General features: G+C 50.4%; 7 protein-coding genes and 1 long non-coding RNA gene across 16 annotated transcripts in view; 2 read left to right on the top strand and 6 right to left on the bottom strand.

Annotated features, from left to right (window-relative positions):
• Positions 1–2,858, bottom strand: part of PTGIR (prostaglandin I2 receptor) — a 4,697-nt gene extending 1,839 nt beyond the window's left edge. The window contains exons 1-2 of the mRNA XM_066271735.1: positions 1,795–2,858; positions 1–766 (exon numbers count right to left, since the gene is read on the bottom strand). The exon at positions 1–766 is cut by the window's left edge and continues 1,839 nt beyond it. Coding sequence (XP_066127832.1) covers positions 380–766; positions 1,795–2,562 — 1,155 coding nt within the window. The 5' untranslated portion in view covers positions 2,563–2,858 and the 3' untranslated portion in view covers positions 1–379. The remainder of the gene's footprint in view (positions 767–1,794) is intronic.
• Positions 2,859–9,484: 6,626 nt separating this feature from the next.
• On the bottom strand, positions 9,485–11,144 carry GNG8 (G protein subunit gamma 8). Its single transcript, XM_066265316.1, has 3 exons — positions 11,117–11,144; positions 9,917–10,023; positions 9,485–9,641 (listed from the first exon to the last, which is right to left on the bottom strand). Exons 2-3 carry the CDS (start codon positions 9,998–10,000, stop codon positions 9,513–9,515), a joined length of 213 nt encoding a protein of 70 aa, XP_066121413.1. The 5' UTR covers positions 10,001–10,023; positions 11,117–11,144; the 3' UTR covers positions 9,485–9,512.
• Positions 11,145–23,218: 12,074 nt separating this feature from the next.
• Positions 23,219–33,893, bottom strand: DACT3 (dishevelled binding antagonist of beta catenin 3). Its single transcript, XM_066271734.1, has 4 exons — positions 33,597–33,893; positions 28,076–28,172; positions 27,767–27,919; positions 23,219–25,469 (listed from the first exon to the last, which is right to left on the bottom strand). Exons 1-4 carry the CDS (start codon positions 33,843–33,845, stop codon positions 24,073–24,075), a joined length of 1,896 nt encoding a protein of 631 aa, XP_066127831.1. The 5' UTR covers positions 33,846–33,893; the 3' UTR covers positions 23,219–24,072.
• A 5,433-nt stretch (positions 33,894–39,326) lies between these two features.
• On the bottom strand, positions 39,327–76,298 carry PRKD2 (protein kinase D2). Of its 4 annotated transcripts, none has more exons than XM_066271731.1 (19): positions 76,089–76,298; positions 75,276–75,695; positions 72,787–72,925; positions 66,745–66,876; positions 62,965–63,119; positions 62,641–62,863; positions 59,880–59,957; positions 59,647–59,800; positions 58,581–58,698; positions 58,240–58,317; positions 56,630–56,888; positions 54,300–54,352; positions 54,088–54,160; positions 53,495–53,601; positions 52,119–52,280; positions 47,368–47,466; positions 42,925–43,192; positions 40,403–40,488; positions 39,327–40,155 (listed from the first exon to the last, which is right to left on the bottom strand). In XM_066271731.1, exons 2-19 carry the CDS (start codon positions 75,519–75,521, stop codon positions 39,943–39,945), a joined length of 2,643 nt encoding a protein of 880 aa, XP_066127828.1. In that variant the 5' UTR covers positions 75,522–75,695; positions 76,089–76,298; the 3' UTR covers positions 39,327–39,942. The 4 variants fall into 4 exon arrangements, with proteins under 4 accessions (XP_066127828.1, XP_066127826.1, XP_066127827.1 ...); XM_066271729.1 differs by having other exon boundaries at positions 76,146–76,298; XM_066271730.1 differs by having other exon boundaries at positions 75,973–76,097.
• LOC136332248 (uncharacterized) lies at positions 73,532–75,348 on the top strand. Its single transcript, XR_010730610.1, has 3 exons — positions 73,532–73,581; positions 74,814–74,899; positions 75,235–75,348. It is a non-coding gene; the product is annotated as an uncharacterized lncRNA (long non-coding RNA).
• A 2,761-nt stretch (positions 76,299–79,059) lies between the features above and the next one.
• STRN4 (striatin 4) lies at positions 79,060–107,186 on the bottom strand. Of its 3 annotated transcripts, none has more exons than XM_066271721.1 (18): positions 106,870–107,186; positions 99,244–99,347; positions 98,657–98,730; positions 97,583–97,661; positions 95,701–95,898; positions 92,669–92,810; positions 87,907–88,066; positions 87,185–87,298; positions 86,729–86,844; positions 84,711–84,886; positions 84,571–84,618; positions 84,073–84,194; positions 83,020–83,190; positions 82,786–82,926; positions 82,027–82,125; positions 81,766–81,852; positions 80,241–80,464; positions 79,060–79,991 (listed from the first exon to the last, which is right to left on the bottom strand). In XM_066271721.1, exons 1-17 carry the CDS (start codon positions 107,155–107,157, stop codon positions 80,295–80,297), a joined length of 2,289 nt encoding a protein of 762 aa, XP_066127818.1. In that variant the 5' UTR covers positions 107,158–107,186; the 3' UTR covers positions 79,060–79,991; positions 80,241–80,294. The 3 variants fall into 3 exon arrangements, with proteins under 3 accessions (XP_066127818.1, XP_066127820.1, XP_066127821.1); XM_066271723.1 differs by having other exon boundaries at positions 79,060–79,659; XM_066271724.1 differs by having other exon boundaries at positions 86,729–86,823.
• FKRP (fukutin related protein) lies at positions 106,795–119,271 on the top strand. 4 transcript variants are annotated; one of them, XM_066271727.1, is made up of 4 exons: positions 106,804–106,817; positions 108,336–108,396; positions 108,506–108,546; positions 113,795–119,271. In XM_066271727.1, exon 4 carries the CDS (start codon positions 113,834–113,836, stop codon positions 115,319–115,321), a length of 1,488 nt encoding a protein of 495 aa, XP_066127824.1. In that variant the 5' UTR covers positions 106,804–106,817; positions 108,336–108,396; positions 108,506–108,546; positions 113,795–113,833; the 3' UTR covers positions 115,322–119,271. The 4 variants fall into 4 exon arrangements, with proteins under 4 accessions (XP_066127822.1, XP_066127823.1, XP_066127824.1 ...); XM_066271725.1 differs by lacking the exon at positions 108,506–108,546 and having other exon boundaries at positions 106,795–106,817; XM_066271726.1 differs by lacking the exon at positions 108,506–108,546 and having other exon boundaries at positions 106,803–106,817; positions 113,768–119,271.
• A 7,206-nt stretch (positions 119,272–126,477) lies between these two features.
• Positions 126,478–139,031, bottom strand: SLC1A5 (solute carrier family 1 member 5). Its single transcript, XM_066271720.1, has 8 exons — positions 137,602–139,031; positions 134,784–134,826; positions 134,291–134,338; positions 133,294–133,460; positions 130,864–131,097; positions 129,924–130,118; positions 129,646–129,777; positions 126,478–127,340 (listed from the first exon to the last, which is right to left on the bottom strand). The coding sequence occupies exons 1-8, from the start codon at positions 138,168–138,170 to the stop codon at positions 127,106–127,108; spliced, it is 1,623 nt and encodes a 540-aa protein (XP_066127817.1). The 5' UTR covers positions 138,171–139,031; the 3' UTR covers positions 126,478–127,105.
• Between the last annotated feature and the right edge of the window lie 256 nt (positions 139,032–139,287).

The raw sequence follows: 139,287 nt of genomic DNA, 5'->3' as shown, positions 1-139,287 counted from the left end.
CTTTTCTGCCTTCTAAATATTTAGACAGTGAGATAGATGGACAAGCGAGGGCCAAACCAAGACAGCCAGGCCATTGGTTATTTTGAGAAAACTGTTCTTGTGCTCCAGGGTAAATGGTCCTTCTCTCCCTCCCTCTCCTCCCAGAGCCTGGTGTGGCCTCCCTGGACAAGGAGAAATAGCAGCTGACGACCCCCTGAATTCAGGGGGTTACGGTTCTGGCAGGCCAGCACCCCAGGATTCATCTTCTGCTTGTCCACTTGCAGCCACCAGCCTTGCCCCTGATTGTCTGGCTCCCGCTCCTGGGAGACAGGGCAGGAGATCACGATGTCAGCAGGAGGAGGAGATCAGACAGGGCAGGAGATCAGATCTGCCCACGATGTCAGCAGAGGGAGCAGGCTGCTGAGGACCCTGCTTTGGACGGTGTACCCACGGTGCCACCAGACTGCTGTGCTGGAGGCAGGGATGCCCCCAGCACCTCGCCCCAGGCTGACAAAGGCACCCAGCTCCCCTGTGTCCCCCCAAGAGTGGTGGGGGGCCTTGAATCCTTCCTCCCTGAGGCAGGCTGGGAGAGCGGTGTTGGCGAGTGGCTGTGGGCAGGCTTGGAGCAGAGACAGCAGAACCAGAGCTTGAGGCGCTGGAAGACGGCCTTGCGGAAAAGGATGAAAACCCAGGGGTCTAGGATGGGGTTGAAGGCATTGAAACGGAAGGCACGGAGGTCCCCCATCTCACTGCTATCCGGGGCGATGGCCTGGGTGAAGCCGTGGATCTGAGGGCAGGGTGAGGATGTCAAGAAGTACCCATCTCCCCGTACACCCCACCCTCACTCTCCTCCACCCACAAGCTCACTTCAGGAGTGGGGTGTGGCCTGGCAGAAGGGAAAGGAAATAAGATAAAATGAAAGCTAAGAAATGCATCCAAGGACCAGAGAGATAGAAAGCCTCAGGAAACAGCCAGCAGAAGCCTAGAGGGGCTGTGTGGGTGGGTCCTGGGGCTGCACATGTGTGTGACTGTCCACAGCTTCTAGTCCCTGAGTCATTGTAACCCCCTTAAGTTTTGATAGTTCTCAAATTTAGCCCAGCCTTGAATTTTATGGAAAGAGAAACAAAGACCAGAGTACAGATGGGATGACCGGGTGCCCAGTCCCAGGGTCTGCCCTGCTTCAACTAGAGAGAGGCTGGGCAGGCTCAGGGAGGAAGGGGTGAGTCTGGGCGGGTCCAGGAAGATAGAGGGGGCGCTGGGGTGGAGCCTGGGTGTCTGCCGGTGGGAGTTGCAGGGAGCTCCCACTCTGGAATCAAAGGAGCCTGGGCTCCAGACCCAACTCAGTGCCATCCTGGGCAAGAGAAGTCATCCCTCGTCTGTAAAAATGGTGACAAGACAGGAACTTTGTCCTGTTTCTTGGTACATGCTTGTGGAAGGCATACATAAGTCATTTTGAAGATTATCCGAAAAAGGATTTGTAAACCATAGGGCACATGCTCAATAAATGGTGGGTCTTATTATCATTAAGGGGTGAGGGAAGGTTGGGTGTGCATTTGAATGTGTGGGGGACAGGAAGTCTGGAAGGGGGGATTCCAGGGGTCAGGAGGAGTCAAATGCAGCAGGAGCAACTGGGGAGAGACTTCTCCAGAAAGTCAGAAGTTGTTTGAGAGTTGCCAAAGCCTCTGACTCCTTGAGTCTGAGTTTCCCCACCCGTGAAAAAGGGACAAACAATAAGGGACAGCGGTGGGCATGGCCCCTCCCCACCCTGCCACCACCACCACCCCCCACCCCACCCCCGCGGCAGAGGGGACTCACTGTGAGAGGCAGGGAGCACACGGCCATGATGACCGTCATGAGGGCCAGCAGAATCAGGTAGTCAACCTCGTCCTCGCCTGCCCGGGGGCCTGGGACCAGCCAGCCCTGGTTGCGCCTCTGCTGGCGGTACATGCGGCAGAGGCTGACGGTGACAGAGCTGTTGCAGAGGATAATGGCAGCCACCAGCAAGGCTACCAGGGTGGCGTAGGCCAGGGAGAAGGCGCAGCCGCCCAGCTCGGCGGAGCGCAGACGAATGAAGCACCAGCTTCCCGGGCAGTACTGCTGATGTTGGCCCAAGCCCAGCAGGGGCAACGAGCAGAAGAGGGTGCAGAAGGCGTAGACGGCGGGCAGCGTCAGGCGGGCGCAGCGTGGCCCGTCCAGCTGGGCGTAGAGGTAGGGGTGGCTGAGCGCCAGGCAGCGCTCCACGGCCATGGCGAAGAGGATGAGCGTGGAGGCCAGGCCGAAGAAGGTCATGGCGAAGGCGAAGGTGTCGCAGAGCACCGGGCGACCCCTGGCCAGGCCCAGCAGCGAGCTGTTTCGGGCATAGGCTACGAACACCGCAGGGCTCAGGAAACACGTGCCCAGCAGGTCGGTGATCGCCAGCCCGGTGACCAGCACGGCAAAGGCCGACGGGCGGGACCGCCTCCGCGCCCCCAGGATGCCCAGCGCCAGCCCGTTACCCACCACGCCGGCCACAAACATCAGGGTGCTGGTGGCCGGGCCCACCGAGTCCCTCACGTAGGTGAGGTTCCTGCAGGAGTCTGCCATCCTGGCCAACGCCTGCCGGCTGGACTGGAGGGGCCCTCGGTGGGAGGTGGGAGGAGGGAGAGCCCCTGCTGTCACTCAGAAATCCACCGCCAGCCCCACCATGGTCGTCACTGCAGCAGGGGTCTCCCAGTCAACCCACAGCTTTCCTTGTGTGTCCGGGGCTCTCTGTCTGTGCTTCTATCCCTGCTGTCTTCCTCAGCACCCCACCCTCCTGTTTTTCTTCTCTATTTTTGTCAACCCCTTTTCTCCCCTCTTTCCTAGTTCTTTCTGTCTGTCTCTGTCCCCTACTGTCTCTGTCCCCGTCCCCTCCCTTGCCCACCCGCTTGCTCTCCCCCCTCTCCACCCTACCACTCTCTCCCCCCCTTCTCTTCGGTTCTGCTTTTGTAGCCCCTCCTCAGCTCACCTCTGCTGTCACTCCTCTGTCCCCTCGCTCCTTCTGGTCTTGAAGTCTGTGAGGTCTCTGTGTCAGCTTCTCCCTCCTTCCCTCCCCCCTCCCTCCCTCCTCATCTTGCCTGTTCACCCTCCCAGCTTTTTCATTTCCTCTCTCTGCCCCGCCTTCCCTCCCCCCTGCTTTCTCAGAGGCCCCCACGGCTCCCTTTTCAATCTGTCCATCTCCTGCCCAGCCTCCCCTCCCCGTGTTCTCTCACGATCCGGTCCCTGAAACACCTGCCGCCTCCCCACACACAGGACTCTGCCCAGTTCCTTCCCCGACACCTCCCAGTGGCCCCGGGTTGTCACCACACATGGAGTTTAGAGCTCACCAGTGGGGACCAGGACAGGCTGTGAGGAGCAGAGCTGACCTGCCAGCAGGCAGCCCTGTCTGGGGGTGGCCCCTGGGATCTATTCTGGGCTCCAGGCCCCGGGGTTATGACACTGCCCCGGGATTGAGAAATGACCAGGAAATTCCTCCCTGATGCAGTGTTTTCCAGGCACTATTGAGATTTCTGTTCCCTGGACACAAGTCACTCCTTTCAGAAGGCTGGGGAATGAGGTGGCTGGGCCAAAGAAAAAAATGCTGGTCCCTGGAGCCGGTCTTTAGTCCTCAGGCTCCACGGGTCCACGCTCACCGCTCACTGGCAGGCATCCCTGCAGGGCCCCAGGAGGCAGAGTGGGTCTGCCTCCCCCTTCTCACCACGGCACTCCCAGGCCCCAGGCCAAGCTCTGCTGACCTTGACCTCCAGGAATAATATTTTAGCCACTGACAGCTGCCTGGGGCTCCAATATCACTGTCACATTGATCTCTCCAGCACTTCTAGAAACTCACCCCAGCTGCTGCCACCCTGGGCCAGCATGGTCCTCCTGGGTGCCCTAGCTAGAACACAGCAGTTCCCTGTCCTGTTCCCACTGAACTTGTGGTTACCATGCTGTCTCCCCGCCCATAAGGGTAGGATGGGGCCCAAGAGACCCTCCCGGATGCCCCTCATCTTTCAAGGAGGCAGTCTCAGTGTAGAGATGACAAACTCAGGATTTCGCTCCATTTGTCTTGAGTTTCTGTCCCAATTCAACCACCTCCTTGCTTTGTGGTGGTCTTGGGCAAGGATGGAAGCCAGTGTGCCTCAGTTTCCTCATCTGTACAATGAGGTAACAGCAGCTTCATGGGCCTGGTGGCCAGCCTTACCCCGCAGCCCCTGCCAGAGTCCTCTGTAACAAGGGAGAACCTGTACAGACATGTCACATCCGAGGCCAGGGCGATACTCCTGACCTCAAGGGCTGCAGACTTCCCCTGTCTGTCCCCAGGTACCCCAGTAACTGCAGCACCCTCATCCAACTCCCATCTCCCTATCTCCTGGCAGGATGGATGGTCTAGTTGCAGCCACGCCAGGACCTGCAAGAGTGACCACACAGCCCTGCATTTGGGGTGCCTGAGTGTGCCGGCCTGAGACCTCCCAGCCACGTGGTCCCCCCTTATACCCTGCAGATGCCAGGCAGACCAGAGTGAACTCAGGAAATTATATCACATTAATGAAGAACGACGCCTGGCAGGCCGGCATCCTGTCTCTGCATCTGGGGAGTTGCAGGGTGGGGGCAGCTCTGGTCCCCAGATCTTCCCTCCCATTGGCTTCCTGTCCCCACCAGAAACCTCTGAGCATTCAGGAAGTTCACTCTGCTCCCACGCCCAGTGGGGCCTCAGTCAAGCCCCTGCCCTCCTCCAGGCCTCAGTTCCCCCATCTATGCCAAGGGGGAGAGCCTTTCAACCCTGGCATTTGTTCCATGCTTGGGGAGCAGGTGGGGGTGGTCGTGACTGTAACTCATCCCTAGTGAGAGGACGAAGGATCCCGGGGATCCGTGCCAGTGCTGGACACACCTTCTGGGGAGGCGGGGCTCCTGCCCAGCTGTGGCCCCAGCCAGGCCCACAGCATGGGATACAAAGCGTCCAGGTGCCTTGGGATAAGATGTCACCCCAAGGGCAAGGTCCCCCACCTTGGTAAGATAGTTTCCAGGGCGGGGAGGAGGAGCACTGTGGGAAGGAACTGCTCTGGGTGAGTGAGTCAGCAGCCCTCCCCACCCCAACCCCCTGCTGGGAGCAGAGGTTTCCCCAAGGTCACCCAGGGCAGAGGGGCAGCGGACAGAAGGAGGACAGCAGAGACACACAATATGGGGAGAGGATGGAAATGGGTGCCCAGAGGCAGTATGCTAGGGACTCTGGATATGTGAGTGCATGTGTGGGCGGGCGTTATTTTCTCTAAGGCCTATTTGTGCTGCTCTGTGTGTGTCTGTGAGTGTCTATAGTGGGCTCATGGGCTTCTTTATGGTTGTGTCTCCCGTGTGTGTGCTGGTCTGTGTGTAGGGATTGCGTGGCACAGGGGAAATGGGTGGCTTTTGGAAGCTCACCTCTACCACTCACCAGTCACTGTGATACTAGAAAATGACTTTCCCCTGTCTGAGCCTTGATGTCTTCATCAAGGCTGCCTTGACCTTGTAGAGTGTTGTGTGGAGATTAGAGACAAGATTCACTCTCTCTGCTACCAGGAAGGTCCCCAGTAGCTGCTGGTGTTATTATTCACTCAACAAACCCAACCTGCCTCCTATGTGCCAAGGGCTGGAGAGGCAGAAAGACTCAGAAGGCACCCTTGATGGGGTTTGTTCCCAAATGGCACGTGACAAGTGATGGGAGCAGAAAGTTAGAGCTGGAGCTTGGACTGGCAGGCCCTCCGCTGAGTCACTCCACATCTGAGACTCACATCTGGGTAAGTGTCTTTGAGACAGCGAGTGCCAAGCAGGCCAGGAAATGGGGCCACTGTGGACCTCTCCCACGCCTGCTGGCCAGCATCTCCGGCCGCCTGCCCAGGCCCATGTCCAGATGTGCTGCTGATCTGGGCTCCCCATGATTCAACCCTCTCCTTACTCCCTGGTTTTCATCCTCCATCGCCTGTGCCCTCTCACTACTGTAAGAAACTGCTGTGTCCACCCTGACCTGTTCCTCCTTGGTAGGTCCCAGCACCTACAGCCAGAGGGTTTTGTCTTAGCTCATCACCCTTTTCTCCATCCCAAATGGGTCCTTGCATATCCATCTGCTTCTTGCCACTGCTCAAGGGGCTTCTGCTCTGTGTCCCTACCCTGCCTTTCCCTGGATGTGCGCCTCACCGAGGACACCCTCGGTTCTGTCCTTCAGGCTTCCCCATAACTCCTCCAGCCCCTCCTGAGTACACCCACCATAAGTCCCAATCCAAACTCAAGCCCCAACTGGCTAGGTGACATCACCTCTCTGTGCCTGTTTGCTGTGTCTGTGAAATGAGGATGAACAGAGTCCCCATGCGCGCTGTCAGAGAATTGAGTGAGATGGGGCCTTGAAACAGGACTCCCAATAAGCGATGGCCACACTGTGGCCCTTTGGGCTCTGGGCTGCTGCTCCCTGCACCCCAGCACCGCTCCAAGTGGGGTGCAGCACGGGAGGAAAGGCAGTCTGGGAGGGGCAGCCAATAACCCACCGGGCTGGGAGTGAAGTGGGATGGTACTTCTGAAAGCAAGTCCTTCCCCAGGCCTTTACCTCTCTGCCCCTTGGCCAGGCACTGACCACAAGCTGGCCCCATAGCAGGGGTGACAGGAAAGAGCAGCTTGTGACCAGAAACCAGTGGTGCAGTGTCATACCCAGCTAACAAGATTATCTGGGTTTGCATGCGTGGAGGCTGGTCACTGCGGGGCTCCCCTGCCCCTCCGGCCTCTCCCCTCCCAACCTTAGTCCTGTCCAGTGTCTGGGCCCAGGCTCACCCAGCTCCCTTCTGCACCCTTCTCCTGCTCCAGACAGACATCTTCTCCCTTCCCCACCCCGTGTCAGCCAGACTGCATGCTGTCTGTCTCTCCCTCCCTTTCCCAAGACCAGGAATTCGAAAGAGGAAGCTTCAAGAAGCCAAGACTGAGAAAGTTAAATCTCAACACTCTAGGTTCAGGAAATCCTTCCACTCCTAAAGTGCTGAACAAGGGGATGGGACCTTAAAATCCCAATCCCAACAGGATTAAAAGACTCCAAAATTCTAGCCACCAGAGTCCTGGGATTATAGATTTCTTTGCAGTTGGGGTTCTAAGATGCAAGGATTCTAGAGCTCAGAAATTCTGGAACCCTTCTGGCAAATTCCATCCCAGCATTCCTCCCCACCCCACCTCCACCCCCCAGCTCATCCTTGGCTCTCTCTTGTCCCTTGTCTCCCCCGGGGCTCCCACAGACATGATGCAACCAGCTGAGAGTTGGGAGGGAGGAGGGAGATGTAATTACAGCTTTCCTGCCTCAGTTCGACAGGAAGCTCAGAGTTGGGGCCCAAGGGACCCTAATTCGATGTGAATAATGGAACACTTGCCAGACACATGCACGGCCCCCTCTGGGGAAGAGAGGCCCAGTGAGCTGTCCATCTCCATCCAGATCCAGGGGTTCAGCCTCACTCTGGGAGCAGGGATGTTAACCTCTAATAGAAGGTGGGGTGAGGAGTGGGTAGGGGTCTTCAACTCAGTGGACCTTGGGCCAATCAGGTAAAATAATTAACCAAACACACAGCTTATCTGCATTTCCTCATTTTCAACAAACATTTCACCTTTCCTTCATTCCACTGTAAGAAGCCCCTGACACTGGCTCCGTGATAAATAACACATGGACTTTGACCTTCTCCACCGAGAGGCAACAGGGCAGGGTGGGAACTTCAGTGAACTGGAAAGCCCTCATCCCATAGCCTGTGGTCACTGGCTATGGGATGAGTTCTGTAGGTCTGAGGTCACCAGTTCTTCCAGTTTGAAAGAAGCTAGAAGTTTGTCCTGTGGTGGTGTAGTGGATAAAGCATTGACCTGGAGGGGGAGGGGGGGATGCATTCAGGAGGACCCTAGAATCTATGTAAACACAATTAATTAAATTTAAAAATATATATCCAAATCAGGGAGAAAAAAAAAAACCTGTTGACCTGGAACGTTGGGGTCACCGGTTCAAAACCCTGGGCTTGCCTGGTCAAGGCTCATATGGAAGTTGATACTTCCTGCTCCTCTCCCACCTTCCTCTCTCTCTCCTCTCTAAAATGAATAGAAAGAAAGAAAGAAGAAAGAAAGAAAGAAAGAAAGAAAGAAAGAAAGAAAGAAAGAAAGAAAGAAAGAAAGAAAGAAAGAGAAAGAAAGAAACCAGAAATATGGAAGTGCTCTATTTTTCAATTTGGCAACCAAGTCAAGAACATTTGAAACATGTGGGCCAAAAGTAGAAAGCCAAAAAATATATAACTGCAGGCTCTATATATCTTGTGGTCACCAATATGTGAAGCAGGAAACACAGGGCAGAAACCAGAATTGTCACAGTCACCCCTGTGTCCCCAGAACAAAGAAAATAATTGTTGAAGGAAGAAATGTACATATTAACTCATCTCCTCTCCATCTAGCCACACTTCTCTCTTCTCTGGGTCCCAAGTTTTATTACCACCATGTCCCAGTTCAGATGTCTCCTCCTCCAGGAAGCCCTCCCAGGCTCTCAGGCTGAGTCCAGTGCTCCCTATGAGCTCCTCCACCCCAGCCCTGCCCACTCTGGGTTGTGACTATCTGGGGACAGGTCTGTCTCTCCCACTAGATTCTGAATCCCAAGAGGGCAGTGCCTATGTCTAGGTCATAGCCATGTTCACAGCTTCACCTGGCACATGGCCAGTCACAGGTACTTTGGAAGAATGAAAGAATAAATGAATGAATGAATGGAGTTCAGTGCTGTGGCAGAGGGTAGCAAATAGGAAAAAAGGGGTGAGATCATTCAGGGATGAGAAAGTCCGGACAGGCACAGGGATTCCTCAGAATCTCCGGCCCAGGAGAGAGGAGCACAGAGAAGCCAGCTGAGGGTTGAGGGAACTCCAGAGTCCAGTCCTCACCCCATTACCTCCTAGCTTTGCTTCCCTTTCCTTATTTGTAGAAACGGTATTACACAATAGCCCACTGCCTCTGGGACTGCTGGGAAAATGGAATAAATTCAGGACCGTGGAATGCTCAGAGGAGGCTCATTTCATCTCATTAACACCCTACGCATCCACACACCCCGCCTTCCCTCACCCCAACCCCCAAACTCCACACACAACCAAAAAATGTGGGAAGATGCTTGGCCTGTGGTGGCGCAGTGGATAAAGTGTCGACCTGGAACGCTGAGGTCGCCAGTTCGAAACCTGTACTTGTCTGGTCAAGGCACATATGGGAGTTGATGCTTCCTGCTCCTCCCCCCTTTCTCTCTCTCTGTCTCTGTCTCTCTCTCTCTCTCTCTCTCTCTCTCTCCCTCTTTCTCTCCTCTCTAAAATGAATAAATAAAAATTAATTAATTAATTTTTAAAAAAGACAATTGGTGATTTCTTAAAAAAAAGAAAAAGAAAAAAGAAGAAAAAAAATGTGGGAAGGGATACAGATTCCCCCACAGTGGCCTCAAGCTCTGCGCGTGACTCAGTTTCTCCAAAAGCACAGGTACTTTATTGAATTCATACTTTAAGCAAGGGAGTATAAGCTGTCAGGAAGGCTCAGAGCAGGACGCAAAAGAGGCGCTTGTCGCGGAAGGGGTTCTCCGCGGCGGGTACCGGCGTCACCAGCGGGTCGTCTTTGGCGTGCGTCTCGCAAAACGCCAGGAGCTCAGCCGCAGCCTGCGACACCTGCGGGTACCGGAGTCGAGTCCCCGACCTGCCACGCCCCAAGGTTCCGCCCCTTGCCCTTGCAGCCCCGCCCCTGGACCACGTCCCGCGTCGGGCCCCGCCCCGCTCAGGCCCCACCCCCTGCACGAGTCCTTCCCCTTTCCGGAGCCCCTCCCCAAGTCCAGCTCACTTTGGAAGGTGGTCTTCCCGGCTAGGCTCCGTGTCCTACCCCCACCAGCTCCGGGTCCAGACCCAGCCCTGGAGACCCCGCCTTCCTTCTACCCCGACCCTCGTACCTTCATGCGATCGATGTTCACTTCCAGCTTCAGCTGTTCCACCGTCTTGCGGGCTTCCGCGATCTTGGCCATGTTGTTGGACATGGTTGCGGTGCGGAGTTAAAAGCCTGGCGGGTGTCGGGGCGGAGTGGGTAGGCTAGGCCAAGTCTGGGTCCCCAGGTAAGGGTGGCAGTGGTGGTGGGACCCAGCAACTTTGGGGCGTGGGTGCGAGAGCACGGGAATGGGGTACCCAGAGGCGGTTGGAGGAAGTACAGGAAAACGGGAAAATGGAGGGATGAAGAACCACACAGATGGGGGACCAAGAGGCAGGCGGAAGAAGGGACAGAGAGGGACGAGGAAGACACAGATGCGAGGAGAGGCAGGTGGAGGGAAGGACAGAAGGACTGGGCCACAGGTGCTGGAGCAAGATCCAGGTGTCCCCAGCCCCCAGGAGTAGAGCATGAGTCAGGAGGGGGCCCCTCCCCAGGCCAATTAGTGGTGGCTCCAGGGAGAAAAGGAATTAAGATCGCTGCGGGAGGGGCACAGAGGGCGCCTCATTAGAGCCTTGGCTGCAGCTGCCCTCTCTGGTCCCCTCGGGGAGCTCCCCCACCCCAGCCCTCCACCTCAAAGTCTCCTCTGCTCATTAGCAGCTGCAGAGAGGGCTGGGGGGAGGGGGTGGTCATCCAGACATGACCGGGAAAGGGGCAGAGAGGATGAAGAGAAGGACAAATGGAGGGGCAGAGGGAGAAACAAAGTAACAGAAGGAGACACTGAAGTACAAAAGAAATAAGTGAGAGGAGAGAGAAAGAAATGGAGAGATGGGGAGGGGTGAAGTGTTGGAGGGAGTAGGGAGGACAAATAGAGGGGTAAAAAAGTGGACAGAGTGATACAGGGAGACGCAGGTACAGAGGGGGGTTAGAGAAGGGAGATGGAAGAGTCCAGGAGGGCTGGGGTGATGATGGGAGTGGGAGAGGATATAGAGAGGAACATATGGAGGGGTAGAGGAAGGGGCAGGAAGATGGGGAGAGAGAGGCACAGGGGGAATAAGGGCACAGGGGACAGGGGGACAGAGAGGGAGATGGAAAGGCTGGGGGAGAGAGGCTGATGGAGATGCAGAAGTACAAAGTCATTCATTCACTCATTCATTCATTTATTCCCAGACAGACTGGCTGACATGGGGCAGAGGGACGACCTGTTGGGACCAGGACCGGAGACTCCTACCTGTTGTTGCTCAGGGCTGGGATGGCGGGCTGGTTGCTGAAGCTGAGACAGCATCTGGGTCCCCCTGCCCAGCCCAGCCCCGCCCCCTCCCCCGGGGCGCAGTCCCTGAGGACCCGCCTCCTCCTGCAGCTGCCGCCGCCGCCAGCCCCACTGCTCTCTCTCACATCCCTGAGTCTGTCTCTCTGGGTTCTATCTCTGTCTGTCTGTCTGTCCCCTTCTTTGTCTCTGTTTCTATGTCTCCTTCCATCCCTCTATCTCTGTCCTACTCTCCCCTCTCAATCTCAGTCTCTGTCTCATTCACTCACTAGTGAGAAAAGTCAGTCTCCCAAGGTGTGCCCCACACCCTACTGCATTTATTCCACTCACACAAATCTCTCCTGTGTGTCCCACACAACCTCTTTTTCCAAACACATGTTCTTCCACCCACCACCTCAGTGTCACCCCATCACAGACGACCCCTCTTGGCACACAGCCTCACAAGTCCCTCACACAGAGTGACCTCACTGTGTCAAATGGTATTGCCACACATTCTCACAAATAATCTGTGCTCAACACAGTCTCCCACCGTGCCAGAGTCACATGGTCTCTCAAAATGCCACACACAGTCCCTCATAATCTTTCAGAGTGTGACACATCATCACCAATGACATCTTGCACAACCACAGATATACTTTTTTTTTTTTTTTTTTTGTATTTTTCTGAAGCTGGAAACGGGGAGGCAGTCAGACAGACTCCTGCATGCGCCCGACCGGGTTCCACCCGGCACGCCCACCATGGGGTGATGCTCTGCCCCTCCGGGGCATGGCTCTGTTGCAACCAGAGCCACTCTAGCGCCTGGAGCAGAGGCCATGGTGTCATCCCCAGCACCTGGGCCATCTTTTGCTCCAATGGAGCCTCTGCTGTGAGAGACAGAGAGGAAGGAGAGGGGGAGGGGTGGAGAAGCAGATGGGCGCCTCTCCTGTGTGCCCTAGCCGGGAATCGAACCTGGGACTTCCGCACGGAGCCAACTGGCCAGGGCCCACAGATATACTTTTTTTTTTTTTTTTTAGAGAGAGAGTCAGGGAAAGACAGACAGACAGACAGAAACACTGAGCCGCTCCTGTATGTGCCCTGACCAGGGAATCAAACCAGCAACCCAGTGCTCCAGGACAATGCTACCAGCCAGGGCTTAATTTTTACTGATTTTTAAAGAGACAGAGAGAGGAAGGGAGAAAGGGGAGGAGGACGGGAAGCACTCATTTGTTGTTCCACTCAGTCATGCACTCATTAGTTGCTTCCCACGTGTGCTCTGACTGAGGATCAAACCTGCAACTTTGTTGTTTTGAGAGGACACTCTTAACCAACTGAGCTAACTGGCCAGGGCCCAGATCTACTTTCTCAAGATGTCAAATGTACAGTTTCACACAATATTTCAAGATGTCACACACACATGTGATAAAATACTTCTCTGTCTTACACCATATCTCAGTCTCACACTTCCTCAGTCTCACACACTGACATGTAATTACTCATACAACCTCCTTGTCAAACACTATCATATATTTTATAGTATTACATAGTAATAGTCATATCTAGTGACTCCCACATAGTCACACACATTTTTGCACAATCTCTAAATGTCACACAAATCTTAAACGTTACCTGACACAGTCACACAGAGTCTATCCCCCCCACTGTCATGTACAGAATCCCTTGCTGAGTCTCAGTCTGTATCACACACAGCTGTCACCTTCACACAGCAGCCTCCCAGTGTAGCACACTTACACACACAAGGTCTCTCTCATGCTCTAACCTCTGAATGCCCAGCACAGTTACACACTCTCTAACACACTGGCACAATGCTGTGCCAGTCTGTCAGTCTCCCACATACTCTGTGTCACACACAGTCACAGTTCTCACAGTTCATCAGTGTGGCTGACACGCTCTCACTCACATGGTCTCTATGTCACACCCAGTGCCTCTGGGCCTCTCATACTGCCTTCTCACGCCAGGTCAGGGTGGATCATTCATTTAGACTCACACATCATCTGTCCATGAGATACACACAGCAGTCATGTTCTCACTGTGTTCCACACTGTCACCCCAAGTAGTGTCTAAGGCACACCTAACCTTTTGGTGTCACACGCAGTCACATACATATCATCTTGCTCATCTCACATGCACAGTCACATACAACCTCTAGGTTTAACATGATTTCAAAATCATACTCTTGTTGTCACACAGCTCACAAGGTCACATAGCCACACACAAAACCTCTGGCGTCACGCACAATCTCACAGTAGTTCACATATAGTCTCTCGGTGTCACCCACAGACACCCAGTGCCCTGCATTCAGCATACTCCTGTGGGAGCGCACCCTCAGCCATCTCTCCTCTTCTGACAGTCCCCTGCAGGCCACATGGGGGCGCGCGCCGCCCACAGAGTCGGCGCCAAAGCTTTTGGAGGAGGTGGAGTGCAAACGTTGGAGAACAAGAGATAAAGGAAGGTGGAGGGTTCGAGAGGGAGAGAAACAAAGATGAACTCGGACACCAAGAGAGGGGGTGAGAGATGCAAGGAGAGGCAGAGAGACGCAGACAGAGATAGGAACAAAGTCAGAAATTTGGAGAGATAGAGACCTAGGAACTCAAGGAGACAGAGACAGGCAGAAGTTTGCAGAGAGTGACAGAAACACAGAGACATAGGGTGCAGGAAAGACAGACAAACAGAAATATACAGTAGGAGACAGGGACCAAGAAATACACCCAGGCAGAGACAGAGGCGGGCAGAGAGACAGGCGTCAGACCGCGCCTCACCCAGGGGACGGTGGCGGAGGCCGGGCCTGCAGAGGTGCGTCTCGGGGGCGTGGTCCCGGGGAAGGGTTTGGAGGGGAGGGAAATTGGGGCGTGGCCTGGATGGGGCGTGCCCGAACCACCCAAGACTACTGCGGGCTGGGCGGAGGCGGGAGCCCAGAGTAGAGGTGGAGGTGGGGAAAGAGCGTTGGCAGTCAGCCCATCCCAGTTCCGTTTTTACGACCTGGTCTGAGAAGCTAGACCTACGGGAAGGGGACATCGGCCCAGGTCCATAGTTTAGCCATTTGAAAGGCGGGGTGTCGGACCCTGGCTCCCTTCCTCCCCTGCTCCACGGGAGCAACGGAGCCAGGTGGGGGAGGGGAACCAGGCTCACATCTGGAAAACATCAGGCGCGCCGGACGTGCCAAGGCCCCGGGCCCCGCTGCGGAAGGGGGGAGGGGAGCCAGGGCGCCCTAGTCGTCCCCCTTAGCGGGGTCTGCCGGCGCCGGGGAGGGGCCTGGGCGTGCGCCCAGCCTCCGCGCCTCCTGCAGCTGGTTTCCATCAGCAGTTCTGGCCCAGGCAGCCCCTGAAAAGGAAACTCAGTTTAGACCGCGGGTAGACAGGGTGACGACCCAATCTCTCCTCCCCATCCCCGACGGCGGCCAGAGGCTGGGGGTGGGGAAGACGGACACTGCCTGAACCTAGCGTAAGCTCCATTTCTCTCCTGACCTGCAGACTTCAGCCCTCCTTCAACCCACGCATGACCTTAGTTTTGAGGTGCACAGTCCTGCTCTGAGCTGCACAGGAATCACCCCAGCCTCATGGCAGTCCAGTAGTCAGTGGTATTATTGTCCCCACTTTTTGGAGGAGAAACCGAGACACTGGATTAAGATTCAGTTCTGGCTTTAATTACTCAGGAAATGTGCAATGAATGCTAACAGTGAGTCTAGGATGGAATACCCAATCGCCTAAACTCACCTGGATGTCTGGTGGGAATCTCAAACTCAGCATGTCCAAAACTGAGCTCTGGATTCCACCAGCCAAACCCACGTCCACTGCAGTCTTACCCATTTCTGTGGGTCATTCTTGACACCAACCTCTCTTGCACCCCACAAATAATCTTGCAACAAATCCCATTAACTCCATCTTCAAAGCTTCTCCACAACCCAGTCACTGCTCAGTGCCTCTGCTGCCCCACTGGGGTCCAGCCACCATGCTCTTCCACTTGGACTAGCACAGTGGCTCCTCACAGGGTTCCCAGCTCTACCTCTGTCTCCCTTAGCCTAGTCTCATCACAGCAGGCAGAGGGACCCTGTTTGAACCAAAGTCCCCAGACAATAGCAAGTGTTTGTGAGGATGAGGAGAAATTATAATGCTCAGGCACTGCTGTTGGGCATGTAAAATGATGCAGCCACCTTGGAAAACAGTCGGGCAGTTCCTGAAAAGGTTAAACACAGAGTTACCACATGACCCAGCAATTCCACTCCTAGGTGTCTCTCTAAGAGAAATGAAAACATATATCCATTCAAAAACTTGCCAAGGAATGTTCACAGCAGCATTATTCATGTACCAAAGTGAAAACAACTCAAATGTCCATCAACTGATGAATGGATAAACTAAATGTGGTCTATCCAGACAATGGCATTTCATGTGACAATAAACAGACATGAAGCACAGAGACACATGCTACAATGTGGATGAACTTTGAAAACATTACATTGAGTGAAAGAAGCTAATCACAAAAGACCACGATTTTTATAATTCCACTTAGACATCTAGAATAGGCAAGTCTATAAGAGACAAAAGTAAATTAGTGGTTGCCAAGGGCTGGGGACATTGGAGGCAGACAGCTAAGGGGTACCGAGTTCCTATTTGGGGTGATAAAACTGTTCTGGGATTTACTGTGGTAATAGTTAACACAACTTTGTTACTCTATTAAAAGTCATTGACAAGACATTGGTAAATGAAATTGAAAAAAATACAAATAAGTGGAAATTTATTCTGTGCTCATGAATTGGAAGAATTAACATCATTAATATATTACTCAAAGCAATCTACAAATTCAAAGCACTACCACTAAAATTCCAATGGCATTTTTCATAAGAATAGAACAAACAATCCTAAACTATGTAAATACCCCAAATAGCTAAAGCACTCTTGAGAAAAAAGAACAAAGCCGAAGGTATCACTCTCCCTTATTTCAAACTATATTACAAAGCTATAGTAATTAAAACAGTATGGCCTGACCTGTGGTGGTGCAGTGGATAAAGCGTCGACCTGGAAATGCTGAGGTCGCCGGTTCAAAACCCTGGGCTTGCCTGGTCAAGGCACATATGGGAGTTGATGCTCCCAGCTCCTCCTCACCTTCTCTCTCTCTCCCTCTCTGTCTCTGTCTCTCCCTTTCTCTCTCCTCTCTAAAATGAATAAAAAAATAAAAATAAAAACAGTATGGTATTGGCATAAAAACAGACACATAGAGCAATGGAACAGAATAGAGAACCCAGAAATAAACCCACATACATGTGGTCAATTAAATTACAACAAAGGAACCAAAAATATGCAATAGGGAAAGGATAGTCTCTTCAATAACTTGTGTTAGGAAAACTGAACAGCCATATGCAAAAGAACGAAACTAAACCACTATCCTACAACATACACAAAAATTAACTCAAAATGGATTAAAGACCTGAAACCATAAAACTCCTAGAAGAAAACATAGGTAGTAAGCTCTGTGACATTAATCTTAGTGATAATTTTTGGGATTTGACACCAAAAGCTTAGGTAACAGAAGTGAATATAAACTAGTGAAGCCATATCAAACCACACAGCAAAGGAAGCCATCAACAAAATAAAAAGGCAACCTACCCGATGGGAGAAAATATTTTCAAATCATATGTGTAATAAGCAATTAATATCCAAAATATATTTTAAAAAACTCATATTGCTTACTACTAAAAAAACCAATCTGGTTAAAAAATGAGCAGAGGGGAAAATGGGCAGAGGATCTGAATAAACATTAAAAAAAAAAAAGACATACAGATAGCCAACCAACACATTAAAAGGTGTTCAACATCACTCACCAGTTATGAGGGAAATGTAAATCAAAACCACAATGAGATATCAACACACACCTGTTCAAATGGCTATTATCAAAAAGACAAGAAATAACAAGTGTTGGCGAGGGTATGGAGAAAAGGCAAGTCTTGTGTACTGTTGGTGGGAATGTAAATTGGTATAGCCATTATGGAAAACAGTATGAAGTTTCCTCAACAAATTTTAAAATAAAATTACTATATGGTCCAGCAATTTCACTTCTGGTGTTTATTCAAAGAAAATGAAAACACTAACTCAAAAAGATACGTACAGCCCATGTTTATTACAGCATTAGTTACAATAGCCAAGATACGGAAACAACCTAAATGTTCACTGATGAATGCATGAATACACAATGGAATAGCATTCAGCCGTAAAAAGGAAGAAAACTTTGTCATTTGTGACAACATGGATGAACCTTCATGGTATTATACTAAGTGAAGTAAGTCAGACAGAGAAAGAAAAATACTGTATAGCCTGACCTGTGGTGGCACAGTGGATAAAGCGTCGACCTGGAAATGCTGAGGTCGCCGGTTCGAAACCCTGGGCTTGCCTGGTCAAGGCACATATGGGAGTTGATGTTTCCAGCTCCTCCCCCCTTCTCTTTCTCTGTCTCTCTCTCTCCTCTCTGTCTCTCTCTCCCCCTCTTTCTCTCCTCTCTAAAAATGAATAAATAATAAATTTAAAAAATAATAATAATATAAAAAAAAGAAAAGAAAAATACTGTATAATTTAACTTATATGGAATTTTTTAAAAGAGATCTTAAAGATACAGAGAACAGATCGGTGGTTGCCAGAAGGAGAGAGGGAAGATGGGTAAATGGGTGAAGGTGGTCAAAGGTACAAACTTCCAGTAATAAAATGACTGTCATGAGGATGTCAAGTACAGGGTGGTGACTATAGTTATTACTACTGTTATTGTATTGCATATTTGAAAATTGCTAGAAGAGTAGATCTGAAAAGTTCCCATGACAAGAAAAAAAAAAAAAAACCTTTGGCAATGACTCCGGTAGCTCAGTTGGTTAGAATGCCATCTCTATATGCCAAGGTTGTGGTTTCATCCCCAGACAGGGCATATAGAAGAATCAACCAATAAATGCATAAATAAGCCTTGCTTGTGGTGACACAGTGGATAAAGTGTCAGCCTGGAATGCTGAGATAGTGGGTTCAAAATCCTGGGCTTGCCTGGTCAAGGCACATATAGGAGTTGATGCTTCTCGCTCCTCTCACCCTTCTCTCTCTCTCTCCTCTCTAAAAACGAATCAATAAAATCATTTTTTAATGCACAAATAAATGGAACAACAAATCAATGTCTCTCTCTAAAAAAATCAATTAGTAATGTTTTTTAAAAAAGCTATTGAATTGTATATTTTATAAGGATGAATTTCATGATATGTAAATTATATCTCAATAAAAATGTTAACCCCCTCATCCCCACCTCCCAAAAAAACCTAAGTCCCTCTTCTGCTCAGAATTTTGCCATGTCTCCCACTTCCCTCAAAGTAAAAATAGAAATCTTCCCCATGGCCCATGAGGCCCCATGTGATAGGGTATGCCTACCATTCTCTGCCCTCACTCACTTCTCCAGACATGCTGGACTCCTAGATATTTTACCAACATGCCAGGCATCATTTTGGCCTCAGGGCCTTTGCACTGGTGGACACCTCTGCCTAGGCTATTCTTCCCCAAGATATCCACAAGCTTTACTTCTCCTTCAGGTTTCTGTTTCAATGTCACTTTCTCAATTAGACCATCCCTGATCATTCTATTTAAATTACAAGCTGGCTCTGGCTGGATAGCTTGGTTGGTTACAGCATAATACTATTACCCAAAGGTTGCCAGTTTGACACCCAGTCAGGGCATATACAGAAACAGATCAATGTTTCTGTCTCTCCCATCTTCTTTCTAAAATCAATAAATAATGTTTTTGTTTGTTTTGTGACAGAGAGACAGACAGGAAGGGATGAGAAGCATCAATTCTTCCTTGCGGCACCCTAGTTATTCATTGATTGCTTTCTCATAAGTGCCTTGAGTGGGGGCTACAGCAGAATGAGTGACCCCTTGCTCAAGCCAGTGAGAGTTGCTCAAACCAAATGAACCCACGCTCAAGCTGGCAACCTCGGGGTTTCAAACCTGGGTCCTCTGCATCCCAGTCCAATGCTCTATCCACTGTGCCACCGCCTGGTAATACATAACGTTTTTTATTTTTTTTAGTTTTTTATTTTTGTATTTTTTCTGAAGCTGGAAACGGGGAGAGACAGTCAGACAGACTCCCGCATGCGCCCGATGGGGATCCACCCGGCATGCCCACCAGGGGCAATTCTCTGCCCACCAGGGGTCGATGTTCTGCCCCTCGGGGGCGTCGCTCTGCCGCTACCAGAGCCACTCTAGCGCCTGGGGCAGAGACCAAGGAGCCATCCCCAGCACCCCGGCCATCTTTGCTCCAATGGAGCCTCGGCTGTGGGAGGGGAAGAGGGAGACAGAGAGGAAGGGGGGGGGGGTGGAGAAGCAGATGGGTGCTTCTCGTATATGCCCTGGCCGGGAATCGAACCCAGGGCCCCCGCACGCCAGGCCAACGCTCTACCGCTGAGCCAACCGGCCAGGGCCCAGGCCACGTTTTTTAATTTTAAAAAATAAAATTACAAACTGCTCTGTTTCCCCATCCATTCAGTTCTCTCATACTTCTCAGTTTTTCCTTGTTGCCTTGTCACCTTTAAAATATTATATTGCCTGACCAATGGTGGCGCAATGGGATAAAGCGTCGACCTGGAATACTGAGGTTGCCGGTTCGAAACCCTGGGCTTGCCTGGTCAAGGCACATATGGGAGTTGATGCTTCCTGCTCCTCCCCCTTCTCTCTCTCTCTCTCTCCTCTCTCACTAAAAATCAATAAATAAAATTAAAAAAAAAAAAAAAAAAAGAAAGCTAAAAAAAATAAAATAAAATATTATAAAATTTTATTTATGTCAACCTACACCCCCAGCTTCCATCTCTGTGACCAGTTCCTTGTACATCCTTCTACAGATCATCGACATAGCAAATATACTATGTAGGAAAGTGATTAAGAGCCTGAACTCTTAGACAGCTGAACTTAAATTCTGGCTTTGCTATTAAACAGCTTCAGGTAAGCTACTTAACCGTTCTGTGCCTCAGGTTCTCCATCTGTAAAATGGGCATAATAACAGTATCTCTCACCATGAGGTTTTGAGAATTAAATGAGCCAATATATATAAAGTACTGAGACTAGAGTCTGGCATGTGCTCAGTGTTAGCTGTTATTTTTTATGAGTAAGCCCTAGAATGTTAAAAAGGAAGGAAGGTCATCCGTATTCAACCATTTTGACCAGTGAGTGACCTGTGTATACAAATTCCCTTGAGCCTGACCAGGCGGTGGCGCAGTGGATAGAGTGTCGGACTGGGATGCAGAAGGACCCAGGTTCGAGACCCCAGGGTTGCCAGCTTGAGCACGGGCTCATCTGGCTTGAGCAAAAAGCTCACTAGCATAGACCCAAGGTCGCTGGCTCGAGCGGGGGGTTCTCAGTCTGCTGAAGGCCCGCAGTCGTGGCACATATGAGAAAGCAATCAGTGAACAACTACGGTGTCGCAACGAAAAACTGATAATTGATGCTTCTCATCTCTCTCCGTTCCTGTCTGTCTGTCCCTATCTACCCCTCTCTCTGACTCTCTCTCTGTCCCTGTAAAAAAAAAAAAAAATTTTTTTTAAATAAATTCCCTTTACCTTTCTGGCTTCAGTTGCCTCTTTAATGGAATGGAGACAGGGTAAATATTCCCAAGGGTCTGACAAGCAATGGCTTTTCCTGGCAAACTTTTAAAAATAACTTTGATGTATTAGTACTCAAAAATAAAAACATGTTTATCTACACACACACACACACACACACACACACACACACACAGACTGGTAGCTCCACAGGGCAGAAAGTTTTTTTCTGTTTTGTTCCTTGCTGTGTCCACAGAGCCCAACTGGGCACCAGAGATTCAGGTGAGCCCAGGAGGTCTGGCCCTTGCTCTCTCAGACCTTAAAAGGATAGAGAGCTGAACCCACCCATGTAGATACAAAGGTCAAAGCAGCACCAAATACACATCCTTCAGATTGTGGACCTGGTGGTGGTTGGGGCCTAGTCCTGGCTCCCTCTTGCTGTGTGACCTGGACAAGAGATGGTCCCTCTCTGAGCCTCTATTTATGCATCCTTAAAATTAGTATAATTTTTGGGCTTACCCAATAGAAAATGGGCAAAGGATGTGAACAGGCAATTCTCAGAAGAAACACAAGTGGGTCAATAAGCAAAAAAAAAAAATGTAGTGCCTCAAGAAAACAGGGAGACATGATAATTAAAACAACAGTTCTCAAACCATTGTTCAGTAAAAGGGTAGAAAAACAGGCATCTCAAAAATTGCTGTTGCAAATGTCAGTTTAGGGCAATCTTAGTGAAAGGAAGTGTGGCAGTGCCAATTTAAAGTTTTTAAATGAGCAAATGATAATAACTAAGCAATTCTATTTTTGGAGTGGAACCTACAGACAATCAAACATAAGTGCACAGAGAGATGCATACAAGGACATTACTGCAACAAGGTCTGTAACAGCAAAGGAACGGGAGAGTGGCAATATGTTAGATTATGAGACTCCCCACTTATGCAACCACTGCAGTAATAGGAACATGTGTCATCTAAGTTTAGATTAAATGGACAAATTGCTAGAAGAATACCACTTAGGAAAACTGACACAGGAAGAAATAAAAAAGCTAAATAGTACTATAATCATCAAAGAAATTCAATCCTTAATTAAAATCTTTCCCATAAAGAAATCTTGCCTGGTCTGTGTTGGCAACCTGGAACACTGAGGTCACTGGATCAAAACCCTGGGTTTGGCCTGACCAGGCGGTGGCGCAGTGGATAGAGCATCGAACTGGGATGCAGAGGACCCGGGTTCGAGACCCCAGCTTGAGTGCGGGCTCATCTGGTTTGAGGAAAAGCCTACCAGCTTGAACCCAAGGTCACTGGCTCCAGCAAGGGGTTACTCGGTCTGCTGAAGGCCCGCGGTCAAGGCACATATGAGAAAGCAATCAATGAACAACTAAGGTGTTGCAATGCGCAATGAAAAACTAATGATTGATGCTTCTCATCTCTCTCCATTCCTGTCTGTCTGTCCCTGTCTATCCCTCTCTCTGACTCACTCTCTGTCTCTGTAATAAATAAATAAATAAAAATTTAAAAAAAAAAGTATCTGAAAAACTGAAAGGCATGTTAAAAAAAAAAGAACCAACCCTGGGTTTGCCGAGTTAAGGCACATATGACAAGCAATCAGTGAACAACTAATGTGAAGCAACTATGAGTTGATACTTCTCGTTCCTCTCCCCACCCCATAAAAATCAATAAATAAAATATTTCAAAAGAAAAAAATCTCCAGATACAGATGATTTAACAAAAAATTGATAAAGAATGTGTACATATGGTTCCTGTAAATACATAGTTTTATATATACAGTATAACAATATGTATATGAAAATATATATACTGCTTACAAAAATTAGGGGATCAGGGAACATGCAGGTACTCCATCAGTTTTTCGTTACACCTTAATTGTTCATTGATTGCTTTCTCATAAGGGAGCTACAGCAGACCGAGTAACCCCTTGCTCAAGCCAGAGACTTTGGGTCCAAGCTGGTGAGCTTTGCTCAAACCAGATGAGCCCACGCTCAAGCTGGCGACCTTGGGGTCTCAAACCTGGGTCCTCCATATCCCACTCCGACGCTCTATCCACTGCGCCACCACCTGGTCAGGCTCTTATGTTCTTGTTTAATAAAAAATCAAATGTTTCTTTTTTTATCACTTCATATTCATTTTGAAATGTCCCCTAATTTTTGTGAGCAGTATATTTATATAGTTACTAGATCCATATATGTATGCAAACACATAAAGGAAAACAGGAAGGATGCACAACGAAATGAGTATGATAACTTCTAGGAAAGAAGATTTGGGACTGTCCCTTTACCTATATTGTCTCTACTTTTATAAAACCATGTTTATGACCAAACAAAATTCCACCAAAGGTCAGATTCATTGAAGTAAAATAGCCAATGGTAGGAAAATGATATTGAGACCCACCTTGATGTCTGCCATCTGGTTCTGGACACTGCCACATCCAAAGCAAACAGTAACTGCTCAATAAATGTTAACCCAGTACTAACATTTTAACACAGAAGTAGAGTCCACCACTTATGTAACATTGTGCATTTATTTACAAAGAGGTTAGAGAAACACACAGAATCTGGCCCCCCTGTGCATCGGGGAGTCACCATCGTCATAATAAATACAGTAATTTTTTAAAGAAAAAAATACTGGATTGGAACAGCTGAGGGTCATCCTGAGCTTCCCCCACCCCCCTCATGAAGTGGGGAGGGGATACAAGATAGAAGCCATCTTCCTTCTCCTCTTCTACTTCTAAATCCTCTATAATTGTCTATGGATAGAAGTGGAAAAGTTGTTCTTTCCAGGTGTTATCAACTCCTATTTGACCCTCAAAACCCCAAAGTTAGTGCTTCTTCCCTTCCCAGGACACTCTGCAGGCACCATCTGGGTCAGACAGAGTTGCCAACCTGGTGCCAAGGGGATATCCTAGAGGTCCAGAGACCTGAATGGGGGCACTTTGTGTATGAGGGGGGCCATATCTGGGCATGGAGAGGAGGAATAAGAGGACTCAGTGACAGAAGTGAAGGGTATCAAACAGACTAAATGTCTAAACTAAAATGGGGAAATTTAAACTGAATTACACCTTCAGCATACCATAGTACACCCATAGTACAGATGAGGAAAGTGGGGTCCAGAGAGAGGGAACTTTCTTGCCCATGGGCTGCAGGGCCAGCATCTGAACTGGGTCAAACAGGGCCCTCCCCCATTCCTCCCTATGGTGGAGGGGGAGCCTTTTCAACCAAGACTGTAGTAGATGGGGACCATGAGGAAGGGTCTTTGGAAGCCAAGAAAACGGTGGTCTTTGGAAGGGAGGTGTGGAAGGGTCAGTGATAGGGAGTGTGGTAATGCAGAGGCTATGAAGGGGGAGCCCAAGCAAACTCCCAAACTCACACTGTAGTCATGACCTTAAGAGAACCAGAACGGAAGCGCAGTATCTTTTTCTTGAGCGCGTGGGAGGCCTTGATCTTCACAAAGACTTTGGCGGGGCCAGTGGGCGCCCCTCCACCTGCACCACCTCCTGGCCCGGAAGCCGCGGTGGCTGCCACCAGCTGCTGCGGCCACACGAGGCCACCGCTGCCGTCTGAGTCGCTGGATGCGGAGCTGAAGGCAGGCGACTCCCCCTCGCTGGCACTCGACTCACTCTCCCCGTAGCCGCCACCAACGCCGCCCGTCGGGCCCCGGCGTCCAAGGGGCCCCAGGCGCCCGGCCGAGCACTCGGAGTCGCTGCCCGCGCAGCCATAGAGCAACCGGCGCTGAGGAGCAGACGGGGATGGGCCAGGACCTGGGCCACGGGCGGCGGGGGCGCGGGGACGGCTGCGGCGCCCATCGGCTGCGTCGATCTCGGCCGTGGAGCGCCAGCGGCGGCAGGACCCCGCGGCCTGCGCGGCCAGCGTGGGTGCTGGGCCGCGGCGGGGCCGCGGAGGCCGAGGCTCTTCCCGTTCTGCTGTGGGGTATTTGGGAGGTCCCGGAGGAACCGCAGCTGCGCGGCCCAACAGGCTGGTCTCCGACTGGGAGCGCGCGGCCTTGCGAGCCCTGGGCGAGCCCCGGCGGCCTGAGGCCTCTGTTATGCGTCCGCGGCGGCCCGCGGCCCTGGGACGCTCCCGAGGTGGGGACTGCTCCACACTGCGACCCCGGGTCAGTGGTGGCGCTTTACGGCGGGCCGCGCGGCCAGGGAGGCCGCGGGTGGCAGCCTGCGCGCCTGGGATGTACTGTGCCTTCACCAGGCGGCCCTCGGCCGGGCTGTCAGGGGGCGAGGGGACAGCCGGCGACGCGGCGGGCTCGGGCACCGCCTCCGACTCCCATGGCGAGCCCCAGGCGCGGCCCAAGGCGGCTGGGCTAGCTGGACGGCCCCCCGCGCGCTCCACTGGGGGCTCGGGCGCGGGCCGCGCGCCTCCGGGGGGCGGGGACGCGTCCGGCGGCCGCTGGCGCACGCTATTCTGGCGCCGCGGGCCCCCGTCCGCGCCCCCGGGGCTGGTCCGGGGCTGGCCCGCCCCCCGGCGGCGGCGCCTGCGCAGAAGCGCCGAGATGTAGCCGTCCAGGGGCCGCCCGGCGCCCGGTACGTCCGGCGAGTCTGCGAGAGGACGGCCGCAGGGCCGTGGGCTGCGCAGCGCCACGGCGTGCAGGGGACTGGGCGTCAGGAAGGGCCCCGCGCGGGCCCGCCGCTCTGCTGAGGAACAGGCTTCAGGGCCTGCAGACCCCGCTGCCGTCGGATAGGGGGCCGAGAAGGACCGCGGCACTGCTGCCCGAGCTCCCATCGCCTCGGGAGCGCTGGGACTGGCGTCTCCTAGGGGAAGGAAGCGAAATTTAAAAAGGAAGAGTGGAAGAGGATCTCAAAACCCTTTTTCAGTACCCTTTGGAAGGGCATTTTCCGCACTATTGCCCCACTCCCATTAAAAAGAAAAAGAAGGCCCTCGCCGGTTGGCTCAGTGGTAGAGCGTCGTCGGCCTGGCGTGCAGGAGTGTAGGGTTCGATTCCCGACCAGGGCACACAGGAGAAGCGCCCATTTGCTTCCCCCCCCCCCCCTTCTTCCTCTCTGTTTCTCTCTTCCCCTCCCGCAGCCAAGGCTCCACTGGAGCAAAGCTGGCCCGGGTGCTGGGGATGGCTCTGTGGCCTCTGCCTCAGGCGCTAGAGTGGCTCTGGTTGCAACAGAGCAACGCCCCAGATGGGCAGAGCATCACCCCCTGGTGGGCGTGCCGGGTGGATCCCAGTCGGGCGCATGCGGGAGTCTGTCTGACTGCCTCCCCGTTTCCAACTTCAGAAAAAAGAAGAAAAAGAAAACTGCACTCAAATCTTCCCTGGTAACAGCTTTATAACAAAATCTTCACCGTAGCTTTCAGGACTCCGAATAGACTGTCCTACCTCTGCCTCTCTGACTGCCCCCCCCCTTTTTAAGATTTTATTTGTTCATCTTCAGAGAGGAGAGAGAGAAAGAAGGGGGGAGGAGCAGGAAGTATCAACTTCCATATGTGCCTTGACCAGGCAAGCCCAGGGTTTTGAACCAGCGACCTCAGCATTACCAGGTTGACATTTTATCCACTGCACAACAACAGGTCAGGCCCTGACCTCCATTTCTATACTCTCTCCTCCATATTTTTAGGTCTCCCGTGAGAGTGAACTGGATGGATGCACAGGCCAGTCACACTCCAGCCTCAGGGTCTTTGCACTTGCTGTTCTGATTTCTGCAACGCTCTTCCCTCAGCATATCTGATTGGTCCACTCCCTCACTTCAGGGTGCCACTCAGATATCACAGTCTCAATGATGCCCTCTTTGACCATACTTTGTAAAATTGCAATTCCTTCCCCAACTCAAAGGGACATGGCCTAGTCCCCTTCCCTAATTTTCTTTTCATTGTACATGTCAATATCTAATCCCTATATATTTTACTTACTTACCTTGTGTGTTACCTATTTCACACACTAGAACATCAGTGTTGTGAGGAGAGGGGTTTTTTCACTGCTATATCCCTCACCCCTAGGATAGTGTTAGGATAGCATATAGTAGGGGCTCAGAAACTTATATACATGAATAAATAACAGCAGTTACTGATTATCTAGAGCAGTGGTAGTCAACCTGGTCCCTACCGCCCACTAGTGGACACTCCAGCTTTCATGGTGGGTGGTAGCAGAGCAACCAAAGTATAAATAAAAAGATAGATTTGCCCTGGCTGGTTGGCTCAGTGGTAGAGCGTCGCCTGGCGTGCAGAAGTCCCAGGTTCGATTCCCGGTCAGGGCATACAGGAGAAGCGCCCATCTGCTTCTCCACCCCTCCCCCTCTCCTTCCTCTCTGTCTCTCTCTTCCCCTCCCGCAGCCGAGGCTCCATTGAAGCAAAGATGGCCTGGGCGCTGGGGATGGCTCCTTGGCCTCTGCCCCAGGCGCTAGAGTGGCTCTGGTCGCGGCAGAGACGCCCCGGAGGGGCAGAGCATCGCCCCCTGGTGGGCAGAGCGTTGCCCCTGGTGGGCGTGCCGGGTTGATCCCTGTTGGGCGCATGCGGGAGTCTGTCTGACTGTCTCTCCCCATTCTAGCTTCAGAAAAATACAAAACAAAAAACAACAACAACAAAAAGATTTAACTATAGTAAGTTGTTTTATAAAGATTTATTCTGCCAAATTTAGTGAAAATCCGACATAAAGTACTTGGTAAGTAATTATTATATGCTTTAACTTGCTGTATGTAACTCTGCTTTATAAATTTTATAAAGTAAAGTTACTTCCCTACTTTATAAATCACCATTACTGTGGAACCGGTGGGCAGTTAGAAAATTTTACTACTAACAGAGACACAAAAGTGGGCGGTAGGTATAAAAAGGTTGACTACCCCTGCTCTAGAGGCTCCCATGTGCCAAGTCCAATGCCTTAAGGCAGAGACTCACTGAATACTCAGAACTTCCCTGTGAAGTGGGTGCTGTTACTGACTCCATTTTAACAGAGCCCAGAAAGAAGTGACATGCTCAAAATCAAACAGTAGGGAATGTCACAGCCAGAATTCGAATTCAGGTTGGTCTGACTCAGAAGGGTGTGCTCAAAACCATCTTCTTATTCTCAGTTCCCTGGCCTTTAGGGCCCCAACCCCATCTACCTTACCTAGGGACTTGGGTCTCTCACTGGCATAGATGCCCCGGGGTTCAGAGGGACCCATGCGTCCATAGGAGCCAGATCCAGAGAAGCCACTGTCCCCACAGAAAGTAGAGCGTGGTGAGTCCGGACCTCCTGTGGAGCTGGGGTCTTCATAGAAGCCTGGATTGAGGAGCAGAGAGACAATCAGAGGGCCTGGCTGGGGAAACCAGAGGGTGAAGGCAACCAAGCAACAGAGACAGGGAAGCCTGAGAGATGGGGGACAGTGGAAAACATTGGGGTGCCCCAGGCCGACCCTGCTCCCTTTCCCATGCTCACCCGAGCTGCGCCCGCTCTCCTGTTCCAGGCCCCCAGACTCCAGGCTCAGGTCTCCCAGCTGCTGGCCCAGGTCCCAGATGAGCCCGGGCAAGGCCTCCTGAAGTCGTGGTGAGAGAGCAGGATGGTCAGAAGTACACACACCCCTCCAGCCCTCTGCCAACTGGCCCCCTATTCCAGGGGCTCATGGGCAGAGTTTTACTTTGACAATGAGGCTCTCACTTCAAAAAGGTAAAAGCAGGACCTGAGCCCCAGGATCCCCTCAAGATCTCTGCCCCTTCATCCCATTAGAAAGGCCCTCTGGCTCCAGGTTGCAGCCACCTCATTCATTTTCAGTGTGATGAGGCCTCAGAAGTCCTCATCTCTTCCCCTTCGCTTCTTCTATCTGTGCTCATGGCCGGTTGGCCCTTATTAGAATGTCCCTCGTTGAGTCCAACTTCAGTTCTTTTTTTTTTTTTTCAACTTCAGTTCTTGCTGGAAGGGCACGTCACTACTAAAAGCTGGTGTCCAGGACCTAGCAGATCTCTTAGCTACTGGTCTGCCTTCTCCGGGTCCTTGTCCTTTCCTTTTCAGGTGCTCCTCCCTTCCCCCACTACCCCTTATTCACCAGTAGAAAGTTCTTTTGCAAATCTTCCTGAGTCCCTCCTGGTGCTGACTGACCCTTTCCCTCACACAGATTAAATAGGCTGGCTGTGACTGGTATGTCTTCGCTCCTTGCTTCAGAAAGAATGCCCATGCCTACTGTAAAGTCCTTCCTAGCCTCAGTGGTGCTGCAGCTACGACAAGTAACAACAGCAGGTTCTCTTGTCCCCAGACCACATCTGCCTCCTGCTCTTGCCCTGTTCTCACCCAGAAGCCCCCAGTGTCCACCTGCTGCTCCTTGTCCCCATCAGAAACTTCTGTTGAGTCCACCCTAGATCCGTCTTGTCACAGAAAAAGATTGTTTCTTATCAGGTGTGAATAAATAAAGGTGAAAACTTTTTGAGGGGAGTGTGAGAGCGTGGGTGGGAGTAGGGGCTGCAACAACACAGATGAAGTCCCTAAGACAATAGAACTTAGCTCATTTTGGAAAATAGGGCCAGAGCCAGGAAGAGTCTCACATGGGTCTGGGTGAGGCCAGAGGTGACGGCAGCCTGAGCTGACGGTTGACCCTCAGACAAAAGCGGCTTGTCTGGATGGAAGGAGGGAGGAGGGAGGAGGGACTGGCAGGGCAGGCGCCCAGCCCTGCCTATTTAAGGCAGAAAGACCAGCAGGCTCTCTCGCAAGCAGCCCCCACCCGCAGCTTCCCGCTCTTGTGACTGCTCTCCTGGGCCCCATCCTTCCTCCTCCCCCCAGAACAGAAGCCCCCATCTGGGCTTGTTTATGGCAAGAAAATCAACAAGACAGTCGACTTTGGGCTCCTGGGGGTGTGCAGAGGTGCTTAGAGTGGCATCACCATTGAGCAAAACCCAGGAAAGCAACCTGATTGTGCAGCATCAGGGATGACTAAAAAGAAAATCAGAATTGACCAAATAGCCCATGTCAAGTCCCCCCCTTTCTCACTGCACTAGCCACACTTGCTTCCTCGCTGTTCCCTGACATGCCAGTCATGTTCCAACCTCAGTAAGATGTGTCCGCATCTCCTCCAGGCTCACTCACTTGCTTCATTCAGAAACTGCTTACCCGATCCCTCTCCCACCCTCCTTCCAAAATAAATCCCCTGTCATTCTGCACCCCTGGTGCCCTGCATTTTTTCCTACATTACAGTAATGACCTCCTGGCTTAAAGTTCTATATCAGGATGCCGTTTACCTTCTCTCTAACTCAGGGGTCGGGAACCTTTTTGGCTGAGAGAGCCATGAACACCACATATTTTAAAATGTAATTCCGTGAGAGCCATACAACGACCCATGTACATTACACATTATCCAATTAAAATTTGGTGTTGTCCCAGAGGACAGCTGTGATTGGCTCCAGCCACCTCAACCATGAACATGAGCGGTAGGAAATGAATGGATTGTAATACATGAGAATGTTTTACATTTTTAACGTTATTATTTTTTTTATTAAAGATTTGTCTGCGAGCCAGATGCAGCCATCAAAAGAGCCACATCTGGCTCACGAGCCATAGGTTCCCGACCGACCCCTGCTCTAACTGGAATGCCAGCCTCTGGAAGACATAGGTTCTTGTCTGTTTTGTTCACTTAGGCACCCTCCCCACCTTTGGTGCCTAGAACAGTGCCTGGCACCAAGTAGGTGCTCAGGAAATGTTCAATGAAGGAATGAATGTATACAGCAGAATACTAGACAACTGTTCAAATCGAAGGAGATAATTTCTATATGGAACCATCACCAAGCTAGAGCATTGAGTGGAGAAAAAGCAGAATGTATAGTAGGGGGGTGGGTCAGAATTACCTGGAGGCCGTGTTAAAACCTGAATTACTGGATCTCTCCCGAGCTTCTGATTCCAGTCTGGAGCCCCCAAAATTGCATCTCTCTCTTTTTTTTTATCTTTAAAAACTTTTTTTACTGATTGGTTTTTAGAGAGACAGAGAGATAAAGGGAGAAAGAGAGAGAAGTATCACTTGTTCCACATAGTTGTGCACTCATTGGCTGCTTCCTCTGTATGTACGTGCCCTGACCGGGGGTCAAAGCCAAAACCTTGGCTTTTGAGGAAGATGCTTTTGAGAACTTCCACCCTCTTCTAGAGTCTAACCGATTGAGCTAACAGAACTGGGCCCACAGTTGCATTTCTAACAGTTTCCTATGTGATGCTCTATTCCAGTGGGCCGTATTTCGAGAATCACTGGCAGTCTCTGGGACCTTACCCAAGAAACTGCAATTTATAAAAAGCAAAGCAAAACTTTATGTTTTTGGTATATAAACAGTTTCTGCCAGTAGATGCATTGAAAAGGGTACGGGGAGACCCACAAGGTAACATGAAGGTGATTTCAGGGGAGAAGGTGCATTAAGGATGGTAGAGTGAAGTGGTTAAGGAGGTGTAACTTGGAGCCTAATTGCCAGGGTTCAATTCACCTCTGGTGCTTTCCAGCTGTGTGACCTTGAGCAGCTCACTTCAGCCCTCTTGGCCTGGGTTTCCCCATCTGTCACAGGGCAGCTTTCAACTACCTCTCTTATGGAGTTGTTATGAGGATTCAATGAGTTACAGCAGTAGTTCCTTTTAAGTGCTTAATAAATACTAGCTTTTATTATTACATGAAAGCTCTAAGTTTCTAACAGGGAACATATAAAATCAGGTTTTACTTGTGTAATTAAAACTAAATTGGTAAGTTCTTCAGGCCTAGTTTCACTTCTTCCACTGCAGGGAAGGCAGGAGTTAGGGGGATGGAAAGGAGTGGCCTCCTCCCCTTTGTGCCTGGACCCTCAACACCCCCTTTCCCAGTCTATTCTAGGTCTGACCTCATTCTTTCCAGCTGCAAAGAGACCAATCTTCAAAAGATCAGAAGATTTTTGGTCTGAATCTGGCTCTCTGCCCACAATGCCCAGTGGGCTTGAGCTCAGGCAGGTTTAACAGGCGTGTGGTTAGGGCTTACAGAGACCTAACCCCCTTTGCCCAAACTTTTCCAGACCTTTGTTCCTCCCCCACATGCCCCTAGTCTGCATCTAATTCCCTTTGTTTCTGTTAGGAAGACCTTGTTCAAGTCCAACTTAAGTCTGTCTTGCTGGAAGAAGACCTTTTTCCTTGGTGGAAGAAAAAAGAACTTCCACTCTCTTCTAGGATTCTGCAATACTCTGCGATACTCTGTTCCTGCATTCCCATCATTCCTATTAGAAACTAATAACTAATGAAGTCTGGTTTCAGTGTTCTTGCTTCAAAGGAAGTATATTCCCAGGTGGGGGCTGGGAGGGGTGAGCATCGTAAAATGGAGACTCAGGGATGAGTAGAGACCTCCACCCCCTCTTCAGCAGGACCCAGGAACCCCCAACATCAGAGGGGTTTATATTTAGTGCTTCTCCGCTCCTCCTCGCTCAGTGCTGCTGTCTCCCTCACGCTGCCTGCCACCGCCTCCTCCTTGACGCTGGGACAGAGCTTTGCCTGGAGACTGTAGGGGGAAGAAGCCTCTCTACTACCACCTCATGGTGGTGGTTGGGGGACTAGGGGAAAGAGATGAGGAAACTCAGAGAAGGGAAGGGAGACTGAGGCAGAGAGAGGGAGAGATTGAGACAGTGAGGAAGGACAGCTCACCCATACCCATGCCTTCTACCTCTCCTCGCAAATGTAGGAGGCGCCTTCCCAAGCCCAGCCTGCTGGGGGTGGGGTGGGGGGATCTGGTGAAGGCCCCCACCATGCGTCTCTAACTTTGGGAGGGGGTGGGGCCTCCCACAGCTGTTTCTGTTTCCAGAGAAGAATGTACGGGGTCCCACTCCCGGCCGGGGGAGGGGCTGGGCGTGCAGCCTGGGAGTCTGGCTTCAGTCTCCTCCCCAGTCCCCATCTGGGGTGGGAGCAGTCGAGGTCAGCAGCAGCGAGAGCCCCCTCCCCCGCCACCTCGGCTCAAGTTTCCCCAAACGGGAAGCTCTGACCACCCACAGGCTTGGGGCTGGGATCTGCAAGGGGAGCTAGAGTCTGGGGCCTGGCGGGCTGGGGGGAGGGGGAGGAAGAGCCAGGGACAGGGACGTAGGGCAGGAAGAGAGGGATGCAGATATGCAAGAAGGGAAGAGAAAGGAGACAGAGAAACACACAGCAAGTCACAGTGATGTGGCGGTGAGGCGGAAAAGTGCGAGAAACCTAGGAAGAGGTCAGGAGAATCCAGAAATGACAAGAGAGCGAGAGTGGAGAATGACAAGAGTCATTCTGGAGATGTCCGCCTCATCTTTCCCCATTAGAGCACCCAGAGAGTCCAGAAGTCAGATCCCCAATGTCGCCTCAACCACCTCCTCTTGGGTTAACCAGGGTTGGGACCCTGTAGGAAAGGAGGAAAAGTGTCACAGGAGGGTCAAGATCACCGTGGGGTCCTCATGGACTGTGAGCTTCCTCTCAGCAGTCATCCCTCCCTCTGGAGGCCTTAGGATTCCCTCCCCCATCTGGCCCCCTCCGGAGATCTCCAAGCACACCAGGACTTGGGGAAGATGGAGCCCTGGTAGCTGGGGCCCAGAGCGGGGCTTGTTTGGATCCCAGCTGTGTGACCTTGGGTGAGTCGTTTGCCCTCTCTGAGCTCAGTTTCTTTCTCTGTAAAATGGGAACTATCAGCCCTTATCACCCAAACTGCAAGAAGACAATGCATGCGGGATACTGGTTTCCGGGCTTGACACATACTTGGCGCCCAGAACGATTTTCTTTGGAAAAGGGTTGTAGAGGATGGGGCCTGTGCATCTCTAATGGTTCCAGCGGGGACCATGCAGTACCCCCTTTCCCAGTTTGGAGGTGGGGAGGCCACATCCCGCGCGCCGCCCAGACTCCAGGGTCTGCAGCCCCACCCCCTGTCCTTCCCCCTTCCCTTCCCCCACTGGACGGGTGCATGAGCATCTAAGTGAGACAGACAGACAGACATGGGTTCGCAGGGACGGGTGGACAGGCGGCCCCTCACCAGCTGTTCCTCCAGGGCCGCTGCGGCCCGGCGCGCCGCCGCCGCATCTTCATCCTCGTCGGCGTCCTCCTCGTCCTCGGCCTCGGCGCCCCCCATTCCGGGCTGGGCCAGCCGCAGCGCCTGCTGCACGCGGTACTCCTGCCTCTCCCGTAGCCAGTGCAACTCGCAGAGCCCGGCCAGGCTGCCCTCCAGCCAGCCCCGCAGCCGGCCCCGCTCGGGGCTTACCGGGAACGAGAAGGCCCGGATCATGGCTGCGGCCCCCCGCCCCAGCCCAGCCGGGCCCCGCGGCCACCCCTCTCCCGGTCCCACCTCCCCGCCCCAACAGCCCGCCTGCCCGCCCGCCCGCCCGCTGGCCCGGCTGTCACCGTCTCATCTGCATAGGCGCCCGCCCATTGGGCCGCCCACCCGCGCCTTATCTACATGGCCACGCCCCCGGCCACACAGCAACCGTCGCCCATTGCTCGGTGGTACAACCGCCCCTCAACGCGACGCATGCTCGCAGCTACCTACTCGCTGTGCTCTCAGGCGGCTTCGCCACGCCCCCAGCTAGCCTGCCATTGGCCCATGGCCACGCCCCCAAAGCGTCACAATGAAACAAGCCCGTTCTTGCCTCCAATGTCATTGGTCCGTGCCTCGGTTCCCGCCGCTGGCCCCTTCGTACGGTTGAGCTCTGGCTACTATTGGACTGTCAGGCAGGAGGGAGAAGACGTGCTCTATAAATAGAGAATGGGTCCCGGTGACAGTTTGGCAGATGCCTTTCTCTCTTCAACCCCTCTCAACCCTCAGCTTTTGAGGCTGAAAAGGGAGAGAAAACTGTTACAGAATCGATCCCTGATTTTGCCTCCTCTTCCACGAAGCCTTCCCAGACATTCAACTGTAAAAACCAAAGGGCTAGCCTAGCTAAGATCAACAACCTCTTATAAAATTATACTTCTAAGTGGAGCCTGCTTCACCGGTGTGCGACCAGTTTAGTGGATCCAGGGACTTGGTTTTAATGTTCTACTGTTACTGTCTTGAAATTCTTAATTTTTAAAATTCATTTTACATTGGGCCATGCAGATTGTGTAGCCAGTTTTGCTTCTAAGAGTCTAAGATCGGCTACATCCCAAATTCTAAAGTTATAAGACCCTGTGTGGAAGATTCTATGATTCGACCAGAACAGAATCTGAAACGTCTTTTGTCTCCCAGATGCTGTGAAGCTCTGCGTTCACCATTCTACGATTCCAGGGGCCTTTGTTCTACGTTCTAAGAGGCTTTGTTCTCAGCCTTCTAAGATGCTGTGTTCTCAACGTTCTGTGGTCCTAAGAGTCTGAGTCTGACATTTGTTTCCAAGGTTCCCTCCTCCCTCTCCCGGTTCCGCCAGCGGGGCTGTTACCCCCTCAGGCGGCCAGCCTTTGTCACTACGCCTATTGTGCGTCCCTAAAACCGTCAATATCTAGCTACAATATTCATAACCATTTCTCAGACAGTCCTTGACTCGTTTAAAAAAGCCAGGACTCAGAAGATCATGTGAGAGCCTCCTTCTTTTATGAGTGACCTTCTGGTCGTGAGCTGGAGAGACAATAGTAGAGAACAAGAGTAAAGACTGTCACGAGTGAGCCCCAACTTTCCAGCTGTGTGACCTTAGGAAATGTGCTTAACCACTCTGTGCCTCAATTCCTTCATCTGTATAATAGGGGTCAATATACTGCCTACCTCATAAAGTTGTTATGGGGATTGAGATATTTATCAAGTGTTCAGAGTGGTAGAGTGGTGCCTTCCATGTATAAAGAGCCATAGAAGGATCGTGTGTGTGTGTGTGTGTGTGTGTGTGTGTGTGTGTGTGTGTGTGTGTATATATAAAATCTAGAGTCCAAAGGAAAAAAGTCAGTATGGACTTCAGTAGAGACAAACTTTATTTCGTCCCCCTCTTGTTTAAGACAGACCTAGACTGACCTTGACTTTCATTTTCCAACACAGGGGGGATGATTGGGATTGATGAAAGGGGACCTGGAGAGCTTTCTCAAACAAAATTTTCTCCATCATTAGTGTCTGGGGTGGTTTAAGGATTGGTTTTTCATCCTTGCAGTTTGTCTAAGACCAGTTGCACCATTTGCTTTACAGAATATTGGATCTCAAGCTGACTTAGGGTTCTGGTAAGCAGGCATTTGAATATGGGTATTCCTAGAAAGATAAAACAGTTGAATAAAGGAGTAAAACCAAGATTTGAGGGCAGAGGGCAGCCAGTGGAGAGGGTTCTGAGAAGAAAGCAAAGAGAGATCCTTGGTTGGTGGAATCAGAACAGCGGTAGCAATTCTGCAGATTTCCTCTTTGGCTTCTTGATGTTCTTATTGATAATGATGATGCCTTCATAGTTCCTGGAAAGGAATGTGTGTAGCATTGCTTCCAACCACAGCCCACAAGTCCCTCCCCTGGCAGCCCCTAAACTGGGTACAAAAATTGCTCAAATACTGTTGGAGGCCATATTGAATCTCCAGAGTTCATTTCCGAGCATCTGGCTTCTTGTTCCAAGGCTTCTTTGGATCCTAATGAAAAAGGAAATCACAGTCATCCTGGATCTTGCGTCTGTGTGGTGTTTTCAGCCTCCACAGGATGGTGTTTTCAACCTCCACAGGATTAGACAGTTCTCTTATGTTTCTGAGGAGTCAGGGAGGAGAAAGAGTGAAATATGGGTATTAATAGAATTAGCGGGGTTGAAATACTGATAAGGGCTGACAGGATTTGCAAGACCACAGAAGCTAGTCCAGCTGGTAGGTAGATACCAGTCAGTGAAACCCACACATGGAAAGAATGCATCAGTGGGGGCAATCCACGACTCACGGAGATAATTGTCTTATTTATTTGAGTGCTCAGAAAGCAAACATTAACTAAAGGTGGAAAACCAAGGAGAAGATGCAGGGACAGGACCGGGACCATGAGATGAGTCACAAGAGGAGCAATGCCACTGATACCAAGAGAAATTGTCAGCAGCATCAGTTGACTTGGGATCGGTAATATTTTGACAGCTGGAAAACCTGGGTGAGTTCAGTGAGGAGGTGCTTTCTGACATTAAGATTGCTACGGTGTCATTAGCTGCATAAAAGGTTCAGAGAACAAGTCCCACGAAGGGGCCATGAGGGACATTGTGGAATAAGCACAGAAATCCTGACTCATAGATGGTAGGAGTAGGGGAGAGGTCCCTGTAACAATCAAGTGTGAGTTGGGAAGTGTTTCTGAGGAGGGATGTGGGACAAGGCTTAATCCCTCTGCAATGGTCCTATTTCCAAATTGGTCACATTCTGAAGTATTGGGGAATGACACAATTCAACCCATACTAGGCCCAGAAACCACTGAAGTTGCATTTTAGTTTTGGGTAAAGATGAAATTAATGACGGGATAAATGCATTCTGTGGATAAGGTTTTACCTTCAGGTGTAAGGTCATGTCCTAAATTGTGTACTTGTGACTAACATAGTTGTAGTTTGTCCCTAGATACCCTGTGTCCCTATGAACTAGGGCTTGAAAGTAAATATTGATATTTATTGAAAGTAGATAGTGAGTGAGCTATTGGAATAAACTGAGCCAACAAGAAGACCACCACATATTGGATTAGGGAGGAATTGCAAGAGAAAACCAAATTCTTCAAATTAGCATTGAAAGTCTGAGAAAAGTAAGCAGGGACTTCAGTGGAATGTTGAGATATAATCATCCATCATGTGTATTGTTGACTTTCCCAGGTAAAATGTGCAAGAAGAGATTGTAAATTGGGATGAAGAGGTGTGCGAAAGAATGCAAAGATGATGATACAGTAAAGTGGGTGATGTCAGAAGGTATAGATAGAGGCCAGGATGATGTTGGATTGGGAACTCGTGGGAGCCGAGGTTTGACTTTTATTTATGGCCTAATGGTCTTGGACTAACCATATTTCAATGGTAACATTAGGGTTCTTGATCGAGAAGTGAGAGTGTTGCAGGAGCTGGAGGCAGTATCAGAAGGCCCTGAATGATGTGTTGGAGCCTCTGATATCAGAGCATGTCAAGGCAGTTTCAGGAGGGGCATGAAAAGATCTATTTCCACTTTAAGAGGTTCAGTCTCTGAGATGCATCCTATGTTGAGTTGGAAGCCCAAAGAGAATCAGGAATGTACGTCAGCACAGCTTGACTTAGTGAGCCTGTGGGAGAGATTGATGGGTTATTTGGAGTCAAGGGCGGGATAGGGAAGGGCAGTGGAGCAAGATGGATAAGAGAAGTCAGAGACTGTGAAATATAAGCTCTCACAGATGTGGAAAGTAGGCATTCCAGATTGATAGATTATCTCCTCTGAAAAGATTTATTGAAGTAGTTGAGTAAGACACTTTGCTGGGTAGTAAGGGACCTAAAGAGGCAGAGAATGGCTTAGACAAGGGTAAATTGTGCAGCGAATTGTGACATCTCATCACAACCATTCCTGAGTACTAGGAGGGGAGAAGGGGGACTATGAGATACTAGTGGGTGAGTTGGCCCCTGTATCTACTAAAACTGTGGCAGCAAGCCCATCAATGGGGATGGTCATGTCCTTCTGTGGGTTGAGGGATATTTATGAATAAAAGGAGAAAGTCTGTTAGGAGGGAGTCACTGGGGAGACTGAATCTTAGGCTCAGATTCATTTGTATTTTAAAGCTGTTCCTTTATAGTTTCTACGTGTCTCTATTAAAACTAGTTTTTGCGGTATCTATTGGCCCTGATAAAATGGACATTCTTTGTCTTCAATTGTTTAAGTTGTAGGAACCTTAAATTGCATTGTGTGGGTGTGATTTTATCTGCCATGGCATCCTCATGATATTGGGCTATCTCATGGGATTCTGTAATTGAGGAATTTTCCAATTTACCATATATATATATATATATTTAAATCATAGCTCTAATTTCTGGTCTCAGAATATTAAACCTAGTAAACAAGACAGAATTGTCAAGGATCAGCCTGAGCAGTCTTTTCATACACTTCCTAGCCTGGGTCTACCCTTGAAGACGGATTTGTCCCTCTGTTGTCTATACTCCTGGATCTTAGATCCGTTTTAGAGGGAGAGGCATTCAGGATGGCGTCTAAGAAATTCCCCAATAGTGTTAGCTTGGATTACACCTCAGAGGATTCTTGTTCATTTGGAGATCCTCATTGACTGAGGCTCATTTAGCTTTTTCAAATCAATGAGTTGCAGCTGCAGAACCAACCAGCAGATGGACTAGTTGATATAAATTGGGAAGACATGAGCCAACTCCAGGTATTAATTAGCCTAAATTGGTTGTTAACACGGATGTTTTCACAGGGCTCGGGAAGTCTTTTAAGATGTGGAAGTCTGACTGTGACCAAGATGTAAAGAGAATGTGTCCAGGTGCATGTTCCCCCACCGCCCCTCCTTAGTTGTAGGACCAAAAGTGTGGTTGACAATGGGGACCTGGGGAAACAGAAAGGCAGGGGTCAAAGGTGGAGATGTTCCCTAAGCTTCAGGGTCTAGAAGTCAGCTCAGAAGACTAGTGCTCCCTGACCCAAAGGGTTGCAGTAGGCTGCCCAGCACTGCTCACTCTGGGTCACCACTGTCCAGGTACAGGTCTGTCTCTCCACTGGATGGTGAGTCCCTTAGGGGCAGGGCCTGGGTGTCTTGGTCACCACCATGTCTCTAGCATCACCCATCAGTGATAAATGGATGAACTAGTGAATGAGCGGTCGGTGTGTAGAAGTCATCACATCAATTTAAAATAATATTGTATATCTGGTTTATTCTATGAAACAGACCTCTAACTGCATTGATGTTATTAATAGTTGTGATTAGTAATAACACCAAGCATAAAATGCATCAAACAAGTCATGAGATGACTTGCTTTTCTCTAAATCCTTCATCTGTCCTCCCCCTCCTGTTATATTCCTTCCATCTCTCCTCCATTTCTAACTCTTCATCTGTTAACTCTTCCCTCTCCTTGCCACCTCCATACCTGCCTTGCTTCTAGTCTTCCCTCCTGGCAATCCTTCCTCTCTGTATTATCCAACCATTAGTCCTCCTTCCAAATCTCCTCTCCCACTCCCCTCCATCACGCCTCCTTTTTAGGTAGCCCTCCCTCCTTCCAGGTGAACAACAGGCTGACGTTACAAGAGGTGTGGCCAAAGACGGTGGCCATAGGGCCAGAGATGAGTCCGTTTTAATTGTTGGGAAATTAACTTTGGAAATAACTCTCCACATTGCCGCCATGGCCATGCTCCTCCCCCCTGGGAGTATCCCATCCAGTGTAGGCAGGAAGCCGTCTCCTCTAGCATAGTTCATTTCTGGGATGGTGCGGAGGGCTGCTCTCCGAGGGCGGGAGGACATCACAGGACATCCAGGGAGAGGGCACGGGGCCTCATAGGACGCTGATGCGCTGGGCCAGCCCCTGCATCTCGTGGTCCTGCGGTTGAAGGACCCCACCCATTTCCATGTCGGCCGGCAGCCCCGGCCCGGGAAGCGGGTGCTCTGCCACGAACTGCTCCCAGCGTGCATCGTCACTTTCATGAGTGATGTACCGCTCGCCCATCTTCCTCTCCAGCTCTCGGAGGTCCAGCCACGTCTGGTACTCCTAGGCCCGGGAAAACAGGGGTTAGTTGGGTGCGCCACGGAGAAAAGCCAATAGCCATCCAGCGCCGGGTATCAACAGTGAAGCCACACCCTTCAAACCCGCCCAGCCAATAGAGATGGAGCCCCACCCCTTCTACAACCCAGCCAATGGGAGGCTCAGTCAAATTTCATATCCACGGAAATACCACACCCTTCACTATTTGTGCGGCCAATAAAAGATCTAATCCTAGCCTCGCCCCCTGCATCACCTGTAACCACGGATGGCTGAGAGATTTATCCACGCTGTAGCGCTTGCGCATCTTCACCTGCAGCAGGTTGTTGATGAGATCTATGGCTGAGTGAGAAGGGGAGAGACAGCTCAATCCCTGCGGGTGAGGGCCCACAGGCCACCCTGGCCTACCTGCTGCTCATCCAGGCCTTCCTTTCGCACTGGCCCAGGTGGCCTGGAAGCCTCACTTACCCAATCACTCACCTACCCATTTCTTCATTAAATCACAAATTTATTTCTCCCATATGCATGTGGCACACATATTAACTCCTCCATCTCTTCAAGTCTCTACCTTATGTTCTCTACTCCTATGTCACTTTCATAAGTTTTGTCATACACAGGTAGATATAGGTACACCTGTACTATTCTTCACTTAATATTTTTCTCTAAGATATAATGTGCAGTATGGATAATGCAAGTTGAAAACAGCACATACAGTATGCTACTATCTGTGTAAAAAGAGGAAATAAAAGAATATACATCCACATCTTTGCTCACATATATAGAGGGTGGGGCAAAAGTCGATTTACAGTTGTGAATACATTTATTCCTGTATTATTTATTAATAATTGTATTGTTTTCCATGCAAACTACTGTAAACCGACCTTTGTCCCATCCTGTATAAAAGAGTTGTCATAGCCATTGCCTTTGGGGAGAATGGCAGACAAAAGAGTGAGGAAATTTTTCAATGTAGACCCTTCTGTATATTTAAATTTTTGAACCATGTGAATATTTAACCTAAGTAAAAATAGATACAATTTTGTAAATCACTTCACTTTTTAAGATGAAAATAAATTTACACAAAATGGAAACTTCATATCACCCCGCAAATGCAGATTAATTGACATATCCACAAGAAAATGAAAATAAACAATGTTAATAAAATTAGCCACTGATTTCCTGCAGAATGCCCACAGACCAAGGCCTGTTCTTTATGAAAAATATAATTAGTGAGGACTGGCATTCACAACAAGCCAGCACTTGTTTGAGACTCTCCCCTTGATCACAAGCCTTGATGGACAAAGGCCTCACTGTGTGAACCCCTCTGATTGTAAGCCTTGTCTATATGGTGCTCTGCTCTGGTCAATGCCCACAGGCTCCCTTACACACATTGACCCACACTCAAATTCACTCACACACACTGGACACACTTACTGGGTGACTTCTGAGCAGGTCCAGAGAGACAACCCTGAGGACCTCCAGGATCAAGTCAATTTTCATTCTCATCACTTATTACTTACCTCTCTTAGGCCCACCACCAACTCTTTTTCTGTACTGAGCAACCTCCATGTCACTCCCCCCCTCTGCCAGCTCCCTGAGGCCACACCCACCAGGGCCCTTACCTCTCCCACTGTTCAGACCACTCAACAACCTTTTCTCTATATGATCCCTTCTCTCCAACTCATCTCAGTATTCCTAGAATCTAGGACAGTCCAAATCAGGCACATAGTAGGTACTGAAAATGTCCTTGTTGAATAAATTGTTATGAATAATTTATCATCTTCTCAACCTTCCTCCCATACTCCCTCTGTTCTGAGCTCCTGGCTACAGGACTTGCCCCTTGTTCTAACTTATTTAGGACTTCCTCTCTTAGCCCCATCCTTGGCCTATCCCCACATCTGGTTCTGCCCCAAAGTTGCAGGCCCCAGGACTTAATTTTCCCAGGCAATTCCCCAAAGCAGCAGCCCAAATCACAAGGCCCAGTGCCACCACTTGGCCATGACACTAAAGCACATATATGCAGACATCCTAAGGTCCACCTTGGTCCTGATTCCTCTCTCCTTGCAACCCACGATTCTCTCCACCCCAACTGGTTCCCAGGCTCCAGGAGTGAATTTGGTCTCTGGGCCGGTGGTGCTTTTCCTGGATAGCTTCAGAAACCCTCCATGGCCCTGCCGCGCCTCTAGCCACGCCCCTAAACCAGACCCTCCTGTTACTGTACCCACCCCTAGGCCCCAATCCCTAGTCCACCCCAGCACCCAGCAAATTAGCCAAATGATGTTCCTCAATCCTGTTCCCTGCTCCCCCCCCACTTTTGCAGGTCTAACTAATCCTTTCAGGGTCACAACCCCAAAGACTACAGGCCCTAGCAAACACCTTGGGAGGACCTGCTTCTTCTCCTAGCACCCCCATCCTTCGGCTTTCTCAGGTCCAGTACCTCTTCTGGTCTGGTCCTAGACAGTCCATGCCTAGTTTAGCCCCCAAGGTGCCAACCAAGAATCTGTCTTAGCGCTTCTGGGGGTGCTCCGTTTCCAACCCACATAACCTTGTCTGGGCCTGAGTCTGGGGCCCTGGTTCTGTACACGCCCCTGGGTCCCTGCCCCAAAGTTCCAGGTTTAGGGACCTCACCGTTTAATGGATCTACCTTCCCCAAGGCCCAGTCCCACTGGTAGTAGCTAGACGACCCCAATGCACCAGCCTGTTTCAGGGCCCACCCCTCCCGCAGCCCCGCCCCCTCTTCTGCCTGGCCCACAACAGGCCCCGCCCCTCGCCTCTGCACACCTCCTGCCGAGATGCGGCTCCAGGGACAAGCCGGGTACATGAAGGCTGCATTCTGGATCTGGTCGTTGATGTCCTCATCCTCATTGAAGGGGAACGTTCCACTAAGGCTGACATACATGATCACGCCCACTGACCACATGTCCAGCGAGCGGTTGTAGCCCTGGTTGAGCAGCACCTCAGGCGCCAGGTAGGCGGGCGTGCCCACCACTGAGCGCCGGAATGACTTCTCACCAATAATGCGTGCGAAGCCAAAGTCACACAGCTTCACCTGCCAAGGTGAGGGGTACAGGGTCGGAAAGGGTTTTGAGGCTGAATCCCCCACCCAGTGTCCCCCCATTACCGTACTGGTTTGGATTCAGGCTCCTCTGCTCACTAGCCAACTGACCCAGGGCAAGTGGCTCCCACTTTCTCTGCCTCACTTTCCTCATCTGCATGAGGAGGAGGGTCATAGCAATGCCTACCTCAAGCATGGTCATGAGGATTACATGAGTTAATTCGTCTAAAACTCACAGGACAACATATGCCCTGCATGCACTGAGCGCTCAATAAATGTTACCGGCCACTCTAGGTGGAACGGGTCTTACTTAATCTTTACGTGCCGCCTGTTTCCTCTAGTGCACTGAGGAGATGCTAACAGTCTCTACCTGAAAGGGTGGCTGTATGGATTGAGAGAGTGGACATGTCAAGTGAGTGTTAGGAGCAGCACCTGATAGTTAGCCTTAGTGATCTCAACAGACACACCTAAGCTCTCCCAGCCTGTTTTGTTGACTGTATGGGATGTTTATAGCAGCTTCCTCTCCAACTTCCCTGGGGATTAAATGGGACTGGACAAGTGAACTGCTGCCCATGGTATCCAGACAGTACAGGTGTGTGCCTGGTTGGTAGAGGGAATGTAAGGTCATGGACAGGCTTTGAGCCAGCAAGACCTGGATTCATGGTCCTGTGCTGCTGCCTATCAGTCCTTAGCAGCACCATATCTGTGTGGCCACCTCTGTTCATGGACTGGCCCTCCCCTGCCTAAAATCGTTCCCTGGCTTACTATTGCTCTTCAGATAAAGTCCAAAATCCTTGAGGCCCCAAGCCTCTGTTGCCTTCAAAAGTAGCCACACCCTAACCCTGACCTGAATCACAACATGACAGCCATACCAAAGGATCTTTCCTAAGATCCTTTTCTTTTAAGACAGACCTTAGCGATCCTGTCCTTTTCTAAGATTCATCCTTTTCTACAGATTTTACAATGGAATATTATTATTCAGCCATAAAAATAAATAACCTTGAAAACCTTAACTAAGTGAAAAAAGCCAGTCACAAAGGACCACATATTATATAGCATTGTATATTTCATTTATAGGAAATATCCAGAATAGGCAAATCCACTGATGAAAATGTTCTAAAATTGTGGTGATGGCTGTACAACTCTAAATACACTAAAAGTCACTGAATTGCATATTTTAAATGGGTGGGTTGTAAGTATATGAATATATCTCAATAAAGCTGTTAAAAAAACAAAAATACAGATCTTTGCATCATAGGACCTTTGAACAGGCCATTGCTTCTGCCTGGAACTCTTGTCCCCCTAAAAAACTAACTCCTACTTTCTTCAGAGAGGTCTTCTCTGACCCTGCAACTGGGCTACACATCTTCTGGTTACCTGAGTTCATGGAACCATGCTACAGAACTGATCACAGATAAAATTACATTTTTGTGACAATTTGGTCAACATTTGCTCTTCCCCCCATGATCTGCACTGTCCAATATGGTGATCACTAGTCACATGTGGCTGCTGAGCACTTGAAATGTGGCAAGTGCAAGTAAAGAATTGATTTTTAAATTTTATTTAATTTTAGTTTAAAAACTGAACCTCAATATAGGCACTGAAAACTTTTAAATACATTTGTAACAAAAAAAAAACAACCCACGTTTTTAACAACTTGAGTATTCCAAACATATTTCTAACTGTTAATTTTATGAGATCTAAATACAAATCAAGTATTTTCGATGACAACTTAATATCTAAATTAAAATATGTGCCAAACCTGTGGTGACACAGTGGATAAAGCATCGACCTAGAACGCTCAGGTTGCTGGTTCAAAACTCTGGGTTTGCCCTATCAAAGCACATATGAGAAGCAACTATGAGTTAATGCTTTCCACACTTTTCTCTCTGCCTTTCTCTCTCTTTCCTCTCTCTAAAACCAATAAGTAATAAAATCTTAAATTAAGATGTGTTATAAATGTAAGGCACTGGCCGGGTAGTTCACTTGGTTAGAGTGTCATCCTGAGATGCCAAGGTTGTGGGTTCCATCCCCGCTCAGGGCACATACAAGAAGAACCAACCCGTGAATGTATAAATAAGTGGAACAACAAATTGATAAATTTCTTGTTCACGCCCTCTCTCTCTCCTTTTCCTTCTCTCTAAAATTGGTCAATCAGTCTGACCAGGCAGTGGCACAGTGGATAGAGCGTCAGACTGGGATGCGGAGGACCCAGGTTCGAGACCCCGAGGTTGCCAGCTTGAGCGTGGGCTCATCTGGTTTGAGCAAAGCTCACCAGCTTGGACCCAAGGTCACTGGCTTGAGCAAGGGGTTACTCAGTCTGCTGTAGTCCCGCGGTCAAGGCACATATTAGAGAGCAATCAATGAACAACTAAGGTATTGCAACTAAAAACTGATGATTGATGCTTCTTATCTTTCTCCGTTCCTGTCTGTCTGTCCCTATCTATCCCTCTCTCTGACTCACTCTCTGTCTCTGTAATAAATAAATAAATAAATAAATAAATAAAATAAAATTGGTCAATCAATAAAAATTTTTTTCAATGTGCTACAAATGTAAAATACACGCCAGATTTTGAACACTTAGTACAAAAAGAAAGAATATTTCATTAATATTTTTGTTTGATTACATGTTAAAATGATAATAATTGAATACAGTAGGATAAAGTATATTATTATAATTTATTTCGCCAATTTCTTTTTACTTCTTACTTTTCTTAATGTGGCTACTAGAAATGTAGAGTTCATATTATAGTTCTAGTAGATACTATTATTGAAAACCAGGCTTTCTCAAGCTGGCAGGTAGGGTAAGATGACCCTTGTTACTGGGCTGTCCTGTGCACTGCCGGATGGCTAGCAGCACCCCTAGTTGCCAAGAGCAACCCTCCTCTCCAGGGTTTGTGCAACCAAACACGTCCCAAAGATGGTCAAATATCTCCTGGAGGGAAAAATCGTCCTCAGAGGAAAACCATGGCTATAGATGAATGTTTTTTGGGCACAGAGACGGGGATGTCTTTTTTCCTGCAGACCCTACCGCCCCAACATGGAACCTGGCACACAGTGAGTTTTAGTTGACTAAAACGAAACTCTGGCTTTTGAAATGAAACAAACTAAATGATTGTAAAAACATAGATAATAAAGCAAAAACTTCACAACGATGTAGAAGGGCTAAATGAGAAGCTGTATACAGGCCCTTAAACATAGTAGCTGCTATAACTGTCACCCTTGCCCAGTGTGGCTCTGCCCCCAAGGGGGCGCTCGTCACCTAGTCAGAAGGTCATCAAAACTGTTAAAGAGACTCACGGAAGAAATCACCAGTTACCCCCCAATATTTGTTCTCTTTCTCCTCTTAATAATAAACACCCTGAGTGAAGGGAGTCAAAAGGTAGAAACTTCCAGCTATAAGACATGGTGATAATAGTTAATAATACTGGATTGTATATTTGAAAGTTGCTAAGAGAGTAGACCTTAAAAGTTCTCATCACAAGAAAACAAATTCTATAACTATGTCTGGTGACTGATGTTAACTTAGACTTGTGGTGAACATTTCACAATATATAAAAATATTGAATCATTATATTGTGCATCTGAAACTAACATAATGTATGTTAATTATACCTCAATTAAATAAAGATTTTTAAAACAGAATACAACAAAAACAAAATATTTGGAAACCAATTTTAAAATAATAATAATAATAATAAAAATCCTAAATTGAATGGGCCACAAGGTCAACCAGCATAGACTATATTTCCCAGTCTCCCTTGCATCCAGCCATGATCAAGTGATCAAGTTCTGGACAATGGGATGTGAGGAAAAGTGATATGTGCAATTTTCAAGTACTGCCTTAGAGAGGAAAGGGATATGTCTACTTCCTCTACCTGTTTCTTTCCTCATCCCTCCTCCTATTATCTTTTCATACAGTGCGCTGCCATCATGGACCATGAAGACCAGGCAACGGCAAGGAGAAGCCAGAATAATAAGACAGCAGAAGCCATGGTCCTCAACACCAGGGAACTTACTTTTGCAGCCCCGGAATGCTTAGGCTGGGCCCTCCATGAGTGTGAAACAAGCCTCTATTTTAGCCATTGTTATCTACGTTAATACAAGACATCCCCACCTGCCACCAGTGTTGGCTGGACTTCCCACACTCAGGAGGAGACATAACTGACCTGGGGAAATGGGTCGGCTGATGCCAGCAACACATTTTCTGGTTTCAAGTCACAGTGGACAATGTTCTTGAAGTGAAGGTGTCTCAAAGCCACCAGGATCTGAGGAAAGGAGATGAACCCAGTCAGATAGGTGGAAAGGCACCTGCTCCAGACTCTGCCTTCAGCACCCTGTCCTCCAAATCCCAGCCATGCTCCTCTCTGCACCCCTAAAGATCCCACTGGGACCAATGGCATCACTGGAGCACCAAAGAAAAATCTCAGAAGCCCAGAACCACTTATGCCTGAGATAAGAGTCAAACACATGATTCTAGATAGGCTGAACTGAAGCAGGGGGTTTGGGAAGATCCTGAGGGCCTCTGGCTCTTGCAAAAATAATAATAAAATAATAATAATAATAATGCTGTCTGACCAGGCAATGGTGTGGATAGAGTGTCTGACTGGGATGCAGAGGACTCAGGGTCAAAATCCTGAGGTCACTGGCTTGAGCGTGGGCTCACCAGCTTGAGTGCAGGGTTGAGCTGGCTTGAGCGTGAGATCACAGACATTACCCCATGCTCCCTGGCTTGAAGCCCATGGTCACTGGCTTGAGCAAGGAGTCACTCGCTCTGCTGTAGCCTCCGGGTCAAGGCACATATGAGAAAGCAATCAATGAACAACTAAAGAGCTGCAACAAAGAATTGATGCTTCTCAACTCTCTCCATTCCTATCTGTCTGTCCCTATCTGTCCTTCTCTCTGTCTCTGTCACACACATACACACACATGCACACAAATGCTATTAATACAGGAGTTGCTTTCAAGGAGGTTCTATTGTGTGACTTGATTTGTTTTTTTCTAATTTTTCAGCCTGGCCTGTGGTGGCACAGTGGATGAATTGACCTGCAATGCTGAGGTCACTGGTTTGAAACCCTGGGCTTGCCTGGTCAAGGTACATATAGGAGTTGGTACTTCCTGTTCCTCCTCCACTTCTCTCTCTCTCTCTCCCTCTCTCTTGTTCTCGCTCTCTCTCTTTCTCCCCTCTCTAAAATGAATAAAATCTTTAAAAAAAAAATAAAAAAAAGAATTAGCAGCCCTGACCTGTTGGCTCAGTTGTAGAGCATCAGCCCAGCGTGTGGATGTGCCAAGTTTGATTCCTGGTCAGGGCACACAGGGCACACCTTCTCCTCCCCTCCCTCTCTCACTTCTCTCTTTCTCTCTTCCCCTCCTGCAGCCATGGCTCAATTGGAGTGAGTTGGCCTTGGGCACTGAGGATGGCTCCATGGCTTTGTCTCAGGCACTAAAAAGAACTTGGTTGCTAAACAATGGAGCACTGCCCCAGATGTGCTGAGCACCACCCTCTAGTGGGCTTGCTGGGTATATCCCCATAGGGGTGCAAGCAGGAGTCTGCCTCTCTGCCCCCCCCCCATGAATTAAGAAATAAAAAAAAAATTTCATGCATTAAAAAACACAAAACAATACCAATATGACATATATTGTATAGCAAATGCAATACCCTTAAGAGGCAGGGGGTATTCTATAGCCAGTCTACCTGGGTAGAAAACCTGGCTCTACACTTATTAGCTTGTGGCCTTGAGCAAGTCACTTTACCTCTCTGGGTCTCCATTTTCCCATCTATCAAATGGGGGTGATGACAGTACCCATCCTTATGAGTTACTGTGAAGCTTAAACTACTAGATGCATATAAAGTGCTTAGGACAGCATCTGGCACAGAGCAAGCACTATATACTAGCTATTATAATTGTTGTTATTGGTTATTAATTTTGTGATGGCCTGTCGGTGAACATATTTCTGTGTCTCAAAGAAAGCCTCTCCAGCAGTTATCTGTTAACTCAAGAGTATTCTGTCTTGGCAGGTGATCGGATTTAAAAAAAAAACAAACACAGCACAAACGCTGATACCATTTATCAGTAAGCACTTATCTGTAGAAACCACGATTTTCCTTGATTCTCTGAAACTCAAACAAAATACCAAATACACTGGAAGTAAGAAGATGTAAACATGAAGTTGTAATTTCTATCTTAAGATGTAATTATCTGTCCTCTTATTGTTTTCACTGGATGGCTTTCCAGGACAGAGGAGCTTTTTGAAAACCACTGCTGGGCTCCAACCTCCACATTCTACAGACAGGAAGATGGAGATTTCACCATGTAGTTGTACATCTCCCAATTTCCTGTCTGGTGATTTCCCCACCCCTAGTAAATGTGGTAATTAATGAGAGCAGACTGAAAGCTAGCCAGATTCAGGTTCAAATCTCACCAGACCATTCCCTAGCTGTGTGACCTTGGGCGAGACCCAAGAACCTCCCTCCACCTCGGTCTCCTCACCTGTGAGATGGGGGTTATAGTAATACCTACCTTGAAGGGTGGCTGTGAGGCCTACATAAGTGAAGGGCTGAGCCCAGGGCTTGGGGTAGGGCAGGCAAGAGGCAGAAAGCAGAAATCTGCAGAGAAAGAGAAAGAAAAAAAGAGAGAAGACCACAAAAAGAGGGGAAGAGAGGGATGACCAGAAAAAAAAAGAGAAAAGGCCTCAGTTGCTGAAGGAAAGCAGTCTCCCCTCCTCATTTGAAGTCTGGATAGCCTGCTTCGGTGGGTTTCTGTCCCCACCTACAAGCAAATCTGACAAAGCCACACCACTTGGGAGAGTGGAGGTGCTGGCCTGGATAAAGAAGCATATAGCACAGGGAACTTTGCAATCAACAGAACATGTCTCAGAATCAGGTGAGTGAACAGCAAGATGGGAAGGCCATGAAATGCAGAAACCACAAAAGGCAACCTTTACACTGTAAAAGTTACACTCTCTATGGCAAATAAAAGCTATGAATGAAATGAAATAAAAAATCTGGGATAAAAGAATTGAACACAGTGATAAGGATCCAAATTCCCTCATATACAAAGAGCGCTTACAATTCAATAAGAATAATCCAATTAAAAAGGGCACATAAAGCACAGGCCAGTAAATGTGAAGATATGGTCAAGCTCATCCATAATTTTTAAACTGTGAAATGAAGCCACATAAAGTACTATTTCCCCATCTATAAAACTGGTGTTTATTTCATCCAGAGTTAACAAGGAGTGAGAAAATGGGCACCCTCAAACTCTGTTGGTCAGAGCAAAAATTGAAAGGAATTTTAGAGACTAATGGGATAACATGTTTAAGGAAATTTAAAGCACATTTCCTTGCATTCAGGAGTCTACTATTTGAATGTGTTCTAGTGAAATTCTTGCCTGACCAGTGGTGGCACAAGTGGATAGAGCATCAACATGTGACACTAAGGTCCCAGTTTTGAAACCCCAAGGTCGCCGGGTTGAGTGTGGGGTCACCGGCTTGAGCATGGGATCATCAACATGATCCTATGGTTGCTGGCTTGAGCCCAAAGGTCGCTGCCTCGGGCAAGGGGTCACTGGCTCAGCCGGAGCCCCCTGGTCAAGGCACATATGAGAAAGCAATCAATGGGCCTGTGGTGGCACAGTGGGCAAAGAATCAAGAAAGCAATCAGTGAACAACTAAGGTGCCCCAACTATAAGTTGATGCTTCTCATTTTTCTCTCTCAAAAAAAGAAAGAACAAAAGAAAGGAAGGAAGGGAGGGAGGGAGGAAGGGAGGGAAGGAGGGAGGGAAGGAAGAAAGGAAGAAATTCTCCCAACAGAACCCCTAATGTTTGTAGATGGATGTTCACAGACTACTGTTTGTAATAGTAGGAAAGTAAAAACAACCTACACACTCAGAAAAAGAGGCAGTTCTGTTGCTAACTCCCTACTGAAATAGAGAACAGTCATGCTCCACTTAACAACAGGGATGCATTTTTGAGAAATGTTTCATTAGGTGATTTCATCATTGTGCAAACATCACAGAGTGCACTTACACAAATGTGGATGGTACAGACTACTACACATCTAGGTGTATGTTATATAGCCTATTGCTCTTAGGCTACAAGCAGGTTACTGTACAAAACAACATAAACAACATGAGATTACATCAAACACAAGAGAAACTGAGGTGCTGAAAAGACATCGCAAACATGAGACATCTGAGGGTGTTGCTACGGCATACTATTTCACAGAACTCTATTATTTCATAAGATCGAATACACTCTAAACTGATGAGAAAAAGTGTAGTACAGTAAACACATGAACCAGTAACATAGTCACTCACTATCAGTATTGTCTTATATACTGTATCAGGCGTCCCCAAACTACGGCCCGCGGGCCACATGCAGCCCCCTAAGGCCATTTATCCGGCCCCCTGCCGCACTTCCAGAAGGGGCACCTTTTTCACTGGTGGTCAGTGAGAGGAGCACTGTATGTGGCGGCCCTCCAGCAGTCTGAGGGACAGTGAACTGGCCCCCTGTGTAAAAAGTTTGGGGACCCCTGCTAGATAATTGTATGTGTTATATACCTTTATATAACTAGAAATGTATAAACACATGGGTAATGTATCGCTGACTGAAACGTCTTTATGTCGCACATGACTGTAATAATAAGTATTATTATTATTAATCTGTTAGTTTCTACTTATCCCATTATTTTTCTATTGCTATTACTCTATTATCTGTCCTGTTACTCTATTATTTTTAAATTGTTATTCTATTATATTTTTTATTATTAGTCTATTATTGTTTTCTATTACCCACTATTGTGACCTCCCACACAGTGTCTAATTGAATTTTGGCAACGTAGGGCATCTCCAAAGGGACATCTGCCACAGGGTTGGGGGGCGGGGGCAGCAGGAAGAACAGCAGGGGGCAGGTGGCGCACCTGGGTGATGAGGAATTTGGTGAGGCGCTCGGGCAGACGGCCCTTCTCACTGGAGAGGATCATCTCCAACATGTCCCCGTGCAGCTTCTCCATCACTACAAACACCTTCTCGGGTGTCTCAAACATGCACTCCAGATTCACGATCCCCGGGTGCCGCAGACTCTGGAATCGGGTAGGGGGGTGGGGTGGGGGTCAGGGCCCAGGTCACCCATGAACTTGGGACCCCACAGGGAAATGATAAATAGGAGAAAGGATGTCCCTGAAGGAGCAGCTCGCTCCCTGGGGGTGCCATGGGGGAGGGGGCTTCCTGCAGACCCAGACTGAACTGCCCCTGCACCTCTTTTTTTTTTTAATTTTATTTTATTTATTCATTTTAGAGAGGAGAGAGAGAGAGAGAGAGAGAGAGAGAGAGGAGAGAGAGACGAGGAGGAGCTGGAAGCATCAACTCCCATATGTGCCTTGACCAGGCAAGCCCAGGGTTTCGAACCGGCAACCTCAGCATTTCCAGATCAACACTTTATCCACTGCGCCACCACAGGTCAGGCATCCCCTGCACCTCTTTACATTATGAAATTCTGGTGCAGGCCCAGGGTTGTGGGAGGGAGGTGAAGTGTGGAGAAATGGGAAGAATCTTCGTATATCTGTCTTTTAAATCTGCCTCCTCCCACTTCCCTTAGCCCAGGCCTGGCCTGACCCCATCTCTCCCACCCAGGTCCCCACCTGGCCACCTCCTTGGGCTCCAGTCCCAACCCTTTCCACCCACCCGCCAATGGCAGTCCAAGGGATCTTTCTAAAGTACACACCTGGCCTGGCCTGTGGTGGCGCAGTGGATAAAGCATCAACCTGGAATGCTGTGGTTGCCAGTTTGAAACCCCGGGCTTGGCCGGTCAAGGCACATAAGAGAAGCAACTACTACAAGTTGATGCTTCCTGCCCCCCCTCCACTTTCTTTTTCTCTCTTTCTCTGTCTATAATCTCTCTCCTTCCAAAAATAAAATATATAAAACTCCCTCCCTTCCTTGATGAAAATCCTTTCATGGCTCCTCAGTACTCTCAGGAGAAAGTCCACAGTATGTGACCCCAACATCCTCCCTGGCCTCACCTCCCACCACAGAAACCACCTAATAAACCTAAACTCCTTCAAGTTCCTAGAAGACGTCATGTTCCCTCTCACCTCCAGACCTTTGCACAGGCTGGTCCCTCTGCTCAGAATACCTTCTCCACCCCTTCAACTTCAACATGCATATTCCCTCCTCCAAGAAGCCTTCCCTGACTACCCCCAGACTGGATCAGTTGGGCTCTGAAAGAAGAAATTAAGATAAGAAGGAAAGGCCCTTCCTGGGTGAGGGAAGAGTTGGATAAGTCCCCAGTGGTCACCTGCAGAATGGCCACCTCATTCCGGAGCTGGCTCTCCTGCTTGGTAGGGAAACGCAGTTTGTCGATGACCTTTACTGCCACATCCCGGCCCGTCTTCCGGTGCTTTCCTGCGCAGGGGGTAGAGGAGGTGGGGGTGAGGGGAACAGGACCTTCCAGTTCTGGCAGGAAAGACTTCATCCCCCCACCCACAGAGCATCGGGCAAAGGTGGATAGATGGCCATCAGTGTGACTCTCAGGGGTCCCCAGGAGAGACACAAGGGGCAGGGGTCCCTGGGAATAAAAGTGGAATGAAGGAAGGTAAAGACAGAGCTCCAAGGAGGGATTCTACTACATGGGAAACTAGACTAACAACCAATCAGAATCTAGGCCCTAGTTCTGTGGCCAGCCAGAGTACAGACTTGTTCTTCCTATTCATACCAGGAGAAAGTCCACTGGCTCTTCCCAATGAGAAAAGGAAACCCTGCAACCGTCTGCTTCAGGATCTAGCTTTCTAATCAACCAGAACAGTTGGTGACATGTGGCCAGTTGGAAAAAAAGGTCTGGAGCCCAGAAACCCCCAGGATCCACGTGGGTTAGCTTGAAAGTGTCCTTACCGCCATAGACCACTCCGAACTGCCCTGAGCCCAGCACCTCATCTGGGAAGATCTGGTAGACAGTGGCGATGTCCTGCAGGGTGGGGACCGGGAGGGTCAGGGCTGCAGATGGAGATGGGGGGGATCAAGGAAACTGGGGAGGGCGGGAGAGCTGGGAGAGTATGGGAAGAGAGGACATCCTTGGGGCCAGGGGATGTGAGCAGGGGTCTCACCACATTCTCTTGGATCTGACTGTTAGACAAGGAGATGCTCAGAGAAGCTTGTCCTGGGGAGAGGGGAGAGGCGGAGGTGAGGGACCCCAGGCTCAGGATTACTTTCATCCATAACTCCAGAGGCAGCCTCTGGAGCCAGACCACCCAGGTTCAAATCCAGGTGTCCAAGGCGCAACTTCAGGCTACTGACTTGTCCACTGTGAACCTCAGTTTCCTCATCTAGAGAACAGGAATAATATAAGAACCTCCCTCTCAGGGCCAGAGAGGGGAGTAAGTGAAATGTGCTGAAGGGCTTGAGGAGTGATGTCACAAATAATTTCACTGAGCATTCCATCCTGTGATCTCAGTGCCAAACAAGGCGTGCCGGTCCCATTTTACAGAGGAGGAAACTGAGGCTCAGGGGGAAAGTCCAAACTGACTCCAGCATCTTCCCCTGAACTTGCCCCACTTCTACAGCCAACCTACCCAGAACCAGGTATTTCCAAAGTCCTGATCCTTCTGTCATTTAAGTGTCTCTTCCCCTCCCTACACCGGGCATTAGCCCTCAGCCTCTTCCCTTATCTCCCTGCCTCAGTCCTGCTCGCCCTATTCACCCTCCATAGGGAAGCCATAGGGATCTCGCTGAAGCACAAACCTAACCCTGTCCACGCCCTGCTCAGAACCTGCCATAGCTCCCCAGTGCCCTCAGGAGGACAAAGCCCCTTTCATGGCCTATCAGGCAGGAACTGGTCCCTCACCTACCTCTTTGACTTGAAGCTCTACTGTGCTGTCATGTGTCCCTAACACATGATCCTCCTTGCTGGGACTCAGACATAGCAAGCTCTCGCCTGCTCCCAGGCCTTTGTGCTTGCTGTTTCCTCTGCCAGGAACATTCTCTTTCCCTTGTTCTGGACTTAATTTAAAAATCCTCCTTGTCTTTCAGCCTCAGCCCAATGTCACTCCCAGGGCCATGTCAGATTACTCTAGCACATGTTCAACATCTCAGCTGTCATCGTACTGGATGATCTGATTAATGTCTGTCGCCCACACTGGATTATAAGCTTCAGAAGGCTGGGAACCTGGTACTCTCTGATCATCGTTTGCCTCTGTATGATATCATTTCCCATTTGCTTTCCCCCACCTCTCCCAACCTCAGCTTCCAGGTCTCAGTGTAGATGTTGCCTCCTCCAGGAAGCCCTCCTGGGTATGCTGTCTGGGTAGGCACCTCTTCTGGCTTTCTCCAGCCCTTTAGTTCCCATGTCCCAGAACTGCTGCTCACTATGAGGCATCATGTGTAAAGACAGTTCCATTTCCCCCACTGGATTGTGAGCTCCATGAGGGCAGGCCCTGGGCTGTCTTGGTTACAGCTGTGTCCCCATGACTATCCAGCCTAGGCCAGGCACAGAGGAGGCATTCAGTAAATGGATGAATTTTTAAAAACCTAAACTCAAGCCTGACTGGTGGTGGCGCAGACTGGACAGAGTCAACCTGGGATGCTGAGGTCCTAGGTTTGATACCCCGATGTCACCAGCTTAAGCACAGGCTCATCTGGCTTGAGTGTAGGCTCACTAGCTTGAGCACAGATGATCACAAGGTCGCTGGCTTGAGCAAGGGGTCACTGGCTTGAGCAAGGGGTCACTGGCTTGAGCAAGGGGTCACTGGCTCAGCTTGAGACCCTAGTCAAGGCACATGTGAGAAAGCAATCAAAGAACAACTAAAGTGATGCAACTACAAGTTGATACTTCTCATCTCTCTCCCCCCCATTTCAAAATAATGGTTTTTAATTTAAATTAAAAAAAAAAAAGAACATCTAAACTCATAATTTGGAGAAGTTACCAGCCAGATAAAATCCAGAAAGCAAAAGCAATATGCCCAAGGTTGCACATCAAGTCTAGGGCCTAGTGCCTGACCAGGCGGTGGTGCAGTGGATAGAGCGTCGGACTGGGACGCAGAGGACCCAGGTTTGAGACCCCGAGGTCGCCAGCTTGAGCGCAGGCTCATCTGGTTTGAGCAGAAACTCACCAGCTTGGACCCAAGGTCGCTGGCTTGAGCAAGGGGTTACTTGGTCTGCTGAAGGCCCGCGGTCAAGGCACATATGAGAAAGCAATCAATGAACAACTAAGGTATTGCAACACGCAACAAAAAACTAATGATTGATGCTTCTCATCTCTCCATTCCTGTCTGTCAGTCCCTCTCTCTGACTCTCTCTCTGTCTCTGTAAAAGAAAAAAAAGTCTAGGGCCTAGTGAAGATTTGGACCACATTTGCCACTGTGCCATTCCTTGCCTTCCACAGGACCCCACGCAAGCCCTCCCAATCCTATCTTCTCAGGAATCCAGGAGGGAAACTTACTTTGAGGTACGTGGCCTGGGGCACTGGGTGCATCCTGGAGGATGACGGGCATCAGGGCCTGGCGGATGGCTGTTTCCCAGCCCCGGGCAGCCTCAGCCCCTTGTCCACTGGGCCCTCCCGGGGCCCCGCCAGGCGTCTCGCCCACGAAGTAGGTAGCATTGGCAGTGACAATCTCAAAGCAGTGTGGGTTGGTGCCTGGTGGCACAAGGCTGAAGTTCTGGGCAGGCTCCACGGTGAGGATTTCTGACAGTGGAATTTCCTGGCAGGACACAGAGCCATCCTATGTGAGGACACCGGGCAGACCCCAGAATCCTCCCTTACTCAGAACAGCACACAGAATCCAGTGTCAGTGATGAAGTGGTTTGCATGGAATTGTCAGGAAATGCCTCCTGGTGAACATACATTGAAGCAGAGACCAGAAACAGCACGTGCAAAGGCCTAAGGTAGGAGAGGCTTGTTGTATCCCCATCACATGGGTGGTGCCTGGCACACAGTAGGTATGCCATGTCTGATGAATAAATGAAGGAAATGAGGTGAAGGCCAGGCCACACAGGGCCTCATGGGCCACAGGGAGGAGTAGACTCTGTCTCCAGGGTCCTGGGGAGCCATGGAAGGGTTTAGAGCAAGGGAGGGACAAGTCTCTCTGGTTTTGTGTCAAGAGTAAATGGGAGAGAATGGGACTAAGACAGGAGACCAGGAAGGAGGTTGGGGAGGCCTGGGTGGGAGAGAAAGTGCAGGTTCTATGCAGAGGGAGAAGAGTCTGCTTTGAAAAGTACTGAAAAAGAAACAAAGGAGGGAAGAAGGAAAGAACGAAACAGTGATGAAAGTGAGACAGACGTATATAGCCAATAAAACGAGGAGCAGAGAGGTGATGGGGGGGTGAATTTTAGATGGTGGAGGTGACATTTTATAGCGAAGACAGCATTTTAGATAGCATGGCTTGAACTAAGTGGAGAGGATGAGAAGGGAGCAACCATGAGAAGCGTAAGGAAGGTGCTCCGGATCAGGCAACAGCAGGCGTGCGGGTTTCATTCTAAGGGCAGTGGGAGCCGGCAGAGGGTTCTGACAGTTTTAATCGACTCCTCTGGCTGCTATGTGGGAAAAGACTGCAGGGTGAAGGGCAGAGGCAAAGGGCCAGAGAGAAGCCAGCTACAACCATGCAGGTGGGAGTCCGGCTGGAACACAGTGCTGACATGGGAGATGGTGATGAACACAAATACATAATTTAATAAATTAATTATAAAATAATAATAAAAACAAGTCTATAACTAATAGGAGCTTAACACATGCCTGTCCTTAAGCTCATTGCTTCCTGTAGATTATCTCTGAATTCTGGCCACAGCCCTGAGGTGACTACTATTCTTTGAGGCTTTTTACAGGTGAGAGCAGACAGGTGAGCTAAGTCACCCTGGGTCCCTCAGCTGGAAAGTGATGGGACTGGGATCAAACACACGGGCACGATGACACTAGCTGATGGGCTGTAAGCGGGCAAGCAGTGGGCGGGAAGAGGGTATGATTCATGGGCGTCTGGCTGGAGCAACTGAGAGAGGAATTAAGAAGGTGGTGGGTAAGGAGGGGCAGTCTGAGGGAACTGAGAGCCGAAGACCCACCTTGTAGTATCTGTTGGTTGTGTTGTTTTGGAAGAGTGTGATGCACTTGCAATCCAGGCGCCAATAGTGCCGCTTCCTCTGTTGAGAGGTCATTGAGAAGTCAAGTTCAACTAACTGTTGTGCTGCTTGGGTTCCTACCCAGTCTACCAGCCAAATCCTGCCCCTAACTCTAGCCCCGCCCATCCCTGAACTCATCCTTAGCCCCGCCCCTCACCACACCTCTAATTTCAGCTGGCCTTAGCATAACCCCACTTACCCTACCCAGCTCTACCGCCTCAAACGGATCCTGCCCCGCCCCTCACTCTGGCCCCGCCCCATCTGGCCCCACTCTCCCCACTCACCAGCGTGTCCTTGTTGCTGTAATGAACCACCCAACCTTCGTGCAGTGTGTTGCTGGATTTCCGTGTTGTGTGTCGCACTGACTGCACCACTCTCATGAGGGGGATATATCCTAGGGAGCTGAGAAAGGTAGAAGAAGGGACAAGAGGTTACTACAAGCAGAAAATAACCATAGTGCCTGACCAGGAGGTGGCACAGTGGATAGAGCGACGGACTGGGATGCGGAGGACCCAGGTTCGAGACCCCGAGGTCACTGCCTTGAGTGCAGGTTCATCTGCTTTGAGCAAAGCTCACCAGCTTGGACCCAAGGTCGCTGGCTTAAGCAAGGGGTCACTCGGTCTGCTAAAGGCCCACAGTCAAGACACATATGAGAAAGCAATCAATGAACAACTAAGATGTCAAAAAAAGAAAATAACCATAGTGCTGGGGCCAAAGAGGGCATCTCTGGATAGCCTGGGAGTTGTTTTGGGGGGCATATTTCACCCCACTCCCCATTTTTCAGGTTTCCCATAATAAAAAAGGGAACTCTCAAAAGGCTGGGTTTCAAAGTCAGGCTGCCTAGCAGGTTACCCAAACTCTTCTTGCCACAGTTTCTCCACTCAAAGGGGCTGCTGTGAGGAGTGAAAACCTTTCTAAGAAGCTTAGCACCATGCTTGTACACAGTGGGCCTCTAATAAGTGCTAAGTCCTATCGAACCCAGTGATTGTACAGCCAGGCATGTGACACTGAGCAAGTGACTCAACCTCTCTGATGAGGAAATGGAGGCTCAGAGAGGTTAACCTCTTGCCTAAGATCACACAGCAGTCTGGCTCCAGAGTCCATGTTCCTACGCTGTACTGTCAGTTTACAATAAAGATTATTTCTGGAAGGACCCACCAGAAAAAAAGGTTAAGTTAAAAATAAAGTGGGTGCTTGATGTCACCCCATTAAAATAAAAATTTATTTATAAAATAAAATAAAGTGGGTGCTTAAGATTTGCCTTAGGAACCTGGGACATTTTCAAGTAGAGGGTGATATTGACACATTGTAGAGATGGCAAAGGACACCCCGAGAGGGTGCCCTGGGTACCTCTGGGCCTTGCCTCCCTCAACTTCTTCCTCCTCACTGGCATGGAGGACATTTTCTGAGTGGGAGCCTGGGATGATACCGGAGTCATCTGACTCATCCATGAGGGCGTTCTTGTCAGCCTCACTGAAATCGGTGGCCTCCTCCATCGGCACATCTGAGGGGGACAGAGCATCAGAGTGGCCTCCACCCAGCCTGGCCCCCAGCTCCTTCCAGCCCAGCCCGCAGCCTCTTACCTCCATTGATAAGTGCCTCTCCCAAACAGTCATTAGGGACACGGGTGGCACAGCGTTTGTGGCAGTTAAACTTGCAGTCTGGGAGAAAGGGAGCAAAGAGACAGGAGGGTGGGGGAAGTCACTTGTAAGGGTAGAATCTTGAGCAGACTCAAAAGAGTTTACTCTTGGCCCTGGCCAGTTGGCTCAGTGGTAGAGCGTTGGCCTGGCGTGCGAGAGTCCTGGGTTTGATTCCCGGCCAGGGCACACAGGAGAAGCACCCCCATCTGCTTCTCCACCCCTCCACCTCTCCTCTCTTTCTGTCTCTCTCATCCCCTCCCGCAGCCAAGGCTCCACTGGAGCAAAGTTGGCCAGGGCGCTGAGGATGGCTCTGTGGCCTCTGCCTCAGGCGCTAGAATGGCTCTAGTTGCAACAGAGCGACGCCCCAGATGGGCAGAGCATCGCCCCCTGGTGGGCGTGCCGGGTGGATCCTGGTCGGGTGCATGCAGGAGTCTGTCTGACTGCCTCCCCATTTCCAACTTCAGAAAAAAAAAATATATATATATATATTATATATATATATAATATATATATAAAGAATTTACTCTTGCTGGGGCAGGAAACCTGGCTGACCCTTCCACGGCTGTCACCTTTTGAGCCAGTTTCCCCAACTGTGGAGAGACTAGATTAAATAGGAAGGCCAGATGAATGTCTGTGGCTCTAAAGTCCTATGACTCTTAAGTGTCTGAAGTTCAGAGAATGTAAATATCCATTACTCTAGACTTCTAAAATTCTAGAATGTAACAGAATCTAACATTCTATAATTCTAGGTTTTGAACACTCATGGGCCGGGTTTCTCAACCTTTGGCACTATGAATATTTTAGGCTGGCTAATTCCTTGTTGTAGTGTGCTGTTCTGTATATCATAGAATGTTTAGGTCAGCATCCCTGACCTCTACCCACTAGATAACTAGATAACAGTTGCACCATCCCTATATGACAAATAAACTGTTTCCCAACATTCCAGGGGGGCAAAATGGCCCCAGGTTAAGAACCATTGCTCTTGAGTGATTATTATAAGGTATACCAGAGATTCTAGAACTTGACATAACCCCATTTTTCTAAGGTTCTATACTTTTAGATTTCCAAGACTTCAGAGTTCAATGTCCAAGTTTCTAGAACTCTACACACATCTCTGATTCTATGGTTCAATGATTCCAGACTGCTAAGACTCCTTGATGTCCAAGGTTTTATGGTTTATATATTTATACTCTAGAATTATACAACTATACTCAGTAACCTGAGTTCTACAGTTCTGGATTTCCAGTCAACAGAAGCTGATTGATTCCAAGGTTTTAGGATTCTGTCCATCCAAGATTCTAGAACTTAATGTTGCTATTGTTCTTTAGCCCTAGATATAGAATATTCTAGAATTTGATTGTTCCAATAAATTTTAGAATTGGATAGTTCTAAATTTTTACCTATCTTGACTTCTGGTATTCTAGAATTTGATCATTCAACATTCCAGAGTTTCAGATTTCTAGAATTCTAAGATTTCATGGTTCCATGATCTACACTTCTAAGGCTCAAATTTCATGCTTCCAGGCTTCTGTTATTCTCAAACCTCATGGTTCTAAAGTTCTAATATTTTCAGAATCTACAATTTGGTAGTTCTAAGATGTAAAAACCTAAAATTCTGTAGTTCTTTTAGCTGAATCCTACAACCCAGAATTCTTAAATCCTATGTTTCTAAGGTTCTCAGATTCTAGAATTCTCAAGTTCTATAGTTTTAGAATTTCATTCTGTCTTATGGATCTAGATTCTAAGGTTCTAGGATTCCAAGATTATAGGGTTTCAGAATCCAAAGGTTCTAGAATATCAGAATTCAGGGCACATCCCTTGTAAGGCCCAGTGTTCCTAAGGATTAGAATACTGAGATTCTTGTGTTCTGCCACAAGCCCAGCTGAGATAGTTTTTTGTTGTTGTTGTTTTGTTTTTTGTTTTTTGCGTGTGTGTGTAACAGAGAGAGAGAGGGACAGGTAGACAGGAAGGGAGAGAGATGAGAAGCATCAATTCTTCGTTGTGACACCTTAGTTGTTCACTGATTGCTTTCTCATTATGTGCCTTGACTGGGGGGCTACAGCAGACCGAGTGACCCCTTGCTCAAACCAGCGACCTTGGGCTCAAGCTGGTGAGCCTTGCTCAAACCAGGTGAACCTGTGTTCAAGCTGGCGACCTTGGGGTTTCAAACCTAGGTCCTCCACATCCCAGTCCAACACTCTATCCACTGCACCACCGCTTGGTCAGGCCTGTGTGTGTGTGTATGTGTGTGTGTGTGTGTAGGGGAGATAGTGAGGCAGAGAGACTCCTGCATGCACCTTGACAGGGATCCACCCAGCAACCCCATCCAGGTCTGAGTCTGGAATCAGTTGAGCTATTTTTAGCACTTGAGTCTGATGTGCTGGGACCAACTGAGCTATCCTCAGGTGCAGGGGCCAACACTGGAATCAATTGAGCCACTGGCTGCCGGAGGAGAGGAGGAGAAGAGGAGGAAGAAGAGAGGGAGAGGAAAAGGGAGGGGGAGAGAAGTAGATGGTCACTTCTCTTGTGTGCCCTGATGGGGAATCGAACCTGTGACATCTGGAAGATGCTCTATCCACTGAGCCAACTGGCCAGAGCTCCAGCTGAGATCCTAAACTTCTGAATGTGTATGTGTATATGTATGTTTGTATGGGGGTGTGGAATCTGTCTGTTCTCCACCCGACCCCACCCCCATCCGGCTGACCTTTGCACTGTAGGCCCTGGCGGAAGAGGCCCTTAAGAAGTTTCTTGCAAGCCTGGCAGACAGTGGGGCGTGTATAACTGTGGATGAGGAAGGTGTGTGGCACTTTGACCTTGGAGAGCAGCATCTTGTCCAGTTCGATGGGGCGGCCGGTATAGGATGAGACAGACGATGAGGAGGAGGACGAGGGGGGGCGACGAGGCAGGAGCTCAGTGGTGCTGCGGCTCTAGTGGTCAGCAAGAATGAAAAGGACACATCAGAGCATTGCCCCATGCTTGGGCCTCATCACCCCCCAGCCACCAACCTGCCCACTCCCCAGCCCCTCACCAGCTCATCAGCCGTGCAGGGCAGCGAGTCTGATGTACTGAGGCGCACTGAATGGCCACTGGCCAGAGAAGTGGACGACAGGCGCCGTTTGCGGGCCCCACTGCAGTTGTTAGGGATGCTGAAGGCGCAGCGCTTGTGGTAGTTCAGTCCGCAGCCTGCGGAGGGCACAGACGGTCAGAGACACAGACTCCACTGCCTTGGGCTGTAAAGTTCCACCCCTGTTCTCATTTTCTGCAGATCTGGAGTACTGAAGATCCCTCAGGACACCTTTTAGTGTGTAATTAAAGTCAATGAAATCTATAAAAACCCAGCTCAGGCAGAACTACTTTTGGCCCTGAAGCTTCAGAAGTGAAGGTTTGCGCCACCCTACCAGGCAAAGGACCATGCGCAGGTGAGGTTCTTGCTGAGGACACAGGGAAATCAGACTGGGGAGTGGAAGAAGGAAGCCACCCCTCTGGAACCCGCTGCAGAAATGAGAACTATGGTCGCCAGGAGTATTTCTTCCTTATTTTATGAGTATGTGTGTGTATACAAAATACATTTGTTTTCTTTCCTATCCTATCCCCTTATCATCTAACACAAGATATTGATAAAAAATTAACTTTATATCATAGTACTTAAATTATAGAACATCCAAGGAGAAGAATAAATGCCACTCCGGACACACACCATCTTCTGAGTGGAAAAAAGGGTTAGCATGTTTCCCTTGTACTCAGGATCGCTGTATCATACAGGTGCAAGCATGACTTTGTTAATGTTTTTTCTTTCCAAAAAAAATTTTTAATCCTCATCCGTGCAGAATCTGACTCAGCTTGCAGTTTCACTGGGCTTCCCAAATGCTGTTGGCATTACCAGAAGAGCTTCCAGATGGTGAACGGCCTTTGCATACAGGAACTACTTCCCAGTCCTTGGCCTTTCACGTGCTACATGGGATTTCAGACTCTCACCTATGATTCCTAATATGAGTACCACGGTAGAATCAAACTCTCATAGGAAGGTGTCAGTAGCATTAAGCACAGTCATTTGGGTCTCTTTTGGAACCATATGAACATGGATCACTGTCTGTGAAGCAGGGCTAAGGAAGTCCATGCTAAGACTGTCCATTAGTATCTGATGACCCAGGGTTGCGCCACGATGAAGGTTACATATGCCAAGACATCAAGAACTGGATATGAGGCCCTGGCCGGTTGGCTGAGTGGTAGAGCGTCGGCCTGGCGTGCAGAAGTCCCGGGTTCGATTCCCGGCCAGGGCACACAGGAGAAGCGCCCATCTGCTTCTCCACCCCTCCCCCTCTCCTTCCTCTCTGCCTCTCTCTTCCCCTCCCCCAGCGAGGCTCCATTGGAGCAAAGATGGCCGGGCACTGGGGATGGCTCCTTGGCCTCTGCCTCAGGCGCTGGAGTGGCTCTGGTCCGGCATAAGTCTGTCTGACTATCTCTCCCGGTTTCCAGCTTCAGAAAAATACAAAAAAAAAAAAAGAACTGGATATGATGTGTGGATGACAGCCCCATTGAAAGCAGTTTTGAATGCATTAAATCATTTTTTTTGCAAGCCTGATATGGCTCTTATCTCAAGTCCTTAAATAATGCCACAATATATAATAATTAGGGCTACATGGAAACAATCGTAGTTGATGCTGTAGACCAGTGGTCGCCAACCTTTTTTGGGCCATGGACCGGTTTAATGTCAGAAAATATTTTCACGGACTGGCCTTTAGGGTGGGACGAATAAATGTATCATGTGACTGAGACAAGCATCAAGAGTGAGTCTTAGATGGATATAACAGAGGGAATCTGGTCATTTTTAAAAAATAAAACATCATTCAGCCTGACCTGTGGTGGCGCAGTGGGATAAAGCGTCAACCTGGAACACTGAGGTCGCCAGTTCGAAACCTTGGGCTTGCCTGGTCAAGGCACATATGGGAGTTGATGCTTCCTGCTCCTCCCCCTTCTCTCTCTCTCTGTCTGTCTCTCTCTCTCACTCCTCTCTCTCTAAAAAATCAATAAATAAAATATTTAAAAAAAAACAAAACATCATTCAGACTTAAATATAAATAAAACGGAAATAATGTAAGTTATTTATCTGCGGACTGGTACCAAATGGCCCACAGACCGGTACCAGTCTGCGGCCTGGGGGTTGGGGATCACTGCCATAGACCATCTGGAACACAGGTTATCAGAGACTCTGAATTTCCATATGAGTATGATCACCACGAAGTTGGCACACTGAACACTGGAGGTGCAGACCATCATTGCAGAATGAATGGTCACCATCTTCTGTGTGTAGAGCACAGCCAAGGTGGGCGTTGAGGGCTTCACTGCAAGCTGGTGAGATCTCAACATTCTCACTCAGAAGCACCAAAGATGGAAGGGACCTCCTGATCATGATGCTTGGGCTTAGCCTTGAGACATCTCAGCTAAAGGGACACAATGTGTTTCTTTATTTTTTTTTAAGTACAATTTAAGGAGACGTGTATGAGTGCAGTGCTTATTGTAGACTGAATATTTGTGTCCCCCCCAAATTTATATATTGAAGCCCTAACCTGATAATATAACTGTATTTGGAGATGGGGTCTTTTTTTTTCATTTTATTTTTATTTATTCATTCTAGAAAGGAGAGAGAGAGAGGAGAGATAGAGAGAGAAGGGGGAGAGGAGCAGGAAGCATCAATTCCCATATGTGCCTCCAAACTAGGCAAGCCCAGGGTTTCAAACCGGCGACCTCAGCATTTCCAGGTCGACGCTTTATCCATTGCGCCACCACAACAGGTCAGGCTGGAGATGGGGTCTTTAAGGAGGTAATTAAGATTAAATGAGGTCATAAAAATGGGACTCTGATCTGATGAGACTGAGGTCCTTATAAAAGGAAGATACTTCAGAAATTGCCCTCTTTATATGCTGTGTTAGCACACGGTACCATCTGCAAGCTAGTAAGAGGGTCCTCACCAGGAACCAAACCCTGTTGGAGTCTTGATCTTAAACTTTCCAGCTTCTAGAACTGTAAGAAATAAATATCTGTAAGCCAGCCAACCTGAGGTATTTTGTTTTTGGCAGCACTAGCGGACAGAGGTGCCAAGTTGACAAGGGGTGGACTCTGATGGTCAGCTTTATGTGTCAATTCAGCTAGGCTAGCTAGCATCCTTCATTTTTCAAACACTATTACAGGTGTTGCTATGCAGTTATTTTGTAGATGTGATTCAAGTCCACAATCAGATGACTTTAAATGAGGAAGATTATCTTAGTTAATCTGATGGGCCTGTTTCAATCCGTTGAAGGTTTAAAAAGCAGCGTTGAAAGGTTTAAAAAGCAGAGCTGAGACATCCCAGATGAAGAAATTCTGCCTGCGGATAGCAGCTTCAGCTCCTGCCTGACAGTTCCTTCAGCCTGCGCTTGCTGACCAGCTACCCTACAGATTAGGAGTTGGCTAGCCAGCCCCCATAATCCTGTAAACCAATTCCTTCCAAAAATCCCTTAATACTGTACGTATATAACTTTTACTAGGTTTTCTGGTTGATCCCTCTGATATAGGCCTGCCCTCTTCCCTGTGAACGCCCCCTTTCCTCCCCTCAGCTCTGCCCCTTATTTCTTTCTCAGAGCTCCACCTCTCAGGCTCCACCCCCAGGCTGAGCCCCACCCCCGCTCAAGCCCCGCCCCTTGGCCCACCCCCAACTCCTCCCCCAAGCCCTACCTCTGGGCTGTACCTCTCTCCGAGCCCCGCCTCCTAGGCTCTGCCTCCTGGCTCTGAGCTCCGCCCAAGGCCCCGCCTCCAGCCCTTCACCTCTTACCATCGCACTTGAGGCCCTGGCGCACTAGACCGAAGAGCATCTCTCCGCAGTGGTCGCAGAAGGCAGGCGCTCGGTAGGAGTGCACTGTGAGTGCGTGGGGGCGGATCTGGAAGTCCTCGAAGGTGGCCGAGGCTGCAGGCAGTAGGGACAGGCGGATGACTGAGGCAGGGCCAGTGGAGGATATTCCAGTCCCCGCGCTCCCAGGTTCCATCCAGTTGCAAGGTTTAAGGTAATTGTTCCTTCCTTCATTAATTTACTCACATATTACATTCTGCATGGATTCAAATCCCAGCTCTAACACTGGGCAAAACACTTATGTGTTTATGTCAGGGACTGGGAGGAAGGGGAGGAGGAAGTTGAATGGTTATAGAGTTCTAGTTTTGCAAGATGAAAAGAGTTCTGGGGACTGGTTGCACAACAAAAGTGAATGTAATTAACACTACTGAACAACAGACTTAAAAATGGTTATGATGGACATGGACAAGAGTGTGGGGGAAAAAAAATGACTGTCTCTCCCCGTTTCCAGCTTCAGAAAAATACAAAAAAAAAAAAAAAAGAGTGTGGGGGTTACGGGGTGGGGGGGAGGAGGGGGAGGGGGTTGGGGGAGGGAAGGAGCACAAAGAAAACCAGTTAGAAGGTGACGGAAGACAATTGGATGATGGTAACGCAGCATAATCAAATGTCAAAATAACCTAGAGATGTTTTCTCTGAACATATGTACCCTGGTGTATCAATGTCACCCCATTAAAATTAATTTAAAAAAAATTCCAAAAAGGCCTAGCTTAAATGCAAAAAAAAAAAAAAAAAAAAGGTTATGATGGTATATTTTATGTATATTTCACCACACTTAAAAATTTTAAGTAGAGCCCTGGCCAGATGGCTCAATTGGTTAGAGCATCATCCTGAAGCACAGAGGTTGCTGGTTCGATCCCTGGTCAGGGAACATACCGGAACAGATCTATGTTCCTCTCTTTGTCTCTTTCTCTCTCACTAAAATTGATACATAAAAAAAAAAAAAAAATTTAGAAAAAAAAAGATTTACTTAAAAAAAAATTTTTCTTAATAGAAATATACAGATGCCTGGGTCCCATCCTCAGAGTTTCTGTTTACTTAGTCTGGGGTACAGCCTGAGCATCAAGAGAAAAAAAACCCCTATGTACCTCAATTTTCTCATCTCTAAAATGGAAATCCAACAAAAACCTACTGAGCATTGTTAATCTAAGCAGTAGGGACAGCCCATGGAACAAAACAGACAACACCCCTGCCTACCCTCTCGTGAGGGAGGCAGACAAAGGACATAAAATAAATTTTCTTATGTAACAATCACACAGTCTAGTGGTCACTCTGGGCCAGGCACTGCTCTAAGTACTTTATTTTATTTATTTATTTATTTTTTTTTTCCTTTTTTTTTTTTTCTTTATTCATTTTTAGAGAGGAGAGAGAGAGGGACAGAGAGAGAGAGACAGAGAGAGAGAGAAGGGGGGAGGAGCTGGAAGCATCAACTCCCATGTATGCCTTGACCAGGCAAGCCCAGGGTTTCGAACCGGCGACCTCAGCATTTCCAGGTCGACTCTTTATCCACTGCGCCACCACAGGTCAGGCTCTAAGTACTTTAAAACACTAATGAATTCAGTCCTCTTGAGAGTTCTGTCTGGTACATCCTGTTATAGTCTCCATTTTTTATATGAGGAGACTGCAGCACAGATAGATTAAGCAAGCAACTTGTCCAAAGTCACACAGCTAGCAAGTCACAGAACTCACATTTAAACCCAAACCAGTGTGGCTCTAGAGTTCATTATTTTAGCACCATACTTCCTGCTTCTCTGAAATTTTTAAGTAATAAAACATACAGTTTTACCTGGCCAGGTAGCTCAGTTGGTTAGAGCATTCATTGTCCATATATGCCAAGATGCAGGTTTGATCTCTAGTCAAGGCACATACAAGAATGACCCAAAGAATATGTAAATAAGTAGAACAACAAATTAATGGCTCTCTCTCTTTCTCTAAAATCAACCAACAACAACAATATACACAACACACACACACACACACACACACAGTGTGTCCGTAAAGTCATGGTGCACTTTTGACCGGTCACAGGAAAGCAACAAAAGACAATAGAAATGTGAAATCTGCACCAAATAAAAGGAAAACCCTCCCAGTTTCTGTAGGATGATGTGGCAGCATGTGAGCATGCGCAGATGATGACATAACACAGTGTATACAGCAGAGCAGCCCACGGTCATGCCAGATGTGGACGGTACAGAGGAAAGTTCAGTGTGTTCTGTGGCTCGCTAATTCGAATCCGTGACCAAAGTGCAACGTGAATATCGGCATGTTTATAACGAAGCGCCACCACATAGGAATAACATTACTTGGTAGGATAAGCAGTTGAAGGAAACTGGCAGTTTGGTGGAGAAACCCCATTCTGGTAGGCCATCAGTCAGTGAGGAGTCTGTAGAGGCTATACGGGATAGCTACCTAAGGAGCCCTAAAAAATCTGTGCGTGAGCCCACATCGAACAGCACTGAATAGGTATGAAACTGGGAGGGTTTTCCTTTTATTTGGTATAGATTTCACATTTCTATTGTCTTTTGTTGCTTTCCTGTGACCGGTCAAAAGTGCACCATGACTTTACGGACACACTGTATATACACACACACAAACACACACACAGTTGGTTATAAGTCAATAAGTGCTTAGGAGAAAAATTAAACAGGGAAGGTACAAGAGGTACAACTTGAAATAGGTGGTCAGGGAAGGCCTCCTCGAGGTGATATTAAGGCAAAAAGGTCTGAAGGAGATAGGATATGAGCCAGGCAGGTGGCTAGGAAAGAATATGCTAGTATCAAAATAGTATCTCTTTATAGATTCTTTAAGTACTAAATGAATTATGGAAAGCTCTTTTTTTATTTTTTTTATTTTTCTGAAGCTGGAAACTGGAAGAGACAGTCAGACAGACTCCCGCATGTGCCCGACCGGGATCCACCCGGCATGCCCACCAGGGGCCACGCTCTGCCCACCAGGGGTCGATGCTCTGCCCCTCCGGGCGTCGCTCTGCCGCAACAAGAGCCACTCTAGCGCCTGGGGCAGAGGCCAAGGAGCCATCCCCAGCGCCCAGGCTATCTTTGCTCCAATGGAGCCTTGGCTGCGGGAGGGGAAGAGAGAGACAGAGAGGAAGGAGGGGGTGGGGGTGGAGAAGCAAATGGGCGCTTCTCCTATGTGCCCTGGCCAGGAATCGAACCTGGGTCCCCCGCACGCCAGGCCGATGCTCTACCGCTGAGCCAACCGGCCAGGGCCTCTTTTTTTTTTTTTAAAGTGAAAGGAGGGGAGATAGAAAACAGACTCCTGCATGTGCCCAAACCAAAATCCACCCAGCAACCCCCATCTGGGGCTGATGCTCCAACCAACCTTTGGCTATGCGAAGGGAAGAGAGAGAGAAGTGGAAGAGGAAAGGGAGAGAAGCAGATGGTCGCTTCTTACGTGTGCCCTGACTGGGATGTTTGCAAACTAGGCTGATGCTCTATCCACTGAACCAACTGGCCAGGGCCTGGAAAGCTCTTAAAACAGTGCCTGGAACATAGAAAGTGCTTAGTAAATGTTAGCTATTATTTTAGAAGTTTCATTTTTGAATTAAGTCTCATTCCTTCTTCCTTCCCCCAAGTTTCAATCTAATATTAAGCCATTTTTCTTTATATTATGCAATGAAAAGGGGACTCTTATCTATGAGCCAATCACTACTTACACACTCAAGATAAAGCTATAAACAAGACAGATTTATACCCTACTCTTAGGAAGCTGACATTCTTTGGGGGAGACAGACACAAAACATAAACACATAAATAAACAAGGAAATTTAGGAAATGGCAATTAAGCTGAGAGCCAAATAACAAAAAGGAACTAGCTATGAGAAGATGGAGTTTGAGGGGCAGCATTCCAGGCATCAAGAACAGAAAGTGCAAAGGCCCTGAGGTAGGAGGGAGCTTGGTTTGCTCAAGGGACAGAGAGTAGGCAAGCGTGGCTGGAACAAAGAAAGTAAGGAGAGTAGTGTTAAGAGATGAATTTAGGGAATTGGCAGGGGCCAGATCATGAGCAGCCTTGAAGTTGTGTTGAAGAGTTTGTATTTTACTCCAAGAGTAATGGGGAACCCTGGAAGGATACCGAGCAGTGGAGTATCATGAACTGACTGAGGTGCTACTGAAATAATCTAGACAGGAGGTGATGGAAGCTTGGACCAGGGAAGGTAGTTCAAAATAAATTTAGAATGTATATTAAAGGCAGGAAGATGAAGTGAAGGGATGGGAAAAATAGAGGAGCCATGATGTCCCAAGGTTTGGGGCATGTTCACCTGGATGAATGGTGGTGTCTTTCACCAAGATGTTGAAGACTAGAGGAAAAGCAGGTTTATAAAACTTTTTTTTTTTTTTTTGAGGAAAAGCAGGTTTAAAAGGGGAAAATTAAATTTCTGTCTCGGGTAGGCCATATCTGAGATGCCTGCAGATGCGAAGTAAAAGTGTTAGGGAGACAGATACATGAACAAAACCTGGTTTGAGGGGAGAGACCAGGGTGAAGATAAAAATCTAAGACTTCCAGCCCTGACTGCTGGGTAGCTCTGTTGGTTAGAGCATTGTCACAGCATGCAAAGGTTGTGGGTTCCATCCCTGGTCAGGGCACATACAAGAACCAACCAATAAATGCATAAACAGGTGCAACAGCAAATCAATGTTTCTCTCTTTCTCAAATCAACCAATAAATAAATCAACAAATTTTTTAATCTAAGAGTTGCTAGCCTACATAGGATATTTAAAACATGAACAAGGTCACAAAGAAATTAAACCCAAACTTCTAATTGTCATCCATACATTCAACAAATATAACTGAGCACTGCAGCGTGCAAGGGGTGATAAGGGGTGGGGTAAGAAATACAACCATGGATGAGGCAGGTACTTTCCATTCCCCTCTCTCCTGAAGGAACCAAGGATCACAGACTGTCTAAGATGCTGAGAGCTTGCCCATCTATAAAGTGGGAATGGCCAGCTTGGCCAGGCGGAGTCACAGTGGATAGAGCATCAGATTGGGATGCGGAGGACCCAGGTTCAAGACCCCGAGATCGCCAGCGTGAGCGCGGGTTCATCTGGTTTGAGCAAAGATCACCAGCTTGGACCCAAGGTCGCTGGCTTGAGCAAGGGGTTACTCGGTCTGCTGTAGCTCCGGTCAAGGCGCATATGAGAAGGCAATCAATGAACAACTAAAAAAAGAAAAGAAAAAAAAAAGTACCACAACGAAAAATTGATGTTTCTCATCTTTCTCCCTTCCTGTCTCTCTGTCCCTCTCTCTGTCTCTATCTCTGTCTCTGTAAATTAAAAAAAAAAAAAAAAAAAAGTGTGGGAATGGCCAGTGAGTGGATTAGATTCTGGCTGAAAATATAGGTGCCGGGGTCATCTCATCTCACAGTCAGACTTCATAGGGAAGGAGGCGTGGGCATCAAAACACTTTAAGCTTCATATGAAAGTCTAACATATGGTTAGAAAAGGACACAGAAATGCATGGCTCTAAGAACTGCCAAACTGTACATACCGCATCACCAGCACCCTGATGGAGGAATGGGAATCTAGTCCCCAGAAAGCTTCCTTGTGTCTTCCACCCCACTCTATCTTCCCCCAAAGCACCCACTCTCCTGGCTTCAAACACCATAGAGTAATTGTATCTGACTCTGTGCTTCATAAATGGAATTATACAGAATGTAGTTTGACTTCTGGCTTCTGTCTCTCGGCATCAGGTTTGGGAAATTCACCAGTGTTGCTGTGGATGGTTTATGTTCAGCGCTGTGCGAATTCCACAGTGTGCGCGCACAACAATAAATTTAGTGGAACTGGCGTTTGTAAAGGCTCCCAAGATGATTCTAATTTGCAGCCAGGTGTTAGAACCAACCAGTAGCTCCAAACTGGAAGAAGCAAGTGTCTGGGCCCATCTGCCTTTCCACTCCTTCAGATGCCCCACCCTCACTCGATGCCCTGCCCCTAGGCGGGCCTGGCCTCTCACCCGACAGCACCACCTCCACCAGGTCGCCTTCCTGGATGTCTCCGGCCGAGCGTACCAGCTGTAGGAGGTTAGCGGACGTGGGATCATGTTTGAAGAGCAGGATCTTGTCGTAAAGGCCGTAGAAGCCACACTCAGGGAACTGAGGGACGGGAGAGGGAGGTGGTGACGGAAAAGCAGTGATCTGGAACCCTCTCTGAGCAGGGCCTCCTGTTTCCCCCGGAAATTCAGAGACCCCGCGGCCCCTCGCTTCCTGCCGGCTCCCTCCCAGACCCAACTCGAGCCTAGCGGGGTGCCACGGCCCAGGTGTGCTGGGCGAGTTTGCCGGCCAGAGTTTGGTTGCTGGGTTAGCGCACTGGGGTGTTAGGGAGAGTGGTTCCGGGAGCCTGGGCACCTAGAATTTCCCGGAGATCGGGGGTGGGGGGTGGCAGTCTGGGTAAGCACCCCTTTCCTTATGTGTCTCCCCCCCCCCCGCCTCCCGCCAGCTTCCTTCCTGGATCTATTGTCCCAGTTACCTGGCTCCAGGCCCAGCACTGGGGCAGGACGAACTGAAAGGAGGGGCTTTAGGACTCGTGGGATGGGGGGCCATGGGAAGGTTATTAAAGGAGCTGAATATAAAAGGTTCCTCCCACCCAATGCCCAAAGGACCCAGGTGTCTGGGTCCCCAGCTTGGGAGGGTGGGGGCAGGAAATGAAACCTTGTAGGTAGAACAGAAAGTGAAACAGCCCAGGTGGAGCTGCTGGAAGGAAGGAAAGGGGCCCTACCACACCTGGATGGAAAAGGCAGAAAATAAAACGGGTGAGGCCTGAGGGGGGGTAGCTGAAGACTAAACCATTGGGCAAAGAATTTTACCTAGGGGACAATCTGCCCTCCCCCCCGCAGCCTGTTTTCCCAAGAAGCAGGCTCAGTTGGGCATGGGAGCTGGGCCTGTTGATGTGGGGGATGGGTAGGGGCGGACAAAGCAAGTCCTCTCTGTCCTTGTCCACTGGGAGAGGGTCTACAGGTGACTTGGTCGCCTGAGCCCTTACTGCCTACAAGGTCTTTGTCTAAGCTTTGTCTGTAAAATGGGGGAGTTGGACCAGTTCCAGATGTTTCTCTGAAGCTCAAAGAATTCATTTCCAGGAGTCTGAGAAGATTCTGAAATTGGAGATTTAAGGATTCCATCTTGCTTACATTATAGAATCAGGCATTCTAGAGTTCTACATATTCTCATTATATGTTTTAGGATTGCCAACAACCCAGATTAGCAGCAGTAGTCTAGTATTTTAATGTTCTAGGAGTCTGACAAACTACACTGCTCACAAAAACAAGGGGATCAGGGAACGTGCTGGTACTTCAGTACTTTCAGCCTTTTGCATAGTGCATTTTCACCAAAGAAATAAAAGTTGGTTTTATACATCATTTGCATAATCAAACAACTTTCTCTGACTTGTTTGCTTTTCTGATGTTATTGTTTAATAACAAAATCAATGCTTTTTTTAATCGCTTCATATTTACTTTGAAATATCCCCTAATTTTTGTGAGCAGTATAGGATTTTAATATTTGAATATCTTAGCATTAAAGGATTCCAACAACCCAGGGATCTAATATTCCAACATTTTAATGTTTTAGTATTTAAACAACCTAGGATTCTAATGTTTGAATAGCTATATCAGAGGAATTCAATTACCTACAGTTGCATATTTCAAGTTAGAATTCTAATATTATAACATTTTGACAGGCTAGAATTCCAACAACAGGGAAGCTTACTATCTGATTTTTAATATCCTAGGATTCAGACACAGAGTTTCACCTGATTTCCTTTTGCCATCACCCCCAGCCCCCACCCTGGTGACCCTGGTGTCCAAAGCTAAGACTGACGTCAGACCCAGGGGAGGAAGGGATTTTGGATGGGGAGAACACTGATTAGGAAAGGGGACCAAGTCCCACAGCCTCTGAACTCTGAAAAGAGTTGCCAGCCCCTCCACAGGTATCTCAGGCCTGGGAGAGGGCAGAGAGTGGGTTCTGAGACCTCACTTGCCCCCGGCAGCTCGGGCAAGCACCCACACCTCCACATGTCACCCGATCGCCACAGCCAGCCCGGCTTCAGTTTCTACTGTTTCCACCAAATGGGAGGTCAGAGATGGGCCTGGGCAGGGAAGTGCTCCCCCACCCCCATCTGCTGCCCCTACCTTCCCCTTCCTCTTCCCTCCTTCTATACCTGGTGGGTTCCTCCCTTCCTTTCTGCCGGCTGCAGAAAACAACATGCACGGACTTGCAACTTGGGGAGGCCTCTGGGGCACCCCACCCCTGCCCAAGCCTCTCTCAAACGGGTAATGGGGATGAGGAGGCAACTGGGGCCAACACCCCTACAGCCATCCCTCAGTCTCCCAAGACTTAGACCCCTTTCCTCCCCCTGCCCTAAGCCAGGATCCAAGTCGCCACTGTCAGCGTCCCCCTCCCTCCTCCAGATCTCTCCTGAAGCTGAATGTGGGGAACCCTGCGCCCTCACCTTCTGGTCCACGATGGAGCAAGCCAGCTGCTTCACATGGGCTAGCTCGGAGGCAGCGGGCAACAGCACGAACTCGCGGGTCAGCCCGATCTGGATGTGGAAGGAGACCCCGGGGCCCGGAGCCGGGACCGAAATCTGGGGCAGCAGCGGTGGCGGCGACTGCAGGTCCAAGAAGCCGGGGGGCGGAGGAGACCCCGGCCCGGGAGAGCCCGGGAGCCCGGCGGGATGGGAGGGGGCTGCAGCCATGGGGGAGGCCCGGGGCTCGCCGCCCGGTGCCCACCCGGGATCCGGCTGGAGGAGCCCGGGTAACCCCGATCACTGTATCCAAGGGTTCTCGTAAGCTGGTCGTGGGAGCGCGGGATCCCGGGGATCCGAGAAAAGAAATCTGGCAGGTTAAGGGGACTCGAGGATGGCGGGACCCTAGGATAGTAAAGAAAAGAAATCTAGTGGATCAGAAGCTCGGGAACCAAGCAATCACAGGTGATCAGAAAAAAAAAGAAATGGCTTGGGGACCCAGAGATTGAGAGGTTTCAATAAATCAAAGAAGAAAATTTAGTAGGTCAGGGTCGCAGAGATCAGCGAAGCCCAGGATCTAAAGGCCTTTCGTAAAGAGGATTGAAAAAGGAACGGGGAACCCCAGAATCCAGTGGCTCTAAGAAGAGGGTCCAATTAAAGGGGTCCGAGGTATTCACCAGACCTTGGGAGTGGAAAGTAAGAGTCTGAGTCTGGGGATCGAGTGGATCCCAAGGATCGACGGGTCCAGGGATGGGCAGAGGGATCCCGAGGGCCAGGGTGCTAAGGAGAGAATCTTACGGATCTCGGAAGTTGGAAAAAAGTTCGGTTGGGGACCCGAGAAGAAGGGGGCGTTACCGGCCGCAGTGGAGGTGGGGCAAGGGAGGGTCGCCCCGCGCCGGTGGCTCCTTTTCCTTCGCCAAAGTTTAACTCAGTTGTGGCGGCGCAGGAGGAAGTGTCAGGAGCGACGGCACTGCCAGCCAATCGGCGCCGGCTTCGGTGACGTCATAGAGGGCGGAGTGTGCTGAGGGGGCGGAAGAGGAGGGCGGGTTCAGCACCTCCGCCGCCGTAGTTCGGGGGCCGGGGAAGGGAGATGCGGCGCAGGGAGGTAGGACTGATCCCAACCCACAACACAAACGAGTCTGCAAAGTTCACTTTTCGCTGAGCTGGAGAGGTAGGTGCGAGCCAGCCTCACCACCACCACCACAGACCGCGGGGGCGGCCGCGAAGGACGTGCCTGGCCCTTTAAGGAAAGGGACGTCTCGCTTGGCCCTGCATCCGGCGCCCACCGCAGGGGAAAGGGTGGGAAACCGGGTGTCAGATCCGTCACGCTCTCTGGGCTCCGCCTCGCTCTTCTCAGAACATCGGCTCTGCCCCTTCCTTCCCCCCAGCCCCAGGAAAGTGGTGTTACAGAGTACCCCAGCCCAGACCATTCCACAGGTGGGAAAGTCCTGGCCTCGGGTCTATTCAGCAACCTTGGGGAAGGTGGAGTGAACCAGACCTGGGTGGAGAGTGGGTGGTGTAATTTCCTTCCCTCAGCTCCCCACTCCACCCTAGTACTCAGAATGGTGAAGAGCCAAAAAAGCCTGGGGTGCCTGAAGGGCCGCAGCAACCAGGGAGAACACACCCCCACCGTTCCATAGATGGAGAACGCATGTTCAGGGTATATGTGCATTTGTCTTTCTGTGTGACGTTTAGGTAGGTGACTTCCTCTCTCCGAGCCTGTTTCTCCATCTGTTAATAGGATTTAACCCGAGGTTTTTTGTTATTCTGAGGTTATACTATAGTGATTTATATATTTATAGATATATATATATAAAACTTTGAAATTACCAGTATAATGAGATTGTATAATGATGCCTGAAACACAGTTCAGTAAATGGTGGCGTTCGCTATAATTTGCAGGGAGACAGGTGGGCACTTCAAGCACTCAGGCGGGTATGTTCAATCATCCAAGATTGACTGACAACCTAATGTGTGCCAAGCCTGTCTCAGAAGCAAAATGACTCTCTCAAGATCTAGCTAGATGCTACCACCCCAACCCATTCATCAAGAAGTCAAGGTCTGGTTTGAGAGGCTGGTTGGGGAAGGGGGCCATGAGACAAACCCCCCTTCCTAGTAAAGGGTTGGTGGGGACAGCTGAGGTTGGTACAGTAGCGATTCTGTCACCACATCCGGGAAAGGGGTGCTGGCTGGGGTTGGGGAAGGAAGTCTGAGGCTGGAGCGAAAGCCCAAACCACCACCTGGGGAAGCTGCTCAAAGCTCAGAGGGATGGTGTGTGTGTGTGTGTGTGAGGCCATGTGGAGCCCATAGCCAGGCTCCTGACAGTGTCACCTGATAGCCAGCTGCCCACCAGTACCCCTTTCCCTTGAAAACATGTCCCAAGTGAGTGGTTTGCAGGATTTCATCCTCAATTGTTCATGGGGGCGAGGCAACCCTACTTCAGGTACTGGATTGCAGCCCTTAACAACCCAGGAGGTGCTGGGACTTGCCCAAGCACACTTTGCTGGTAGGTGGTGGACTGAGCCAGCAGAGGGAGTGACAAGTTACAAGATACAAATTCTCATGACCTGCTGAAGGCCTTGAACAAGCAAGCCCCTTGAGCTCTCCCCCACCTCACCCTCCATCTTTCTCTATAAAGCATGAATAAAGCTCCCAAGTTTTTAAGGTTGTAAAGGCCCAGAGAAATAGCATGTGTTAACAAGGTTCTGGTTCCTGCTAACTGTACAGGTGACCACTGATTCAACCATGTCAAAGGGACCCATTTGGGCTCCCCATCTCCTCCCAACAGTCCCCAGCATGGCGTAGGTGTTCTTCTTCTTTTTTTTTTTTTTTTTAAAGATGCTCATCTTTTTTTTTTTTTTTTTTTAATTTTATTTATTCATTTTAGAGAGGAGAGAGAGAAGGAGAGAGAGAGAGAGAGAGAGAGACAGGGGGAGGAGCAGGAAGCATCAACTCCCATATGTGCCTTGACCAGGCAAACCCAGGGTTTCGAACCAGCGACCTCAGCATTTCCAGGTCGACGCTTTATCCACTGCGCCACCACAGGTCAGGCCAAAGGATGGGAAAGGCTTAGTCTTTTTTTTTTTTTTTTTAAACATTTTTTTTTATTTATTCATTTTTTCAGAGAGGAGAGGGAGAGACAGGGAGAGAGAAAGGAGAGACAGAGAGAGAAGGGGAGGAGGAGCTAGAAGCATCAACTCCCATATGTGCCTTGACCAGGCAAGTCCAGGGTTTCGAACCGGCGACCTCAGCATTTCCAGGTCGACGCTTTATCCACTGCGCCACCACAGGTCAGGCCGTAGGTGTTCTTCTGTGCCAGTAGCTACCAGGCTCCCCCTCCCTACTCCATGTCATTCCAGGCACCAGACAAGGAAGGAAAGGGGTTAGCCCTTTGGCCGCACCCCACCTATCCCACATCCTGGGGTGGGGCTGGCAGCCATGAGGGGTCAAGGAGTCTCAAGCTACACTGTTACACACTGTTACACTCTTATCTGCTCATGGGGTGCTGCCCCAGGCTGCTGCTGTTGCGGCCCCTGGGGAGGGAGCGCTTTCGGAAAGGGGCATGGGGAGATTCGGTCCTGTGCCCTTACTTCCGTCCCTCCACCCACACTACACCCAGGCTCTGGGCCCCTCTCTGGCCCCCCTTTCCCTACCACAAAACACCAACCCATCAGCATATCCCTCTTCAAGCTCCACCCACCACAGACAGAACCAGTTACTCCTCTCCCAAAGTCCCAGATCCCCTCAACAGTCAGCACCATCACCCATCTTACTCCAAAGGGTTTATTGAGGCAAGTTTCACAGACAAGTCCAGGACAGAGAGGGACAGGGCTTATAAACAGAAAGTCTGGGAGGGGGCCTGAGGGCTCAGGGTGGAACCCAAAAGAAGAGTGAAATAAATAGAGGGAAAGAGGGAAGGCCAGGAAAGGAGACTGACAAGACTATCACACAGTGATAACATGGGGGCGGGGGCTCCATTAAAATCCCATTTATTTGTACAGATATACAGGGAGTTATGGGGGGCCCTGGGGACCCCACTCCACCCTCCATGTCCGGAGAGGGTCAAGAGAAGGCCATCTCTCCCCATGGGTGACCCCGTGGAGGAGTGTTGGGGGTGGTAAGGGCAGGTGCCTCCCTGAAGGGCATTACCTGCTCCCAGGCAGTTTACTGGCCCTGGCGGTGTTGGGTAGTGTCTGGAGAGCTGTGTTGAAGGAACTAGAGGGGAGGGTGAGGGACTGGGTGTGCTTCCGAGGTGGGCCAGGCCCAGCACTCCCACTGAAACAGCCTGGGTCCAGCTGGCTCCATGGCTCCTCAGCAGACCCAGAGCAGGTGCATCTGGGGTTCCTCCCAGCACAGCTCCCACCCAGGTCTAGAAGGATACAGAGGAGGGAGGGGGTTCAAAGGGAGAACCTGGCACCTTCTGATATCTTGGAAAAGCTGATCCTCAAGGATACCCAGTCCTAGCTGTCCTGCCCCCTCAAGGCAGCTAGGAAACCAGGAGTGGGCAGCAGGGCAGAGATGAAACTCCCAGAGGCCATCTTGGAGGGTGACGCCTGAAGGAGGCAACCCCCCAGGCTGGATGCTGGGGGGAAGGACAGGCCAGGGGCAGGGCCTCCTGGGGAAAGAGCCTTTAGCACCACCAGGCTTGAGGCAGGTGGGAAGAGGCTGGGCCTCCTGGCCTCCAGACTGAGGCTAAGTCACCTGTGGGAGAGAGAAGGGAGGGGAGACTGAACCATGACCTGCAGGGTACAAGAGGTAAAGCAACTCTGGGTCCCTCTAGGGACCCCTGAATGCTCAAGGACTACAGAGGGTGCCCCAACTGTGACTATGGGAGTTGCTACCCTAGGAAGGGCCAGGCAAAGGGGTGTGTCTGAAGGTCCCATTGTGGGTGAGGACGCAGAGGGTTTCTGCCCTCCTGGACCAAGCCTCCCTCTTAGCACAGCTCCTCACCTCAATCTCACCCGCCCAGCCCCTCTCCCTGGCCAGGGAGGGACTAGGTGGGCATCATACAAAGACCTTGGCCAGGGCATCGGCGCCTGCACTGGCAATGAGGGCCTTGCTAGGGTGGCAGGCGACAGCATGGATGGCCTCCTCATGCTTCTTGCGGTGGGCTGTGATCTCCTGCACGCACGTTTTGTTGTCCAGGCTCCACAGACGCAGGGAGCAGTCGTGGCCTGCACAGGTGGGGAACAGAATGGCTGTCACCCAGCAGCACCACCCCCACAGGAACTTGCTCAGACCCAAACCCCTCAGCTGGTTTCTCCAAGGCCTCGGAGTCAGGTGGGGGCTCAATCTTCCTCCCACCCAACTCTGCCTGGTTACCTCCTGAGTTCCCCATCAATCATCCACCCATTTAGTCACCAAGCATTTACTGAACTACTGTGTACTGGGTCTTGGGGATACAATGAATAAAATAGGCAAATCACCTGCCCCTGTGGTACTGACATTCTGGTGTGGAAGAAACAGGAAACAAGAAAACAGAATAAACAATGCCAGGTGGTCACAAGTGCTTTAGGCACAAGTCCATCAGTGTGAGAACAGAATGGCAAAGGGGGAATTAGGGAGAAGGCCTTCCAAACAGTGGGGACAGCGAGAGGCCCTGAGGACTAACATAAGGCAGGTGTGGCTGCCACAGCCTAAGCAAGGTAGGAGAGATCAGAGAGCCTGAGCAGAATGGGCTGGCCCTGGGGGCCATGAGCCACTGGAGGGAGAGGGCCTGACTTAGGCATAAGAAGCAGGCTGGCTGCAGTGGGGGACAGCTCTCTCTTTGTCCCTTTCTGGGGGGACCTGAAACCTATACCGAATCCTCCCTACCAGGGTGACATCTCACTGACCATGACCTCACCCATCACCTCAGAGACAGCTGCTACCATCATGGGCAGACAGAGAGGACAGGACGAGTCCATGCCGGCCATAACCTCCCCACCACTGCTCCCTCTGCTGCGCTCACACTCCATATGATCCCACACTAGGCAGCAGAGGCAAGTAGCAGCCCCTTCCCCATGGCAGGCTCACCTCCCATCAGCACACACCCATCACTCTCTCGGGAGCTTCAGCCCCTTCTCCATCTGCCCAAGTCCCACCCCATCCCTTCAAGGAACGGCCGTACAGTTGCTCGGCCTCAGTGCCCTTAACCACAGAGAGCAGGCTGGTGACAAACACTAAAAAAGCTTGTGGGAACTTAGTCAAAAAGACCCAAACTTCAATGTCTGCAACCCACTGGGCTGTGCCAGTTACTAAGTTCCTGCATCTGTATAATGGGGATAACAGAACCCACCTTGTGGGGTTACTCAGATTAAATAGGACGATGCAGGAAAGTACCTACAGGGGCTCTGAGTGCAGTGCTTTGCTGTCACTGTTGTGACCACTTTTCTTCCTGCCACTGAGAGGCTCCCTGCCCAGCTGCCCTGTGCCCAGGCCTACTGGGAAAGGCACAAGCCTTTGTTCCTCAGGAGCCAGGAGAATCCCAACTTACTTCCTGACATTAAGAATACACCATTGGGGTCCACGGCCAGGCAGGTGACTGCATCCAGGTGGGCAACCATGGAGTGCACGCATTTCCCTGGGGGAAGAAGGGTGACAGGTTACTGTCCCACTCTGTGCCTTGCCCAGGAAGGTAAAGGGGCTAAAGGGACGCTCAGAGCCTCTAACATGGACAGCAGGAATTCTGTCTGAGGCTGGTCCATCCCACCTGCCACAAGCAGTGAGCGGGGGAGCCCAGAGGGCAGGGCCTCACCTGTCCGGTTGTCCAGGAAGCGGATGCCTCTGTCGTCATGAGCGGTGATGGTGAGGGGCTGGTTTGGATGACTCACCACCTGGTTGATCTGGGTTGGGCCTGGAAGGAAAAGCAGGGACAGGGAGGAACATCAGGGCAAAATCGTGGGACCAGGACAAAGGCAAGATAAAGACAATGCTCCGCCATCCCCGTCTCTGCCTAGATCAGTGGTTCTCAACCTTTCTAATGCTGGGACCCCGCAATACAGTTCCTCATGTTGCGGTGACCCCAAACCAAAAAATAATTTTGGTGGCTACTTCATAACTGTAATTTTGCTATAGTTATGATAAATACCTGATATGCATTATGTATTTTCTGATGGCTTTAGGCGACCCCGCTGGGGTCACGACCCACAGGTTGAGAACCGCTGGCCTAGATGAAGAGGAAGGCTGGGCACCAACGCCACACCCTTTCCTGGGCCACAGTGTCTCATCTGTATTGGGGCCTGTCTTAGTGGGCAGGAGGGGTGATGGACATTGAGATGGCCTATTCACGCCACCAAGTGAGCCGACGAGCAAGTCCCTGAAACTCTCTCTCCTCTCAGGCCTCCCGAGACCCCAGGCTGTCCATTAGGGCAGTGGCTGCAACTTCATCTCCCTTCCACTCAGAGTGGTTGTGGGAAATCATCTGCAGCTGACTGAACCTCAAGTCACCAAAATTACGGAGCGCTGGGGCCTTGGAGGCATTCAGTCACCAGCCCTGGCCCCAGGACCCTCTTACCGCTGCTCCCCTGGGACTCCAGTGTGAGGAGGGCACTACCAGCCTCCAGGTCATACAGGATGGTGTCGCCAGAGCGGAAGGAGGCCACAATGTGGGCAGGCTCGGTGCTGGTGAAGGCCACTGAAGTGGGGATCCTGTGGTCTGAGGGCGGAGAGGAGGGAAGGCTGCCTCAGCGACTGGTCTGCCCTGGGACTGGGGTGCAGAAGTCACTCTCCCCATTGTCCTTCCACTCACCGCTGGCTGTGGGGAAGGTACAGAGGCAGGTCGGGCTGCTGCTGCTGGGGTCCCAGATGCGGACGGTGCCATCAGCGGAGCAGGAGGCCAGGCGCTGGGAGGCAAGACTGAAGGCCAGGCCCCACACGGCATCCCCATGACCTTCCAGTACGTGGCTCAGCACACTGGGGTCTGGACCCACCAAAAAGAGATGCACTGTATCAGGGATGCCAGCCCCCTCGTGAAGAGCCTGGAGCACATGCTCTGCCGCACACTCCCCCAGCTCCACACTAACAGTCGCCATGCCCTTGGACCTGTCCCCACCACACGCGCCCTGGCAGCGGCGCTCGCTCTGACCATTTGCTTTTCTGGGAAGACTTTAGGTCTCTGAAGGCAGCCCATGGAAGCTCCACAGAGTAGAGATGGCCCTGTTCCCTGCCGTTCCTCCAGGGCCCACCCTAGTGCCTGGCATAAAGTGGGCAACTGAATATACTTTTAAAAACTTAGTTAAGGAGAAAAGGAATAACGGTGACTCTGGTCCAAGACCCTCTTCAAAGCCTGGGCCCTAAGGGTTGGCCCTGCCCTGAATCCCTGCAGTCTCTTCTGCTTCACACACCAGCCTTGCCCAGTCTTTCCAAAGTCCTCTGGTCATTCCCACCATCGCCTCCCTGGTCACTCGAGTCCACACAGGGCGTTCTGGTCACTCCTCCAGATCACTATGAAAGGTGCCCCAAGGATGAAGTGCAGACTCCCTACGAGCCGGCCAGCTAGTTTCTCGTCACCCTTCTCCCCTGGCCCCACGCCCCTGCTGACTCAGCAGCACCGGGGCCATCGCCCTGCCCACATGCTGGTCCTGGCCCCACGCTGTCAGTGCAACCATCCTGTCCGACCTTCCGTCACATACTGTCAGGCTGTTCCATGCTTCGCCAAGCTGGGCACCCCTTGTTGTCCCCCACCAACCACCAGCACCTGCAGTGGTGGGCACGAGCGGACACTATCGATATGCGCCAAGGGAATGAAGAGGCCCCAGCAGACGACGAGGGAAAGGCAGGCAGGGTGGGGGAGCCGTCTCACCGTAACCATCGTAGGGGTCCATGTTGAGGTCTGGAATCTTCCAGCTGTGGATGCGGGCATCTGCGCCACCACTGTAACAGTATTCACTGTTGCTACCCATGGCTACTGCCAACACAGGGCCCCTGGAGAATACACAGGGGGGAGAGAGAAAAACTCAGTGCTCGCCCATCCCTGGGACCTTGGAATTCTTTCTCTACTAGCATTTTTCCAGGGTGGCCAAAAGGAATTTGGCTTCTGGGGCTCTTGTTGTGCCACCCAGGCAAGCTGCCTGTCCTCTGCACTCCCTGAACCCCATGTCTGTTTCCTCCTCCGAAAGCTGTGCTGAGAACCAGCTATGGGGACACTGAAAGTGTCTGCAGAACACCAGGAGCAAGAGGTGTGTGTACAGAGGGTCCCAGGAACTCAGAGCCCTCCTGTGGCCCTGCCTTCTGCTATAGCCCCCTGGGATGGCAATGAGCAAGCCAGTCAGCCTGCCTCTGAGGGTCCCTCCCTCCCTACCTGTGAGCCCGGAAGGCATGAATAGGTTCCACATCTAGTGCAGCATTCCTGCAGGGAGACAGATGTTACTGAGAGCACCCCATCACCCTGTCCCCAAATGCCTGCTCCTCCAGTCTTCCACCCCTGGGTGGTGCCCTCACTTCTTGGCTGTGACGGCCTTCTGCAGGTTCCAGAGCTTGAGCGTGCCGTCCTCGGAAGCAGTGAGCAAAGCTGACTGGCTGTGGTGGAAAGCCAGGGAACGGATGCCGTCGTAGTGTGAGCGGAGCGTGAATTTGGGGTTCCACGTCTTCTTAAAGGCATCTTTGCTGTCAGACAGCTGGGGATGGGGGAGCAGCCTCAGTGGCTTCTCTTCCACCCGGACAGTCCTACAGACACTGACATCCAGGACTCCAGGACTCGTCCCTCCGTCACCCAGACCCACGTGAAGCAAACCCCAAACTGGCCTGCAGCCTGATGCTCCCCTCTTCCTCCTGGTCTAGCAGCATCTCCCCATTCACTCAACAAGTCCTCCCAGTGTGCAGGCTCTGTGCTTGGCTCCAAAGAGACAAAGGCGAGCCCGACGTCGTGGGGTTTCACAGCGCAGAGAGGGCAGGGGAGACACTCAGGCTGCCCCGCCCGTGCACGGGCTTGTAACAACAATTATTGCTATGAAGAATTAAAAATGCACTGGGAGGTGGCAGCTGGCAGCCTGACTGCCTCTCTGGGGGTCACCAGGCTTTCCTGAGCAAGTGACAAATAAGCAAGACTTAATCAGATAAGGGGAAGGAACTGAGGAAGGACAGTGCATGTGCATAATGCCTGAGGCACAAGGCAGGAAGGATGGCTCCCAAGTCCGAGAGAAGGCCTGGATATGGAAAGCAAGGGGGAGAGGGGACGAGGCCAAATCGGCGGGCCGGAGCCAGAGGTGAGCCACATTCTAGAATCTGTATCTCATGCTAAGCGTAACGGGGAACCATGCAAAGGTTTAGAGCAATGAAATGAAAGGTCATTCCAGCCGGCCCCGCAAGGCCCAAAACTAGGAAAGGTAAGAGTCGTTAGGGAAGGCTCTGAGGAAGAAAGGAGGCCATTTAGGAGGGAAACTGCATGTCAAAGTCTCTGAGGCAGGAGACAGCAAGGATGGATCCAGAGCATGAGCCTAGATGCGGAAAGCGAGATAGACTGGCGGAATGCAGGAATGAGGACAAGTATATAACAGCGGGGAGAGACTAAGGAGCAAAATCCCAGCAAAATGCCCTGAGGCATATGCTGTCACTCTCTGAGTTGGGGGCCTTGAAGAAAAATAGCAAACTCAGGCAAGTCTCAGTGCCCTGCCTCCAGACAGGGCACACACCTGATGAACCATTTACCTGGACTGTCCCAAGGTCCCCACCTCAGCGGCCACTTAGGGCCTTCACACACTTCCCAGGAGGGGGTCATATGCAGGGCAGCTCCCTTGCTCAAAGCCCGGCTCTGGACTCCCTTCCCAGCCTCCCCCAGCAGAGCCCCCAACTTCGCCGGGGTCCCCAACCACCTGAGAACCTGCTCAAAGCTCAGGGAAGCTTTCTGCTGCACGCACAGGAGAATGCACAGAGCCCTGATTCAGACACCCCCTGACGGCTGAGGCCACCATGGATCTCAGCTAGGCCCAAGGGCTCCTTTCGTTCCAGCCCAGCTGCCCCACCAGCCCCCGTGTGTACCAGGCTGGCCTGAATTTTTGGTTGCTGGCTGGAGGGCCATCTTCCTTTCAGAGGTGAGCTCAATTCCAACTGTTTACACAACTGTCTGACCCGCACTGCTGCCAGCCCAGAGCGCCCTCCCTCCTCTGATGCCACGTTAAGATTCAGTGCGCCCTCACCCTGCCCCCAGCAGTGGAGGGTCCTAGACTTGAGGTGCACATGAGTAAGCCAGGCGGGAAGGAGCACCCCAGAGAAGGAGCCTGGCATCAGGATTAAGATGCCGGCTCCAAAGTCTTCCAGGCTCTGCAATTGGTGACCCTGTGAAGTCCCCCAACCTGTCTGCTTTTGCACCCCTCTGTAAAACAGGTGAACTGTGGAGTGAGCTCGCGTGGTCTCACGTGTAAGGGACTGAGCACAGGTGGTGCACACAGCACTCAGCAGGTGCCAGCACTAGGCAGGGTGTCCAATGGGGGCTGTGGGGGGTGGGCACCCCAAGAACTTACATCACAGCTGAGGTCGTTGTCATTGGTGACGGTGAGATCTGCCAAGTCCCCCAGGCTCACCTCCCCGCCCCCGATAGTGTCCATGATGAAAACGTCTGAGGAGAAGCCAAAGGAACCTGGTAGGGGGAGGGGAGGGAGAGGGCAGAGAGGGACCAGGAAAGAAAGACAGAGAGATACAGAGAGAGAGATATGGTGTGAGAAAGAAAGAAAGGGAAAGGACAAGATCAAGAATCACAGCTGGAAAGAAAGAGACAGGGAGAAACAAACAGGGCAGGACAGACAAAAAGAAGGGGAGACAGAGACAGACAGACACGAACTTTTGGGGCAGGGAGGCTGCAGACTAGAGGCCAGCCTCGACCCTGAGGACACAGAAGCCCCGGGCTTAGTTCTGCAGCCTCCCTCTGCCATGAGTGCTGTGGCCCCGTGGGACTGGGCTAGGCTGGAGGGGCCTCTTACCTTCGTGTGGTCGGGGCTGGGGTGTGCCAGGAGGCGGACCAGTCACTTTGGGGGGCAGCCCATCCACATCCCGAAGGTCAGCTAAAATTCCCTGGAGTTTGACCCGCCGGCTTTCTACAGGGATGAGGCACCAAGAAGGAGCCACCCATCAGTTCAACCCAGCCACACACAGGTGATGCCCTCCTCACTGCCAGAAGCCCTTCCTGTGTGGAGGCTGGGAAGCCCTGGGCCCCGAGTGCACTGGGGCTCACAGTAAGATGGGGGATGAGCAGAGAACAGAGACTGAGCTGGGACTCTCCGTGGGCTGCCCTTGCAGAAGCCTCAGTCTCCAGTCACCATGACCTGAGGGCCTCGATGCTCAGTCACACCATGGGAGGAACATGCATGCAGCACTGCCACAACCGCCTCTCCCCCACTGGTCCCCATCCTGTCTCCTCCCTGAGGTCCGCCAACAACTGGACACACACACACACACACATACAGAAGGCTGGCGACCCTGCTTCAGGACGAGCCGGGCCTGCCTGTGTCCCCCATGGGGATTTTCCAGGGAAGGGGCGTGGGCCTGGCTACCATGACACAGGCCTCCTGCTCTCTCCCGGCCACCATCTTCTCAGGAAGTGTGTCCATCCGGTAGAGAATTTTGGACAGGAAGCAGCTGCAGGTGGCTGTGTGTGCCCCCACCACCCTCACTGAGGTGGCTAGCCAGAAAACCCTCCACTCACCCAGTTCATGGTGGGTTCCCTCTCCAGCACATCGCCGAGGGTCCGGAGAGCCCTCCCCGTCCTCTCCTGAGCCCAGGAAATCAAACTCATTGATGGCATCCTCTGAGTCATCCTCCTCATCCTCGTCCTCCATTTCAGGCACCAGGGCCTTGGCTGGCAGCTGGGACATGGAGAAATCCAGGCAAGTTAAGCAGATCAGGCCCCGATCTCAAGCCCACTGAGTCCTCAGGAAAAAAGAAGCCATGGTTCCCTGGCAGGAACCATCCTGCACCAACCACTAGCTCCCTCCTCCAAGTCCTATCCTACTTTGGTGGCTGTGCTCCCCCTGCTGGGAGTCCTCAGAGGCTGCTCCCAACTAGAGCCAGGTAGTGCCAGTCCCAGCCTGGCTTTGGAGACCCTCCTCCCACCTCCAGCTGTGACCCCTCACAGTCCACCTCCTGGCTTTTGCTCAGGCTGTTCCTGATCACCCATGCCCTGCCCTCCAGCATAGTACTCATGAAGAAAAGTGAATAGGACAACCTGCTTTGGGAGGGGGAGTGATATGTTTGTGTCTATGACTGGAAGTACACAATTAAAGTGAGAACAGACCCATGCATGTAGCGGTATCAGAAACACACCTCCAAAAAAAAAAAAAAAGAAAAAAGAAACACACCTCCATCAAATGCTGTGCCAGCCTGTGTTATTCAGTGTACCAAATAAGACTCACATCTACGATTTCACAATCCATAATGTGAACAGTTATTATCGTTATTGCAATTATTGTGTCACTATTCCACGTGAGGAAAATGGCAGTGAGCAAAGTGAGGCTCCTTGGCCCAGGTCACCAGACCCAAGCCTTCCACACTAAGCCAGCTCTGGGGTGCAAGCTTCTCTTAGGTTCTCCAACTCTTCCTGAGAAATTCTAGATTGGCAGACCTTTTGTTCTCTTATGTAACCAGCACACACTACTTTTAGAATGGAAACAGTTCCTCCACTCTGAGGACAGAATGCTGGGCCAGCAAACACTGTGTTGCCGAGTTTCTCACAGTTGGTCTTTTTTTTTTTTTTTGTATTTTTCTGAAGTTGGAAACGGGGAGGCAGTCAGACAGAATCCCGCATGCGCCCGACCGGGATCCACCCGGCATGCCCACCAGGGGGCGATGCTCTGCCCATCTGGGGTGTTGCTCTGTTGTGACCAGAGCCATTCTAGCGCCTAAGGCAGAGGCCATGTAGCCATCCTCAGCACCCGGGCAAATTTTGCTCCAATGGCGCCTCAGCTGCGGGAGGGGAAGAGAGAAACAGAGAGGAAGGAGAGGGGGAGGGGTGGAGAAGCAGATAGGCTTCTCCTGTGTGCCCTGGCCGGGAATCGAACCCGGGACTCCTGCACGCCAGGCCGATGCTCTACCACTGAGCCAACCGGCCAGGGCCCCCACAGTTGGTCTTAATCAGGGGTAGCAACTAAATCATGTTTTCCTCAACTTACAAGCCTGGACCCCATTCCAGATTTGTGAATTCAAGAGCAGCATGGCACCTGCATGCCCCCACATAGACCCCTTTTATACACAGCCTTATGCAATGACATCTTGCGTATGATTCTCTACCCTCTCATCACAACATTTTACACAAAGTACCATCCAAGGTGTGTACTAAGAACCTCAAACACTGCACCTAAGGCTTAAGGGAGTTTCAGAATTTTCAGAGACAGTTTTGATATCTGAGTTCTGCTTTAAGCGCTGGCTTAAGAACAAACCCCTCCTGACTGACTAGCGGTGGCACAGTGGACAGCATCAACCTGGGACACTGAGGTCCCAGGTTCGAAATCCTGAAGTTGCTGGCTGGAGCACAGAGTCACCAGCTTGAGTGCAGGGGTCATCGGCTTGAGTGTGGGATCATAGACATGACCCCATGGCACTGTCTTGAAGCCCAAGATCACTGGCTTGAGTCCAAAGTCGCTGACTTGAGCAAGGGGTCCTGGGCTTGAATGGAGCCCCCTGGTCAAGGCACATATGAGAAACAATCAGTGAAGAAATAAGGTGCCACAACTATAAGTTGATGCTTCTCATCTATTCTCTCTCTCAAAACAAAAAGAAGCACCCCACCAAATACTGAAATTCTGACAACCATCAGATTCAACCACCACCTCTTCCGGGAGAGACTCTCCCTCCTAAGTGGTCCCTGCTGGACTGTGCCCTGAGCACCCATGGTGCCAGCTGCACTCAGATGGCTAACTCCTCAAGGGCACAGCCAACCCTCTCCCACAGGCTCAGCACCTCAAGCTGGGTTTGGAGAGTATAAACTTGGAGGCAACACCTTTCAGGTATCCATGAGGGGCCAGGTCCAGCCTCTGGCCTGTATGAGAGGACCAGAGGGATGGCACAGGGGCACCCTCCTCCTTCCTTTCCAAAAGGGTTAGACAGCATACCCAGAGAGGCAATGATGGGGGGTTAAGGCCTCACAGGACTATGGAGCCATACAGGTGCTCTGAAAGGTCCACACTACCTGCAAATGTGAGTGCCACCCCACTGACGAGTCCCGCCAACACCTCCACTGCTTGGGGTCCCGCTAACACCAACACTGCTGAGTACTCAGCATGGCAGCCAAAGGCTCTCTGTGCATGAACTCATTTTAGTCAAACCCTCAACCCTGAGACAGGGACCATCAGCCACTAAAACTGAGGTGAAGACAAAGAGAATCAGATACCCAAAGATACGCAGTCAGTTGTCACTCTGGGAGTCACTGTAGGTCTTTCAAATCACAGGCTGGCCACCTAAGGTCTGCTCTGCAGAGATGGGACCATGGGGAGGTGTGAAACCCCTACACATTTGGGACAGGTGCAGTGACAGATGCAAAGGCCTAAGAGACATGAATAGTCAGCAAGTGAGGGAAGCAGAGAGGAGTGGGAAGTTTTCTGAGGAGGCTGAGGCAAGACTATGCAGTAATGAAAATCCTAGCTGGGAGCAGGAGGTTCTAGGCATTTTGGACAGGGGCCTTTACTGGAGAAACCGTGCTCAGAGACATGTTGTTCTCCTGGAAGCCCAACTCTAGAGTTCTGGCTCCATGCACTTCCACTTGGTGCATTCACTGAGGGCCTCATCAGGGCAAGACCCTGGGCTGAGCCATGCTGGGGAAACTGGAGGCAGAGTGGAGGCCAGGACATACCTGGCCCCTCACAAGGATGGGGGAGGAGTGATACAGACCCAGCACCACACAGGGAAGACCCATAGTGGTACGAGTGAGGCTAGGGGAGCCTCCAAGAGGCTCCTGAGCATTTCGAGGAAAGGGGAGCAAAAGTGAGTCAAAAGACTTCCTGGAGGAAGGTGAACCTTAAAAAGGAAGGGTTCTGCCCTGGCCAGTTGGCTCAGCGGTACAGCATTGGCCCAGAGTGTGGAAGTCCCAGGTTCAATTCTCAGTCAGGGCACACAGGAGAGGCGCCCATCTGCTTTTCCCCCTTCCCCACTTCTCTTTCTCTCCTTCTCTCTCTCTCTCCCCCCTCCCCTTCTGCAGCCAAGGCTCGAATGGTTAGAGAAAATGGTCAAGGGTGCTGAGGATGGTTCCATGGCTTCACCTCAAGCACTGAAATGGCTCAGTTGTCGAGCAACAAAGCAGCAGCCCCAGATGGGCAGAGCATCACCCTATAGGGGGTTTGCCAGGTGGATACCAGTCAGGGTGCATGCAGGAGTCTGTTTCTCTGCTTTCCTGCCTCTCACTTAATTTAAAAAAAAAAAAAAAAAAAGGAAGGGTTCTGCCTGACCTGTGGTGGCGCAGTGGATAAAGTGTCAACCTGGAAATGCTGAGGTTGCCGGTTCAAAACCTTGGGCTTGCCTGGTCAAGGCACATATGAGAATTGATGCTTTCTGCTCCTCCCCATTTCTCTCTCTGTCTCCTCTCTCTATAATGAATAAAATCTTTATAAAAAAAAATTAAAAAAAAAAAAGGAAGGGTTCTGATGGGAGGCCAGGTAGAGGAAAATCAGTCTCCAGCCCCCGCCATTTCACAGGCACGTTTCCCTGACTCCTTTGTGGCATGTCGCCCTGCACATGGCTGCTTTCAAGCCCGTCGCTGGCCACAAGTTCCTCCACAGCAAGAACTGTCTCCACACCCCTGATGCCAACACAGAGCTGGTCCACAAAGGCCCAAACTAGTGTTTACTGGACAGATGAGACTATGCTATGCCTGAGGACAGTGCTGTCATGAGGCTGAAAAGTGGTAAGAGCCGTATCTTGAGGACAAGCTGAGGGGATCTGGACTCCACCCTCCAGGCGGTGTACCTGGAACTGGATCCTGACATCACCAGCAGACTGGACACTCACATCCTCCAAAGCCCCCACAGAGCAACCCCAACCTGGCTCCAGGCGGTGCTGCCCCACCCAGGCTGAACCCTGGGCCCAGCCACGTTCATCCAGCTGGGGAGGGAACAGTGCAAAGACCCAAAGTCCCTCCTTTGTGGAGCTCACAATCTACTGGGGGAGACAGAGCCACAGTCACACCAAAAAATATCTGCGTGACTGTGATCAGGAAAGGCCTCTCGGGAACAGCTAAGCTGGCAAAGGGAGGACAGAGTGAACAACGGTGCAGGTGGGGCAGAGGCGCCCCGACAGTAAAGGCCTGGCACCTTGAAGGCAGCCGAGGCAGGAGACGGGAACTCTAGGGTGTGGTCAAGCAACACACAGATCACAAAGGCAGTCTCAAGAGCACCCCCGAGGGTGTCCTGTTGCTGGTACACAAAGCAGGGGTCCTCCTGGAAGTGGGGAGAGGGGGAACATTCCTTGGCCCCCTCGCTCACCTTCACACGCTGCTTCTTGTGCTGCACACTGTCCAGCTCGTCGTCCTCGTCGCTGTCTTCGTCCTCGCAGTTCTGCAGGAAGGGGATCTGCTCCAGCACCGAGCCACCCAAGCGCTCTTTGCCATCTTTGCCTGCTGCATTCCTGCCCACAACAGGGGGCAAAGGGGGCATTAGTCCTGCCATGTGACAAAGCTCAGATGGGAGGCCACCAAGGTTCGGTGGCCAGAGCCCAGACCCAGCTCTCAGAGCGGCTAAGGCTGGCCTCAGCCAGAGGGTCCTCGACTAGGACCACACACAGGGCTTCAAGCCCAGTGTCTGCCTAACAGGCACTCACCACAGCTCCAACCCCTAATGGACCACAAACTGGGCTCAACTCCCACTGAGTTCGGACCCTCTGAGTTCCAGAGGACTAGCCCCAACCATGACCACACATCCCCCCAAGTGTGCTGAGTCAGGAGAGCTGGATGAGAAAATGCCACGGACTCAGCATCACTCATTCCCTCAGCCTGGTCAAACCACAAGCGCAAGCCCAGTGAGCGACAGAGACGCCCGCTGGAGGAATGAGGAACTGGTCACCACCAATGCTGGGGCCCCACAGCCAGCCAGGCCATGGCCCATGGCCAAACCTGCCCTTTCCCACTGACAGGTGGCGCTCCTGGTCCCAACTTCTGGTCCACTGTTTAATGCCTCCAACTCAATGACACATTTTAACAAAAGAGGGATTTGCCAAACCTGACTCCAGAGTAGGAAGGGGGTAGAATTCAGAAGTGGAATCCTTTTTTTGCTACTAAACCAATGCGCTAGAGAGTTCTTGTCAACTGCCCAGAGTTTTTCTCCAGGTAGCCAAAGCCATCACTTGCTTCCTGTCCTTCCCATGAACAGCCTCCCAGCAGAACATCTCTGCGCTCAGCTGCTGGGGCAGCATTCTTGGGTTTCCTCCAACAGTACTGGCTGCCTCAGCTCAGCCTCCTGTGCTGCTGCCTCCCTCCGCTCTTTCTCTGGTCTCTAGACAGGGAAGAGAGCCCCCGGGCTCAGTCCTCGGACCTCCTCTCTGTGCCTGCCACCTACGCTCTCTCCTTCCAAGACTGCAAAGTCCTGGGACTTTTAAGAAACCACTTGTGGCCCTGGCCGGTTGGTTCAGTGGTAGAGCATCAGCCTGGCGTGCAGGAGTCCTGGGTTCGATTCCTGGCCAGAGCACACAGGAGAAGTGCCCATCTGCTTCTCCACCCCTCCCCCTCTCCTTCCTCTCTGTCTCTCTCTTCCCCTCCCGCAGCCAGGGCTCCATTGGAGCAAAGTTTGCCCGGGCGCTGAGGATGGCTCTGTGGCCTCTGCCTCAGGTGCTAGAATGGCTCTGATTGCAGCAGAGCATCGCCCCCTGGTGGGCATGCCGGGTGGATCCCGGTTGGGCACATGCAGGAGTCTGTCTGACTGCCTCCCCATTTCCAGCTTCAGAAAAATACAAAAAAAAAACCCAAAACAAAACAAAAACAAAAAACCACTTGTGTCGACCTGGAACGCTAAGGTCACCAGTTCGAAACCCCAGGCTTGCCCAGTAAAGGCACATACGAGAAGCAACTATGAATGAATGCTTCCCACTTCTCCTCCCACCCTCTTTCTCTCTCTTCTCTCTCTAAAAATCAATAAATAAAATCTTAAAAAAGAATAAAGTTTTGCCCTGGCCAGATAAATCAGTTGGTTACAGCATCATCCTGAAGCACCGGGGTTGATTGTTCAATCCCTAGTCAGAGCACAGAGAGGAATATTGGTCTTTCTCACTCTCTCCCTGTCTCTCTCTAAAATCAATAAAATAAATCATTTTAAAACAAAAAAACCCCTGTGTGCTGGTGAACTAGAGGTAAGTTAAGGACTCAAGTGTGCCAGCCCCGGTCCCCAGGCTGGCTACTCACCACCTGCACTGGGGCCACCAAGCCCCTTGAGCCCCACACATCCCAAACAGCCCTCCTGACACACCTCTCCTTGTTGTGCCCATTTCAGCCTGTGCTGCTCCCAGCTGCTCAGACCAACCCTGGAGTCAGCCCTAGTTTCTTTCCTCTCCCCCACATCCTTTACTATGCAGACTTACCCAGAAACCCATTAAGAAGCGAACCACTTCTCACCCCTCCACCTACTGTCTGCCATCTCTTGCCTGGTCAGTGCAGACATCTCCTGACTGGTCTCCCTGCCCGCACCCCTGCCCGCCTACAGCCGTGCCTCCTTGAAGAAAACTGCATGTATCAGATTGCATCACACCCCTGCTGGAAACCACTGGGTTCCCACAGCCCTAGAGTACAATCCAAGTTCCTTATCACAGCTGGTGAGGCCCTATTCGATCTGCCTCCTGAGATTTCAGTCTCACCACAAACCACAGGCCCCACGTGCTCACCCCAATGCAGCCTCCTGGCCTTTCTGCTGGTTCCCGACATGCCAAGTCTCCTCTGTCTCAGAACCTTTCCACTTGCTGTGCTCCGTCTGCCCAGAACGTCCACTCTCCCTCCAGCTGCTTGTGTGGCTCCTCCTCTATCTCCTGCACTCCTCTGCCCAGATGTAACCTCCACGAAGACGGCCTGCCTGCCCACTTCATCCAAAGTGGTACTACTCTTCCCATCACCTGTTCTTACTACTTTCTCTTCTTCATGGCACCTAACATCACATTATTTATTCTGACAAATAATAATTATGGATGAGAAAATGAACAAAAGCTCCTCAAGGGTGGTGACTGTTTTGTTCCCCGCTGGGACCAAGCATGTGGCCGGGTCTGCCTCAGCAGGTGCCCGATGGCTGTGGGAGTGCAGAGCCTGGGCCCTGGGCTCAGGCCGGAGACATACGGCGGTGCAGTATCAGCACCAAGGCAAGGCCGTGGGAGAGTATAAACAGGGGACCACAATGAAGGGACAGAATGTTCTGGAACAAGTGAGCCCACAATATGCTCCAGGAAGGAAGTGGTCAGCAGAGCCCCCTGGAGCACTGCTGACGTTTCTGACACTGGCCTTCACCATGAGGGAGGAGGCCCAGAGGGATGGACCAGGGCTCACCTCTTGATCTGTTCCTCAATCTGTTTCACCAGCAGCGACTCCCCACTGCTAAGTCCTGCGGGGCCCGGTGTGGCCCTGGGGCCCCCTTCACTGGGCTCCACAGCCCCATTGAGCTCCAACGACCGTCCCAGTAGGGATCGTACACGCTTGGACCGCATGTCCAGGATGGTGTCCGTGTAGCCCACCTCTTCCAGGTACCTGCAGAGACAGAAACAGTGAGGTTAAGCATCCAGGGGCTTCTTCAAAAAACTTTTTCCATTGATTTGAGAGAGAGAAAGGGGAAAGGGAAGGGAGGAAGGAAGAAAGAGAGGGAAGGGAACAGGCGAGAGGGGAGAGGGAAAGGAAGAAGGGGAGGTAGAAGGGAAGGGAGAAGGGGAGGGAAAAGGGGAGGGAGAGAGGGAGAGAAAAAGAAGCATCAGCTTATTCCAATTAGTTGATCCATTTAGTTGTGCACTCATTGGCTGCCTCTTGTATGTGCCCTGGCCGGGGATCAAACCGGTGATCTTGGCACACTAGAAGGATGCTCTATCCACTGAGCAACCTGGCCAGGGCCTGGCAGCTTAGGAGCAGCCAGTGACCTCTGGAGATTGGGATTAGGGACCTAAGAGGAACTTTGGTAACTGACTCTATTCACTTCTACAAATAAGCACTTATTAATTCTGCAATTTAAAAAGTTGAACCCAACTGGGACTGATCTAAAAGTGGGAACAATGAGGGGAAATCAATTATGGGGATCAGTGAATTCAAAAGATGCGAGACGAAGAGTCCCCTGCTCAGAAGGCTCCCTGAAAGCTTCTTGTCTACCATGAGCCTGTCCCTTTGGGACCCTGCCCCTAGCACACTGGACAGGACTTCCCTTCACTGCTATCTCTCCTGTCGGCCTGCATGTGTCTGGGGCTCTCCCTCCCCACCAGAGAAGAAAGCATGGAGGCCAAGAAGCTGGGCTCTGGGGCAGACAGCTTGAGATTATCCCTCGGCCCCTCCACTTATTAGCTGTGTGACCTCATGCAAACAGATCCCCCTGAGCACCTCGGGTTTTCACCTGTGGGAAATGAGTGGTTACACCGCATGGGGAATTATGTGAGAAAACAATGTGTGCCAGACATTTGGCACAGTGCCAGGCGCATGCTAGGTAGCTGGCAAGTGCTGTCTGTTATAATAATTTTGTCATTAATGTTTGCACACATTTGTTAGCAATTGCATTTTCAGATATTAGCTTAAGGATATCAGAGATATGGACTAATAATTTTCTGACGTTTATCACACTGTCTTTAAAAACACCTTCAATGAAATACACAAGAAGAGACTGGCTATGGAAAGTAATGGTTACTTGTGGCATGGACTATTACACAGTGCTTCAGACAATACAACATAACTAATTTATGTGTGTAGCTATTCAAGACACTTAGCAAAACAATCCATTACTAAATACTGCTTATAAAACACATACATAGCCACAGACTAAAAGTATATTGCCAAAATGTTTATGGGGGTATAAAATTCCTTGGGTAGCAGAATTGAGTGGTTTTTATTTTATGTGTGTATTTCCCTATATTTCCCAAAATTTCTAATACACAAATCTCTTTAGTAATAAAAAAGTAAACATTACCCTTGGAAAAAAGAAAAGCAACAGGCATTTGGGGTTGCTTTCCAAGAGTGGGGGTCTCCATCGTCTGCCTCCTGCAATGAATCTTCCCACCCTCTCCCTAGGTGGGGCTGCACCCACAGGGTGACAGGCCATTTCACCTGTGGCCAGCAGAGATCCATATAGTTTAATGTCCCCAACGGGGACAGGAAGGACTGTAGAGCCTTCAGGCTTATCTCCCAAGCCAGGCATGTCCCTCACCCCGCTCTGCACCCTTCTGTCCCTCTGCACACTCACTGTCGAAGAAGCTGCCGCCCCTCCTTCCACACCAGTGGGCTGTTCTCCAGGGTGACCGACTCCACGGGGCCATTGGAGACTAGAGGTGGAGAAAAAGGATGCAGGCTACCTTAGTCAGGGTGCCACCATATATACCCAGCTCCCTTACCCTCAAACTCTAATTGGTCACTGTCACAGGTCCTGAGGTGTCATTTCCTGAGAGCGTTTGAAACCTACGCTCCTCTCAGCGCTCCTCACCTCTGGTATCCTAACTGGCCATCCCTCAGCCCATCCCCCTAGACCATCTTCAGACTCAGCCCTAGTTGTGTTGTGTTCCAACACAGGAAGCTGGCTTAGCTCTCAGAGAATGGGCAGACGCTAACGGGTTCGAGTCTGGCTCTGCCACTTCCCAGGTGTGACCCTAAGCTGGTGAGTTTACCTATCTAAGCCTCAGCTTCCTCTTCTGAGAAATAAAGTTAGTGACAGCAGTACCTACGCCTCTTGGGATTGTTGTGTGATTAAATGAGATCTGTTTATTTTAATCATCAAATAGTTAACGGACATCTACCATGTACCTGGCTAGATGCCTGGGCTTTATCTGTAAACATAGCCCCTTGCCCTTGTGGAACTCACATTCTGACAGGAGTCTGACATAAAGAACAGCAATCACTATTAGCCTAGCAGTGAAGGACTTGATAGGTCACCCGCCCCCTCACCTCAGCCCACACCATTCCTTCCAGTCACACCTAGTAACTCCTTGTCCCCTGACACAGCACAGTCCTCTGTCTACCTGCAGCACCTTCCCACTGCTCTGCTGCTGAGCTGACCCCTCACTGAAGGAGCTTATCCTATAAAGGCACGTTTGAGTCTATTTCACAGAGGGGTAGCAGCAGAATTGGCCTCCTGCACCGCCATCCGCTACCCTACCTCCCCGCAGGGGTTCAGTGCCTGGCAGAGCAGCCAACAGAGGAACACTGAAAGTGAAGGTCAGTCCCTCCATCCCGGGCAACTCTGCTCTCTATGGAGCAAAGTGAGAAAGAGGCAGCCTCGTCACATTCAGTTTTGTTGAGAAGGGTAAGTGGGGAGGGTGGGTACCTTGTTCTGACAGTTCTGGTTTCTTCTCCCCTTGGTTCGGGTCTGTCCCAAACTTCAATTTATGATATTTGGCCCTAAAAATACAAATGAGAGACACAGAAGAGTATACAGGACAGCACTGACCACAGGAATCCTAAATCCCAGCCCCTCCATGTCCGTCTCCCCCACCCCCCACCTTCCCACACTATAAAGCAGCACTGGTGGAGGCGGTGCACACATGGCCCTGTAAAGAAGAGCCCAGCCTCCGGGCCGGCAGACTGGATCACTGTCCCAGGTACCCCAGCTCCAGAAGATCTTAAAGAAGTCCTCACCCTCTGGAAGTCCACTGTGCCTATTTGGCTATAGAAAGGGTTGAGACAGTATGAATATACAGAGTTTGGCACACAGTGGGCGACCACCCTTATGAATATTGTCACTGGTGTCTAACCTGAATCCACCTACTACATCTTGTTCTATCCCCTCCTTCTATACCACAGAGGACTGGTGATGAAATCCCAAATCTCCCCGGGCAGAAGGGAGCAGCTGGCCTCCTGAGCCCCGCTGGGGACTGACTTCTCCGAAGGCAGGAGCAGGGCGGCAGGGCTCACCTCTCCTGCTTCAGCGCATACTCTAACATCTTGATCCGCCGCACCAGGTCTGTCTTGAGATTCTCTTGCCCTTTCCTTTCTCCCTGGAGAAAAGCCACCTGAGCCTGGGGCACAGAGGAAACAGAAGACAGCAGTGCTTAGGCTCAAGGATGTGCGTCCCTCACTCACTCAGGGACAATGAGTGCCAGCCCCTACCCCAACAATGACATGCAGCAGCCACTTCTTCGGATGTGGAGCCCCTGACCCAGGGCAGTGGAGCATGAGAGGCCATGCTGACTCTGCTTCCAGAGCCCCTGCCATGTCACCCACAATGAAAGAGCTGAAGAGGAGCCCTGAACCGCTGAAATGGAAACAGGGCCAGCCTGGGCCTAACCTGCCCCTGCCTTTTGGGAAGAAGTTGGCTCAGGGATGAAGGTGGGAAGCAGGCAGTGACAGCCCTGGGCGCCTCTTCTTCCCTCACCCAAAGGCAGGTGGTGTCTCTAAGGCTGCTGGTGGAGGTGGCATCTCACTATTCCTACCAGAGCATGTGTCTCTGAGAGGCGTAGGAAGCTACTTCTAGAATTTAGGGACAAGAGTGGGTGGCTTTTACCACCTGACCCCCATCATGGGGACCAACCATCCCACTGGAGTCTGCCAGAATGAGGGAGACGTGCCACAGAAATGACCCAAGGTCCCTGCCAACTACTTCACACCGTCTGCTGGCATGGGCTGCCCCAGTCTGCTCTGGTCTGTCAACAGGTCTTCTGGAGACACTCAGCCAACAGCCTGCAAGGCAGGATCCTGGCCCCTAACCATGTTCCGGAAGCCCTGTGCCAAAGCCCTGAGTGCAGGGCTCATCCCTGGCTTCTTCCCAAGTGCTCTAGGGAAGTCCCAGCTGGTCGAGGCTGGGACAGCCTGAGCTCTAGGCCCGCTCAGCCACTAATTTGTGGCATGATCTTAAGCAGGTATATAGGCCTTCTCTGAGCCTCCACTTCCCCTTCTAGAAAATGAGGCTCAGACAAGTGCCTGCCCTTCATGTGTTAAGTTCTTCTCAGTCCAAGACCTACCACAGAAGGGCTAATAAAATGCCCCCTGCTTATATTATCTCTATTCTCCCTGTCTATTCTGCCACAGTGATGACATGGGCCCTGTTCTTTGCAGGAGCTAGGGTCCCTCTGAGACCTAAGAACGATCCAACAGGGATGCCTGTGGCTTCCAGGCCTCCTGCCACCACAGGCAGCTGCATCTACTGGAGCCAATCCTTGCACATCATGGCCTCGCTGAAAAGAACTTCAGTGGCTGCACCAGAAGCCCCCAGTCTGGCCCCACACACCTTTTCCAGGCCATGCCAACTCTTAAAGCCTTGCTGCAGGACTACTGGTTCTGGACAGCCTCTCAGATGCCCATGCGCACTGCTCTCCCTCTCCTTGGGGCTCAAAGGTCCCTGACCTATCTGTCCCGTGCCTGTGCCCACAGCTCTGCTATCACCTCTGTCCTGCTCCCAGGACCAGGTCTCTCTTTGAGGTCAACAGAGAACCGAGCACACGCTGGGGGCTGGAGAAATAGGCACACTCACACTCCTGTGCTGGGGACACAAACTGATGCATTCTTGCTGGAAGGCTATCTGGCCAGATCTATAAAAATGTTAAATGCATATTCCTTTTGTCCTAGCAGTTCCACTGCTCAGAATTATGGGAACTTATCCTACTTGTAGGAATTTATCCTACAGGCATAATGGCAATAGTAGGCTTCCTTTTGAAAAAATAAAAAGGAATACACATGCATTAATATATGACAAAAGTTATCATTCATTCATTCATTCATTTACCCCCAAATATTTACTAAGCCCCAACTATGTATCACATAGGTAGAAGACACAGCACTAAACAAGACGTGGTTGACATTCTAGTGGGGGTTGTGGGGCAAACAATGAACAAATAAATATATGTCATCAAGTGTGCACGGAAAAGAAGCTCCATATGTCCATTGAGAGAATGGAACTTCTTTCTCTCTATGTCACACTTTTCTTTCTCTACACTTTAAACCAATACATACATAAATATTTAAGGCCAGACAGCCAGACTCACTTTGATCAACATCTCGTACGTTTGTATATCTTCTCAGTTACCCAACTCCACCCTGCCCAAGAGTCACTTTAGAAAGTGGAGGGAGAGGTGGAGAAGAAAAGGCTGATCAACAAACATAAGCCCTGGGGTCCCTCCTCACTGTACTCCCTGCTCTCCTGGGCTTCCATCAGGGAGTCTTACACTCCCAATACCAGTACAGCCTGCTGAGAGCTACATTCATCCAAATCCAGCACTGGTAACTGCCTATGACAGGCCAGGGACTGTGTGAGGCACTGAAGGAATAATGGAGAAGACGAGTGGTCCCTGTCCCCACAGAACTCTCCATCCACACAGACAGGCACAAGCAGCGACAACCAACATTCCATGTGACTAGGGCCACCATGAAGGAGCAAAGGATGTTATGAGAAGAGGGACACCTAGTCCACTTTTGGAGTTGAGAAGTGATCGTGCAGCTAAGACCTGAAGGCTGATCAGAAGTTAGCCAGGGCAGTGGAGTGTGCTGCTGCAGAGGAGAGACACAAAGTCATATAGAGGACTTCAGGAACTCTAAAAAGGCCAGTATGTGCACCTCCATGTTCACTGCAGCATTGTTTACAATAGCCAAGATTTGGAAGCAGCCCAAGTGCCATCAGTGAATGAGTGAATAAAAAAGCTGTGGTACATTTACACAATGGAATACTACTCAGCCATAAAAAAAAGAAGGAAATCTTACCCTTTGTGACAGCGCGGATAGACCTGGAGAGCATAATGCCAAGTGAAATAAGCCAGTCAGAGAAAGACAAGTACCATGTGATTTCACTTACACGTGAGATCTATAAACAAAATAAACTAACAAACAAAACAGAAAGAGACTCAGAGAACAAACTGACAGCTGTCAGAAGGGAGGGAGATTGTGGGGCTGGGTGAAAAAGATGAAGGGATTAGCCACGGAAAAAAAAACTCACACAAAGTATGTATGATAATTACCAGAGGGAAAGGGGGTGAGGGGAGGTAGAAAGGGTAAAGGGGGAGATAAATGGTGACAGGAGACATGACTTGGGGTGGTAGACAAATAATACAAAATACAGATTGAGTATTATAAAATGTTATACCCGAAATCTATATAATTTTATTAACCAATGTCACCCCAATAAATTCAATAAAAAAACTTTAACAAACAGCATATAGAAGAAATCATAAAGAAACTAAAAATTAAAAAAACCAGTGTAGACACATCGGAATGTTACAAAGGTAATTTCAGCTATAATGTGGAGAACTGACAGCTGAGGAAGGCAGTGGGTGGGTGGGTGGGATGGCAAAGCTAAAGGCAGAGAGAGCAGTCACAGAAGGAGGCAGCCCCAGAAATCCCAGTGGCCCAAACTAGGATCTGGTCAGGGCAGGAAGGGGATGAGGGAATTCAGGTAATGAGGAGAGACTGGTAATACCCAGTGACTTCTGTCTGTGGGGTAAGAAAGTAGAGAATCTCAGTTGGCCCACTCTGCTGTTGTTCCCAATTCTTTTGGCAAAGAAGGGAGAAAAGAGAACCAGAAACATGCGGTTGAAGTGTCCTAAGGTAGTGAAATCCCACGGAAAAGGGAAGTGCTGCTGGCCAGTCCCTCCTACACAACAAAGGCCAGCAGCCACCAAGGCCTGGTCTGCGAGTGCCCAGACAGCTGGCAGGCAAGTCTGGGATCTGGAAGTTCTCTACTCACCAGATTTACCCACTGCCATTTCCTCTGGCCGGACTGTTAGAACATACACGAGCCCAGAACGGACTGAGACATTGATGCCGCCTCTCCTCCAGCTATTCCCTCTCCAGCCAGGCAGCATCTAAAAGGCTTCCGGAGGAGCCTGAGCAGGTCAGTCCTTCCAGGAACTGATGCCTCTCTGTATTCCTCTGCTGACCTTTCTGTCCCAGCCCCGAGGCTGGGGTTCCTCGGATGGTCTCATCTGGCCCCGTATCTCCTACACTTCTCCTTCCCAGGCTCTAGGATGAGTTCTCATGGATCCCTCAAAGCCCCTTGTGAGGCTAGAACTGGGGAGGGGTCAGCTCCACACCTCCTCTACTGCCACCAGACTTACCACATCTGTCAATGCTCCTACACGAATGTCCAATTCAGATTCCCCCACAAGGGTCTTCCTGTCCTCAAGGAGCTCCCCTTCCAGAAGTGCCACAGACCATGGGCAGAGCCATATCATGTAGAGTTCTTTGTAGCCTCCTATGCAAACTAGCCTCTGTTAGTCTAGAAGTTTCTTAAGGGAAGAAACCACATCATCTACTTCTTGGAATCCCCCCCACCTGGCAAAGTACTAATTATTATCAGACCAAATCTACACTACCTCCCTGCTCCAATCTTTGGGTGCCTCCTGGTAGGACCTCATGACAGGCTGCCTTTTCTGTCATTCTACACACTTACTGAGCCCTGACTGCACAGCTGTGCCAAGAGCAGCTGTACTGTCATTTGGAGAAAAGGTATTAAATGTTCACCAGAAAAATCAGACACCATCTAGGCCTTACAGAATCTCCTAGGAGAAGCCACATATCTGTAAATGATAAGTGTCCCAATCAGAGGTATATAGTTGGTTCAGTGGTAGAGTGTTGGCCTGGGGTGTGGATGTCCTGGATTCGATTTCCAGTCAGGGCACACAGGAGAAATGCTCATCTGCTTCTCCACACACACCCCCGCCCCGCTTCTCTCTTTTTCTCTCTCTCTTTTTCCCCTCCTGCAACCATGGTTCAATTGGAGCATGTTGGCCCCAGATGCTGAGGATGGCTCCATGGCCTCCACCTCAGGCACTAAAAAATGGCTCCGGCTGCAATGGAGCAAGGGTCCCAGATGGGCTGAGCATCACCTCCTAGTGGGCATGCCGGGTGGATCTTGATCCAGCGCATGCAGGAGGGAGTCTGTCTCTCTGCCTCCCCTTCTCTCACTAAATAAAAAAAGAAAAGAAACAGGTGCAGCTGATGGGAGGGGAAACATGGGGCAACTTGGCACAACCAATCACCATCTTATAAACACATCTATTCTATTCTGTCTATTCTGCTTATATTCACACAGGACTATATGGACATTCACTGCAGCCATTTCTGACCAAGAAAAATTGGAAACAAGCTAAAAGTCCATCAAGAGGGGTCGAACTAAATAAGCTATGGTGTAAACATCCAGTGGACCATAGTTATCAAAAATAAAATGAAAAGAACACTGAGATACATGAGTATGTGAAAAAATGTCACAAAATGATACATATAATATGACCTCATGTCTTACAAACATAGAGCTGAACTCCTTTTATAGCAATAATGGTTGGGGAGGAAAGTAGGAGAGGGACAAAGAGGAGGACTTTACCCCTTCACTTATACATATATGTATACACACTTCTAAAATCTTTGAATTTTTACTAATGTTAACAGAACAAAAACATAAAGTCAGTGATGCTGGGGTCAAGACAAGGACAGCCTAACAGGGAGCTGCCCACACATTCTTCTCAAGCTCCAAGTAGAGCTACTTAGGTTTAAACCCACATCTTTTCTCTCCTTAGTCTCAGAGATGAGAAGGTGGTGTGGTGTGTGCTGTGGGGTGCACTGGCATGAAGTCCCAGAGACCAAGATTCAATGTGACTCTGCTAGAACTGCTAGGATGACCTGGGGGAAGCCAGTAAGCTTCCTTGGAACAGTTTTCTTATTTGTATTGGACAGCAGGGAGGAACAGAGCACGGACCTTAAAGCCCACAGAGCAGCCCTGCCACCATGGGCTGTGATCTTACATAAACTAACCGTCTCAAAGTGAAGCAACTACAGTTGATGCGAGTCAATGCATCTCATTCTCCTCCCTCTCTCTCTCAAATCAATAAAAATGTTTAATAAAAACGGGGGGATATCACTTACCCTCCCAGAATGTTGCAGCAATTAAATGATACTATGTATCTACAGTGCCTAGTACATAACATGTGCTCAATAAAAAGCAGCTGCTATATTATCCCTGAGTGAGGTCAATGACATTGGCTCTGCCTACATAATGGGGGTATTAAGATCTAATGCGCTGTATGCCGAGAAAGAGCTCAGAAGTTGAGAGTGCGACATAAAAGTGAGGGAGCACTTACATAAGGATTCCTCTCCCAATCAAACCCTAAGCCTCAGTTACCAAACAGCTAAGATCCCTAGTGGGGTGGGAGAAATATGGGAGGCTATCATTATTCATCCTATGGACAAAATTCTAATCAGTTTTTAATTTGGGTAACCCCAAATCAACCAGATAGGAAACAAATCAGAAGCAGAAAGATGGGCCGCTAGAAGCAGATACCGACTTCTAATAATACTCCAGCTGAGGAACTCTCAGACTCCACTCTGCCCATCACTGGACCCCTTCAAACCCCTCACAACTCTGATGTCCTGGCTCCTCAGGACACCCTGCAAATGAACCCACACTTCTCAAGGTCACAAAACCCAGTCCTCAGACTCTTCCAAAGATCATCTCAGGCATATCCGTCTCCCAAGGTTTCTACAAACCTTTTCCAGGAACTCCCACAAACACATCTCCTCTCAAGATCCTTCTAAGATGCCTCCTCTCGTGCTGCCTTCCTGCTCTACAAAATGCTCCCCTTGGCATCCCCCAGGGATCCCCGGATTGTTCCTCACTGTCCTCATGCCCCGGTCTCCACGTTGGACAAACCTGACCACCGCCCCCCCCCCCACTCTAGTTCAGGGCTTTCCACCTGTCACCCTACCCACAACTCCCATCTCAGGGCCATCCCCCACTTCTCCATACCCCCAAACTTAAGAGTTTCTGCTCTCAAGCTCTTCCACACTGGCTCCCAGGGCGCGGCCTTGGGACCCCATCCCTCCACTCGGTAGCCACACATGCCAGGGCTCCCCAAAGTTTCCTCCTCAGCAGAGAGGGCACACATCATCCTGGAACCCCACCAGATCTTCCTGTTATATTCGCGAGTCCTCACACAGCCATATTTCATTTCCCTCCACCCAAACACTCCGAAACACACTCCGTGCTCCAGGCTCCACGACTTCCTCTCCCTACTCAGGCCCGATTCCTGCCGGAAAGCTCTGGCCTGCGGCGGAACCCAAGTTCTACCCGACGCCCCATCTCCCACCCGCCGTCCATCATGCTCCACCTCCATCCTGCACCTGGTCGGACGTGGTGGGCGTCCCTCAGCACTCGAGCTTCTGCTCACTCCCGCCCAAGCCCCTCCAACAATTCCTCCGTATCCTGGCTGAGCTCTCTCCTAGGCCCCCTCCAGGTTCCGAAGCCACTGTCAGGAACCCACCAGCCCCGCTCACCCCCACTTACTTCCACCGGGTTCTGGTTCCCTGCGCCCCTTCTCTCAGACGGCCATGGTCGGGCCCTCCCGCCCCTGGGACCCCTCCCGCCTCGAGGCGCCGAGTGGCACCAGGACCCCCCGCCTCGGACGGCCCCTCACTCCCGCTCCCGGCCGGTCGCTATTCCCTCCCGCCCCCCCCCCCCGGCCGTCCCGGCGGCCATTGCTTCAAGATGGCGGCGGCGGCGGCGGCGGCGGGTGAGGCCGGGCTGGGCCGGGCGGGGGGTCGGGGGTCCCGGGCGGCGCTCACCTGCAACTCGGCGCGCTCGGCCTCCCAGCGGGCCTTCTCCGCTTCGAAGCGCGCCCACTCGTGCTGGATAAAGTGCAGGATCCCCGGCAGGCTCAGGGGCTCCGGCCCCGCCGTGGGCCCGGGGCTGCCCCCGCCGCCGCCGCCGCCTCCCTTAGCAGCCGGGCCAGGTCCGGGGGCGGGGGCAGAGACCGAGACCGCCCCCGTCGGGCCGGGGCCCGCGCCCGAGCCGAGCGGGCGGCAGGAGGAAGCGGCGGCGGCGACGGCGGCGGCCGCTCGCTCCTCCATCATGGAGGCCCCGGGCCGGCCCGCGCGCCCGCTGTGTCTCTCGCGCCTGCGCGGCCGCGCCAACCCCCCCGCGCGCGCGCCCGACGGGGGCCGGGGTGGGGGCGGTGGGCGGCGACGGGAACGAAGCCGGGCGCGCGCCTCGCCCACCCGGGTCGACCCGAAGGCGCGCACGCCCACGGGTGGGTGGGAAGGGGGCGCGCGCCGCGAGGAAGGAGAGTGGGACTTTGGGGAGGGGCCGCTTTCAGCCCCCCCGCCTCCCGCTTTGCCCCAAAAAGAAAGATTCTAACCCTTTCCAGACCCAATACCACTCTCCTCAGCCATCACTGTCACTCTGAGATAAAGGGCGACTACCAGGGCTAGTTTCAGCCCGGACCCATCCTCACTGATTCCTGGTCCAGGTCGGTTGTCATGATAACCCCTCCCCAAGCCTCTCTTCTCTTCCCCCCTCACTTTTGTGGTATGAAGCCCCAAACCTCTCCTAGCTCTGTACCAGGAGGAGGTTGCTAAGACAACCTAAGTCCCCGGCTGTCCTTCTGCCCCTATCCTCATTGGTTACTATGGCAACCTCACCTAGCACTCAGTTAGAAAGGACCCCAGCCCCAAGGACACTATTTACTATGAGGGAAACACCTCTTTCTCAACCCATCCCCCCAGCCACCCTGTTGGCATTACCATGGTAACCATCTCCCTCCTTTCCCATGGTGGGAGGTCTATGGACCAAACTATCCAGGTATTTTTATGAGGAGAAAATACTCTGCTAAGGAGTAGTTGCTATGGTTACAGGGCCTATCTCCAGGGAGGTGAGACACAGGCAGGGCCAAGCCCTGGTTACTATGGTAACAGTGGCAATCCTCCTTCCAATGACCTAGGAACCAGACCCACCAAGATTGTTTTAGGATTGTCTCAGAATGGAGTGTGTCTAGGGAAGGGGCTGTCATGGTAACAGCTTCTGTCACTTCTAGCCCTACTTTTCTGGACACAGTCATGAGAGAGGGATGGTTATAGGTTCCTATGATAACTGACATCCTTCCCACCCATCTCTGAGATGCTCCAGGTAGTATCTGAACTTATGGGACTTCAACAGAAATGATTTCCTGGCCTGACACTTTGTAGGTAAGATGAAGTTGCACTCTACTGTGAAAATTGGCTGATCTGGGGTTTTCTGGTTCTCCTTCCCTCAGCAATGCAGCTGAGCTGGGCTGAAACTGCCCCCTGGAGCTCCCCCAGCCTGCAATGTAGGAGGTAAGAAGTCTCTCAGTGTCACCAGCACTTGTGGAGACACTGCCCTTTCCTTGTGCCCAAAAGCTTTCCTATACATCTCGTCTCTACCCATCGCGTTCGCATTCTACAGATGCAGCAACTGAGGCTCAGACAGATCAGAACTCAGACCAGGTGAGCTCAGTCCTGAAGTGATTCTGGATCCACTTACATTGTTTTGTGGTAAATGGAGAGACAAAGTCTCATCTTCTCCTTCCCTAACCATCTTTTGTAAAGCAAGCCCCTGTTTTTCTCTGCCACACCCCTGGCTGGTTTCTTTTCCCATCTATATATTGTTTTCTTACTTCTGGAGGGCCTGCTTAGTGACTGCCTTGTTCATCCCCTGTCCCTGGAACACATGTTCTGGCACAGAGGGCACTCAATAGCTTTGTTGAGTTAGTGAGTTGAATTCATTAATGTGCCATATTCAGCTTTGAAAGCATTGGTTCAGTTTGAGCCAGGGAAGGCTCATGGAAATCAGACCCAAGAGAGATAGCAGAATTGATTGGATTAAAGCATAGCTTTGAAGCCAGCTTCTTGGGTCAAATCCTGGGTCCAGCCCTTTCCAACTGTGTGACCTTGAGCAAGTGACTTCACCTCTCTGTGCCTCAGTTTCTTCATCTTTAAATGTGATCACAACTTAAAGATTAAACAAGTTAACATGTGTAAAGTACTTAGAACAGGGTCTGTCACATTGTGAATAGCTATAGAACATTCAGAACTTCAAAACTTATTTCAGCCTGACCTATGGTGAGGCAGTAGATAAGGCATCGACCTGGAATGCTGAGGTCGCCAGTTCAAAACCCAGGCTGGCCCTGTCAAGGCACATATGAGAAGCAACTACTACTACAAGTTGATGCTTTCTGCTCTTCCCTTCTCCTCTTTCTCTCCCCCACTCCTCTCTCCTCTCTAAAAATAAATTTAAAACATCATTTTATCTGCCTTTGCCTCAATGAAGGGGTTTTGGACCCTTACAGTTAAGGAAGCCAAGACTGACCTTGCCAGAGTACTAACTAGATGATTCATTTCTTCTTCCTCTTTGGTCCTCTCACCCAGTAGATGGCACCTCCTCATCAAGCCGTCACACCTTCTAGTCTCTGAGTACTCAGTGTCTGTCCTCTGTCCTGCTGAGTATATCCTGGCCCAGAAGTAGCCAGACAGAGCATAACAAGAGCCAGGGCCTGGACAGTGGAGGCCTGGGTTCTGGACCCTGCACCCTTTAAGTCTCTGAGCCACAGGTTCCCTGTCTGAACAGTTGGAGTCACTCATTCACTCCACACATACTTGCTTATTGAGTACTTGCTTTGTGCCAGGCTCTGAGCTGTGCTCGGCATACAGCAGGGAACAAAACAATAAACATGATAAGTAAAATCTATGTGATAACTATGAGGGGAGAAAAATAACTCAGGGATGGAGCAGGGAAAGTATATGGGTGATAGGGAGATGCATTTTTAAAAAGGGTAGCAGACCCTGGCCGGTTGGCTCAGCGGTAGAGCGTCGGCCTAGCGTGAGGAGGACCCGGGTTCAATTCCTGGCCAGGGCACACAGGAGAAGCGCCCATTTGCTTCTCCACCCCTCCGCCGCGCCTTCCTCTCTGTCTCTCTCTTCCCCTCTCGCAGCCAAGGCTCCATTGGAGCAAAGATGGCCCGGGCGCTGGGGATTGCTCTGTGGCCTCTGCCTCAGACGCTAGAGTGGCTCTGGTCGCAACATGGCGACGCCCAGGATGGGTAGAGCATCGCCCCCTGGTGTGCAGAGCCCGGCACACCCGGTGGATCCCGGTCGGGCGCATGCGGGAGTCTGTCTGACTGTCTCTCCCTGTTTCTAGCTTCAGAAAAATGCAAAAAAAAAAAAAAAAAAAAAAGGGTAGCAGAAGGAAGGGCTCACTGGACAGGTGACATTTGAGCAAAGACCTGAAAGCCATGGGAGGAGCCATGTGGATACCTGCGGGGGAGAGCATCCAGGCAGAGGGAACCAGTGCTGTGGAGTGGCCTGGGTTTATGTGAAGAATTGCATTTGGTGGCTGGTATGGTAGGAGCTGAGTGAGTGAGTGGAAGAGGGCAGGAGATCACGTGGGGCCTCATGGGCCACAATGAAGGCTTTTCCTTTGAGTGATTTCAAGCCATAGAAGAGTTTGAGCAGATGCAGGACAGGATCTAATTCAAGTTCTCACAAGATCCCTCTGGGCTCTGAGTGGGGAACAGACTGTAGGGGACAAGGGTGGAATGAGGATGATGTCTTAGAAGATTCTAAAAGCACCTCCTGTGCTTCTGTGTACCTAAACTCCAATTCTAAGATATTTAAGACTCCAAAGATTCTGTGGTTCCAAAAGTTCCTCCTCTCACAATAATATCAGTTCCGAGAGGTCATGGGTGTTGCCTATCTCTGTGTCCCTGAGGGGACTGGGGACTGCTATGTCCCCAGTGCCTGGCATGTTGTAGTAGTTCAACAAATAGATGTTGAAGGACTGAAGGAAGAAGGGCTCCATCTAAGGTCCAGAGGGCAATTCCAAGATTCTGAAGATTAAGAAGTCACTTTAAAGTGTGAGTCAGATTCATAAGAGATGTCCAAGTTGGGTCAGAGAAGGGCAAGCAGGTCTGAGATGGGGGGAGAGGGGTGGGAGGGCATTCATGGTGGGAGAGAGATGGGAGACAGGAAGACCAGCACAGGGCCACAGTGCAGAGTTTGGCTCAGGGGATCTGAGTGAGCTCTACAGACACACAGAAACCCTGACCTGGCCATCACTTTTCACCAAATGCATTTTCGGTGCCCAACTATGTGCCAGGTAATGGAGGCAGCCCTGGCTCTACCCTCCTAGGTCTAGTTGGGCAGACAGACCCATCCCCAGACAGTGCCAAACCAGAATGGGCAGGGCTGGGATGGGGAAACCCAGAGGGAACTTCTGACCCAGCATAGTATTCAGTGAGGGCTTCCTGGAGGAGTGGCCATCTGAGCTGTATCCTGAAGCATAAGTAAAAATTCTCCATCACAAAACAGGCATGGGGAAAGGGGTGTTTGAGCGGAGACTTCTAGGAAGAAGGAGCAGAATAAGAAAAGGGCTAAAAATAAGACCTATTTGAAGTAAAGCCCAAGATGGTTTAGGCATAGGGTTCAAGGAGGCATGACCAGAGATAGAGCTGGATTAGTGGGCAGGCCAGAGCCAGGTCATGCAAGGACTTATGGGATGTTGTAAGAAACTTAAACTTTATCCCTAGGGTATTGAGGAGCCTCTAAACAGGGAGGGAGAGCTCATATCGATATTTGTTTTTTGTGAAGACCCTTCTGGCTGCCACAAGGAGGAACTTTGTCAAGGAGACTTGGGAAGGCTGAGTTCTGATCTGGATGGACCCGGGTTGACAGGGAGCTGTGGGAATGGGGAGGTAGGGTCAGCAGTATTTAGGATCTAGGAGATTAATGTCTCCCTTTCTAGGAAGATCAGAAACCTTTTATCTTTTTTTTTTTTTTTTTTTTTTGAGTACCTGCTCAAAATCCGGAGAGTTAGTTACACCTTAGGCACTGGAGACCTGCCAAATCTTCAAGTTCTGCTTGAGACGAAGAGACAGCGCCATCTGGGGGTTGCTTAGGAGTATGGCCAGTGAGTGAAGGGAGTCCGAAGACGGGTAGCCTCTTTCAATCCAGCTTATTGCATTTATAATTTTTTTATTGATTGATTTTAGAGAGAGAGAAGCATCATTTGTTGTTCCACTTAGTTGTAAATTCATTGGTTGCTTCCCGTATGTGCCCTGACCGGGATCAAACCCGCAACCTTGGTGTTTCAGGACAACGCTCTAACCAACTGAGCTAACTGGCCAGGGCCCAGACATTCTATTTAAAACAACAAAAAAGCATTTTATTATCATAAAACACACATAACAAAATTAATCATCTTAACAGTTTTAAAGTGTATAGTTCAGTAGTATTGATTTAAGTAAATTCACATTTTATGCAAACAATCTCCAAAACTTTATCATATTGCAAAATTGCAACTCTAAACCCATTAAACAACACCTCCCCATTTCCCCATTCCTCACAACCCTGGCAGCCACCATTCTACTTCTTGTTTCTCCAGCATAAAAATTGGGATAATTCTGATTTAAGAAAATATTTTTAGGTCCTAGCCAGGTTGTTCAGTGGACAGAGCCTCATCCTGGCCACTGAGGTCACGGATTCAATCCCCAGCCACGGCACACATGAGAAACAACCAATGAGTGTACAACTAAATAAAATAAGTGGAACAAGTTGATGCTGCTCTTTCTCTTCCTCTTCCTCTCTCAAATCAATGAAAAATTATTTTTCATTTCTAACTTTTCTTTTCTTTCTTTTTTTTTTTTTTTTTGTATTTTTCTGAAGCTGGAAACGGGGAGAGACAGTCAGACTCCCGCATGTGCCCGACTGGGAGCCACCCGGCACGCCCACCAGGGGGCGACGCTCTGCCCACCAGGGGGCGATTCTCTGCCCCTCCGGGGCGTCGCTCTGTTGCTACCAGAGCCACTCTAGTGCCTGGGGCAGAGGCCAAGGAGCCATCCCCAGCGCCCGGGCCATCTTTGCTCCAATGGAGCCTTGGCTGCGGGAGGGGAAGAGAGAGACAGAGAGGAAGGAGAGGGGGAGGGGTGGAGAAGCAGATGGGTGCCTCTCCTGTGTGCCCTGGCCGGGAATCGAACCCGGGACTTCTGCACACCAGGCCGACGCTCTACCACTGAGCCAACCGGCCAGGGCCTAACTTTTCTTGTAAAACCTAAACAGTCTGGCTGACCATCAGGAAAGAGATGACCCGATGGCACAGGATATGGGGAAGTGAGAAAGGGGCAGCAGAGGAGGGACTTGGGGACCAAGGCTGAAGGTATCAGTCTCAGCCTGGAGAGAGGGAGTAGGGCATGGAAGGGACAGGAGAGAGAGATCAGAGGTGGCTTCTTAGGGGAAGGAATGGTGGAGCAGAAGGTGCAAGTTAGGCTTGGAATCGGGTCTGGGGCGTTTATTACTGACCCCAAATCTAAATGAGAAGTTGACAGTGAATAGAAGGGTGGGGTTGGACAAAGAAGAAGAGGTGACTAATATGATAAAATCTTACTGAATACTTAATATGTACCTCGCCGTGTGCTGAGTGGCCTTGGGGAGCAGCAGTGATCAAGATAGGCTCTTTATAGGCCTCACAAGTGGGAGGACAAGATGTGTCCCTAGGCAGTAATGACTTAGAATGGTAGGACTAGGTTGGGAAAACTGGGGGAGAAGGAGACTGAAGTAGTTCAGAGCGGGCCCAGGCTGGGAGGTCAGGGAGGGCTTGCTGAAAGAGGGAAAGTCAGAAGTAAAACCAAATAGGGGGAAGGCTGAGGTTGAAAGAGTTGCTAATGACCAGTTCCAGCTTCCCCTTTCATTTCTACCTCCCCAGGATGTCCTGGAAACCCAGCTAGGGCCTGACTTCGGTCCCATGCGGCTCACCCGCTGTCAGGCTGCCCTGGCAGCCGCCATTATCATCAATCTGCTGGTCTTCTTCTACTTCTCATGGCTGCAGCAACAGCCCAGGAACTCCCGGGCCCGAGGTCCCCGCCACGGATCTGCCGCCGGCCCCCATGTCACCGTCCTGGTACGGGAGTTTGAGGCCTTTGACAATGCAGTGCCTGAGCTGGTGGACTCTTTCCTACAGCAAGACCCAGCCCAACCGGTGGTGGTGGCAGCTGACGTGCTCCCCTACCCGCCCCTGGCCCTGCCCCGCATTCCCAACGTCCGCCTGGCACTGCTACAGCCTGCCCTGGACCAGCCGGCCTCGGCCTTGCGCCCTGAGACCTACGTGGCCACCGAGTTCGTGGCACTGGTGCCCGATGGGGCAAGGGCCGAGACGCCAGGCCAGCTAGAGCGCATGGTGGAGATGCTCCGGGCAGGAGGCGCACGACTGGTGGCCTCACGGGTTGCCTCAGCCAACCCCGCCAGGTGCCTGGCCCTGAATGTCAGCCTGCGGGAGTGGACAGCACACTATGGCCTGGCCCCCTCCGCACCCCGCTGTGACGCCTTGGAAGGGGATGCTGTGCTGCTCCTGCGCACAAGAGACCTCTTCAACCTCTCGGCGCCCCTGGCCCGGCCAGTGGGCACCAGCCTCTTTCTGCAGACCGCCCTGCGTGGTTGGGCCGTGCAGCTGCTGGACTTGACCTTCTCTGCGGCACGCCAACCCCCACTGACCACAGCGCACGCACGCTGGAAGGCGGAGCGCGAGGGGCGTGCCCGGCGGGCTGCGCTACTGCAGGCACTGGGCATCCGCCTGGTGAGCTGGGAGGGTGGCCGCCTGGAGTGGTTCGGTTGCAGCAAAGAGACACCGCGCTGCTTTGGGACGGTGGTAGGTGACACACCAGCCTACCTTTACGAGGGGCGCTGGACGCCCCCGTGCTGCCTTCGCGCGCTGCGTGAAACAGCCCGCTACGTGGTGGGCGTGCTGGAGGCGGCTGGCGTGCGCTACTGGCTGGAGGGTGGCTCGCTGCTGGGGGCTGCCCGCCACGGGGACATCATCCCGTGGGACTACGATGTGGACCTGGGCATCTACCTGGAGGATGTGGGCAATTGTGAGCAGCTACGGGGGGCCGAGGCTGGCTCAGTGGTGGACGAGCGCGGCTTTGTGTGGGAGAAGGCTATTGAGGGCGACTTCTTCCGCGTGCAGTACAGTGAGAGTAACCACCTGCACGTGGACCTGTGGCCGTTCTACCCCCGCAATGGGGTCATGACCAAGGATACATGGCTGGACCACCGACAAGATGTTGAGTTCCCCGAACACTTCCTGCAGCCTCTAGTGCCCCTGCCCTTTGCCGGCTTCATGGCCCAGGCACCTAACAACTACCGTCGCTTTCTGGAGCTCAAGTTTGGCCCCGGCGTCATCGAGAACCCCGAGTACCCCAACCCAGCCCTCCTGAGTTTGGCAGGAAGCAGCTGAAGTCCTGACTCCTGTGCTTGGGATCAGGGAACCATCCTTTGTTTTGGTGTCACTGGCATTTGGTGGATGGGCCAAGATGCCAAGCTGCTCTGAGGGCCCTGCGCAGTCTAAGACACCACAGTCATGCCCTACCCAAGATTTCCAGGAACCCTGGGCTCCAGGACTGGGACAGAGTTTTGGAAAAGAGGGAAAAAGAGTATAGGTTCTTAGGTAAGACTGCCATGATTCAAACCCCGGCTCTACTATTTAACTAGTTAATGGCCCTGGGCGAGTGTCCCAGTCTCTGTTCCTCAATTACCTCTAGAGTTCAGTGAGTGCGGTTGGTATCTAGCACATAAAGAACCCCCAGGACACTTTGCTGCTGGGGTTGCTTCTATCACAAGAGGGCACCTTTGTCCTACTATGAAGCCAAGGGGACAGCCCAGGACTTCTGTAGCTTTTATATCTCTTGATCCTTTGGTCTTCTCTCTAAGTCCCTGTACCTGGTGGGTAACCATCTCCCCTTCCAGAATGTGACTTTCTTCCCTCCTGAGAGAGCCCTGTGAGGTGCATGCTGCTCTTAACCCCATCTTACAGAGGAGAAAACAGACTCAGAGCTCTGAGGTTCAGCTGTGGTTAAGAATGGGGTTCTTGGCCCTGGCCGGTTGGCTCAGCAGTAGAGCGTCGGCCTGGCGTGCGGGGGACCCGGGTTCGATTCTGGGCCAGGGCACATAGGAGAAGCGCCCATTTGCTTCTCCATCCCCCCGCCCTCCTTCCTCTCTGTCTCTCTCTTCCCCTCCCGCAGCCAAGGCTCCATTGGAGCAAGGATGGCCCGGGCACTGGGGATGGCTCCTTGGCCTCTGCCCCAGGCGCTAGAGTGGCTCTGGTGGGCAGAGCATTGCCCCTGGTGGGCGTGCCGGGTGGATCCCGGTCGGGCGCATGCAGGAGTCTGTCTGACTGTCTCTCCCCGTTTCCAGCTTCAGAAAAATACAAAAAAAAAAAAAGAATGGGGTTCTGGCCCTCACCCAGAGGTAGCTCTGCTGGTTAGAGCGCCGTCAGGATATGCCAAGGTTGTGTGTTGGATTCCCGGTCAGGGCAGATACAAGAATCAACCAATGAATGCATAAATAAGCAGAACAGCAAGTTAATGTTTCTATTTTCCCTCTCTCTCAAAGTTTCTCTTTCCCTTTTTCTCTCTTAAAGAAAAGGTGGGGTTTGGACCTGGGCTCCACTCCTTTTTAACTGTGTTACCTCGTTATTTTAGCTCTGTGCACCTGCTTCCCTGCTTGCAAGGAGAGGTAACAATAATCAGAGCTCACATTTACTGAGCACTTACTGTGTACCAGCTATCGTTCTCACTGTTCCACACGGACTGATTCATCCCTCTCCTTAGCCCTCCCAAGTGAGAGCTGCAATTATTTTCATTTTACAGATAAGGAAACTGAGGCCAGAATGGTAAAGTCACTTGCCCAAGGCCAGACAGCTTAGGAAGTAGCAGAGTGGGAACCTGAACCCAGGCTGTCAGCCTAGAGCCCACACAGAAGTGACCCATGGTACTCTCTAGTACTGGTACCCAAGATGGTCTCTTGTCACTTAGCAGGGAAAGCGATGGCTACCTTCCTGTTGTGATCATGCACCTCAGATTGAAAACTGTTTGGGCATGTACCCCAATATATGTATTTATCAATTATATGCGGGTACTACTAGCATTCTGTATTTTAGTAATAAGGTTTAATTTATTTCATTTTTAAATTAAAAATCAACATAGAAGTTTTTGTTTACTTGCGTCATCCTAACAACTTGTCCCGCACACCCTCTGGGTTTGTGCAACTGGCTTTTGAAACCACAGGCTCTGAAGTGGTAGACACCTGGGTTCAGAGCTGGTGCTACAGCTTCATTTGCTGTGAACCAGGGCCACCATGACTGCCTCCTTGCACTTCTGCTTTGCACCTGGGGAAGGAGGGCAATGAGAATGCTTGCCCCACAGGGTACTGTGAGGCACTTGAGTGGTAAAAGGGTCAGGAGTCAGGGCTGGGTTCCGATCCTGGCTTGGCCAACTACTGTCTTTGTGATCATAGGCAAGTCACTGCCCCTCTGACCCTGTAGATCGGGTGGGGCAATTGAAGTGTGAAGCCCTTACAGAGGAGGCTTCACATACCAGCAAGAAAAGACAAATGCAAATTTGGTCCTAACTCCCGAGGCTCAGATGTCCAAAATCTGACTTCTGATAAATGCAGCCTTTATTTTTAGCCTCTGAACGCACAAATAGCTTGCTAAGAAACTGTTGGGTTCCAGTCCATGTTGCACTTTGGAAACATGTTGATGATCTGAGCTGTCACTTGTGGTTGGGCAGTGTCTTCTTGGCTCTTGAAAGGCATGGCCCAGGGATGGAGGATGTCTTATATATACAGGGCACCTGCACACAATAAAGCAGTATCCCTTGTCACAAACTGTTTTCAAATGCCCCTTGGACATTCATGAAATGCAGGTTATGTTCATAATATTTTGCAACTGGTATGGTAATATAAATTAATATATAAAGCAATATATGCATCAAATCTTTTAATGTTTCTTTTTCTCAGAATAATCAAAATGATCTATCTATAGATCCATATTTCTTTAAGTTATTTGCCAAGATTGACACTCAACTCATTAAATTATTTAATGATTTTATTTTATTTAGAAATTGTTGGTATGATTTCTTGATTGACACAGCTGTATATATGTATATATATATATAAGATAACATTATATATAGTATAGTTAGTATCTTTATTATCAACTAAGTAATGATATGATAGAAAACTCATCACAACAATTAACTTGACCTAATGAGTTTATATTACAATTTGTGTTGTTGAATTTTACTGCTTTCTCAATTGCTCTCATACTATTTATCAGCCAGAACTGCCCTAGCTCGGTTGGACAGAGCACGGTCCCGATACACCAACATTGTGGGTTCAATCCCTGGTCAGGGCACACACAAAAATCAACCAATGAGTGTATAAATAAATGGAATAACAAATATTTCTCTCTCTCTCCCATCTCTAAAATCAATTCTAAAAAAAAAAAAAATCAGCTAAGCCCTGGCTGATTTGCATGGTCAGTTAGAATATTGTCCCAATGTACAAAAGTTATAGGTTTGATCCCTGGTCAGGGTACATACAGAAACAGATCAATGTTTCTATCTCTTTCTCTCTCCCTTCCTATCTCTTTAAAATAAATAAATAAAAAGTTTAAAAATCAGCCTAAACAGAAGTGTTTCAATATTTTAACCAGTACATTTATACTAGCACATAGTAAATTTTAGCCTTACTTGGAAAAACCTGGTTAAGAATTACCTGGCCTGGCCTGTGGTGGTGCAATGGATAGGGCATTGACCTGGAATGCTGAGGTCGCAGGTTTGGAACCCCAGACTTGCCCAGTCAAGGCACATGACGAGAACCAACTACTTCTAAGAGTTGATTTTTCCCACTCCACCACCTTTCTCTCTCTCTCTCTCTCTCTCTCTCCTCTCTCAAATATCAATAAATAAAATCTAAAAAAAAATTTTAAATTAGCCCTGGCCGGTTGGCTCAGCGGTAGAGCGTTGGCCTAGCGTGCAGAGGACCCGGGTTCGATTCCCGGCCAGGGCACACAGGAGAAGCGCCCATTTGCTTCTCCACCCCTCCGCCGCGCTTTCCTCTGTCTCTCTCTTCCCCTCCTGCAGCCAAGGCTCCATTGGAGCAAAGATGGCCCGGGCGCTGGGGATGGCTCTGTGGCCTCTGCCTCAGGCGCTAGAGTGGCTCTGGTCGCAACATGGCGACGCCCAGGATGGGCAGAGCATCGCCCCCTGGTGGGCAGAGCGTCGCCCCTGGTGGGCGTGCCGGGTGGATCCCGGTCGGGCGCATGCGGGAGTCTGTCTGACTGTCTCTCCCTGTTTCCAGCTTCAGAAAAATGAAAGAAAAAAAAAAAAAAAGAAAAAAAAAATTTTAAATTAAAGAAGAATTATCTGAGCCCAGAACCTCTCTCCATGTGAACACAAAGTCCTTTTTGTAAGCCTTTAAGAGGTCCTGCATTTTCCAGGAAGGTCAACTCCATGTAAAATGAGGAAGGCTTGGGCCTGACCTGTGGTGGTGCAGTGGATGAAGCGTTGACCTGGAAATGCTGAGGTCGCTGGTTCAAAACCCTTGACCAGGGGGTCGCCTGGTCAAGGCACATATGGGAGTTGATGCTTCCTGCTCCTCCCCCTTCTCTCTCTCTCTCTCCTTTCTCTCTAAAAATCAATAAATAAAATACAAAAAAAAAATATGAGGAAGGCTTGTATAGTGTTTTGTTCAAAACTTGGCCAAACATTGTCAACAAGTTCAGAAAATCACGTTCCACATAGCTCTCGGTAGTTAGACACCATTGGGAGCTGGCTCTATTACAGGTGCAAACATCTGGCCATCTTGGGTTCTAGGGAGATAGCTTCACACATTCCCTTATTGAAATGCAAATTATAAATTATTGTCCATTCATTTCTCCTTTTTATTACAATTCAGGCAATATAAAAATTGTCTTTAAAATCATGTGCAGTTGTGTTGTATCGTCCATGAGCTTGACTGCAGAAGAGCCAAGAGGACTTTCCCAGCACTGACGTTCAAGCCAGCACATCATGCACTGGTGTGGCCGGGCAGGTTGTTTAAGCACAAAAACATTAAATTATGGATTATTAACCCATTGGCAGATGGTCACTGCCATGAGTCCCATATTATTACCTTCTTGGCTCTCCCTGAGCTCCCCTGAAGTACCCCATGCCCCAGCAGCCAATGGGTTAACACTGGGCACAGTGGCAGGGAAATGAGTCCATGCCCAAGATGCTGTTGGATGAGCCACTGTATTTACCAAGTTGTAAGAATTTTGTGGCTTTCCCTGGGCATTACAAAATATGTGCTGTGAAAAGTGGTGGCATACAAAGACTTGTGTTCCAATGCACCTTTATGCATAATAGCTCCAAACTAGAAACCATCTCATGTCCATGAACAGGTGGGCATATCCAGGAAATGTAATACTCCTGAATGATTAAAATAAAAGGAAAGGCCCTGGCCAGTGGCTCAGTGGATAGAGCGTTGGCGTGGCGTACAGACGTCCTGGGTTCAATTCTCAGGCAGAGTACACAGGAGAAGCAACCATCTGCTTCTCTTCCCTTTCTCTCTTTCTTCCCCTCCTGCAGCCAGTGGCTCAATTAGTTTTGAGTGTAGCCCTGGGCACTGAGGATAGCTCAGTTGATCCCAGCGCATCAGCCTTAGGCACTAAAAATAGCTTGGTAATCGAGCATTGGCCTCAGATGGGGTTGCCAGCTGGATCCCAGTTGGGTTGCATGTGGGAATCTGCCTCACTATCTCCCCTCCTCTCACCTGGAAAAAAATAATGAACTGCTAATCCCATGCAAAAGTGACTAACTCTCAAAAGCATCATGCTAAGTAAAAGAAACCAAACACAAAAGCTACGTACTATGATTTCATAATGTGAAATTCTTTTTTTTTTAATTTTTAAAATTTTTTTTTTAATTTTTATTTTATTTTATTTATTCATTTTTAGAGAGAAGAGAGAGAGGGAGAGAGAGAGACAGAGAGAGAGAAGGGGGGAGGAGCTGGAAGCAAACTCCCATATGTGCCTTGACCAGGCAAGCCCAGGGTTTTGAACCGGTGACCTCAGCATTTCCAGGTCGACGCTTTATCCACTGTGCCACCACAGGTCAGGCTTTTTTTAATTTTTATTATTTTTTTATTTTTTTCATTTTTCTGAAGCTGGAAACAGGGAGAGACAGTCAGACAGACTCCCGCATGAGCCCGACCGGGATCGACCCGGCACGCCCACCATGGGGCGATGCTCTGCCCACCAGGGGGCGATGCTCTGTTTTGGCCCTGGCCGGTTGGCTCAGCGGTAGAGTGTCGGCCTAGCGTGCAGAGGACCCGGGTTCGATTCCTGGCCAGGGCACACAGGAGAAGCGCTCATTTGCTTCTCCACCCCTCCGCTGCGCTTTCCTCTCTGTCTCTCCCTTCCCCTCCCGCAGCCAAGGCTCCATTGGAGCAAAGATGGCCCGGGCGGGCGCTGGGGATGGCTCTGTGGCCTCTGCCTCAGGCGCTAGAGTGGCTCTGGTCGCAACATGGCGACGCCCAGGATGGGCAGAGCATCGCCCCCTGGTGGGCAGAGCATCGCCCCTGGTGGGTGTGCCGGGTGGATCCCGGTCAGGCGCATGCGGGAGTCTGTCTGACTGTCTCTACCTGTTTCCAGCTTCAGAAAAATGAAAAAAAAAATAGATTTTATTCACTCATTTTAGAAAGGAGAGAGAGAAGGAGGAGAGGAGCAGGAAGCATCAACTCCTATATGTGCCTTGACCAGGCAAGCCCAGGGTTTCGTACTGGTGACTTCAGCACTTTATCCACTACGCCACCACAGGTCAGCTATATAAGTCCCTGTCCACACTGAGGAGGTCTGAAATGGTTCCAGTCTTTCTATATGACCTAGGTTGGCATTTCATGCAAATTAGTGACATGTACTCAGAAAAAGATTTTAAATGATACAAAAAAGTGGTTAAGTACTGTTTGTGGAACTTGGCCCACATATATATATATAGATAGTATATGCAATATATTATGTATGTAGGTATTATACCTCTTTTATTTTTAGTGAGAGACAGGCAGGGAGAGAGATAAGAAGCATTAACTTGTAGATATGTCACTTTAGTTGTTCATTGATGGCTTCTCATATGTGCCTTTATTGGAGGTGGGGGAGTTCTCCAGCTGAGCCAATGATCCCTTGCTCAAACCAGCGATCTTGGGCTTTAGGCCAGCAACCTTTGGACTTATGCCAGCAACCATGAGATCATGTTCAATGATCCCACACGCAAGCCAGAGACCCCCCACACTCAAGCTAGCCAGCCTGAGCTCAAACCAAATGAGCCCATGCTTAAACTGAGCAGACAATCTCAGGGTTTCGAACCTGGGACTTCAGCATCTCATGTCAATGCTCTATCCACTGTGCCACCACCGGTCATGCGGTATGTACCTCTTTAAACAGGCATCTTTCATAATTTAAATCTAACCTATCTCTGGCTGGGTACTCAGTTGGTTACAGCATCATCCCGATAGCGCAAGGTTGCAGATTTGATCCCCAGTGAGGGCACACGCAAGAATCAACCAGTGAATGGATAAATAACTGGAACAACAAACAGATGTTTCCTTCTCTATCCCTGCCTCTCTCCCTCTAAAACCAAAACAGTCAAACAATAAAAAATAAATCTAATCCATTTCCAAAAAGCATTAAATATAAAATTTGGAGATAATCAATTATTTTAAGCAGGGAAGATAATGCACTCCCAGCTCCCTCCAAAAACCATCAATTTCCTCAAATATCATTAAAACACTTTTAAACACTTCTGTTACAACCCATCAAGGGTTTTGGCACAATAGAAAGCATTGGAAAAAAAACAGTTACTTAGCCTGACCAAGTGGTGGAGCAGTGGATAGAGCATCGATTTGGAAACACTGAGGTCGCCAGTTTGAACCCTGGGCTTGCCTGGTCAGGGCATATATGGGAGTTGATGCTTCCTGCTCCTCCCCCCCACTTCTCTCTATCCCTCTCTCTCCTCTCTAAAATGAATTAAAAAAACAAAACCAGAGGTCACGGGCTTGAGTGAGGGCTCACCAGCTTGAGTGCAGGGTCGCTGGTTTGAGCATGGGATAATAGACATGAGCCAAGGTCGCTGGCTTGAGCAAGGGGTCACTCGCTTGGCTGGAGCCCCCGGTCAAGGCATGTATGAGAAAGCAATGAATGAACAACTAAGGTGCCGCAATGAAGAACTGATGCTTCTCGCCTGACCAGGCGGTGGTGCAATGGATAGAGCGTCAGACTGGGATGCGGAGGACCCAGGTTCGAGACCCCAAGGTCACCAGCTTGAGTACGGGCTCATCTGGTTTGAGCAAAGCTCACCAGCTTGGACCCAAGGTCACTGGCTCGAGCAAGGGGTTACTTGGTCAGCTGTAGCCCCACGGTCAAGGCACATATGAGAAAGCAATCAATGAACAACTAAGGTGTTACAATGAAAAACTGATGATTGATGCTTCTCATCTCTCTCTGTTCCTGTCTGTCTATGCCTATCTATCACTCTCTCTGACTCTCTCTCTCTGTCTCTGTAAAAAAAAAAAAAAAAAAGAACTGATGCTTCTCATCTCTCTCCCTTCCTATCTGTCTGTCCCTATCTGTCCCACTCTCTCTCTCTCTTTGTCAAAAAAAGAAACAATTACTTAACTATTTAACACTTAATGAACTCATTAGTTGGCTATGTTTATATGGAATACCCAAGTTTGCACAGAATTAGATATGAGTTATATTTTCCCCATTGCAATGGTCATGAAAGTAACTAAACTGAGAAAAAGATGCTAAAGAAAACCAAGATGCTACTCATTGGACCCAGACTGGTGGTGCCTCCAGGCACTGGCAGAAGTCTACACAGGGACCAGGGAAATAACACCAGAAACGTGTAACAGTCTAATAACACCCAAGACAGGATCCTGTTAGAACCGTGAGCAGCAACTGGTGTCCACAACCTGGACTCACACTGGACTTAAAATAGTTGCACAGCAGGGTTTTGATTCAAATAGCAACTTTTGGGTTAAAAGATAGAGCAAGTCGTTATTGGGACTATTTGCAGTAAGAATTCAGAAATCAAGGTATACCTGCATTCTAATGGTTACAGTGGGAAGTCAGTATCCTACTATGAGTTGTACATTTGTATTTTATATTTTGACTTGGAGAGTACATTTATTAAAGCTGGGGACAGTGGAACAAATGAAGGGCTTAGGGTAGAAGAAGCAACAGGAGAGCCTGGGCGGATGGCTTTGTCTCTAGAAACCTTATAGGAAAGAAGGGAGCCCCAGGGAGGCTGCTGTTGGCTCACTGAAAAGTTAGAGTAAAAGGGGCCTTGGGGACAGGTTCAGGGAGTGAGCTGCTGCCCACTGCTCCCTGGTTGCAGGTCCGGCAGGGACCTTTCAGTTTAGGAGAGAAAAGTAAAGGTACATACCTGAGAGGGAAGAAAGGCATGACCGTGCTCCCGAGAGAGCCTGTATGACTTTTCTAACTAAAAGATAATATACATAGGCTAAGATTTACACATCTTAAGTATACAGGTTAACTAATTTTTCCAAATGTTTATATCCGTGTAAGCACCACTCAATCAAGACACAGAACACCTGCTGTATCATAGGACCCCTTGTGCCCTCTCCCAGCCCATAAGCACCCTGATAGGCCACCACTGTTCTGATTTCTCTCACCATAGACCAGTTAAGCCTGTCCTAGACCTTCATATAAATAGAACTATAGGCCCTGGCCAGATAGTTCGGTTAGTTAGAGCACCATCCAGAAGCACAGAGGTTGCTGGTTCGATTCCTGGTCAGGGCACATAGAGGAACAGATTGATGTTCCTTTCTCTCTTTCTTTCCCCCTTCCTCTGTCTCAAAAATTAATAAAATAAGTATTAAATAAATAGAACTAGACAGTATGTACCGTTTCTGGCTTCTTTCACTCAAAATATCTGTGAGATGCATCCAAGATGAGTACAGTTGACCCAGTAACCCCTTGCTCGAGCCAGCGACCCTGGGTCCTAGGTGGTGAGCTTTTTGCTCAAACCAGTTGAATCTGCGCTCAAGTTGGTGACCTCGGGGTCTCGAACCCGGGTCCTCCACATCCTAGTCCAACGCTCTATCCATTGCATCACTGCCTGGTCAGGCTGAAAAACAATCTAGGCCCTGGCCAGTTGGCTCAGTGGTAGAGCATCAGCCTACCTAGGCATGTGGAAGTCCTAGGCTCAATTCCCTGTCACACAGGAAAAGTGCCCATCTGCTTCTCCACCCCTCCCTCTCTCGCTTTTCTCTCTCTCTCTCTCTTTTTTTTTTCCTTTTTTTACAGGGACAGAGAGAGTCAGAGAGAGGGATAGACAGGAACGAAGAGAGATGAGAAACATCAATCATCAGTTTTTCTTTGTGACACCTTAGTTGTTCATTGATTGCTTTCTCATATGTGCCTTGACCGCGGGCCTTCAGCAGACCAAGTAACCCCTTGCTCAAGCCAGCGATCTTGGGTCCAACCAAGCTGGTGAGCTTTTTGCTCAAACCAGATGAGCCCGCGCTCAAGCTGGCAACCTTGAGGTCTCGAACCTGGGTCTTTCCGCATCCCAGTCTGATGCTCTATCCACTGTGCCACCGCCTGGTCAGGCTCGCTTTTCTCTATTTCTCTCTCCTCCTCCCCTCCTGCAGCCAAGGCTCCATTAGAGTGAATTGGCCTCAGGCGCTGAGGATGATGGTTCCATGGCCTCGGCCTCAGGCACTAAAAAGTGGCTCTGGTTGCAACAGAGCGAGAGCCCCAGATGGGCAGAGCATTGTCCTCTAGTAGACTTGCCTGGTGGATCCCGGTCGGGGCACATGCAGGAGTCTGTCTCTGCTTCCCCTCCTCTCACTAAAATAAGAAAAATAAATAAAAGAAAAAAATTTACATATAAGTGGACCTTTGCAGTTCAAACCCATGTTCAAGCGTCAATTATGTATCAATACTTGCTTTTTGCCTGACCAGTGGTGGTGCAGTGGATAGAGTGTCAACCTGGGACGCTGAGGACTCGGGTTCAAAAGCCCAAGGTCACTGGCTTAAGCATAGGCTCATAGACAATCTCATGGCACTGGTTTGAGCAAGGGGTCACTGGCTCAGCTGGAGGTCCCCCATCCGTCAAAGCACATGAGAATGCACTTTGGTGCTGCAACTACGAGTTGATGCCTCTGTCTCTTGTTTAAAAAAACAACTTGGTTTTGTTTTTGCCGAGAACCCTTCAATTGCATGAGTGATAATAGTACTAGCTTATCCAAGTGACTTCTTTCTGAATTTTGGCAATTATGTGAACAGCAGTTTACATTTCTCTTGAGTGGGTTCCTAGGAGTGGGGCTCCTGAGCTGTACAGCAAGCATATATTTTAATTGGATAAGAGCCTAGTCATGTTCCAATGCAACTGGACTGTTGGACAGTGCCACCAGAAATGCACAGGCTGTCTTGCTGCTCCGCCTCCCCATGAAAACCTGGGGGCGTTTTTGCTGCCATTCCAGTGAGTGTATAGTGGCATCTCCTGGCGGTGGCCCACGGTGTTGAACAAACATTTCCATGAAGTCCAATTTATCCTGTTTTGTTTTTTATTTCTGTATGGCTAATGCTTTCAGTCAAATTCTTAAAAGCATCTGATTAAATATACTTGACAATTTAATTGCTATAAAATGTCCTCTGGAGTAACAGAAGTGCTTGTCCTCAGTCTCCCCCTACCCAGAGTTCCCATGACAGGGTGGGACATACTGTGGAGTCACAGCACGCACACATGTACACACACACACACACACACACACACACACCAAAATAATCAGCAAAGGAGCCAGCACATGTCAGCACATCCTTCCTCTCAATGAGGGCTGAATTCCACGTGGTAACCTACGCACTGTGGCCCAAGCTGGGGAGGCCAGGCAGGCTCCCAGGATGAGGCATGGAGGACACTACTTCCCTATCTTTCTGTTTCCCAGCCTCGGGTTGCGGCAGGAGTTGAGGACCAAGGAGATCTGGGGAGACGTTCACCCACATACACATGTATCCCAGCAGTGAGGCCTCCCAGATCTGGGGTCAGAGAGGGAGGCTGGAGCCCCTGGCTCCCCTGAGTGTATGGGCAGGGCCCCCAGAGCCCCAGTTTATCGGTTTATCTATCCCTCGTGATTCCAAAGTCCAAAGTGCCCCATCAGAGCAGGGCCTTACTGGGGCCTACATGACAGACTCCTTCTCGAAGGCATCAGCATCCCCAGCAGGCCCTGGATAGTGTTTGAGGAGAGGGTTCCCCTCCTCCATGGGGGCTGGCAGTGGAGTCTGGGGCGTCTCACTCTTCACACGGATTAGCTCAGGCACTGAGCTCTGACACTCTGTCTGATCCACATAATGTTGGAGGAGTCCTGCCCCAAAGGCATCACCTTCCACGTTGAGGATGGTACAGGACCGGTCCCTGAAGGGGGAGGAGTGAGAGAAAATGAGTGGGAAGAGAGGAGTAAAGGCCTAGCCCCCCCCCTCACCCCTGGAATCATGAAGTTCCTATCATGCCCTCCTTCTACAGCTCTGGACCCAGGAGGTCATCCCTCCATCCTTCCAGGATGCCAAGTATCCCCTCCTCCTAGAACCTCAGAGATTCTGGAACCCCAGAAGCCCCCTATCGCCCTTCTTCCCCCTGGAATCCACAGTGTCCCATCATATTTCCTCTGCCTTTGAACCCCAAAGATCTTTTCCTCCATATTCTCTGGACCTCAGTGATCCTTCTTCCATCAAGATACATGGATTTTTTCCTCCTGGAACCAAAGCCACTTCCTATTTTTCTTAAGGCCCCAGAAGACCCTCTGCCCCCTGAAATACTGAGCTCCCGCAGCCTTTCTCCTCCCTAGAATCTAAGGATATTTTTCTTTTGTCTTTATGCTTTCTGTGTATGTGATATTTTAGAAAATAGAGCTACCTATTCACATACCATAAAATTTGCCCTTTAGCCTGACCTGTGGTGGCACAATGGATAAAGTGTTGACCTGGAACGCTGAGGTCGTTGACCTGGCCACTTCAAAACCATAGGCTTGCCTTGTCAAAGCACATACAAGAAGCAACTACCACGAGATGATGCTTCCCACTCTTCCACCACCACCTTTCAGTCTCTCCCTCTCTCTTTCTCCTCTCTCTAAAATCAGTAAATTTAAAAAATCTTTAGCCCTGGCCGATTGGCTCAGCAGTAGAGCATTGGCCCGGCCGTGCAGAAGTCCCGGGTTCGATTTCCGGCCAGGGCACACAGGAGAGGCGCCCATTTGCCTCTCCACCCCTCTCCCTCTCCTTCCTCTCTGTCTCTCTCTTCCCCTCCCGCAGCGAGGCTCCATTGGAGCAGACATGGCCCTGGCGCTGGGGATGGCTCTGTGGCCTCTGCCTCGGTGCTGGAGTGGCTCTGGATGCAACAGAGCGACGCCCCAGAGGGGCCCCCTGGTGGGCGTGCTGGGTGGATCCCGGTCGGGCGCATGCGGGAGTCTGTCTGACTGCCTCCCCGTTTCCAGCTTCGGAAAAATGAAAAAGAAAAAAAAAAAAAAAAAAAGAAGTCCCGGGTTTGATTCCCGGCCAGGGCACACAGAAGTGCCCATCTGCTCCACCCTTCCCCCTCTCCTTCCTCTATTTCTTTCTTCCCTTCCTGCAGACAAGGCTCCATTGGAGCAAAGTTGGTCCTGGGCACTGACGAGGACACCAAGGCCTCTGCCTCAGGCACTAGAATGGCTCCAGCCACAACAGAGCAACCCCCCAGATGGGCAGAACATCACCTCCTGGTGGGCATGCCGGGTGGATCCCAGTCAGGCACATGTGGGAGACTGTCTGACTGCCTCCCTGCTTCTAACTTTGGAGAAAAAAAAAATTCACCCTTTGCCTGACCAGGTGGTGGCACAGTGGATAGAGTGTCCACCTGGGACACTGAGGACCCAGGTTTGAAACCCCAAGGTCACCAGTTAGAGTGCGGGCTCACCAGCTTGAGCGTGGGATTAGTGGGATTATAGACATGACCCCATGGTCACTGCCTTGAGCAAGGGGTCACTCACTCTGCTGTAGCCCCCTGGTCAAGGCACATATGAGAAGCAATCAATGAACAACTAAAGTGACGCAACTACAAGTTGATGCTTCTCATCTATCACTCTCTCTCGCTAAAATAATAATATACTAAGAACATTTGTGTACAAGTTTTCATGAACATGTTTTCAATCTTGTTAAATCTATACCTAGGAGTGATATTGCTAAGACATGATAATTCTCTATTTAACTTGAAAGCAAACTGTTTCTAATCTTTTATACTCTTAATAGCTTAATCATCATAGCTAACAATCAGGTATGCAGCATTTACTACTTACTAGGGACTCTTATTTATAAGGGCACGTATTGTCATCTAATCTCAAAGAGAGACTATTCTCTCCATTTTACAGATGGAGAAACTGAGACAGAGAGACTAAATATTTGCCCAGATCATACTAGCTAGCAATGGTGGCGCTGGGATTTGAACACAAGCAGTCTGACCTAAGAGTCCACTCTATTACCCACTGCGGCACACTACCTTTCTGGGGTTCTTCTTAAGAGCCCCACAATGCCCATCTTCCCTTTAACTGGAATGCTCAAGTCCCCATCCCCCTCCTTCTAGAATGCCTGCCTTCCTCTCCTCTTCTGCCCAGAGGCTCTCAATGACCCTCTTCTCATCCCCTTTCCCCGGATCTCCCCTGAAGCCCCCTGAAGCCCCAAACCCTACTCACACTAGCCAGTCCACAGCCAGGATCAAGGAGATGTCAACCGGCAAGTTGACTGCCTCAAGGATGATGGCCAGAGTGAGGACCCCTCCAGCAGGGATGCCCGCGGCGCCCACGCTGGACGCTGTGGCGGTGACCCTGGGGGAGAGAGGATAAGGGAGATCAGGGAGGGGCCTCCTAGTGGGAAAAGCTACCACAGGGGCCCTGCTCCCCCCAGCCTGTGTCCATTCTCAGGGGAGGGATCAGCTGGGTCAGGGTCCTAGCTGCAGCCACCCCGCACTCACAGGATGGTGACGATCTTCACGAAGTCCAAGGTTTGCTGGTTGAGCTGTGCAATGAACACTGCAGCCACACACTGGAAGAGGGCAGCACCATCCATGTTGACAGTGGCACCGATGGGCAGGATGAAGCGGCTGATATGCTTAGAGACACCATTCTTCTCCTCCACACACTTCATCATCAGCGGTAAAGTAGCAGAGCTGCCAAGGACCACCATCTGAGTTAGCTCACACAGCCCAGCGCAGGCCTACCCTCACCTGCTAACCAAGCCACGCCCATACTACCCTGCACTCGTAGCCCTGCCCCCTGGCCCAAGCTCCACCCACTCCTTCCTTCCCCAAACTCAAGCCTCCACCCACAGCCCTCCCAGCAATCAATGCCCTTCCCTTCAGAGTCATAAGGTATAAGTGATTCCAGACTTCAGTCATTCCAATATGTAGGCTTCCTGGACACCCGGCTACTCAAAACACACACAAAAACCCATACCTAAATTCTTTAATGTCTGCGAGTTCACTGACCCACACCTCCTGCTGTCTCCATCAATAATAGAATTAACTCAGCTAAGAATTATTAACTCTATTGGTAGGGGATGCTACCGTGGGGAAGATCCTGTTCTGAGGGGACAGGGCCAGCAGAGATGGGTGAAATACCCAGAGAGAGGTTAGAAGGAGCTCCCAGAGGTTGGGTTCTGGACCAGGCCTTAGTGGGAAGGAAGTGTTCTCAGGAAGGGAGGGAAAAAATCTTTAAAGCAGTAGTTTCCTAATTTTAGGGGGCCTGGAAGTGGGGTATAGATCTAAGACCTTATGAGAAACTTAGGAAAGTATGGCCCCTGTACCCAGATCCAGTGTCCCCAAATGCAAAAGTTCAGGGGTTTTCAGATATGGGATGCCTGCTCCAGGCCCCTTAAGGTTAAAAATCCCCACCCTGGTTTGCCCCTGGTCACACCTGGAGGAGGTCCCGAAGGCGGTGGCCAGCGGTGTCACAATGCCCCACAGGAAGTGGTAGGGGTTCTTCCGGGTGAAGACGAAGTAGATGAGGGGCAGCACGAAGAGCCCGTGGATGGCATGGCCCAGCAGGCAGCACAGGATGTATTTGCCAAGACTGGCGAAGAGCAGCCTCACGTCCTCCATCTCCATGATCTTGCCAGCCACCAGGAACAAGATGCCCACGGGGGCATACCTAACAACCCAGGAGCAGATGGCAGCCGCTGACCACATGCCCAGCTAGGATCAGGCATTGTGACCACAGCCTCCCTCGAAGTCAGGAGGCGCCCAGAGCAATGTGTGAGGAAGTCTGACCTCTCATCTTCCTCTGCCCTCCGCATCCACTCCCCCCTTGAAGATAGTGTAGCCAGGAGATAACAGAAGCCTGGGTGCTTCTATTGCCTCTTGGAATGCAGTCACCAACCAGATTTGGACTTAACCCGGTAACTGAGAAATATCCAGCATGTCTGAGTCATTTCTGTTTTCTGGGTTCCTTTGTTATAGCAGCTAGTAAGACTTAAACCAAAATAAACTCTCATCATGTCATGAAAAATAAAAAGACCATGGCTCAGGTCTTAATAACACCTCTGAGGCATGAAGCATTTATGATGTGCTGAGCCCTTGGGTGTGACTGAATCTTCACCACACAGGACTCCTGTGTTGAGTCCCTTACAGCTACCATTGAATTAGCAAAATTTTATAGATCTGTAAAGCAGAGATGATAATGCTCCCAACCTCATAAGAATGTTGGGAAGGATGAAATGATATGCCAGTTGAAAGCTTTTTAATAATTTATCTATGAACTTTAGCATCCTCTCCTGGAGTAAAGATCTCCAAGGTGCTTATGCCTCCCAGCCAGGAAGCCTTCCAGGATTGCCTCTGTAACTGCTTGATCACTGTGACCAGTTTTCTCCCAAACTCCTTTCCTCTTTAGTAAAAAAAGAAAGGCACCATTTCCCAGCCCCCTGTGCATCTGGGTTTGGCCAAATGCCCATGTTCTGGCCTGTGGGATGTGCTAAGAAATTATACAACTAAAGTACTTCGTAAATATTAGCTGATATTGTTTTCTGCTAGCCTCCTGTTGGTCAGGCAATGTCACAAGCACTTTACACATATTAATTCATTTGTGCCTGCTTTGACCAACCCCATTTTTCAGATAGGGAAACTGAGGCACAGGGGAATAAGGAACTTGTCATAGGCACAGCTGGGAAGTGGCCATGCAGAGATGGGAACCCGGGCCACCCAGCTGCAGAGCCTGCTCTCACCCATGCATGACCTGCCTCTCCCGCAAAGTGTTTTTGTTAGTCAAGGTGTACCCAACTCTCACTCAGCAGCTACTTTGGTGCTGGCTGGAATGAGGTGGGCAGGGCTGTAGGAGTTGTTAAAATGTAGCAACCCTGTCCCACCTCCCTATTTCTGACCTTCTGACCTTCTAGGATGGGTCCTGAGAATCAGTGTGAAACTGGGGATGGAACAAGTATGGAAGCCAGCAGCCTCCCTCCATGTGGTTTCTCGTTAACTAAGGTCATTTAACAAAGTTCATAATGGTAATAGTCACACCTGATATTAAGCAAATGCTTGGTAGGTACCAGGCATTTAAAGTGCTTTCTTTTTTTTTTTTTTTAATTTTTTTTTTGTTTTGTTTTTTTTTTGTATTTTTCTGAAGCTGGAAATGGGAAGAGACAGTCAGACAGACTCACGCACACGCCCGACCAGGATCCACCCGGCACGCCCACCAGGGGGCGATGCTCTGCCCATCCGGGGCGTTGCTCTGTTGCGACCAGAGCCACTCCAGCGTCTGGGGCAGAGGCCAAGGAGCCATCCCCAGCGCCCGGGCCATCTTTGCTCCAATGGAGCCTCACTGCGGGAGGGGAAGAGAGAGACAGAGAGGAAGGAGAGGGGGAGGGGTAGAGAAGCAGATGGGCGCTTCTCCTGTGTGCCCTGGTTGGGAATCGAACCCGGGACTTCTGCACGCCAGGCCGACGCTCTACCACTGAGCCAACCAGCCAGGGCCTAAAGTGCTTTCTTTACCTTATCCCGGTCACTTGTTTCATTTTTGTGATACTCCTATAAAGCATGTCCAAAGGTGAACATTTGATTACCTTTAAATCTCCAAAACTGAGATGTATTAGCCAGACTGTGGCTATAGGTTAGCTTTTCTTTTTATTCTGTCACTTTCCATAAGATCAATGGTATCAGTCTAAGCATTCATGGAAAACAGCACTGTTCTCATTTTATAGATGAGGAAATTGAGGCACAGAGAGGTTAGGTCACTTGCCCAAAGTCTCACAGCCAGGGAATGGTTGATGCTGTATTTGAATCCAGGCCATCTGGCTCTAGGTGAATGGAAGGTCACCCCATTCTATACCCCAGCCCACCTGCTACCACCTACCACATGATCCAGGAGACCAGCACCATGGTGGCATCATTGAAGGAGTTGAAGAAGCGGATAAGCAGCTCTCCCTCAGGCCCCAGCTTCCGCAGGGCCACGCCAAAGGCGATGGCAAACACCACCAGGCCCAGGATATTCATACCTTCCACCTCATCCCCCAGAGGCACCTTGGGGCAAGGAGATGGAGATGGGGGGGATGCTCAGTCACTGATGGCCTGGGCAGTGCTGAGACCCATCAACTAGGACCCCTTTCTCCCAAGCCTCACCATCCAAGCCCAGGGGAAAGAGACCTATGGCCAAGGACAGCCCAGAGTGGGAAGAGTCAAAATTGAGAACCCAGGGGAGTATGGAAACTGGGGGAGAGGGGAGTGCCAGATGAATGATATGGGTAATCAGGTAGGACTTCCGAGAAAAAGGGGCTGAGAACCAGAGAACAGGAAGATTGAACCAGGTAAAGAGGGCCTATAGAGAGAAGAAATAATATGCAATAGCCTAGAAATGAGAGCAACTTGGGCATTCAAAGAGCAGAAAGAAATCCACTGTGGCTGGAGTGGAGTGGGCAGAATCCCAAGATGACACAGGGAGGGTGGTGGGGCAAGGGTCCGACCTTGCAGCGTCCCCTGGACTGTGGCAAGGAGCCTGGGCTTTCGTCTAAGGACCCTAGGGAGCCTGCCAGGGCTTTGAGCAAAGGAGAGGCAGGGTCATGATTGTGCTTTGGCTGCCAGGCGTGGGGCAGACCAGGGATAAGGCCAGGGCAAGACGGGGTGGGGGAAAAATGGGAGCCTGAACCGGTAGGCAGTGGAGAGGGAGAAGAAGGGGTCAAAATGGAGATTTCAGAAAAGCAGAAAGACACTGGGGCGGGGCTGCGCAGAGCTTGAAACAAATTGTACACCAAATGTTAGAAGACCCGTGGGGTAAAGAAAGGCTGGGGTAGGAACAAACTGGAACAACCAGAGTAAGGGGCCAAGGGGTGGGTTTTCCCCCCACTTCTGCTCACCTTCACCTGTGTTCCATTGAACTGTCTCATTTCATAGAAGGTAGTGTACTGCAAGAAGAGTTAGGAAGAATCAGTGTCAAAATAGTCACTGAGCTCCCCCCCACCCTGTACCAGCACCTACAAAGCTCAAAGCCTGTCCTAAACATCCCTTTACATATAATCTCATTTCACCCACCAGCAACCCCACTATGATAGGACTTTTCATGCCCCCGTTTTCCAGAGGCAGAAAACGAGGTTCAGAGAAGTGAAGGCACCTGTCACAGCATCACACAGTAGAATTAGAACCCAGCACGAGCTGAGAACCTATATTTCCATTTGTGGATGACAGGTGTGAATGACTTTCAGAGGTCACCCAAGGACCCTGCTATATTGCCTGTAAATATATGGGCAGGTGCGTTTTTTCAGGCACCACCCAAAATCAGGCATCAAGGGGCTGCAACTGGCTGTCTTCCACCCTGCCCTCCCCCACCACTGGGGAAACCCAAGGACTCACTGAGCGGAAGGCTGCGGACACCAAGTTGGAAGGGAAGATATTTCTGCAGAAACAGACATGGGTGGGACATTAGATACTGCAGGGGTAGGTCAGGAGGTGTCTGCAAGGCTGGATTGGCCTCTTGGAGTAATGGGAACCTTGCAGGCTCCATTTGTACCCAAATGTGGTCCCCACCCATGCCTCAGCCAAATTCGGTCAGGCGGAGTTGGACCTGGCCTGCACAAGTTTACAGGGCGTGGAGAGTCTGAGCTGGTCTCTTAGGGCCCCAGCAGGCTGCCCCCTTGGCTGCAAAGGACTGAAAGGATTGTGGTGGAGGGTAAAGAAAGCTGGCTTCCCAAGGCAGGCTGGGGCAGGGTCACCTGGGGCCTCAGCTCCACCCCAAGAAGCAAACTAACACCCTGGACATCTTGCATCAGCCACTTCCTCCTAAAGGGCTGGGGGCAGGGAGGCCCGAGGAAAGGGCAGGCTGGCTGGCAGGTCATAAGATCTGAATGTTGGGAAGAGGTGGGGAGAGAGGGAGACAAGAGATGACTGACTGTGTGCCTCACAAATGTGCATCTGAGATCACACAGCCACGTTGTGAGAGTATCCAAGTGTGACTCAGTGTGCAGCAGCTTATATGAAAATCACTGAGTGTGTGGGGGAGTTGAGCAATGGCCTCATGTCTCAGGATGAACAAAAAAAAATAGCCTGACCTGTGGTGGCACAGTGGATAAAGTGCTGACCTGGACTGCTGAGGTCACTGGTTCGAAACCCTGGGCTTGCCTGGTCAAGGCACACGGGAATCAACTACTACAAATTGTTGCTTCCCACTCCTCCTCCCCCCCTTCTCTCTGTCTCTAAAAAAAATTTTTTTTAAAATCAATAAATAAAATTTTAAAAGAAAAAGAAGGCCCTGGCTGGTTGGTCTCAGTAGTGGAGCATCAGCCCGGCATGTGAGAGTCCCAGGTTCAATTCCCAGTCAGGGCAAACAAGAGAAGCGATCATCTGCTTCTCCACTCCTCCCCTTTCTCTCTTTCTCTCTCTCTGTCTCATCTCTCTCCCTCTCCAGCAGCCATAGCTCAAATGGTTCCAGCAAAAGTTGGCCCTGGGCACTGAGGACGGCTCTGTTGCCTCTGCCACAGGTGCCCCAGATGGGCAGAGCATCACCCCCTAGTGAGCTTGTTGGGTGGATCCCAGTCAGGGCACATAAGGGAGTGAGTCTCTCTGCCTCCCCTGCCTCTCACTTAATTTTTTTTAAAAAACGAAAATTATAGCAAACATGGCTACAAGTGCTAGAGTAAGTGATTTACATAAATCAACTCGCAACAGCCCTCAGAGATAAGCACTATAATCCCATTTTATAGAAAAAGGAATCTGAGGCACAAAAAGATGAAGAAACTTGCCTGGCTAGGAAGTGGCAGAGCTAGGATTTGAACTTAGCCAGCTGGCTGCACAGTCCTAACTCTAGGACCCTCACACCCTCCTTCTTCCAGCGACATGGGTGTACAGCTGTTGCTATGGGTCTGTATTTTGTTTGTTGAGTGATGGGGTGTGGGCTAGTGTTCAGATATGTGGAACACTGCTGGTGTGTGTTCATGTAAGTGTATGAGTGTGTATGTTTGTGCTAAAAGGATGTTAGTATTCAGTGGGTATGTGGGTATGACAGTTGGTGCAAGCCGAGGCTGAGAGTCTGTGTGCCTATGTTCAGCGGTGTGTCAGTTGGTTACAGAGTTGTGTGGCTCCAGATGTTTCAGCTAAATCTGGGAGTGGCTGGCCAAATGTGAGTTACATCTGTTTTGGCACAGGGGGAAGCTTGTACACATAAACAGCTTCGAATGGGTGTGCTTGTCTGCAGGTTGGCTTGTACCCACCCAGGCCAGCTAGGGCTGGGCCAGGACTCAGCTAGCTAATCTCCCCGGCCAGGAGGTGCTCACCCACGGCAACTTCTAAGTAAGTTTCCTATCTCAGGCTGCACTGAAGCCCCCAGAGCTTGGGGAAACCCCTTTCCATGACTCAGCATTTCCCTCTACCAGCTTCCTGGAAGTCCCCAACCAACTTGGGGACACTGAAACAGCCAGCCCCAAAGGCAAGGCCATGTGAACCAGTTGCCTGCCCTCCTTAAAAGGGTGAAAAGCCATTCTTGATGAGAGGGGAGGAAGCAGAGGCCAGAAGGAAAAATAATCTGCCCCCTTTATAGAGGAAATGGAACGGGAAGTGGTGGAGGTGGCAAGATTTACGATATACGTGGAGGAAACCACCTGGGCCCAGACCAACTGGGCTGGGAAGGGAGGCGAGGAAAAGAAATTGAATGTCTGGGTGACACGTGCTATGAGAAGCCCTGGGACTGGGAAGAAGGCCTGGTGGGGATCATTTGGATCTCCTCAGGTTTTCCAAGGACTCCTTGGATCCCAAATCTTTTATTCAGACCCTGGACACAAACCTTTATCCAGAAGCCCCTTGGAAACTCTCAGGATCCCCTCCCCTGACAGGAGAGCCCCTCCATGTCCCCCAAGCATTACTTTCTCCTATTCCTGTAAGACTTCTTGCTTATCACCCTTATGTGGGGTTCCCTTTATGTCCCAGTCCCCTCATTTAGAAGCTTCCTTCCCCAGGAGCCTGTCCTTACCCTCTGGTACCCTAACCCTTGAAGGACCAGAGCTCCCCCTACCATTCCCTACAGTTTTCCTAAGACCCTGGTAATGTCCCTAGTCTGGAGGACCCAGAGCACCTTCTTCCTGTCCACGTGGCCACTCCTGCCATCCCTAACACCATCCCCTCCCCACGTGGCTGAAGTAACCTCTTCCCTCCTCCCTTCTACACACAGGCGGGGTCTGACCTCAGAAGATCCAGGAAGGAATCCAGCACCTCCTTGCTGGGGGCCTCTTTCTGGGCGTTGGTGACCCCGACCGAGGCGTTCAAGGCGGCGAGGGCGACGCCGGGCCGCAGAGCCAGCGCCAAGCCCACGCCGAGCGCGGATGCTAGCAGTGTGGTGACCAGGAAAAAGAACAGCGCCCAGGCGCCCAGGCGGCCGAGTGCGCTCGGGTCCAGGCTGGCAGCGCCGCCGATCAGGCTGCACACCACCAGCGGCAAGATGATCATCCGCAGCATGCGCAGCAGCAGCTCGCCCGGGAAGGCGAAAGCCGCCAGGCGCGCGGGGCCCAGCGCTTCCGCGCCGCCGGCCCCCGACACCCCCAGCCCCAACGCCACGCCGGCCACCACAGCCACCACAGTCAGCAGCACCAGAAGGTTGGCGCGAAGGCAGCCGCGCACCTTGTCTCGGGAGAGGCAGCTGCCGCCTCTTGCTGCGCCTGGGTCCTCTTTGGAGACCAACGCTGGGAAACCGTTGGCGGTGGGCTCCGCCGCCACCAGGCACTTGGGGTCTCCCTTGGGTGGATCGGCCACCATGATGAATGCCCCGGGGTTCCTTAGCGCCTGGAAGTTGGGAGGGCTTAGGGCTCCTTTCTTGGACACCGAGCTCCTTAGAACTGAGAGTTGAGTAACAGTCTGGAAGTTGGAACTCTTGAGGGTTTGCAGTGGGAGTTCACATTGCCTAAGTTCCTGGCTTTTTTAAAGCTGGAGTGTCTGAGATCCCTAGGCTGGGGCTGAGGCTCCTCCGCTCTTCAAGATTGTGTCCAGCGCCCGAAAGCTGGGAGTTAGGAGCGCTTGAGTTTCTTGATCCTGGGAGTGGAAACACAAGAGTTTCTCGAGCTAGAAGGCTGATGGCACCCACACGGCCGACGTCTTCAGGAGGTGAGGTCCTGGTGTAGCAGATCCGGGACGCTTGGATCCGGGAGGCGGGACCTGGAGTTGCCTAGGTCCTGGAAACGGAGGGCTCGGAAGCCTGAGCAAGGGGGCCTGGAAACGGAGCTCTGGGAAGAAGGCAATCAGGTTCTTTGGTCCAGGAGGGGAGGTTCAAGCCATCGGGCGCGGTTGGTTGCGGTCCGGGTTACCTGGAGATAACGGGTATCAGGGCAGAGGTAACCTCTCCGGAGCTCCTTAAGGCTCTAAGCCTCGCTGGGCGGAAACTGCCGAGATTAAGAACAGGGGCGGGGTTTGACAAGGCGAGGACCGACCCTAGGGCACCGATTGGCTGCGGCCTGTTCAGCGCCCTCCTGCGAACCAGGGGCGAGGCTGAGGAGAGAACACTGCCAAATCCCCTTAGAAGGCAGAATAACAACGTCAGTATCCAGGAGTGGGGCCTGGGTAGGGATGAGGCCCGAAGTGGGTGGGGCGTTAGGAGAACACTTTTTCCCACCAAAGGAACTGGACAGTGGGTTAGGGTAATTAGGTTCCCTGGCACGGGCGATGGTCTCTAGAAAGTGCAGCTGATCCGCTAGTGGCCCTTTGCAGATCAACTCCGTCTGAAATTCCTCCACTCTAAATTAGGTCTTTTGTCGCTGCCTCTTGAAACTTCAACGCAGCCCTGGCCAGTGGCCCAGTAGATAAAGCGTGGGCCTGGCGTATGGACGTCTGAAGTTTGATTCCTGGTCAGGGCACAGAGGAGAAGTGACCAACTGCCTCT

This window comes from Saccopteryx bilineata, chromosome 3 (genome assembly GCF_036850765.1).
Source record: "Saccopteryx bilineata isolate mSacBil1 chromosome 3, mSacBil1_pri_phased_curated, whole genome shotgun sequence".
Lineage (NCBI taxonomy): Eukaryota > Metazoa > Chordata > Mammalia > Chiroptera > Emballonuridae > Saccopteryx > Saccopteryx bilineata.
Note: the sequence above shows the minus strand (reverse complement) of the source record. Positions and strands in the feature narration are given on the sequence as shown.

What these genes read in the sequence shown, in the direction of transcription:
- DACT3 (XM_066271734.1), bottom strand. Translation starts at nt 33,845, where the DNA reads ATGATCCGGGCCTTCTCGTTCCCGGTAAGCCCCGAGCGGGGCCGGCTG. An exon ending in CGGCCCTGGAGGAACAGCTG is followed by an intron (nt 28,173 to 33,596) that starts GTGAGGGGCCGC and finishes CCACGACTTCAG; the next exon opens with GAGGCCTTGCCCGGGCTCAT. An exon ending in GGAGAGCGGGCGCAGCTCGG is followed by an intron (nt 27,920 to 28,075) that starts GTGAGCATGGGA and finishes TCCTCAATCCAG; the next exon opens with GCTTCTATGAAGACCCCAGC.
- GNG8 (XM_066265316.1), bottom strand. Translation starts at nt 10,000, where the DNA reads ATGTCCAACAACATGGCCAAGATCGCGGAAGCCCGCAAGACGGTGGAA. An exon ending in TGAACATCGATCGCATGAAG is followed by an intron (nt 9,642 to 9,916) that starts GTACGAGGGTCG and finishes CGGTACCCGCAG; the next exon opens with GTGTCGCAGGCTGCGGCTGA.
- FKRP (XM_066271725.1), top strand. Translation starts at nt 113,834, where the DNA reads ATGCGGCTCACCCGCTGTCAGGCTGCCCTGGCAGCCGCCATTATCATC.
- SLC1A5 (XM_066271720.1), bottom strand. Translation starts at nt 138,170, where the DNA reads ATGGTGGCCGATCCACCCAAGGGAGACCCCAAGTGCCTGGTGGCGGCG. An exon ending in CTGGTCTCCTGGATCATGTG is followed by an intron (nt 131,098 to 133,293) that starts GTAGGTGGTAGC and finishes CTGGGTTGTTAG; the next exon opens with GTATGCCCCCGTGGGCATCT. An exon ending in GTGAAGATCGTCACCATCCT is followed by an intron (nt 129,778 to 129,923) that starts GTGAGTGCGGGG and finishes TCTCTCCCCCAG; the next exon opens with GGTCACCGCCACAGCGTCCA.
- STRN4 (XM_066271721.1), bottom strand. Translation starts at nt 107,157, where the DNA reads ATGATGGAGGAGCGAGCGGCCGCCGCCGTCGCCGCCGCCGCTTCCTCC. An exon ending in GGGAACCCACCATGAACTGG is followed by an intron (nt 87,299 to 87,906) that starts GTGAGTGGAGGG and finishes TCATCCCTGTAG; the next exon opens with AAAGCCGGCGGGTCAAACTC. An exon ending in CATGCCTTCCGGGCTCACAG is followed by an intron (nt 84,195 to 84,570) that starts GTAGGGAGGGAG and finishes TGTATTCTCCAG; the next exon opens with GGGCCCTGTGTTGGCAGTAG.
- PRKD2 (XM_066271731.1), bottom strand. Translation starts at nt 75,521, where the DNA reads ATGGCTGCAGCCCCCTCCCATCCCGCCGGGCTCCCGGGCTCTCCCGGG. An exon ending in CAACCAACAGATACTACAAG is followed by an intron (nt 56,889 to 58,239) that starts GTGGGTCTTCGG and finishes GTGTCCTGCCAG; the next exon opens with GAAATTCCACTGTCAGAAAT. An exon ending in GTTCGGAGTGGTCTATGGCG is followed by an intron (nt 53,602 to 54,087) that starts GTAAGGACACTT and finishes CCCCCTGCGCAG; the next exon opens with GAAAGCACCGGAAGACGGGC.